The sequence below is a fragment of the Brachypodium distachyon genome, chromosome 2 (genome assembly GCF_000005505.3).
Source record: "Brachypodium distachyon strain Bd21 chromosome 2, Brachypodium_distachyon_v3.0, whole genome shotgun sequence".
NCBI lineage: Eukaryota > Viridiplantae > Streptophyta > Magnoliopsida > Poales > Poaceae > Brachypodium > Brachypodium distachyon.
In genome coordinates this window covers 5,409,260-5,547,528 of record NC_016132.3, presented here as the reverse complement: position 1 = coordinate 5,547,528, position 138,269 = coordinate 5,409,260, and the positions used below count along the sequence as shown (strand labels likewise).

The following is a 138,269-nucleotide window of genomic DNA, read 5'->3' as shown; positions in this document are numbered from 1 at the left end:
GGAAGTTCCGGCCAGGGCCGGAAGTTCCGGGTCACCCGAGAACGGGATGAACCCTAGCTTCCGAATCCGAAGCAATTAGCCAATACTATTTGAGGTCCATACAACCTATTCAACACATGCTACCTAGACAACGAATTCCACCACAAATTTCAACCTAATTGCCTCTAATTTCATCGGATTCAAACAAACCCTAGAAAAGAGGAAAAGAGGCATTACTTGTTCTTCCCATCGGTGGAGATCGAAGAGAACGAGGGCACGCGGGAGATCAGGAGCAGGGAGACCGGATATTCCGGTCGGAATCCAACCGGAGCTTGGAGGCGCAGACTTGGCTTCGTGGGAAAGAAGAGAGGAAGGGGTCAGGCGGGGTGAGGAAATAACTCCTCACCCGTTCGCCCCCCAAAAAAAACGGGCAGACCAGTGGGCGGAACTTCCGCCGATCCCAGAAAAAGACAGTTCCACGGTGGGGTGGAACTTTCGGTCTGGACCGGAACTTCCACCGAGCCCAGAACTAGACCAAGGAAACAAAGGATAGGAATTTTTGAGCAATTAGAATAGAATTGTTTCTAGATAGATAGGCCTGGTATGGAACACACAAAGTTGGGACTATATTATGGCATTATACACTCAAATTGCACGACGCAAATTCAAAATACCAATTATGAGTGCATTTCCATAGATAAGACATATAGTGTCATATATCGGCTAAAAAGATTTGCAAGGAATTAAAAGACAAACCAACCTCACAAAAGTGAGGGCGGTGGCCTAGACCACCATATTTGAGTCTGTATGAGCTTGACACCGCGAATATAGATTCGTGGGCTCAAGACTCAAAACTCACATTGAAGCTCAATGTATGAAATTAATGTTAGCATAGTAAGAGTAGCATTTGCCCATGAATTGAGCAATGCTCCCCCAACATCCATGCGCACATCCAAACTAGACAAATGTTAACCGTGGGTACGGGTGCAAGTTTATCAAACCACAACACTAGAATCTAGAATATTTAGCTCATGCCTTAACTCCCGAAATCTTGGTTCATCAAGTAGCTTCGTGAAAATATCCGCTAGTTGCATACCGATGGCAACATAAGAGAGTTCATTATCACCACGGGCCACGTGCTCTCGAATGAAATGATGACGAATCTCAATATGCTTCGTCTTGCTATGTTGCACGGGGTTGTGGGCTATCTTAATTGCACTCTCGTTGTCACATAAAAGAGGCACACTTTCACAAGTGATTCCATAGTCCAACAATGTTTGCCTCATCCATAATAATTGAGCACAACAACTTGCGGCGGCAATATACCCGGCTTCCGTCGTGGAGAGAGACACACAATTTTGCTTCTTAGAAGACCAACTCACCAAGGACCTACCAAGAAATTGGCATGTCCCGGAAGTTGACTTCCTATCCACTTTGTGTCCCGCCCAATCCGAATCCGAATATCCCATGAGCTTGAAACTTGATCCTTTAGGATACCATAAGCCAAAGTTTGGGGTATGTACCAAATATCTAAAGATTCTTTTGACCGCCACTAAGTGGCTTTCTTTTGGTGCGGATTGATATCTTGCACAAATACCCACACTTAACATAATATCCGGTCTAGATGCACAAAGGTAAAGCAAGGAACCAATCATAGAACGATATACCTTTTGATCCACATATTTACCATTGGGATCTAGATCAAGAGAGCTTGATGTAGGCATTGGGATCTTGGCACTCTTGGCATCAAGCATCTTGAATCTCTTTAGCATGTCTTGGGTGTATTTGGCTTGATTAATAAAGATTCCTCCTCGCAATTGCTTGATTTCAAATCCAAGGAAGAACTCCAATTTACCTATCATAGACATCTCAAACTTTTCGGTCATTAGCTTAGCAAATTGATCATTGAACACACCATTAGTAGAACCAAATATGATGTCATCAACATATAGTTGGCATATAAACAAATCACCACCAACCATCTTAGTAAAAAGAGTGGGGTCAATAATCCCAATTTCAAAACCACGATCCACTAGTAGCTCCTTTAGGTGCTCATACCAAGCTCGAAGTGCTTGTTTGAGTCCATAAAGGGCTTTATCAAGTTTGTACACGTGGTTAGGAAATTGAGGGTCCTCAAACCCCGGTGGTTGTTTGATATATACCAACTCATTTAGTGGACCATTTAGAAATGCACTTTTCACATCCATTTGTTGCAAAGTAATGTTATGATGCGATGCATATGCAAGTAAGATACGAATAGATTCAAGGCGTGCAACGGGAGCGAAAGTTTCACCGTAGTCAATACCCTCGACTTGGAAGAAATCTTGAGCCACCAATTTTGCCTTGTTCCTTGTCACTTGTCCAAGTGCATCTTGCTTGTTCTTGAATATCCATTTAGTGCCAATGACATTCTTGCAATCTTTTGGTCTCTCCACCAATGACCAAATTCTATTGCGCTCGAAGTTATTCAACTCTTCATGCATGGTGGTATTTAGCCAATCCGGATCCTCGAGTGCTACATGTACCTTTTGGGGTTCAACACAAGAGACAAAAACATGATGTTCACAAAAGTTAGCTAATTGTCCACGAGTAGTTAGCCCTTTTCTCACATTTTATAGGACATTGTTCAAGGTATGTTTTTGACGTTGAAGTCGTGAGGCAATCTTCATGGCCCGACGTTTTATAGCTTCTTGAGATTGATCTTGAGGCTCAATGGAAGCTTGAACATCTTGAAGATCTCGATCTTGAACATCATTTGGTGAAGAATCACCAACATCAACATTAGGTTGATCTTGTCCTCGATCAACTTGTTCATCAACATGAGGGACTTGTTCTTGTTCTTGGATAGCATGTGGATCTTGTGGAGATGAGGGCTCCACTTGAGTAGAGGATTGTCCTTCTCCTTCTTCCATACGGGGATCCTCAACGGGCATAATTTGACCTATGCCCATTCTTCGTATGGTTTGGGGAGGAATTTCATCATCTACATCAACAACATCAACTTGCCTCACATGAGAGCCATTATTCTCATCAAACTCCACATTACAAGATTCTTCAACACATCCGGTGGATTTGTTGTAGACTCTATAAGTGTGGGAGTTTGATGCATAGTCAGCAAATATGCCCTCATAAGTTCTAGGCTCAAATTTAGATAAACGAAAACCTTTCTTAAGCACGAAACACTTACAACCGAATATCCGAAAGTACTTGAGGTTGGGTTTGCGTCCCGTGAGAATTTCATAAGGTGTCTTGTTCAATATCTTGCGGAGATAGAGACGATTAGTAGCATGGCATGCGGTGTTGATTGTTTCGGCCCAAAAGTTGTATGGAGACTTGAACTCCGCCAACATTGTCCTTGCCACATCCATGAGAGTTCTATTATTCCTCTCCGCTACACCATTTTCTTGAGGGGTATACGCAGCGGAATATTGTCTTTTGATACCTTCATTACTCAAAAACTCAATCAAGGTATAATTCTTGAACTCGGAGCCATTGTCACTCCTAATAGCCATAATCTTTGCATTGTATTGGCGTTGAGCTTCATTGGAAAAGTCGATGATGGTTTGTTGGGTCTCACTCTTGTGCTTGAAGAAATATACCCAAGTGTATCTAGAATAGTCATCAAAATAACCAAACAAAATTTCTTACCACCAAGACTATCATATGTAGGAGGACAAAAGAGATCCATATGAAGGAGCTCCAAGGGCCTCGTTGATGTAATAATTGTCTTGTGGTGATGTGCCTTCTCATGTAACTTCCCTTCAATACAAGCACTACACACACGGTCTTTATTAAATGAAACATTGGTTAGTCCTAACACATGCTCACCTTTGAGGAGGCTTTGCAAAGATCTCATATTGACATGGGCTAGACGGCGATGCCATAACCAACCCACATCAACTTTAGCCATTAGACAAGTTTCTTCTCTAGTGGGTTTCTTACCGAAATCTATCACATAGAGACCATTTTCCACATATCCAACAAAGGCTATTTTAAGAGTCTTGTTCCACAAAAGGGTCATACTAGTTGTGCCAAAGAAGGAATAAAAGCCCATATGTGCAAGTTGAAGTGCTGAAAGTAAATTGTATGAAAGGAACTCAACAAGCATGACATTCTCAATGGATGTATCTGGAGAGATGACAACCTTGCCTAGTCCAATACCGTTAATTGTGAAGAATCTCCAAATATAACTTGCTTGGTTCTCGATGTACTCATTTTGGCATCCACAAGGAATTTTTTGCTCCCGGTCATATGATTAGTGCATCCACTATCCACTATTCATGAAGATCCATCGGAAGCAACCTCCTACAAGTTTAAGCTTTGGTTTTAAGTACCCATCTTTGAATGGGTCCTTTAGCGTTAGCAAAAAGGGTCTTAGGAACCCAAATAGACCAATGAACATATTCATAAGGAGAACCAACAAATTTGGCATAAACATGCCCATCATTAGTACGACAAAGAACGTATGAGGGATTGAAATCCCCGGCACTATTATCATAAGTGGCCTTGCCACCCTTCTTGTTCTTTGGCTTCTCCTTGGCCGCCTCCCCTTCCTTCACAAAATAAGCATTAGTGCAGGGAGGTGCCTTGGCCTTCTTCTTGTTGTTGTTCTTCTCATTGGGGTTGTACCCAATTTCCTCCAATCCAAAAGCTTTTCTATGATCATTCAAAAGATCATGAAGGTTCTTCTCGCCTTGGAAGCAAGTGGCTAGGCCCTTTTCAAGTTGAGCCTTCAACCTTGCATTTTTCGGAATCATAGATGTATGCTTACAACAAGGGTTAGTTGAAACATCTTTATCATTAGAAATTAATTCCTTAACAAGAGAATATAGAAGATGATCACAAGACGCTTTGAGAGACTTGTACTCACTTGCCAAGGACTTGTGATCCTTTCCAAGTTTGTCAAAGTCATCAAGGAGGTTCCTATGACCATTCTCAACTTCACATATTTTACCCAAGTACTCATTAGCAAGGAAAATAGCATTATCATAGGAATCTTTAACTTTAGCAAGTTCCTTAGAAAGTAACTCTTCAATTGCTTCCCTATTTGCTTGTTCTTCCTCAAGAGCTTCATTAAGCTCTGCAATCTCATGAGCGGCAACGCACTCAAGTCTTACCCTTTCATCCATTAGCTCATCATGTTCAATAATAGCTTGAGCTTCACCTAGTTTTTCCAAGAGGTTCTCAAACCTCTTTTTGGTCTCACCTTCCAAGCTTGCCATGAAGATCTCGAACTTATTCATGCTATGCTTCACAACAGTACTCTCCTCCACACAATCAAATAAAGATAAACTCTTATGAATGACATGTGTGGTGGAGGAGGGATTACCGAAGAGGTCTTGGCCATAAGGCACTTGGGTGAGCGGTTCTTGTTCTCATTGGGGGAGTCGAAGAGAGATGCAAGTGAAGGAGCAATGGCAATGTTTGCCCTCTCCGTGGACTCTTCATCATCATCATCTTCTTCACCTGAAGTATATTCTTCTTGAACAAGAAGCATTCTTGGTTGCCTCTTCTTTGTTGCCTTCTTTTGGAAGGAGGGCTTGGTCTTCCCCTTAAGTATAAGGCGTCCACCATTCTCCTCCCTCTTCTCATAGATACACTCTGCAACGAAATGGCCATTGTTACCATACTTATAACATTTACGAGATCTTTGACCTTTGGGCTTGGAGCTTGAAGCTCCCTTGTTGTTGTAGAAGTTGTTAGGGTCGAAGGTGTTGGTCTTGACAAACTTCTTGTTCTTCCAAAAGGCTTGAGCTGCAAGAGCCATGTGATCACTAAACTCATAGTGGCGATTTTCTTCCGTGATCTCAACCTCTTCTTGTTGGGGTGCTTCACATGGAGTGGAGGTGGGAGTCACGTTGGCCTTAAATGCAAGGCTTGAGCTTTGTGAGAGGAACTTGGCTCGAATGAGGTTGTCCTCGGAGGTCTTCTTAAGAATATCCATAGCTACAAACTCTCCCATCACTTGAGGGGTACCACCGCTGCACCACGTGTGGGTCGTATCACTGAGTTCCTGGGAGGATCTCACCCTGGGCGGCAACGTGCAGGCTGCCCGGCAAGCTACCAGCCCGGAATGGCTAGCGGGGCTTCAGGGAACAATCCCGCCTGGGCACCTCCCAGGAAGGCACTTGCCGGGAGGAGGAGTTCCCGGGCGCAGGCTCCTGCCGTGGGGGCGGGGCCAAGCGAGCAGAGCAGCAGCACCACGTGGGCGCACGGCAGGCGCCCAGTGTGCAGTTTCGCTAGGGCAAGGAGTGAGGCGCACAGCGCATTTAATGAGCCGACAGGAGGGGCGTTATCCGTCTAGTCGGACGAACAGTGGCTGTCCAGTCTTATTTTTTTAGGCCTTAGACCCCTAGCCGCGGGGTTGGCGCTCGTGCATGCATGCCAGCGCACTGAGGGGGAGCTGCCCAAGCTCCTTGCTCGCCACTTGTAAACCATGCACCGTGGCACCTGTGGTATCCCCTTGGCTATAAAAGGAGGACCCCCGCCAACGGTCAAAGGGTTCTACCATCTCACAGTTCGTCACTAGCCTTAACCAAAAGTAGCAAGGAGCACTTAGCCCAAAAAAGAGCACCCGGGGACCCTTCCCCGGGAACTTGTAAACCCTCTGTTTCACAGTAATACAAGCTCAGACAAGCAGGACGTACGGTTTTACACCGCAAGGTGGCCCGAACGTGGGTAAAAAGTGTGTGCATGCGTTCTTGGTGCATTCTTAGGCTTTGCATTGGCCCCGACGGTGATCGCCGAAGCGATCCCCGTAGCCCACTGCCGAACCTGAAAAGGGGGTGCCCACGCATCCCCGGTGTCAGAGCCCCGTGCGACGACATCAATTCTCCGACCGGCTGCCCTCCGCCCTTTCCCCCGGCGCACCCGGGGGGGGGGGGGGGTAGGGTGCGATCCTGACGTCGTCGATCACGACGCGGTGTGTTCATGGCGCAGCTACCGCTGCGCATCTTCGGCCCGCGAGTGAACTCGCTGGCCGGTGCGGGCGGCACCATGGCCGCTCACGCGACTGGCTCCGGCGCTGGGAGCCGCTGGCCCCCTCCGCCTATTGTCCCTCGACGGCCAAGGAGGCGGGGGTGGCAGCTGCGACTGCTGCGCTCGTGAGGGCTCAGGAGAAATCCTGAGCCAGCGACGCGGGCTGGGCGTCGTGCGATCGCGTGTGTGCCGCTGGGGCTTCACGCGGGTTGATCCGGGAGTCACCAGCCCGCTTAGGAGGCATGGCGGCTAGCTCCGCTGTTGGAGTAGACAAGGACGACGTTGACGTAGACGGCGGCGGCGGCGGTCACCGGCGAGCTCTCCTCTCGCTCCCTCTACCTGGCGCGCCAGATGTCATAGCACGAGACTTTGACACCGGGGATGCGTGGGCACCCCCTTTTAGGTTCGGCAGTGGGCTACGGGGATCGCTCCGGCGATCGCTGACGGGACCAATGCGAAGCGTACGAGCACAAAGAACATGAGAACACTTTTTACCCTGGTTCGGGCCACCCTGAGGTGTAAAACCCTATGTCCTGCCTCTGAGTTCACTATGAGCCAATGAGTTAGGGTTTACAAGTTGCCGGGGGGGGGGGGTGTCTCCCGGTGCTCTCTCTTTTCGGCTAAGTACTGCTTGTTACTTCGGGCTATTGCTAATAGTGGATTGTGTACTGGTCCAACCCCTTGACCGTTGGCAGGGGTCCTCCTTTTATACTGAAGGGGATGCCATAGGTGCCACGGTGCATGGGTGACAAATGGCGAGCAGGGAGCTAGGGCAGCTCCCCCTCGGTGCGCTGGCTTGCATGCAAACTAGGTAGCCCTGCAGCTAGGGGCTACCTAGGGGCTTAGGCACCTGAAATTTACCCCAGGCGGGTCACTGTTGGCCGAAAGGACAAGGAATCCCCTTTTGGTCGGAGCATTAAATGCTGGTGTGTGTCACTCCTCGTCCTGACGAAACCTGCGAGCGGCGCGCCCGCTGAGGCGCTACGTGGCGCCGCTGTCGCTCCCGCTCGTTCCTGCCTTCGCAACGGCTGTTTGCGCCCGGGAACACTCTCCCGGCAAGTGAACTCCCCGGGAAGCGCCCAGGCGGGACTCCTCCTGCTACCCCGCAAGGCAAATCCCCGCAACCTGGTTAGCCATGCCGGGCTGGCGACTTGCCGGGCAGCTCGCGCGGAGCTGCCCAGGGTGCGATCCTTCCGGGTACCAAGCGAGGTGGCCCACGCGTCGCGCAGCGGTGGCACCCCGGGTGCCACTGGTGCGACAGGAGACAAGAGCAGCGCTTTGGCTATTTAAGGAGACCAGGGCAAGTGCAACACCAACAACGGGCAAGAAAACAAGAGATATCGCAGAGAGGCGATGGTGGTGCATCCCTCTGCGTTTGTCGCCGAGGGTGTTCCCACCATTGCGGCCCTACCACATCTCTTATGGAGCGACACCAGAAATGGCGATGGGACAAGCGATAGGCGTCGTAACGGCGGGGTGGTGGTGCATGCCTCCGCGGCTCCGAAGGTTCTGTTGGAGGGTACACTGCCAACACGTCCTTCCCACGGCTCTCCACAAGGCGCAGCAAGTCCAAAAAGAACGGGAAGCTAAGTATCTCATTTTGGGTCCTTGGTTTTTCCCCTTTAGTAAGATGGTTTGCTGGGGTAAGCTGGGTCCCCGTGTAGCCGGAGCGTAGGAAGGACGCTTGCGGAGTGAGGACGCCCCCCACACGTGGCTCGCGGGTCCGTCCCGGAGGCGTGCGCGCTGGGGTAGTTAACCCGCAGACGGAGTGACTAGCCGCTGTTGTCTGGTACTAGGTCGGCACTGCGGGTCCGTCCCGGGTCCCTAGTCTGGCCAAGCATGTGGTTGGCGAGTCTCCGGGTACGCAAGGCTAAAACACGGGAAGGACAGAGCCCCTCCCCGACAAGCTAGTCTTAAGCAAAGAAGCAAATGAAAAAAGCATCGGATATATATTAAAGCTTGGGCAAAATAAGTTGACGAGTAACTCTGATAATGACAAGGGAAAGCTAACGTAAAAAAAAGTTCTAATGCGCCACGCGCCACTTGCAAGGAAATGAAAAAGAAAAAAGAGAACGAAGGGAACTACGCGGGAGGTGCTCCAGGGGCGGCTACTTCGGTGTCAGGGGCATCCTCGGCATCGGGGGCTTCTCCGGCAACCTCCTCAGCAGCGGCTTCGTCGTCGTCGACCCTGCCCTGCATTCGCGCCACCATCTCGTCCACGACGCCCTGCACCGCCTCCCGGTGGGTCTTGGCCTCTTCCTCGTCCGACCAGGCATCGAAGACCGACTCGAACAGGAAGTCGGGGGTGGGCGGAGTGGACCCGGGTGAGAATCTGCCTAGCGACCTGCTCGGGCGCGAGGCCAACTTGCCGGTCCCCGAAGGCCGTGACGCAGCTCTGTAGGCCGCTCAGCCGGCCGACGAAGTCTGCGAAGAACTAAGTGAAGCTCCCCATGTCTGCCGCATCGAAGGAAGCCACAGGGATGTCAAACCCCTACAGCGCCTCCACCGCCAAGTCGGCCAGCTTCTTCAGCCTGACCACTTCCCCCGTCTTGCGGGCCCGCAGCTCGGTGCACGCACCGCACGCCTCCTAGGCCTGCAACTTGTGCTCGCGGCACTCGGACTTCAGCCTACCGATCTCTGACGCCTTCTTGGTGGTGTCGCCGTCGATCCGCCAGAGTTCCTGCCGTGCCACGTCAAGCTCGCCCTGAAGGGACGAGCTAACATCTTGGGCGGCCTTGAGCTGCCCCGCAAACTCGCGCTCCCGGGAGCGGGCCTGGTCCTGTAGCTCCTTCTCCCGGCGCGCCGAGGCTTCGGCTGCTGTTGCGGCCACCATCTCCAGCTCTTTGACCTCGTGGCGGAGGCGTTGGATCTCTACGGAGTAGCCGGACAGTAAGTCTGTTTTCTCCCGGAGACACCCCTGGAACGAGTCCAGAGCCGCCTGGTGCTCCTCCTCGCTCTTGGTGTGTGTGGCCTTCACCAGGTCGAGCTCCCGCTGGTGCTCTTGCCGGAGATCCCACAGCTGCTGGAGGATCAGCGCCTCCGGCACCCCTTGCACAGCAGGCGTTTCCCCGGCTTGCCGCGCCTGCTGGCGCTCCTCCCGGAGCCGCTGCAGCTCGGTGCGCTGCTCCTCCGCCTCCCGTCGCGCTGTGCCCCAGTTCCGCCACTACGTGGGCGTGGTGCTGCTGCGCCTCGTTGAAGAAGTCGACGAACATCCGCTGCCGCTGGATGTTGTCGATCACTTGGTGTCCCTGCTGGAACACGCTGGGGTCGAACGTGATCCGACCCCAAGCCTGCCCGGTGAGCTCCCTTGCTTCCGGGCTGAATGCGGCTCCAGCGGAGGAGGAGGACCCCGCCGCGACCGTCTGCGACCCCGAGGGCGCGTCAGGATTTCATGGCGCGCCCCCGGCATGGTCGAGCCCCGCTGCTCCCTGCTCGTCCGGAGGGGCGAGCTGGGGGCTCGGGGGCTTCTCCAGGGCACCACCGCCCGACCCGGCTGGTGGAGGCTGCTTTGCGTCGCCCACCTCAGATGGCGTCCCCTGCGTGGCGTCACCTGTGGCAGCAGTCACGGCCCTGACAGGCGCCGTGGCCGATTGCTGAAGGGCTCGACCTCGCCAGTAAAGTCGATGACCCGCACCTCTGCAGGCACGGGCGCAGCCGGAACCCCTCCGGCAACTGCAAGAACGGCTCCTACGTCAAGCATGGGGATTGGCCCGAATAATAATACAGAAAGTGTTCGAGCTTGCGCGTACCTGCCGCCGGGCCGGTGCCCTGCGAACTCGAGTCGGAGATCCTTGGGTCCCTCGCGGCCGTTGCCGCCGGCGCAACCGATGCGTCAGCAGCGCCTTGGTCGCCGCCGTCTGATGTCGGTCGAGGCTTCTTGGCTGGTGCTGCCGGCGACACGCTGGTCTGCACCCTCTTCCTCAACGAACTGGAAAACGCAAAAGTAGATTAGTCAGGCACAAAATAATTTTGCAAAATCAAAACCGTTCTAAACGTCATTGTACTTACCCCGCCGGCTTGAGATTGAGCACCCTGTCCACCAGGATGCTCCTCGCCGGAGGGCCGTTTCGCACGGGGGGAGCTGTCGGAGTTACCGGGGTGGTCGGGGTGGCTGTTGCCGCCGCGCCACTGCCGCCGGAGGCCTCAGCCCCCGGGTCGCCGTGAGGCTCTTGGAGCTGCGGGCTGCCTCCCGCCTGCCTGCCCGCTCTGCCGCGAACTGCCTCACCAAGGGGACGTCATCTTCCTTGTCTTCCTCCTCTGGCACGACCTCGCCGACTGTCGGGGCAACGTCGTCGTCACCGTCGTCGTCACTGAGGTCTCCTCCGACGCCCAACGAGGAGTCGTCGGAGTCCGAGTCCTCTGCCTTGGCGGAGGCTTGGCCTTGGCCCCCTTTCCCCGAGTCCGTAGCCGGTTCCTTGCCCTTCTGGGACCGGGGCTGCGGGGGTGAGAGTTGCGCTAAGGGGTCCTCCACGATCCCCCACTCGTCGCAGAGTGGGAGATCCCGGGCTCCCGGGTTCGGGATCCCGGCGTGGAGCGAGTGCGCTCTAGGCGGGAGCAGCCGGTAGGCTCGTCCTCGCCGATGATACCCTTCACCCAGAACCGCACTTCCTCCGGGAGGAGGTCCGTGCGCTGCAGCCGGGTCTGGTCGCCTGCCCCGGTGTACATCCACGCCGGATGCGAGCGCCGCTGCAGGGGGTCCACGCGCCTCCCGATGAAGGGGCGTGCCACATCCATGTCCGTGAGCCCGGCCTCCCGGAGTGCTTTGATCTTCGCACAGATCGGGGCCAGCTCCTCATCCTTCGGGTCGCGGAGCGTCTTGTCGTCAGACCCCTTTGGAGGCCCGAGCGGCTCCTCGTGGAACTCCTGGAGCTCGTCGGTGTGCACCCAGCACCAGTCACGGCGCCATTCGTGCTCGATCTTCTTCTTCCCCAGCTCGATGAATTCCGATTTGATCCTATCACGGAATCGGAACACTACCCCCGAGAACAAGGGGGCCTTCTTCTCCACCCTCGGGTAGTAGTAGTGGCGGAATAGCGCCACCGACGGCATCACCCCCACGAACGCTTCACAGAGGTGTTGGAAAATAGCCAATGTGAAGAACGACGTGGGGTGAAGCTGCACCATGAGGAGCCCATAGGACTCCATGATGGCTGAGAGAAAGTAGGAGTGCGGCGGCACGAACCCGGCAGGGATGAACCTCCCGAAGATCCGGAAAGTAGTGCCCGTCGCGCTCCGCTCCGACGGGAAGGACCCGCGTCGGCCTGTGCTCATTGTGCTTGGTGGCCAGCGCCAAGTCCAGCTTGTCGACCCCCTCGCCGTTGTACCCGTGGGGAAGAAGGCGAATTTAGCCCGTATTTTCTCCTCCTTCCGGGCCTTGTCCGACGGCTCCTTCTTGCCGGCTTAATCCCCTTTACTGGTGCTCCCCTTGGGACGGTTCTGGCCCTTAGAAGACATCGGTGGAGGGTGGAGAGGTGGTTCGGTTGGAGTTGGGAGCGGGGAGCTTGGGAGGAGGTGATGGAAAGAGAGAGAGACAGTGGGGAGTGCCTCGCCGCCGGCCTTGGGTATTTATCGGCCTTGGGTATTTATCGGGGCTGCGAACTGCAACGGGCACCCCCACGATTGGTGATAAAGAGCCCTAAAGCATCGAAGATTAAGAGGGGGGTGCGCGACGTGGCCTTAACTCTTTGGTGATTAAGGGAGATAAGGCACGAAATCGTGCGGCCGACCGTTCCGCTCGGAGAAGTGGAGCTATAAATGCGGCCAACGAGGCCGGGTGCCAGGGGGTTTCCCCCTTGGGACTGACGTGTCGGATAGGGCGTAGCCCGGCAACCGACCGAGGAGAGCACTTGCTGGAAGCTTCAAGGCTGCCGGTCCACACCAGTGGCCCACGGGGTCCCACTGATATGGGACGCGTGGGTTGCCAGTGACGGAGCCCCATCAGGAAGGACTCCCGAGAAACGGCGAGCCCGGGAAGCCTACCTTGAGGAGACGACCCCTAGCGAAGCTAAAGCTAAGGGCCGAGTACAAAATGCTCCTGGGAACCCCGGTCCCGGGAAGCCGAAGGAACGCCTCCCGGCAACTAGCAGGTGCGCTAGCCGGGAAGGTGCACCCCAGCAACCCACGCTCGGGCATGCAGGCGGGACCCGCAGAACAGTGAAGACAGGACAAGACGGCGGGCGCAGTGCATTTAATGCACCGACATGAGTCTTATCGGCAGGCCTAGTCTTGTTGAGCAAGGCTAGGGCGACTACCTTACGAACCATTTTTCTACCGTGTACAGTGGACTGGGCGCTGCATGGCGTCCAGCGCAAATGAGTAAAATTGTATTCCATGCGGCCGTGACACGCGTCTAGGGGACGTGTCACGCTGCATGCATAGGCACCTGTGGTATCCCCTTGTCTATAATAGGAGGACCAATGCCACCGGTAAAAGAGTTGGGTTCAGCTCAGTTGGAACCTGAGTGAGTAGAACATAGCACAGCAATCACACTAAATAGCCAACCCAGGAAATCCCCGGGTGATCTGTACACACTCAAATTTGTGAATATAACTCAGAGCAGGACGTAGGGTATTACACCTCCGGGTGGCCCGAACCTGGGTAAAAATCTCTTGTGTCTACACTTCGTGTCTATCGCCACACCGGCGATCGCCGGAGCGATCACCTCGCCCTCCGCCGAACCAAAAAGGGGGTGCTCGTCATCCCCGGTGACGGAGACCGTGCTCCAACAACAAGTTTGTCTCTAACTCATCTTATTCTCATTGCGTCAGCACATTCACTCAACTCAACTGGAAGCGAACAAGAAAACCTGATCCTCTAGAACATGATGCCCTTCTTAGAGATGGTCCAAATGGCCCCGGATCTGGTTTCATTGAGTGGTTCCAAAATCAAGTACTTTCTTTCTTAGCTCCTAATTGTTTCAACACCTAGAGGCCTTGCGTGCAACTAATACATGATGCTTTTCTACTTAAACCTGTAGGCTAACAATGATGCGTCAATGAGCTCCCAATTGAGACAAATTGCCAATGGTTTTGATGTCAAGGTCGGTTCATTCAAATCCTACGACGTCAATGGATATCGATTCCATACAACAGGGTACGAGCTCAGTCGGCCCAATCGAACCTCAACAAATTCCGGGGTGTTCGTAGAATGCAGTGGAGATGACTTCTACGGAAGGGTTGAGGAGATATACGAACTACAATACCGCGGCCCCAAACCTCCAAAGGTCATTGTATTCAAATGCCGTTGGATTGATCCGAAACACGTTAACAAGGATGACACAATTGGCCTAGTCGAAGTAAATCGAGACAGTGTCTTCGAATGCGAGGATGTATATATTGTGGCTCAACAAGCCACACGAGTTTATTTCCTCTCGTACTCGTGCACTAAAGTGGCTCGCCTTCAGGGTTTGGACGTCGTGTACCACGTGCAGCCACATGGTAAACTACCAGAACCAACGACCAAGATTATCTGCCGTAACGAGAGCTTGGCGACGAGTTTTTCCAAGAAGCTGGCGAGGACACAAGTGATTTCGTGGTACAGTATACCGATTATCCGGGCACGGAAGTAGACAATGACGGTGAAGGTGACGAGGTTGATGGTGATGGTGACGACGACGATGAGGAACAGGCCAATGTTGATAGTGATGTTGAGAGTGATCTTGATGCGGCTCTTCTAGTTGATCCCGATGACGAAGACTATAATCCACATGCCCATACTTAGTTGTTTCTCTTGTTTACATCAAGTTGTAATCCGTCCTACTTAATTAGTTAGTTCGTTGAATCCTAACTTTACTGTATTGTACATCAAATTGTTTCATTTGTTTACATTTAGTTGGTGTTTTTTTTATTTACATCAAGATGTTGTTTCATTTGTTTACATCTACTTGTATAATCCGTCCTACTTAATTAGTTAGTTCATTGAATCTCAACTTTACTTGTATTGTACATCAAGTTGTTTCATTTGTTTACATCAAGTTGTTGTTTCATTTATTTACATCTATTTGTATAATCCGTACTAACTTGTTCACTTTTCCTCATGGCAGGTGATTGAACCATGGTGGGCGAGCGTAGTACCTCTCAGAGGCGTGTCGAAGAGCTATACCCTCCGCCTAAAGTGAAGGCCAAACCCCTGAAGAAAACCCTTGCACGTAAAGCAAAGGGCAAAGCCAGGAGGGAGCCCTCTCCCTCGCCGGTGCCACTCGATCCACTGTACAATCCTGAGGATGATAGGGAGGAGGAGATTCAGGAAGAGGTGAGGGAGATGGAGATGGAGGCGGGGGACTTTGGTGAGGACGAGCTGCAGGATCACTCTGTTGGTACCTCCGCGGGAGCCTTGGCGGGGGCTGCCTCCAGCTCTGGTACAGACAAAGTGTACCAGCGTGGTCCTACTCGTCTCCCCACCAAGCGGCCCTCTTGTGAAGCTGAGAAGCCGGTCATTCGTCCAACAACCAAGATGTACCTTTCTTGATCCTAGAATTCAGTTTACATCAAATTGTTGTTTCATTTATTAACTGCAATTGACTTGTATTATCCTTGTGCAGGGGCTGGGTGGTTGTTGCACCCGGGTGTTTTACGATGCAACCCAAGGCTGTGCTTAGGGTCCTCCTCATGGACCACTTCCCTGGCATGGTTCTTCTTGAAGGAAAGGAGGAGCCAGAGGTAGCCCGGACATGGGCACACTACGTGGCCCAACCGGACTTTCAAGATAGAGAGAATGTGGTGTATGCGAACAAAGCCGAGCGGGTGAAGGGCGAATTTTGGGTAAGTCGCCTTCGCACAATGCGTACATTAGTCAAAACAATTGTAATGCAAAATATATAACTCATGAATGGATCTGTTTTGTCTAATTTCAGCGGTTCTTCAAGCTGGCGGAAGGCATTGATGATGCAACAATTGCACGACACTTCGAGGCAAGTGTGAAGAAGGCATTGTCCGAGATGTTCTATCATGCGCATGTCTACGCCGTGAGGAAGTACTATGCCGAAGTGAAGAAACAGAGATTGGACAAGGCACAATGTGTCGTGACGCATCTCGAGCACGAACAGTACATGCAGGTAAAGTAAAATAAAGTGCATTTCCTTGCTTAATAAGGGCTAACGCTTAACTTCTTCGTGTTTGGGCTTGTACTTGTTCATTTAGGTTCCTCCGCACTGGTGCATCTCGCACTTAAATGCCTAGAAGGCGCTGGTGGACTCGTGGTGCAGCCCGGAGTACGTGGAGACTCACGGGCTCCTTAGGGAGAGGAGGTTGGCAAACCCAAGCGGAATGCACCATCAAGGGAGTGTGAACCTGCAGGGCTACATCAACAACTATGTATGTGTTTTTCTCCCAAAAAGATCTTCATGTGCGAGCCTCACCCCTCACTATCTTGTTGTTGCTTGTTGTTTCAGGCGAAGGCTCATCCGAATAAAGAACGCCTCACCAGTTTCACGGCCGTTGACTGCGTCCTCAGGGGAAAGGCGACCACCGTGTCGGAGTACAGTGCGAACGCCCCGTCCGAAGCCTACGCCACCCCGGCTGACCATGCCAAGGTCACAGGCTACGTGGAGGTGTTTGAGGAGGTGCACGGCCCCGGGGCTGATCCTAGCCAGCACGACCTGGATGTGGAAGTGGTCGTGAGGGTGGAAGGAGGCATGAAGCACGGTAGGCTGGTCTTCGGGAACGGAACCATTGATCCGAGCACCATTCCCAGCCTACCTCACCTGAAGGCTACTTCCATGAGCTCGAGTGCTAGTATACGCAGTCGTCCAGGTGCACGGCAGTTCTCACAGCAGGTTAGTTGTTCTTCATTCACCATCTCGTGTCTTTTCGCATTTCATTGTAACGACAATGAACTTGTAATGGCATTGCAGGAGGTGGAGGGTATGGTGGCGGCTCAGGTGCAGGCTCAGATGGAGGCTTAGAGGCAGGCTCAGGATGCTCAGATCCAGGCTCAGGTGGCGGCTCAGGTCTAGACTCATATGCAGGCCGCACTGAGGGCTCAGTATGACCACCTTAGGGTATGTTTACCGCACATAATAGCCAAGAAAGCGTGGTATTAGTTCCGTAACTGCAACTCTTTGTCTTTTCAATATGCAGCCGTACCTCGCCGCCACCTCTCAAGAGCCGCCTACAGCACCACCGCCGTTCGACTTGGCATTTGTCAATCTCCAGATTGAACATGCTCCACAGCCTTCTCCACAGACTCTGGTGAGTTCACTCGAAACATTTCAATCTCCATTCATGACTTTTCTTGCTTTCGTTGAGGGTTGGGGTCAATGCCTAATCATCTGTGCAACAGCATCAATCCGGCCGTGGCTCGAACGACCCTTCTTCACACGCAAGCCTTGCTAGAGGCAACCCTCTTGGCCAGTCACCTGCTCCTAGGCACTGACTCGGGTAAGTTACCACAAACTTGTCTCGTCTCGAGGTCCGTTGTTTTGAAAACTTACTTTCTTGCCTCCACACGTAGAACTGCGTAACCTAGCATCACATAGTGACATAGATCTCATTTTAGAGACAAGAGGGCTCACTTGGCTCCAAAATGGTGTCTTGGTGGCATTTTTGAGCATTTGGCTCATTTATGCCACCAGGGCACCATTTTGGAGCCAAAAGAGTCATATTAGCTATAAAATGGTGACTTGGTGGCATTTTGGAGCCAAATGGCCCAAAAATGGCACCAAGGCACCATTTTGGAGCCAAATGAGCCATATTGGCTCCAACATAGTGCCTTGGTGCCATTTTTAGGCCATTTGGCTCAAAAATGGTGCCTTGGTGGCTCATTTGGCTCCAAAATGGTGCCTTGGTGGCATTTTGTAGCCAGATGAGCCATGTTGGCTCCAAAATGGAGCTATGCTAGCATAATGGAGCGAAATGGCTTGTTTTGTAGCCAAACTAGTGCCTTGGTGGCATTTTTGTGCCAAATAAGCCATATTCGCTCCAAAATGGTGCCATCGTGCCATTTTAGAGCATTTAGGGGTCATTTGGCTCCAAAATTGTGCCTTGGTGGCATTTTTGGAGCCACATGAGCCATGTTTGCTAAAAAATGATTCCATTGCACCAATTTTGAGCCAAATGGCTAAGTTCTGCTTCAAATACTACAATTGTCACTTCAATTTTTTTGTTTATATCTAATTATGCTATTCCAACTCCATTTCATAGGTTTCTACTAGTGCAATGGGTAGTGGATGTTGAAGGTGCCCGAGTCACCATCTTGTCGTCTATGAACACTAGCTTGTAATATGTTGCTACCATGTGATGAACACTTGTAATAATTTTGTTGTGAAATATGTGATGTTTTCGGACTTTCATGAGATGTTTATATGCTTGTGATGTGAATGCGTTATGTAGATGCGTCGATGATTTTGTGGGGATGTATTGCTGTGATATGGATGAATATATATCTGTATATATGTGCTGTGAAAATATTTCAAATTGCTGCGATAAAAAAAACCAAAAAAAATACCTTTTGCCGGCGGCCAATGAGCGCGGGCACGCACCAGATCGTGCCACGTGCCCGCCCTTTGCCAACGGCTTTTTCGCTGGCCGTCGGCAAAGGCCCCCAACCTTTGCCGACGGCTTTTTCCCTGGCCGCCGACAAATGCCCAACATGTGGGCCACATCGTGGCACGCGCGGCCGGCTCGCGGCGTGCCACGTGCCCACCCTTTGCCGGCGGCTTTTTCCTTGACCGCCGGCAAAGGCCCGACATGTGGGCCCAGCCGTGGCATGCGCAGCCTGCTCGCGGCGCCACACATGCCGGCCCTTTGCCGGCGGCTTTTTCCCTGGCCACCGGCAAAAGCCCGACATGTGGGCCCAGCCGTTAACGGCACCTGTGATCTCCTTTTTTTGCCGGAGGCCGTCGTTTCGGCCGCCGGCAAAGGCTTCGCCGATGGACCCGTGAGAAAGCCGCCGGCAAAGAGTCCTTTGCCGGTGAATCTCCGTGCCGACGGGCTTTGCCGGTGGTTCCGAAAAAAAGCCGTCTTTGCGGGCGGCCCTGGCCCCCGGCAAAACCGCTTTCTCCCCTAGTGTGTGTGCACACACAGTCACCGAATGCGAAACACTAGTGCTTCGAATCTAATCGAAGCATCAATTAAACCAAGCCAATAGCTCGATCATCGGGTTCTCCAATTATATGAAGCCGCACCGGCGCACCGTAAGTCAGTCCGTCACGAACCGTAAGCGTGCATGATAGATGGTTCCATGCACTGTACTACTAGCTAGTCCTGTGTGCCGACCGGTCAGTACGGTTCCTATATATGCCTCCTTTTCGTGCATGCATGCGCGCGTAGCTTTTTGCACAGTGCTGTGTAACTTTTGTGGGACTTTGAACGTCGAGTTAGCTAGCATAGCTAGGGCTGGAATTCGGCAGGATCCATGTGTACGTTTGTGTTTCATGTATATATAGGTAGCTACTCCCTCTGTTAATTCCAAAATACATCGATCTCATATAGATTTGTGCGCTTGGACCAAGAGAGTTCTCGTTCTTAATGGTTCACCATTCATGTTAGGTTAATAATAAATGGATGTGAGTAGTTATTGGCCGGGTGCGGATAATAAAAGAAAAATGAGATGTATTGTGGAACAAATGAGAAAAATCTATACACGTTGTCTTGTGGAATGGAGAGAGTAGCTAGCAGCAGCTGGTACTATAGCGACTTTGGAAATTGTAATTGAGAGCCTCTTTTGTCATAGGGCCATCATCCGCCGCCGGTCAAAAGGTCTTCAAAGACGTAGTTGCCCGCGATCCAGATAAACCGAATCCAAGCTTTCGTTCGGACAAACCTCAACCACAAAGGGCGGAAGACCTTATATCAAGAAGGGAGTGATCCGTCATCGTCGTCGGTGTCTAGGTTTTCACCCGCAGCCGCTAGACACCACCGCGACCAGGAGAACCCATCATAGCAGTGAGACTCATAAGGCTGAACAGGGGCCACCGCACAAGGACACTCGTCGAAGTGCCCAGCCACCATTGCACCAAGCCTCTGCCAACGCTCACCAAACCGCCACGCCCAACAGATAGCACTTGGCGCAGGTCCAGGGCAGGCCTACAACTCAGACCCAACAGAAGACGCCACCGGGTAGCGTCGCACATTGTGGCCCTCCGCAACGACTCGAAGGAAGGCGCCATGCTGCGTGTGGCAGAAAAGCCAATGCCGAAAACCCCCGCCACCAACCCGCTTGCCACTAAGCTCCGTTGCCGAATGTGTCTAGGGTGGCGTCCGCCCGTGGGGGGCGGCATCCTTGGGCGGTGGGCAAGGCAGGAGGAGGCAAAGATTGGGGGACTATATCTAGGTTTTCCGCCGCTGCCTGGCCGTGTCGCCACCGGGAGCGACACGGGAGGCTGCTGGCGAGTCTGTTCCTTAGCCAATTCTTTGCTATAGCTCCTCGCAAAAAGAAAAAAAAAACTTTGCTATAGCAGCCTGACGGTGCGATCGAATAAAAGAGTTTCTCTCGCGTTCTTTACAAATAGGCTTGTTCATTCTTCACGTGTGTGCCTGGATGCAAGGCTGTCTTTAGTTCATGTCGTCGCGCGCGCGCACCTGCATACCTGCAGCATATGTACTGCACAGCGCCACACAGTCCACAGAGTTTGTTACCCTGCAGGCATCCACCCATGGAACGACAAAGGGAAGAGGCGCCAACAAAAGTCTTCCTCTTGAAGCTAGCTAGCTGCATATATATGGGACCCTGGAAATGACCCCAATTCGGATCGATCGATCGAAACGGTGGTAATTGATGACCATCCATGCATATATGCATATGGAAAACACGTAACAGCAACCATAATAAGCTGGCAAGCCTGCATGTGATGCCCCGGTGGGATTATGGGAAACCAGTCCCCCACAGCTCCGAGCCTCCGACGACCTTTCGCAAGCTAGCTGGGTGACATCGAAACGTGGCAACGCCTGACCAATGATCCCGGCCCGGCCGGGGCCGGCATATTGCTTGTCTAAACTAGCCAGAACCTACACTGTACCGTGCGTGTAAACGTGTAGTACTTCGAAGCCAAACGGCCTATGGAGGAGTGTGGAGTGGTGACGAGGTCTTGTGAGCAGTTGAACCGATCGATCGTCGGATCTGTAGCTAGCTCTCATGCATGCATGCACGTCAATGCATGCAGATGGTTCTCCAAATATCGATCATGTCGATCAGTACTAAATTGGTTGTGATGCAGTCGACGCAGCTGCTAGCCAGCTACTGACCAAACAAGGATAAGCTAACAAGGGTAGCCAGCAGGACACAAGCAGACAAGCTAAAACGCTGTGGACATCCTAGAAATTGATATGCATGCATTCTGACGATCCCTCGCCGCCCGGCCCGGGCGCCGCTTGGCCCGTGCCGTACGTCCTTTGCGCCAGATCCGGATCAGATCCGTCCAGGCCCTCTCTCTCCGTCTCGCTCTGGCCACGCATGCATGCATGCAGCGCCCGTAAACGTACGGGGAGCTAGCTGCTCACACATATCCCATCCCATCTGGATCTGGGCTCTGGTTGGTTCCTGACTTCTGATGAGAGTTCTGACCAGCTACTACGTTACGACGGCATGCATGCGTACAAGTTACAACCCACCCGGCCAATCTCCAGCCTACAGCGCCTCCCTGATCGAGTCTCAGGTGCAGCGCAGAGATCTCGAGTCCTTGACCTCTTCCAGCCCTGTGCAAGATTCCATTTATACGCTTACAAACCCGGCCCCCTCTCCGGCATAAAAAACATTCTGTTGGATAGATATTGCTCACGAACCATATTGCAATATATCTCTTCCGCAGCTACTGCAACCAACATACTCCTATGTTTTTTTTTTACTATTGGAGTGCTTGTTAAGACATATACGAGGAGCGTGTAAGTAACAGTACCCGGCAGCTAGCTGAACTGAATACTGACAAGAGCTAGAATGAAATAATTAATCAGTGGCTGGACGTTCGTACTATGCATGTGGCGTGTACTTATTATAAGTGAGATTCCCTTGACCAAATCAAGCCTAGCTTGCGCAGTTTTGCCTGCATGTTTGTTAGTTGAGCACGTCGTGCTCTGTTTGACTGATTAATCATCTAGATCTAGGCTAATCTGGGTGCAGTAAGAAAAGTCTTTGCAGGTCTGTGCATGCCCGTTCCCGGGACGGTGACTTGAGTCGTCCGTGACCATCTCCTCCAGCTCCACCAGCTATAAATAGCAGCCCGTCGCAATGATATATGCAACCAATTAACCCAGCACTGACTCACTCACTCATTCACACTGAAACTGAGACCTTAATTAGTAGTAGTAGCTGGCTAGCCGTGTAGAGGAACAAGAGTGAGCAATGGCGAAGCCGCAGCAGGAGGTGTACTTCGTGTTCATGAACTTCGACCCTGTCTACGAGCGCCTTAGAGCCGATCGGTCTGTATATACCTAAGCATTTTTAATTTCTAGAATGCTGTATACCTAAACACAATATTGTACTCCCACATATCACTGACGAGCATCTGCTGTTTAATTTGTTGATCAATGGATGACCGTTTAATTCGTTGGCTGCGTGCAGCTCGAAGCAGGGGTCGGCCACGCTGGACGCATACCTGAGCGACAAGCACGACAAGCTGCTGGCCAAGCTCCTCGGCCCGCCCGACACCTACCGGAAGAAGTCCTCGCTCGCCATCGTCGACGGCTTTGCTGCCGAGATCACCGACGCTCAGGTTAATTCCCAGCCGACCTGACCCTACACCCATGTTAAGATATATATGTTCACCGATGAATCTTGGATTAAAGTTAACCATTGATGCAGGCGAGCGTGCTGAGGTCCGCCAAGGAGGTGAGGGTGGTGGAGAAGAACCAGGAGCTTGCTTGACCAGTCAAATTGACAGCTACATCAGCTAGCCAGACAGATTATCTTTATCTATATATATTTCCCTTATATGTATTACCACTTCATCAGTACTAAGATGCTTCGATCTACTAAGTTTATAGGAGTAGCTAGGGCTGCTCCGAGAGTCAATTAGTTTTGCGGCTTAAGTGTGTCTGTATCGATCGCTGTGTGTGAGTGTGATCTCCCATGGCGCCTTTGTTGACTCTAATGTCAAGCTCAAGGCCTCAAGCTTAGCTGCAATATCTGTAGTTATGTATTAAGTGCTGTAGTAATCAGTTAGCAGTAGCTGCAGTAATATAGTAGATATATAGTCCTTAGGGTCTACCAATATTCAGAGGATGACTTTGAAGATTGAACCCCGGCTCCTTTGCAGTGTAGTAATGGTTTGTCCAAAAGCTATGCATGTGTAATTTTACAGCCACGTGCACTTCTCTTTCTGTGTCAAACATGCATGGCAGTGTGTGTACGACTTTTGGGTGTTGTTCTATATGCATAGGTAGATGATGCAAGCATGCTTTGGGTGCCTAATGCGAGTGGTTTAAGGTCTTGGGTTGACTTGTTAAAACTACAAGACAAGACTCCAAGAGGAGGGAGCTTTGACGAGTGGACTAGGGGATAAGTCGTCTCTCTAATCGGTGATCATGATATGGTTCCTAATTGGGAGTTCCTGAGATCCCACATGGCAAGCACGATATGTTTTGGGTTGAAGAGATATTAGACTCGGTTTGTGATTGTTGAACTACATGAGCTAGCTCAACTTTATTATATACACCTAAGAAGAAAAATATTAATTAGTTAGCTAGCTAAATGGTAAAATGGTCAAAGTTTGTTGGAAAATATTGCAAACAGGGATGTATGATCCATCAGACATAGAGATTTAGGGCATGTTTGGTTTGGAGTTCTGAACAAATGCATGACAAAAACAACTGCTTGCCTGGCGATACATAGAGATTCAAGCGGGTATTAACGATAGAAACGGGTGAGCTCATCTGCTCATGCCAGCAATTTTGGTGCCATGGCCCTGTTTGTTTGGGCTTCTGTTTCAGATTTTGGTGTTTTTCGCAATCTCAAAAGCACTTCTCTCGTTTACACATGAAGCTGAGAAACACCTCCCGACGTACTTCTCAGCTAGAAGCATCAAAAGCACATCCAGAAGTGTTTCTCAGTTTCATGTGTAAACAGGAGAAATGCTTTTGAGATTGCTAAAAGCACCAAAAGCTGAAACAGATATCCAAACAAACAGGACCTCGCCGCCTGGCCGGACGCCAACCAAACACTCTCATGCACATGTCCGGCTGCCCAGGCTAGCACAGTAGCACACACCAAGACACAATCCAAACAAGACAAGCCCTTAGTATATATATCTCGCACGAAACTAGGACAATGGTAGTACCAAAGTCATCAGGTTCCGATCCTCTTCCAGCCCAGCTTGCTCCAAGTTCTAGTCCTCGTATAGAGATGACCTATCGTCATTGCTTTGCCCTGATCTTTTGGTGTGAGCGGTGAAGCCGCAGCTTGTCTTAACAACTCTGCACCCTTGCGCTGAGAATTTCAAATTTTAACCCGGGCTTAGGCCATTCATCTTAAAACCCAATTTTTTGGTGCAACTGAAACACATCACAGTTTTCCTCAGCAAAAACAACAACTGAAACCAATCAGCGTTCTGTACGAAAACAGGGAGATGGAAGACAAGTCAGTGAGGCCAATAAGAATCCGATACGTGGAACTGTAGCAGGATAATAAAATGCGAAAGCTTCATTGACAATTTAGGCAGAACCACACCATGCATGTCCAGGCTCTGAAAAGTCTGAGCATATTGCTGTCACCTGTCAGCGAGTTATCCTGATCGAAGTTATTTTTCCTTGCATAGCATCAAATCTATCCGATCATTTTCTGGCTCAATCCTGCCCCGAGGACAGACTAAGTCCATTCCAAAGCACAACATGATCACACTGAACTTTCTTATTTTTGGTACCTCGACTATTATTAACTCTAAATTGGTCCTCGACTTTAACTTCTGGTCCCTTGGCTATCAAATTTGTCTAGTCTTGTGCTTTCAATCCATTGAAAGCGGTTTTGATGATGACATGATACTTTCTCCATTCTATAAAACAGCTCATATAATTTATGCACTTCAACCAAGATTAGCTTTGGTTTTAGTTGTCTGGCCAACCAAGTTGATTTAAAAATAAATCGGTCTGAACGGTTATTGGCCGGGAGCGAGAATCAATGAGAAATGATCTATATAAAAGAACAAATAGAAAAAAAGTTATATGAGTTATTTTATAGAATAGAGGGGATAGTTATTTTGCACGAGTGATACAGTGGCACATGGATGTTATAGCTAGCAGTTATAATTTTGTTATGAAATTTATAAATGCATTACAATCATAAGTGTTATAAAAATTCTTTCTATTTTGTGTATTCATTTTTAAATTTTCTATGCTAACAAGATCTATTAGGAATATTCTTGATTTTAGAGAATTCATCGTTATTTTTCTCTTTCTCTATTCTTTTCTTGTAATCTTCATTTAAAAAGAAGTTTTAAATATTTAGTTTGTAGAAATATAGAGTCATACTTGTTTTCCAATATTTTCAATTCCAAATATAGATTTACTATTTTTAACTTAATTAATTTTCTTTTTTTTCTAGAATACTCCCAAGCAGGAGTATCATATATCGAAGAAGAAAACCGTGATGTGGTTACATGCCCGTAGGCGAAAGTACATCAATTACTCAATTACATTCCACGCAATGTCCACTAGACTAGAAAAAGAAGAACCAGCAACATTACTGAATAGACCTGCCTGCAACCACGCCCTTCCTTCGGTGTCTATCGCCCGCCGAATCTGAGAGACATTTGGAGCGAGTGCATCAAAAACCACTGAGTTCCTGTGCTTCCAAATACACCAGCATATGAGAGTGATACTGGTGTTGATATTCCTCTTGTCCTTCTTGCCCTGAACATCAAGACCAGGCCACCAGCTTGCGATTCTTGCCTTGAACATCAAGACCAGGCCACCAGCTTGCGAGAGTGTCATGCGGTGAAGGTAACCAACATAGCTTGCCCCAACTCCTTAGATACGATGACCATACCTGCCTGGCAACCACACAACCAAGGAGTAGATGATCAATGGTCTCTTGCTCCTGATCACACAAAGAACATCGTGCCGGATGGGTCAAGCCGTGCCTAGCAAGTCTGTCCGCGGTCCAGCACCTGCCTCTAAGCGCCAACCACATGAAAAGCTTGCATTTCGTTGGTGCCTTGGAGAACCAGACCTCCGCAGCCCGAGGAGCCAATTCATGACCACAAAAGAAAGCCGCATTTTTAACTTAATTAATTTTCAATAAAAACTTCAATTTCCATTTCTTTTATATTTCCTCTTTTCCTTCTTTTTTTGGTGCTGATTGTGGGCTAGCACATGTACGAAATCACTGTCAAATCATCGTTAAAACCGCTTGGCTTTCAATTGGGCAAAAGAGCAAATCTAGATGATTTTGACATATGGAGGACCAATAATCTTTGTTATTAAAACTGATGTACTAAAATTAGAATTGGTCCTACAGTCGATGGATCAAAAATATGTATTCTTTTTATTAGTACGTTCTATCCTTTGTTTCAAACCGAAAATTAGAAAGTAGCTAAAATTGGGCATGCGCTTTCTCTCAGAGAAGTAGTTATAATAACTGAGCATAATTAGTGACACATGCTATACTTTAATACCCGTAAAACAGAACAATCAACACAATCTGGCGATACCTGACCGTGCATGTATATATGCATGCGAAAGGCAAAGCTGGAGCGAGTCAGGCATGCACCGATCGATAGTCATTTCACATGTCCATGCATTGCATTGTAGTCACAATCACAAACATATCGTCCACCAATAATGTGCGATCTACGTCATTACTTTCACGTACGTGAGAACCGTAGTGGTTTGACAAAGAATAACCAACGGCGGGCGCGGCACCGTAAAACCTCTAGCGGAACATTGTGTATCATCTGCTAGGTGCGCCAAGGAGGGATTGCTCCGAGTGTTGCCCAGCTGAGATCCCCCTCTACCTTGCTCGGTCAGACGGTCGCTCTCGCTCTAGTCTTCTCCCCCTCGAAGCAGGAATGCGACACATGGGACCGGGACGCTTCCTTAGCGATTAACCAAACGACCTTAATTAAGCGCGCTGGAATGGTTCGTAGTACTACCACATCCCAAGTTCCCAACTCTAGCAAATCACACTTAAATACGTAAGCTAGCCGGCCTCCTCATTTCATTGGCTAGCTTCGAACCCAGCAGCTCTCATAAGTTTCTCTTCCACACCACCACACACCGGCCGATCGATCACACGGGCGCGAGAGCAAACATGGCTCGCGCCAGCGCCGCCGTGGTCCTCTTCGCGCTGCTCTGCTGCCTCCTCGTGGACCTTTACCCGGCGCGCCGCCCCGGCGAGCTCCCGCCGCAGGTGATAACAGCAGCACACGATCCCGTGGGTGATCCCCGCGAGGCCTCCGCCGAGCCGCTTCTGCCCACCAAACTGGTGGCGTTGGAGGAGGTGGACCCGGTCCGACGGGCTCCGCAGGTCTTCCAGTGCGGCGGTGAAGACGTGGCGGCGGCTGTGACTGCGAGCAGCAGCTCAGAGGAGGGCGCTCAGCCACGGCCGGAGAGCGGGGCGGAGGAGGAGGCCGGGATCATGGGGTGGTTCCGGGGCTCCGACACCGACTGCGACGACTCCGGCTCCGACACCGACTGCGACTCGGATTCTGACGACGAGCACGACGGGGGCTGGATCATGGGGTGGTTCTGGAGGCTGGCGCGTCGCTTCTGATCTGATCGGTCCTGGCAACAAGAGCGGCCGGCCGACGATGGCTGCAGCGGAGGAGCGTCCTGTCCCGTGTCCGGTGATGTGATGACTAGTAGTTCGGTAGTTGTGTGTGCCGTGTGCGTTTGGGGGTTTACCACTATGTACATGTATGATATACTGGTGGATGAATAAATGATAATCAAGTTTTATGCATGTATACAGCGCAGCGTTTCCCCCCGGTTCTGCAAAGCCGTTTCACACTGGGGTATTGAGAAAGCAATAAAATACCACATGATAAACATAGCGATGATGTGCCAATTAGATCATTTGCTGCTTATTGGCAGCTTAAATGTCAAACAAGCGAACAACATGCAACATCAGATTTCAGGTACTCCAGGATCTTTTGACAAACAGTGAAGTTCATAGGTTCTACTTCAATCCCTACTTTATAATCAACAACAATTTGTTTGCAGGAGAACACACCTTACAGTACTGAAAGTGCAGACATCTTGGCACACAAATCTACTCCTCCTCGACCTCATACTCGTAATCATCGTCGTCGTCATCATATTCATCAACATCATCATCCTTACTCCTGGTACGATAGCGGTAATTGTCCATCTCGCTGCCCTGTTCATCCTCATTGATGAACTCCAGACCGTAAACTGCATCTCTATGCTTCACCACCAGCCAGCGGAGCAGCCGGTCCTCCTTGTTTAGATATTGGAGTTCTTTAGTGAAGGAAGGTGGAACCATCATGGTCATTTGCATAAGTTGACCCTGCAAATTCAACAGAAACTTCAGCACATCAGTAAAGCAAGAGTATTGCAGTTCTTTAGGCTGCAATACCAGTGGCAAGGACAGCTGGCAATGAACAAACAATTGAAACACAAGACTATTTGTCAGGTGTGAAGAAGAAGAATTCTCAAATGCACTGAAATACATTCCTTGTACTTCTCAGCTGCTTTGGCAGATTTCTAAAGGTGCTGTGTTTTACCTTTACACTGATTGATCCAAGGATCTATTGAAGAGTTATGGAAAAGGCATTTTTACAAACAAGAACAAACAGAATGCCTATCAAGTTGGAGCAATGTGGAGATCAAACCTTCACCTAATGTTCAGCAAATCCAAACAACAACTGATGAACAAGACAATGCAGCATCAAACTAGGGGGTGCTTTGGTTCAGCATCAAACTTATAGTTATGTTAACAGCCAATCCATCAGCAATCAATGAGCATTCTCTAATTAGGCTCTGATAATACCGTTTTATAAAAAAACTCAAGCACAAATCACCCTGGCCTGTATTCAGAAAACCAAGAAAAGAAAATCAGCTCTTACATTCCTTTCCAGCCTTCATCAATTACCATGTATGTGTGTTTAATGAGAAATTGCTGAAGTGTGGGGGTAAGCAAAAGGACAACTGAGAATTGCACTATATATATTATATATGTTCACACAGACTGAGAGTGAAATCATACAGTCATACTGCTATCAAGGCCATCACAACTTGGTACAGGTGAAATAGTTATGACCAGTCAACTGATGCAGCACTGCAATTCTTTGTCAGACTTTGACATAAGAGTATATGGTTAGACTCGGCAAGTAATTTCAACGCAAAAGCCTGAACTCCAAACTTCAAAAGACGGCGTATGGAGATATATTACCATTGTAGACTGGAACCACAGGAGATGTATGTTCCCAATCGTCAAACTTTAATTTAATAAGCACAGACTATGTGACCAACCTGTATGAAGTATTCGGTAACTAACTAACTAATCTCCCCTGACAAACAAACTGCGACAAAATCATTAGAACTTATGATTTCAATATCAGATTCAATTTAGAAGTTGGATTGCATCGAAGATGCACTAACAAAAATACATAATGGTATTTTGTGAAAAAGGGTAGGCTGCACATCACAGAAAAATTGTAACCTCTATAACAGTCAGTAATGAGAAGTTGAGAACCTGTAGGGAATGGAACTCGAGAAACGCAATACCATTAAGCTTTTGTTCAAGAGCGATACTATTTGTATTCAGTTCACTTGCTGATAATTTTTGTGACATTGATCAGCCTTCTTAACGAGATGCTTGTGCTCAACACGATGCAAGGCCTCAACCCAAAGGTGCACAAAGCGCCGACCACTGTCTTCTAGACTTTCGGATTAACGCCTTGCAACGTGTTCCACACGAGCATCGCCTCTGGGATGGACTGATCATGTCACGAAGGTTCTTTGCAACATAAAGTGTCTCCAAGCAATGAATGTGCCCAACATGTCCCCTTGGACGAGTGTGAAACTTGTTATCTATTAGATAGAAAGATTATACTTTTTTTGCGGGGGATAGAAAGATTATACTTGTCCCACAAAAGGAGCCCTTGAGCTCTTCCACATCAAGAAGGCAGTGTTTCACGTCTGCATGAAAAATTGAGAATCTTCTTGGATATGTGAAGTAGAACCAAGAAAAGATGCTGAAACCGTCTTCAATCCAAGAGTGTCGTCATTGGTGAGGCTCAGAACCATCAATATGATAAGTAAGGTAGAACTTGCTGATAAATAACCTGTGAAGAAGCCACGTTACTTTGAGTGCTTGGACTCTTTGAGGCCAAGGACAACGGGCACGTGACTGCTTATGTTTGTGGCTTGAATCGCCTAGGAAATAAACACAGCTGCTTGGGACACAGAACATGTGCAGCAGTGGAGGAAACGTTAGTAAAGGTGGAAGAGGATGTTCCAGCTAGGCTAGAGCTTATGATGGCAGTAGGAGGTCAAGCAAGCACAGATGATGAGCTAAGGTCACCGGTCAATTGGTCATTGGTCGGTGGCAAATATGCTGCACGGCTCTGCTACCATTTCATGAAACTCCCTAGCAAGTAGCCACGTCAAAGATCCAACCGCTATATCCTTCCATCCACTATGAAAGCAGATAGATCATTCCGTGCCGCGTATCTGTTCTCTGAGCAACACGGCCAGAGAAATTCTGAGTTCCTGACTCACTTACAACACTAGAAGTTATCAAATGAACATTTGCTAGAGCATTCCACTGGACACGGCGAGGCCAATGCCCATGAATGCTGTAACACCTAGCGGTCAGACCTAATAGGGGCATTTCATCGAGCACGTCACGGGCACCACCGGTTGCTAAAAACCAGCGCCCCAAACAGTTATCCCCACTTAGGAATTTCGTCGATACGCATCAATCTAGGTCGAACGAATCAGACAGTCAACACTCCGCTAATACGAACCTCCACTAATGGATGTAAAAAAAAGAGCGTCTAATCGGGGCGGACCTGGAAGTGGCGGCCGTCGAGCTTCTTGATGCCGTACCCGAGGTGCACTTTGCCGAAGGACTTGAGCTCGGTGACGACGCCGTTGCGCTGGTAGGCGCGCCCAGCCACCCGCGTCACGAGCTCCGCCACGGCCTCCTTCGTCACCATCGGCTTCACCAGCAGCATGCAGTCGTACAGAGGCATCTCTCCCGGCCGAAACTCCTCTGCCTCGCGCTCGCTGGCTCTTCTCCCACCACGCCGCCGCCGCGCCGCCGCTGGTGTTCCACGATCTCGGAGACCCGGACTCGGGGGGGGGGGGGGGGGGGGGGGGGGGAGGCGTTTGTGGGCTTCACAATAGAGAGAGCCGTGAAGCGCTGAATGTTTGGGCCGTAAAAGCGCTTCTTATGGCGTCACATTATGACTTACAGCCCATCTTACTGAGTGGTCCGTGAGAGCAAATGGGCCCAAATACATACATGCGCATGTGATGGTCATTCTCTGCTACCACAGCTACGCTCAAGAGCGTTTTCAGTGAGTTCTCAAAAAAAAAAAGAGCGTTTTCAGTGCCGCCATTGCGATTTTACTCTTTACAACAAAGTTCATTTTTCCCTTTTATTGTCAAAAAAAGTTCATTTTTCCCCTTTTGGTAATTCGACCATTCAAGTCGTAGCACAACATCGATATGCATATTCATGTACTCTTTGGGTTATCCGAAGGGAACCAAGAGGGGACTGCTGCCTGTAAACACCACTTGGCTTTCGCAGCCGCAACGGGACAGGCGCGCCTCGAATCCCTTTCGGAGGAGATCTCACGAGCATATTTCCCCGGACCCCACGGCCCGGGTCCGTCCATTTCCTCGGACGAGTGACGCCCGTGGTGGCCACGCTCGCCCGTCGCCCACCTGCCACGGAGCCATCCGACGCTGTTCCGCGCGGGGGGCAAACAATTCAACGCAAAACTCCCCAGCCGCAACAACCACCCCCTTCCCCTGTCTGTCACGGTCCTTCCTTCCGTTCCGCTTCGCTGATTGCTCGAGGCGCTCGGGGAAGAGAGATGCACGGATGATTATATATTCCGGAGATCGCGTCATTGTCCCGGCCGGCGGAGATGCCGTGCTAGCTGCTGCTGGGCGAAGGAAACCGGGGGCGCTCGATCGCGTCGCACTCACGTCGGCATCACTGGAACCGGCAGGGGAAATCAACCGGAGATCCGAGTCCTGGCCGGGCTGCGTTTTCGCGTCGCCATCCGCGCGTGCCTGTGCCCGCCTCCCTCTATCTGAAGAACGGACACCACGGGAGATGAGATGAAGGGAAAATGGAAAAAAAAGAAGAAGAAGCAGAGCAGGGAACAAGGACAAGGTCTCTCTCCCTCTCTCCCGTCTTGCTCGACGTCGCCTTCTTTTGCAATGGCATCTTCTTCACGAGACACAGCGGCTACGGGAGTTTTTTCGTACATGTACTTGGAAGATCACATTCCCGTGTTTAGCCCTGTCACGCGACTGTGGTACGCGAAGAAACGCTGCCGTCAGTACGTACTCCGCGGTGAGCCGGCGACTGTGCACCACGTCCGCCTAGGTGTGTGTGTGGGTGGGCTTGCGTCAACAGCGCGCCGCGCGTGTGCACCACGTCCGCGTGGTCACGTGTGGCGACGAGTGAGATGTGCGCCGCGCAAGTATATGTTTGGACAGGAATAGCACGCGACGCCGCGCTGTAGCTTTGCTGCGCGATGCCCCACGCCGCGCTTTTGCTCTAGCGCGCGATTAGAACTGCAGGCGGCAGCACACGGCGGCGTTTGATGGCTGCATGCGAGCATATCGCCTTGTGCCAGGTTAGCTTGGGGCTTGTGCAGTGCAGGTTAGCTTGTCTAACATTTTTTGTACGAGTCCTTAACGGAAAATAGATTTTAATTTTTTTCGTTATTTGTTGTACCTAATTCATACAAATTTACTCGTCCCGTAACGAACAGAAAAAACAATGTCTATCCATTTCGGTCAAAGTCTACCCGTTACTACTAGATCTCGTATCTTTGGCACTACAAATCGAACTACCACCTCCACTAAAAAAACATTAACTTCTTGTCGCCTTTAATGAATTAAAATTGCCACCCCGGATGATCACAAAATGCCACCCTCTAATATAAATTGCCACCCCGGTGAATATAAATTGTCACTCCCTAGTGAACACAAATAATTATGCACATGTTTTTCGGACAAAATCTACCACCGTGTCGTCTTTCATCTTCTGCACTCCCATTCGAGTTACTACCTCCATTCAGACGACACACACAAACCTTATCTTCATGTCGCACCTAATGAACATTAAATGCCACTCTTAATGAACGAGTTGCCACCCTAGTGAATACAAACAGCGAGATGGAATAGAGAGCGAACGTTCGCTCTCTAGCCTTCTGGCGCGACAGGTAAAGTTGTTAGCCTCGTAGAACTAAAGTTGCCACCATCACAGACTACAATTGCCGGCCTCACAGAACTAAAGTTGACATCTCACGCAACTAAATGTTCGCTCCCTAGTCTTCTAGCGTGACGGGACAAAGTTGCCATCTGTATAGAACTAAAGTTGCCACCTTCACAGGCTAAAGGTGTCATTCTACATAACTAAAAGTTGACATCCACAAATCTAAACGTGCCGCCCCACAAAGACACGTGGCACGATCACATCCATAATCTTTCTGATCGAATGGCCAATAGAGCCTTCGTTCCGAGAGACTAAAGAACGAAGGTTCGCCGGCAAACAATTGCCACCCGTAATGAGCTTAACTGCAACCTGTTGTGAATACAAGTTGCATTAAAAAATCATCACCTCTCCCTAGTGAATACAAATTGCCAATCGTAATGAACTTAATTGCCACCTTTAGTGAATACAAGTTGCCACTAGTTATGAACAAAAATCACCACCTTCCCTTAGTGAATACAAATTGCCACCCTTAGTGAACTTAATTGCCACCCTTAGGTAATACAAGTTGTCACTCGTAATGAACAAAAATCACACCCCCTCCTATTGAATAAAAATTGCCACCCGGAATGAACTTAATTGCCACACTTAGTTAATACAAGTTGGCACTTGTAATGAACAAAAATCACCACCTCTCCCTAGTGAATACAAATTGCCACTTGTAACGAACAACAATAACCGCATCCATCCATTTCAATAAAACCTACCACTCACCATATGCCGTATGCCGCATCTCCTCCACTCCAAAACCGAACAACCCATCTCCATTCAAAATGACCGCACACAAAATCCTAACCAAATAGAAATTTGCTACCCCTAATTAATGAACACAAATTGATGACCCTTTAGTGAATACAAATTGCCATCCGCAGTGAACAAACTTTGCCATCCCGTAGTAAACATAATCGCCACATGTAATGGACAAAAATAACCATATCCATTCATCTCGGTCAAAATCTACCAACCACCATCGCATCTTGCATGAGCTACACTCCAAAAATCGAGGTACCACCTCACTTTAAAATGAACCCATGCAAATCACACTTCTATGTCGCCCTGTTGAATACAAATTGGCAGCCCTATTGAACACAAATTGACAATCATAATGAACATAAATTGCCCCCGAAAAACAGCCGGAAGAGGAGGAGCTACGGCGCGGACGAATCAATTCCATCTCTGTAGGCGAGCAACGTTGTTTCATACCGCAAATGCCAGACACAGACAGGATGAGCAAAAAGCTACGACACCAACAGATAATACGCGCAGCACGATGGATATTGCACACGGCGGCAACGGTGGCGGCGACGGAAGCGGCTCATGACGGCGCGCAGTGGCGGGGGCAGCATGGCGGCGGCGCGAGTCGACGGTGGCAGTGTTGCTGGGGTAGCCCGCGGAGGAGGCCGGGGCGGCAGGGCCAGCTCGCCGTGGGGGCAGCGCAGCGACGGCGCTTGGGGCAGCCCATGGCGGGGGTGGCTGGGCCAGCCCGCGGAGGAGGCTTGGGCGGCACGCGCTCGGGGCGGCGTGGCCAGCCCGGCGAGGAGGCCGGGGCAGCAGACGCTCGCTGCGGCGCGGGGCGGCGGCAGTGCGTCACGCGAGGAGAAGAACACAGCAGCACGTCGCGCGAGGAGACGAACGAACGAACGTTTGTTCGTTATAATTCCCGTTTGTTTTGCACGATAACGCATCTGTTGGTTTTTTTTAGAATACGTCGGGATCGACATATCTTCATTTATAGAAAGAGGACTGCTAGAGAGCAGTTAGTTTAGTACAATGTCAGCTACCCCGTATCGCGCCACATGTTACCAAGTCCTACGCCTTGCACAGAAGGCCGATCAAACACAGAATTACAAGAAAAAAGTTTAGCTATGAACCAGTTCCTCCATTCTTCGACGATCTCTGAGAGAAGTCTACGCAGGCTGGGGCGTTTGTGATCAAAGACAATGATGTTACTGTGCTTCCACATCATCTAGCATACTAGGCTCACCACAGTAGCAAGCGCCTTTCTGTCTTTGCCTTCGGTATGATTCTCAGTCCACCAAGTCGTCAACTGAGCGTTCGGGGAAGGAGTCCAATTCCCCCTGCCCCAGCATGATAAGAGCTTGAACCAGACCTCACGTGCAAGTGTGCATCCCATTAGCAGGTGATTAATTGTTTATGGGGCTTGGTCGCAGAACGGGCATGCCGCCGGGTGGTTCAAACCCCGTTTATCGAGTCTATCGGCGGTCCAACATCGACCTCTACTAGCCAGCCACATGAAGAATTTGCACTTGGTAGGGGCCTTTGATTTCCAAATGAGATCAAAACCAGGCGAGAAGGTTCTCCCCCCCAGGAGCGCTCGATAAGCAGAATTCGAAGAGAACTTTCCTGAAGACTCCCAGCTCCAACGGAAGGAGTCCTCGCCTTCGGAAGGGAGATGGGTTCCCACGAAATCCCAAAGTAGCACAAATTCCTGCCAGTGTGTAGCCACCGCGTTGAGATTGAGTGATCTTGCCCATCTATGGTTATGCAGGGCCTCCGCAACGGTGAGTTGGAGATCTCCCCTAGCAGCCGTCGCATAGATATTAGGGGCAACATCTTTGAGTCAGGTGGCAAACGCCCAGGGGTCTGTCCAGAAGAAGGTGGATAGGCCATTGGCGGCGTGGGCAGAAGTGGCGGCCTCAAACAGGTCCAAGGAAGTCCTCAGGATACGCAATTGCAGATCATGCCATGGCCTATCAGGTTCGGTGCGTTGGAGCCATGGCCATTTGGAATGAAGCGCCACATTAGCAATCTAAGGTTGGGGATGCCTAAGCCTCCCATATTGAGAGGCGAGCAAACCACATCCCAGGCCACGAGGCAGTGTCCGCCGTTAGTCTCCTTTCTCCCTTTCCATAGAAATCCCCAGCAGATTTTTTCAATAGAAGATAGTCTTGCAAGGTAGGTCCATGGAGAGCATGGCGTAGACGGGAATGGCGCATAGGGTAGATTTAACCAATGTCAGTTGCCCCCCAATGGAGAGCATGGAAGCACGCCGTCCTTGCAGTTTGTTGCCCACTTTATCAACAAGAGGAAGAAGTTGGGAAGCAGATAATTTCCTGTGGTGCAGAGGAAGCCCTAGATATGAGCATAGGAATCCTTCGTCCTTGTAGAAGGCTCGCTCCATGAGCGTCTTTTGGTCGTCGAAGCACTGGATGGCATGGGCCGAGGATTTGGAGAGATTAACACGCAGCCCTGAAGCAACACCGAAGTCCGATAGCAATGCCGAGAAAGCAGTAAGGTCGGCCTCTGAGGGATAAATGAAGGTGACAATGTTGTCGGCGAAAATGGATGTCCGAAGGGATAGTCCGCAGTCAGAGAGCAGTCCCGCTTCGGTAGCCTTGACAAGAAGGGAGTTGAAGATGTCCATGGCGATCACAAAGAACATGGGCGAAAGGGGATCACCCTGCCTTAACCCCCTCATGTGAGAGATAGGGGCCCCCGGGATACCATTCAAAAGAACCCTGAAAGAGGCAGTGCCCAGCAGCCCTCCAATCCATGTCATCCACCTCTTTCCGAATCCTCTTTGAATGAGTACATCGAAAAGGAAAGGCCACTGGAGAGTGTCGAACGCTTTAGTGATGTCTAACTTGAAAAGGAACGAAGCCCTCCCCGATCAATGCAAGAACCTGGCTGAGTTTTGGACAAGGGCAAAATTGTCGTGGAGACATCTTCCTTTGATGAAAGCACTTTGGTAGTTGCCCACGAGGCCAGGGAGATGGGAAGCGAGACGATTTGCGAGGACCTTGGCGAAGAACTTCCCAACAACGTGGTTAAGACTTATGGGCCGGAAATCCTTAATCTACAGGCGTCTTGGTTTTTCGGGAGGAGACAAATGAGGGCTTCGTTCACCTTGTCGAGGCCACTGAATCTCATCTGGAAGAGTGCGTGGAAGTAGTTCATGAGATCCCATTTGATGATGGGCCAACAACAAGAAAATAAATTGCAGGCAAAGCCGTCTGGACCCGGGCTTTTGTCGTGCGGCGACGAATTGATTGCGTCAAGCACTTCCTTTTCTGAGAAGGGAGACTCCAGATCAGACAGTTCATGGGCTGGAATGCCCAGGAAATCAAAGCAAAGAGCGAATTCCCCGTCCTCTGCAGAGCCCACAATATCTCGAAAGTATCTCTCGGCCATTTGGGCCTTGTTGTCATGCGCCGTATGAATAATGTCTTCGTCCACAAGCTGAGCAACGAAACTCTTCCCGCGTCTGTGACTTGCGTTGGCATGAAAGAAGCTAGTGTTGGCATCTCCTTCGGAAAGCCACAGAATTCTTGAACATTGATGGGCGATGGATCTCTCCAGGGAAGAAAGTCCAAGCATCTTCTTTTTCAGAAAATGCCGCAAAGAACGTTCAGAAGGAGAGAGGGCCCTTCCCTCCATAGCCACATCCAATCTCAGGATAAGCTCCGAACAACCAGAATAAGGAGCTTGGTGTTCCCGATCCGTTTATCGCTCCAACTTCGTAGAGCACGCGCACATGCGCGAAGCTTGGCTAAGAAAAGGCGGAAGGGGTTGGCTATCTCAACCACGGAGTTCCACGCTTCTTTCACCACATCGAAGAATCCTTCGACTTTAGGCCAGTGTGCTTCGAAATGAAATCTGTGGCCTCGGCGTAAGTCTGCGTCAGTGGCGAGGAGGAGTGGGGCATGGTCCGAGACCGCCGTCGAGAGGGCGGAGAGGAAAGTGTTGGGGCGTGCGGAGTCCCAGTCTACAGAGCAGACGACGCGGTCAAGTTTTTCCAGAGTCGGAGGGGAACGCTCGTTAGACCACGTGTAACGCCTGCCAGAGAGGTATAGCTCCTTCAAGTCTAGCTCCGTGAGAAGCCTTCGAAAGCGAGCCATAGAAGCTCGGTGCAGCCTGGCGTTGTTCTTATCTGAGTCGTTGACAAAGGAGTTGAAATCGCCCACAATGGCCCAAGGACCGGCATGAATATCCCGCATGTCTCGGAGTTCTTGAAAGAACTGTGCCCTATCACAATCTTGATGTGGGCCGTAGACGCCGGTGAGCCACCGGTTTCCTTTGAGGGAAGTAACATGCGCATTAAGGGAGAAATCGGCGTAATGACCATTGGAAAGAGACACCAGGGAAGAGTCCGACGCCAGGAGGATGCCCCCCTAGTCCCGAAGCGGGAAGATAAAAGAAATTGTAAAAATTAGGCCCCAGGCATTAAACTACAACGTTAGGATCGACTGATTGGAGTTTAGTCTCTTGAAGACAAACTATAGAAGCACCACACCCAATGACCACTTGGGAGACCGCTGCCCGCTTGGCCGGAAAATTGAGGCCTCGCACGTTCCACGCAAGAATGTTAATGTTTGAAGACATAAGACAGATCTCCAAACGCCACCGGAAGAAGAGTTCTGGTCAAGCCAGCACTCCCTCCTGTGCGTCCTCTAGCGGAAGCGCGTCCGCGTCCCATCCGAAAAGAGCGAGAATGGCAGACACATGGTCTTGGGAGAGGGGCTGGTCAAAAATCCGCAGTTACGACTGCAGGGCTTCCTTCGGATCTGTTGGTATTTTAGCAGCGTGCAATTCTGGATTTCTGATACGGAGTACAATTCTTTGGTAAAAGCTTAAGCTATCTGTCCGGTACATGTATACTGGTCCCCTGGCTTGAATGAATCAAATCCATTTTTGGACATTCACTTCCCTTGTCCTCTAAGCTTTTCGTAGCTAACACATGCGCTTGTTCTTCAGCTTATCTGGGTTGGCTTGGCGTGGGTGGACCGAACAAGGCCCTAGCTACAGCTACCGTCTGCATGTCCATGAATGGCCATACAGGTTAGCAAGTGCAATAATTTGTCAAGCCTTTGTAACTTTTGTCGTACGAACGAGTATGGCCCCCTTGATCTGTCGTCAAACTCATAGTTTGGTCACAGTTCTTGTAGTAACAAAATTCTTGCGCCACTTCGTTCAAAAAAGAAAAAAAATCTTGCTCCACCAAAAACAAGAAATAAATACTTTTTTTTCTAAGTGAAAAGAGTGTGAATTCGTGTACATATAGGAGAGTAAGCATTGCCTTCAATTCAAAAACACTTTCATTTCGAGGGACTAAAAATCCGTCTCACTATACCTGTCGCCGGTCTCGGGAGTACTATTTTGTCTCAGCAAATGAAAATACACAGTAGCTAACAAATTGACGGCCGGGTGAGAGGAGATGTTTGTGTTGAATTGACAGGGGCGCAATGCAAAAGAAACACCTCACAAATGCAAGTACCGGTACATGTCAAGTGGCCCGTCATTTTCTCCCCTTGTCCAGTAGCCCGGAGGCACATTACTACAGATCATGGCGTAGTTATCCAAAATGGCCATTAGTCTCTCCCGAAAACGACTGAACATGACAACGTAACCCAGGCAAAACCAGCTGCAGTGCACGGGTATCGTGGCCATAATTGCAATCAGTCGCGCTTCCAGAGCTTCTCCGAGATTTTTAATGGCCAGGAAGGCGAGACAGAGAGTAATGGTGATTGCCACAACCACATCTTCTGAAACAACTGTTAACACCAAACAATAGTGAATTAGTACTAAGCTTTCACGTACGTGTCCCCATGCTAGCTTAGCTAGCGACCCAAGGAGACCATGCTGGGCTTGAGTTTGGTCTAAGATGGAGATAGGTCATGGGATTAATTGGCACGTCTTTCTACTCCCTCCACTGGCAGCTTGGCAAGTGGAAAAAAAGAGCCAGAGTCTAACTAGCATAATGTGCAAGGAGTTTGTCACACTCGCATGGGTAAGATGCCAACGTTTCCATTTATTGGTTGCATACTGACATGAAAACCACTTCAGTTTCAAGCTAATCTCCCTCAGTTTTTTGTGGAGAATCGCTAGCTTTTCAGGACCGTGAACATAATTAAGCAGCATAGTCGTGCACGTCGTAATTGTTGCAGTCAGAAAGTTGCCGGGAGGGAAATCAGATGTGCACGTGATGTGCCTTTCAACTTTTCAGCGGGCAATTTTAGTTCCTGGCTTAGTTTGAACAGACAAATACGAGTAATATGTTATTATCTCTAAAAATTATCCGGAACCGTTATTCTGCTGTCACAAAAAAACTGGAATTTTTATTCGTAAATACCTCAAATAACATTTGTATTAGTTGTGAATTATTTTAAATAAATAATAAGCAGTACAGTTCCGCAGAGAACTTGCAACAAGATCAAACTATATAAAAATTACTAAAAAAGAATATACAAGAGAAGAAGATTGTACTCTCAGCCCACCAGGAACCAAACCTCGGATTTGAAGCTATTAGAGCATTTTTATCACATTTCTTATATAGCAGCACCGTCAAAGACATATAAAATATATCCAAAAGTTGTTTTACGGTATCGATTTGTGAAGGACATAACAGATTCCATAAAAAGAGTACTGCAAATAAAACAAAAAGCAACTTCGTGTGAGAATTCAAAGAACATATACGGAGTAGTTCATCCGGCATACTTCACGCGCGATCCCTAACCTAAAAGTATGATTAGCAAAAGGTGGTCCTCACTGAAGTCTTCATACGCGCCAGCGCCAGCGAATTCACTCTTCGTTGGAGGAGAGCTCGATGTAGAGCAGGAGGAGGGAATCAATCGGTGGTAGGAGGCCCCACACCAGCTGATCTTTGTCGAACGTCTCGCGAGACAGAGGCGCTTCACATCAGTGGCAGCGGTGAGCTCAGACGTCTGCCTCACCGGTTGGAGGCGACCTCCTCATCGTCCGAGAAGGATTCGCCGGCGAGCGAGGGTGTCTGGTAGGAGGCGGACCATAGTGTCGTCGACACTGCGCGGCGAGTGACGGCTCGCGAGCTCTTCGGCTCCACACGACTTTTGACGGCAGACAGTGGCGACCTCCTCACACGGCTCGGCGAGGGCAGCCCAACCGATTTGCATCCTCTGGCCGGATCTACAAACTGAAGACAAATTGGACAAAATGTGGAGAGACAAATTCTTTTTCCGGGAACGGGAAGACAAATTCCTTTTCCGGTTAGATAAATTCCGAGACTTCGTTTTTCACTTGAGCCGGAGCTCATCTATGTGACTTCTCTCTCTCTCTGTCTCTCTCTCTTCATCTTTTCCTTCCTGCGCCGCAGCCCTTCCTCCTTCTGGCCATCTCGCTGCCGACCGCCCCAGCCGCCTCGCTACGTCGCTCGTCTTCCTCCTCGCGCGACCGCCGCCACCGCCGGTTGGTCTCTCCTTCGATTCTCTCGCTCCCGACCGTTTCTCCTCCCATCACCCCACGAACGGATTCCGCCCTTTAGCTCCCGTTCCATCTCCTTAATCTTCCCCAATTCGTAACTGAGGCAAGAACCAAGGTAGGGCGGCCGCCCTACTTTGCCCTACTGGGTCCTCCGCCTAGGATGACCTGCGATGGTTTAATGTTTGTTGCTGGCTTTTCACACTGCTGAAATATGAGACCATTCTGCGTGCATTTCAGCATAACCATTTACGTGTTACTTTTTTCCTACCAGGTTAAGCATTGATATTGGATTTAGCTATTTCTTATGTCATAAGCTGGAATGAAGGATTCTCAGGTGAATTTGCTTTCTATTATCAGTGGTCACTGAAAATCCCCATTTTAATTCTTCATCTTTCAGAGTTAGAATTGTTGATCTAACCAAATGATGAAACTCCATAGAAGTTGTTTTTCTTTTTCTTTTTTTGCGAGTGAACCTCCATAGAAGTTTTGTTTTGGCAGACTACAGAGTGATATGCTTATGCGTTGCATATTAAGTACTCCCTTGGTCCCAAAATAAGTGACTTGGATTTGTATACTCTTATACAAATCCACGTCACTTATTTTGGGACGGAGGGAGTAGAATCTTCTATATATTTTGTTAGTATAGTTCTATGGTAATTTGGTGAAACCAAACCCATAATATGAGCAATGAATACCATGGAAATGAGATACTGCTGGGGACACTTTCTTTCGTGCTATGAGTCTCTGTTATTCATAATAGTGGTACAAGTCAAGGTACTGTAGTTACCAGTTTATTAAAGAGATCCAATCCTCAATGTCAAGTCATCTACTTTTTCTTGCTGATAACACTCATGAGTCATGACTCTTCTTTCAATATTAGTATTCTTTCATTTTGTCTTCAGCGGGTGATTGATTTATGTTACTTATGAACATGTCCTGCAGGATATTCAGAGCACGACAGAGTTGCAGATGTCACCACAAGGTACTAATGAAGTGCAAAGTAACCAAGCAAACACAGTGGGCACTGATGCTCCTGTAGGGGATTCTGGTTCTTTGTCAGTCGCTAGTAATGATAATAGAAAAGTCTCCCGCGAAGACATTGAACTTGTAAGATGTCTAGCTGTTCTATAGTCTTTGGCTCTTTGCATGCTACTTCTTCATCACATTACATTCCTTTACACTGGGGCTCTTACCTCTTGCCAATTGATTAATGAAACTTGACATCCTTTTGCAGGTCCAGAATTTGATAGAGCGATGTCTTCAGCTATACATGACCAAAGGAGAGGTTGTTAGGACACTATCTACTCGTGCAAGAATAGAACCTGGCTTCACTACTTTAGGTGCAAATTCGGGTGCTCATGATCAATGTTTGGAGCTCTTTTTTGTACTTACTGTTTTACTGTGATGTTTTATTTTCAAAAAGTACAATCAGTAATATATGGTACTATTGCTTACAGTATGAAACTTAGACTTGCTCAAGAGTCACGCACAATTCCTGCACATCAGGTTGATGCACAAATTAGCTCAATATAGATGAACAGATAAGCTCAAAAAGCCTACATAATTGCATATTGGCTCAATTTGGACTATGCCATGAACTCAGTAGATATGCTTGTAGCCTTGTACAGAGTTTGCCAGTTTAACCTATTGATGATTCATATTTGCATGAACAGGAATTGCTTCAGGACAAACATTTTTTATTAAATGTGCCCTGAGCTCAAGCTCTGTTATACTATGTTTATTGAACTGCAAGAATTTAGATGTATCAATTGGAGTTCAGAAGTAATGCGGCTTATTTTCTTTGATATATTTCTATTTTCAGTATGGCAGAAACTTGAAGAAGAGAACTCTGAATTCTTCCGGGCCTACTATATAAGATTGAAATTGAAAAAACAGATCATCTTGTTCAACCATTTGTTGCAGCACCAATACAATTTGATGAAATATCCAGCACCTCCGAATCCATTGGTTCCAATGCAAAATGGAATACATTCTATGCCAGGTCCGTGTTCTACAAGTCTAGCTGTGAAAAGAGGCTAAGCAAGTACATTGCAGTTGCAATTTCTAATATGCTATATTTTTCTCATTAGCTGATACTTCTACAGTTCTACTTGTACCGTAACTACTAGAGTGACCCGCACGTTTGCGCTCCTTGATTTAATACATGTCATTAATATTTCGTTTTATCTTCACCTCAAGACATTTATTAGTATTAGTCTGCAATGTACTAATTGGATGGTAGGAACTACTCCGGCTCTTTTTTGGCAACACAGATTTCTTTTGAGGGAATAATATGAACTTCTTGTTCTAGCCTATGGCCAATTAATGCCAAGCAAGTCTGCTTTATCTTCCAAATTATTCTTGCTTCCCTTTCCATGTTCATGATCGGAGATTGGGCCCGTAATTAAATAGTTTGAATTGATCATGAGGCTAATTGCTTATCCCTAGGACATCTCAGATGTATGCACATTTGTATATTGATGGTTGTAATTTCCTTCTCAAATTGGTTATATGTACGCATGTGAATTGTGATGTTCATTACGTAACTTCTACGTCTTTTAAATCTCATCCGCTAGAATTCAATGTCAACAGTGTACACGCGTGACGGTTTAGATACTTTAGCTTACGTGGACACACCTTTTAAATCTCAGCTGTCAGAATTCAATATCAACGGTGTAGATATTTTAGCCTATGTGGACGAACGTGGTGGCTTCTTGTCCTTTTTTTCCATTATACAATAGATTTTTTTAGCAGGAAGTGTGCACATTTTGTATCATGCAATTTGTTTCCCTTGTGATTCTACAGTACACATTTTATGAGTCCATAGATTCTATAAAAATAGCTTATGATAAATCTTATGATAAATAGCAATACTTCCTTTTTGCTTTCTTGTGTCTACATTATGCTCATTTGCTGCAGCAGCGTTGGCTTGGTATGGCAAGATCCTGTGTTGATATATATTTATAAGAGTAAAGTTTTTAGACCGAAAACTGTAGGAGAGGCTCTGACAGTATATATAGGAGTAAAGTTGTTGTAATTATTTGTTCATTGTGCACTATACTGAGTTACAAATCTTAAGCATTACTCAGCAATGTTTCAGGGTTAGCCCTAACCACTAACTGTTTTAGACATTTGTAATACTATTTTGTTATCATTCTTATTCAATGCAAATCTGGTTGGGTGCAGTCAACAATTTACCGATGGGGTATCCAGTACTACAGCAACCTCTGATGCCTGCTCCCGGCCAGCCTCACATAGATGCAATGGTTTGTGGTCTCTCCAGTGGTCATGTAGTGAATGGGATACCTGCACCAGGTGGCTATCATCCAATTCGCATGAATTCTGGAAATGAGTAAGCATCGCCATTACCTCCCTTCATGCAAGGTTTTTACATTGTGGGATGTATCAGTTCTGTCATGTTTGTCAGAATATTTTATTTTTTTGACAAATCATATTCTGTATGCATACCGAAAGATTGCAACATTTTATCTTCTTTGTAGTGCTTCTGTCTGTGTAGCTGAAGCACATACAATTTTTAGTGCCGCACTAATCAAACTGCTATGCAATAAATTCTTATTCAAGGGGTTGGTACTTTGAAGTAATGTCACACGCTCTTATTCACTACTTCCTCCATTCCTAAATTCTTGTCATTGTTTTAGTTCAAATTTGAATTAAAACCACGACAAGAATTTAGGAACGGAGGGAGTAATTTATTGACTTATTACAATGTTTATTTATTTGTGTACTATCTTTCTGTCACTAAAAGTTTCATGACAGGCTACTTGTCACTAGAAAATATCCTGTTCATTTCTTTTGTTATCCATATAGCTGTTTCACTTGTTGTTGCTGAAGCATGTTCATTTTCTTCTACTGATGCTTTTTAAGCTATTGCTGCAAATTTAGGAATTAGTATTGCAGGTTGCCCCTTTGTAACTCTACTGTCTTGCAAAGAGTGGTGCTCATAATTGCATAATTATTTATTTGCTCTTGATATTCACATTCATGGTTCATATGATGTTGTCTGAAGCATGGTTGTGGACAACGGTGCACCTGAAGCTGCACATCCTGGTGCTATGTCCTCTGAGATGGCCGTGAGTCCCTCATCAGCAGCATCAAGCAACCATGCTCCTTTCACTCCATCTGATATACCAGGGATGGCCATGGATACATCAGCCCTAGATTCAGCATTTGGATCTGACGTGGGGAACACAGGACCTCTGCAATTAGGGCCAGATGGTTCGTCAAGGGACTCCATCCGATCCTTGGGGCAGCTCTGGAATTTCAGCCTTTCTGATCTTACAGCAGATTTGACAAGTTTGGGAGGTGATTTTCTGTCTTGGGTAATTTTGCCTTATTTGATAGTATTTCTTTTGATAATCAGTTCTTGCAAAACATGAGAATATTATCTACTCAGGTTCAAAACATGAACATATAGCCTGCTTTTATTAGCTAATTCTTTGCTGCTGATTGCAGCAAGTAATACAGGAGTTCATGTGCACATTAAGAAAATGGGTACAACAACAATAATCTGTTTGGTACGATGCAATTATCTTCTGTTCTAGAAGATCCACACTACTGTTTTTGCTACTGTATATTTTCCTCCACACGTGATATTGGTAGGTTTTTTAGGGAAAGGTATTGGTAGAAACTGAGATAGACACCTTTTGGTGCTGAATAGATAATCTTGTTGTATTTGCATTTGGGAAAATAACCAAGTCCTTTGGGAAAAGGACAAATTGCTGATATCTCGGTCAACAACTTAACATTAGTACTGTCAGATTTATTATCTGTGTCACCTATCATTCTAATCACATTGTCGGTATTCATGTTCAGACTTGGAGGCTCTTGAGAACTACGCTGGCACCCCTTTCCTCCCTTCAGACTCAGACCTTTTACTTGATTCCCCAGACCATGATGACATAGGTAATTTTACTCTCTTCTGTGATTTCTCTCGGCCATGAGCTGCCAATTAAACACCATATCTGACTTCATGATTTGTGGTGTGACATATTATGTCCAGTTGAGTACTTCGCCGACGCCATCAATGGGACTCAGTCGGATGAAGATAAGTCATAGAGAACAGAGTTAAATAGTCTCATTCAGATTCAGACATGGCCGGGGCGTCATCTCATGTAGAGTGTACTCTTGCAGCCCAGCAAATCTAACTGTGTATGTGCCCTAGAGAATTTTGTGGTGGTTAATCCTAACTCTCTGGAATAAGCATTCAGGGTAGCCTTCATCACCAGGTAAAGTCGCCGGCTACAAGAGGATGAAAAGCTTACAAATTTGTGTCAAACCTCGTGAACATTCCTTCGTAATAGCTAAAGAACTGGACAGCTACTTCACCTTGTCTCGTGCCTTGTCATGTCTTCCAGGCCATCCTGTACAGCCGATTTAAGGTTTCAGAAGTTTGGCTTGTCATTTTGGCAGCCAGGCCGGTGTTCTACTTTGGTTTTCCGTTGAAATGCGAAGTTTTTTAATCATGTCAGCGTAATGTAGAATTGTCTTGACTGAAGATCTGGAAGTACATGAAATGTGATTGGGGAATTCAGTGTTGAAAATTCAGAAAGGTGGGACGTAGACACGGCGACGTGAAACTGGGAATTAGGTTTGTCTCTAACCCGTTAATTCGTGGTCACGCCCTTCGGGACACGCTAGAAGCCTAGAACTGCTGTCTAGTGCGTACCAAGTTCGTTCTTCGTCAGAAGAGCTTGGAAGCAGCTGATCGTTCACGCACACGCTAGAACTGGTGTTTGCATGGTTAGATAACACCGGGAGTACTACTTAGCCAATATAAAAAATCAACTACGGAGTACTACTACTAGGAATTTTGAGAAAACTCGCTGTCTGTTTTTGTAGAGAAGGATGGTGAACACATCCGCCCGATCTAAATTTGCTACTATTTTCATGAATCGGGAGATCAGATAAAAAGGAGGTAGCTAGGCATGGAGAGTCGTAATCTGATTTGTGAAACAGATGAATCCGCGACATCACAGCATTGATCTCATGTACTCCTTCAATTTTATACAAATCCACGTCAATTAATTCGGAACGGAGGAGCTCTACGACCTGTTTGTGGCATGAAAGGGTACGACGAAGCATATACGGACAGGCGCTAGCGTGCACCTGAATCCGGCCGTTGACTGGGCAGAAATCACGGGCCTGGACGGCACAGGGCTCGACTCGACCCGAGTCAACAATCTAGAGTCAAACTCTCGAGAGGGTTAATCAACTGCAAATTTTATTAGTTTGGAGAATTCGAAAACGGCGGCAGCACTCCATGCATGTGCGGGAGCCGGGAGGCCGGCGCCGGATATGTCCGATTGCGGCTCGGGGCGAGCTTTTGGAAGTTGGAACATTCCCTTGTTCGTCTCTGCGCATGAATCAGGGGGTTTGTCGTCCTTAATTACTCACCGGAGAAGTCTTCAGCGTCCGTAAATAAAAAAAGTTACTCCCTCCAATCCTGAATTGTTATCAAAATATTACATGTATCTAAACGTTTTTTAAGAAGGTACATTCATATTTAGACAAGTTTGAGTCAAAAATTTAGAATCAGAGTGAGTAACTTAATAAGATCACGTCCGGGCCGGGGCACAGAAAATCAACAAGAAAACCCGTGAATTTCATGACGATGCTTTGGTCACAGCACTGGAGTTTCTACTCTAGTTCATCAGTATACGTCCGTGCCCTGATGCAAGCGTGCAGTGTGCAATGACTGAACTGAACCCCCCCTGTGCAGTGTGCAGTGCAGGTCGATCCAAAGGGGGACAGTTTTATTAAGGTTGTGCCGGAAATCAAGCCTGCCTGCTTCCGGCCACTGCACCCGGAACGGACTAAAACAACTTGAGGCGTCACGTCACATGGATGCCGGTGCAACGGGTTTAACCGGACGACATATATCCTGTACTCCCTGCACTAATACGGAGTAGCTATCTCGCGTCTTCCCGAACTGGCAACCTAGAGCTCGATATGGTTAAGCTAGTAAACGGCTTTTTGGGCTTACCTGCACTGCAATTGTCCGGTTGTCCCCTGTGTGCTCGGGAGGTTCCTGCTGTTGGTGTGGCCTGGCCTGGTTGCCATCATCCATCGTCTGTTCGATCGAATCCCGATCAAGTCGATCACATAAAAGCAGGAGCATCTGTTACATGCAGCAGAGCACGCAAGCCAGAGATGTGGATGGGACCGATCAACTGTCAATGGAGTCAAAAGGAGAAGGACGGGAAAATGGGGAAGAACTCCGCGAGACTTTCAACCTGACGTGCTGCATCTCACGCGAGTTACCGGGGCCCTGTCAACCGGGCGGTAGCTAGGCCACGCCCGCCGTCAGAAATCCTGGCACGATCAACGATCGGGTTTCGCTGTCTCGCGCGCATGCAGCGGCTAATTAATTGCAGATTAGCGGTAAATTCTTGCACTGCGAATCAATGAAGCAACCTGCAACCATATGGAGTACTCCTATCAAATCCGTGTAGGTAGCTAGGTACGCCTTTCCTTTTTCTTCTTCTTATTCTACGCTTGTTCCCTTGCTGTTCGAAAAGCAGGAGCAGTTTGGGAAACTAAAAGAAGGAAAGATTCTATTTCGAAAAAGGAAGAAGAAGAAAAGAACAGTTGCTGCCTCGTGTTCAAATGACGACATAGCAGGATATTGTTATTTCCATCTGCAAACGGAAGGAGAGTAATCACTTGATCGGCCAAGAACAAGCACAAGAACCTTATTTTTTGAAAGTGAACAAGCACAAGAACCTGAAATGGGCAGAATACCCATAGTAGTATACTGTTTCACTGTTTCAGACCAGCATTGGCTTCACCTTTTTATGAATCGACTTCACTGCTTGGTCAACCAAAATCCCAGAAAGCAGCGCGCGGCAATTAAGCAGCTGCTTCCTGTTCCTGAATGGTATCAGCCAAAATCCCCAGAAAGCAGTATGCAGTACTAATTCTTTTTATAACTGAATTCCACCCTGCCGTTGATGTTGTATTTTTCTCGTTTTGCGCGTCCAAAACTAATCCAAATCTGCGTTAACATGCACCATGCAAGTTACATGACGAACGCAAAGCGTGGGTGACTTTTTTTTATGTGTTCTTGGATGCCTCTGCAGAGTTCAAAAGAGTTAAATACACTCGTGGTCCAACTACTTGAGAGACATGAGCAAATTGGTCCAACTTCTTGTAAATTAGGGTGGACTAGTCCCAAGAATTGAGAGCAAAAAAGTTCAATCTACTCTGAATGGAGACGTGGCCTCATCGCAACCGTCCGTCTGGCCAACTTGTACTTTTAGCAAAGAATTTGGACTAATTTACCTCAGTTGAAAACATTCCTCTCCTTGTGGCTATGGCACATGGCCACCCTATTTCTATGACATGTCGGCCGCAGGACATGCAAATTTCATTTCGTGATGGGCAGATTTTGCATCAGACAATTCGAATAAGTCAATCAGGAAAATACATTATATTTATGTCTGAATTAATAGTAAATTATTAGCCAGATTGAATCAGCACCGTGACTACTTTGCCCATCATATGATTGCATATGTTGCTCAGAACTTCTCCGCACAACGGTGCGCGTGAGAACTTCTTCGCACATTTAAGCTTGATCAGAATTTTATGTTGTCGATCACATGATAAAACAAAGGAAATAGAGAGAGAGGTATGCCGTATGCAGGCCTACCAATGTAGTTTTAGAAAATTATTGGTGATTTAGACATTGTATATTTGCTTACTACGCACTTGGGTGTTTTATTAACACACATATAAACTGCCTCCATGGCAAATATGAGAGCCCGGACTTGATTGTCGAGCTATGTTTTGCAGTAGCGAGCCAAATACAAATCAAACCAATTACGTACTAACCGTGAGTCGATACTACTTAATGCTCTAACGCGGATGCTTTGAGAAACGAAAGTATCAGAAAACGAAGGTAAAATCATAATCTGGAGTAGCTAAAGTAGAATACTGACCAGGGTTGTGCCCACACCTCAGACTTATTTTGAGGGAATTACCCGATTTTTATTTTATCGGAGTACGGTATTAGCAATCGCCTTTTTTTTTCTGCCAGCATGCCGATTGGCTTTATTTAGCATAATTGGTTTCTAGTTTCCATGTATAGTACGTTTCCTAAAATAGTGTTTCCATAGTACGTACTCCTACGTACACGAATCAGATCTTTTTTTAATTGACATCCTTTTTTACGTAAGTATCAGCGATTGGATTTTACCCAAGTATACTGATTGGTGTTTCCATTGCACGTACTCGATCGGATTTTCTTTTGTCTTTTTATCATGTGACGATTAATTTAGACCGTACATTAACTTTTGTAAAATCTAGGCTATAAACATTTCTACTATTTTTATCGGAGTACGTATTAGCAATCGCCTTTTTTTTTCTGCCAGCTTGCCGATTTGCTTTTCTATAACATAATATTGGTTTCTAGTTTCCATGTATAGTACGTTTCCTAAAATAAAGTTTCCATAGTACGTCTGTACGTACTACGTACACGAATCAGATTTTTTTTAATTGACATCCTTTTTTCCGTAATTATTAGCGATTGGATTTTTACCAAAGTACCGATTGGTGTTTCCATTGTACGTACTTGATCGGATTTTCTTTTTAATTTTTATCATGTGACGATTAATCTAGACCGTACATTAATTTTTGTAAAATTTAGACCATAAAATTTCTGCTATTTTAACGAGATAGTATTAGATTAGATTGCTCATAAGGGTATATACGGTCATTTCTAGTTAACCTTTCTTTATGTTTCGTGCATCCTTGCTCTATGCGCGTGGTCGATGAATTGAGAACAGTTATAGCTAAATCAAAGGGAGCATTAAACCTGTCGAGATACGCCACCTTTGAGCCTCGAATTCTCTCTGGCCCTCTTCCACTTCCACTTCCGCCCACACTATAAATACAGGCTCTCAAGCTCCACATCTCTCTATCCAAATCAACACACATTGTAGTGTTTCTTCTCAGCCTTGCTTCTTGCATTGGCCTTTCGGCTTTCAGCAAAAAGGGGGAAGCTAGGAAGCAGGAGCAGCACGCGGTGTGTGGGAATGGCGGCTCTCCTCGTTATCTTGGTGCTCACCGCCATGGCGCAGGTGGCGTACTGCGGCGGCGGTCACGACTACGGCACGGCGCTGAGCAAGAGCATCCTCTTCCTGGAGGCGCAGCGGTCCGGCACGCTCCCCAGCAGCCAGAGGATCGCCTGGAGGGCCAACTCCGGCCTCCTCGACGGGAAGGCCAACGGGGTATAATATAATATGCCGTTAATTTGCATTTGCATATTGCAATTGTCGGTGCAATTGATTATATCCTTGTATTACTATTTTGGGCACTTCAATTCTCCAACGTATTAATTCTTCTGTTTGCTTCCCAGGTGGATCTGACGGGGGGTTACTACGACGCCGGCGACAACGTCAAGTTCGGGCTGCCGATGGCGTTCACGGTGACCATGATGTCGTGGAGCATCGTGGAGTACGGCGAGCAGATGGCGGCCGCCGGGCAGCTCGACCACGCCGTCGAGGCCGTCAAGTGGGGCACCGACTACTTCATCAAGGCGCATCCGGAGGCCAACGTGCTCTACGGAGAGGTCGGTATACTTCTGATCTGTAGCGGTAAATAGATACACATGCATGACATTGACACGGGGGATTGCCTTGCCTGATTCTTGTCCAGGTCGGAGACGGCGACTCGGATCACAGCTGCTGGCAGCGGCCGGAGGACATGACGACGAGCCGTCAGGCGTACCGCCTCGACACGCAGCACCCGGGGTCCGAACTCGCCGGAGAGACCGCCGCGGCAATGGCTGCCGCGTCACTCGTGTTCCGCCGCTCCAACCCGGGCTACGCCAGCCAACTCCTGCAACATTCCAAGCAGGTAACGTTGAATCGGGTTAATTAATTAAAACCTAATTCCGAGATTAAACCAATTGTTAATGATGTTTCTTGCCTCATTTGGTGGGTGTATGTGTCGATCTCAGCTGTTTGATTTCGCCGACAAGTACCGCGGAAGGTACGACACCAGCATCCCGGTCGCCAAGGGCTATTACGGATCGGTCAGCGGATACGGGGTAAGGAGTAACAATTTCCGACGACACGAACAACATTTCGTTCAGGCGAAACTAAAAGCCAAAGCCTGGCATTGTTTTCTTCCTCCCAATTCGTGCGACGCGTCTTTCAGGACGAGCTTCTCTGGGCATCGGCGTGGCTGTACCAAGCGACGAACGACGAACACTACCTGGCGTACCTGGCCAACAACGGCGACTCGCTGGGCGGCACGGGCTGGTCCACGAACCAGTTCGGCTGGGACATCAAGTACCCGGGCGTGCAAGTCCTGGCATCCAAGATCCTCCTCCAGGGCAAAGCCGGCGCCGCGGCGCACGCCGGCGCGCTGCGGCGGTACCAGCAGAAAGCCGACCTCTTCGCGTGCTCCTGCCTCGGCAAGGCATCCAACAACAACGTCCAGCGGACGCCCGGGGGCATGCTGTACTTCCAGAAATGGAACAACCTGCAGTTCGTGACCTCCGCGGCCTTCCTGCTCGCGGCCTACTCCGACCACCTGGGCCAGGCGAAACGGGCCGTCCAGTGCCCGTCCGGGAGCACGGCCCAGCCCGCCGAGCTCTTGTCCTTCGCCACGGCCCAGGTGGACTACATCCTGGGGTCCAACCCGAGGGCGACGAGCTACATGGTAGGCTATGGCGCCACGTACCCGCGCGAGGCGCACCACCGTGGCGCGTCCATCGTTTCCTTCAAGTCCGACCCGTCCTTCGTGGGGTGCAACGAGGGGTACTCTAACTGGTATGGTCGGAAAGGGAGCAACCCCAACTTGTTGGATGGAGCTATTGTTGGTGGCCCTGATGAGTACGATAACTTCGCCGATGAGAGGAATAACTACCAGCAAACGGAGCCCACAACCTATAACAATGCGCCGCTCATGGGCGTGCTCGCTCGTTTGGCCGCCGGCGGCAGTAGCCGGTTTGATCGGTCAGTTTCGGACGGTGAGTAACTTGATTTACCCGCGTTTCTCTGCCCTGGCATTCGTGTGCATGTAAAAAAAAATTCGGAAGTTATCTGAGAGATAAATCACTCATAATTTGATTTTGAGATTTTATTATTTTATCTTGCAGAGATTGCTACGGCAGGAATCAAGAGTGACAACCGGACCTCGCTTCCATCTCTTTCCCCTGGTAATGACTTTCTTGGTGATGCAGAGTACTGGTTGCTAACAGAGTCTCGGAGACTAGCTAATTAATTAAATTCTTAATTGACCCTTGTGACATGTGTTGCAGCTGCTGATGAGCACGCCTCGCCCATTGCGATCGAGCAGAACGTGACGGCGTCGTGGACGGAGAAGGGCCGGACATACACCCGGTACGTGGTGACGGTGACCAACGGATATCCACACAAGACGGTGCAGGAGCTCCACATCGGCGTCGCCAAGCTCTACGGTCCAGTGTGGGGGCTCCGCGAGACGCGGTACGGCTACGTGCTCCCAGGCTCGGACCCGGCGCTGCTTCCCGCCGGCGGGAGCGCAGTGTTCGTGTACGTGCACGCCGCGCCGCCGGCGGACGTCTGGGTCACGGGCTACAAGCTCGTCTGAAAATCAGCTGCAGGCTGCAGCACTGGGCCGGGGGGCACGCAGTGTGTTGTGGCGTGGTACTACGCGAGTTATAATTGTTAGGGTTTACAACAAGAGGAAAGTTGTGGGGGGTGATGGGCTACTGACGATCTCAGCCATCCTCCTTGCCCTTTCTAGGCTAAGCTAGTGGCTAGTGGTTGCGTGTATCGTGAGTGGAGTGATATGATATGTTGTGCTATACGTGGACCAGCGATTACTCTTCCAACATGTCACGCGTGTTTTTATTAACGTGAAATATAAGACGTTTAGGGCTTGTTTGGCAAGAGTGTATTTCTTTAGTCACTAGTTTTTGATATTTGAAGGTTTTGGGTGTTCACTCAAAACTCTAAAAAAACCAAAACACTAGTGTTAATGGAGTGTTTTGTGGAGTAAAACTGAGGATAATTCTCTTTAAACCCTTCTTACCAAACAACCATTTGAGGTTTCTAGTGTTTTTTCAATTTGAAGTGGATGATACCCTAAAAAACACCCCCAAAACTCTAATACCAAACAAGACCTTAGGGAAGGATCGAGAGATTCCTGACAACCCCTCTCAAGGAGAGAAACGATGTCCAAAGGTGTTATCATTGTTGGTAGATACATAGCACAACAAAGTTTCTGTTGATGCCCCGATTACCAATCCCAGAGATTGGGCTCATCACTAGCGAAATGCAACAACAACCCTAGACATGAGGATGAAACCACCACCAACCCGTCTAGCATGATACCCATCTAAGCAACCCGATCGAGGCTTCAGGTCTACCTAGAAACCAAGAGATTTACCGGATATAAGTAGGGGTAGACATTGCGGCCACATATGACTAAGAGGATTAGGGAAGAGCCCAGAATCACTGGAGGAACAAAATCACCACCGAGTGGAGATACCCAGGAAGAGGGCTTGTTTTTTGAGGGACTTGACTCCTCTAAGAAAGGGAAACGACGCCTGTTGGCGTTGTTATTGCAAGCTATGGTCAACACCATGCCAAGTTTTTTTTCAAATCGGACGGACCCATTTTCCATTCCAAAAGAAACGGAAACAACAGTTGTTCTCACGCTAACAGAGAAATCAGATGAGAAACGGAGAAGCGGATCCGGACATCAGCAGGAAACCCACTGTGTTTCAGCTGTTTTGGCGGAAATACCATGCCAAGTTTTAGTTAATGCCTCATCAACAACCCATACTCGGGCGACATTGGTAGGTTAGTCCCCAGTGTCATCGAAAGAGAAACACGAGCGATGACATTCAGCACGGCTAAGTTTCATCAGAGATAAACATTGTAATTGAGAAACGGAGAAGCGGATCCGGACATCAGCAGGAAACCACCGTGTTTCAGCTGTCTTGGCGGAAATACCATGCCAAGTTTTAGTTGATGCCTCATCAACAACCCATACTCGGGCGACATTGCTAGGTTAGTCCCTAGTATCATCGAAAGAGCAACACGAGTGATGACGTTCAGCACGGCTAAGTTTCATCAGAGATAAACATTGTAATTGAGAAACGGAGAAGCGGATCCGGACATCAGCAGGAAACCCACTATGTTTCAGCTGTCTTGGCGGAAATACCATGCCAAGTTTTAGTTGATGCCTCATTAACAACCCATACTCGGGCGACATTGGTAGGTTAGTCCCCAGTGTCATCGGAAGAACAACACGAGCGATGACGTTCAGCATGGCTAAGTTTCATCAGAGATAAACATTGCAATCGATTCTTCCACGTTTATAGCACCTGAGGTCTCTTTCTACCTAACTACCTGAGAATCCTTCCCTTAAAGAGAACAGTAAATGAGACCATGCTCCTGTCCACGTCTAGTTTCTCATCTCAGTGTAGTGTTGCATGCATAGTACACACCCAAGCAAGGCCCGAGGTTGTGCCCTGAAACGGACATTTCTTTGATGGGCAACGCTACAGTGATCCTCGTGAGTGCCCAAAGAAAATTCATTCGTTACCGGACTTTATACCATCGAGAAAAATAAAAAAGAAGCCCAAAATACACTTGGGTTGAGGGCCCTCTGCAACCTTTTCTAGTCTCCGCCACACGGCCACCACACGGCCACTCTGCACTCGTCTCCTTGGCAGATCTAAGGTTTGAGGACAGCTTGAGCATTCAGAAAACCTTGCCTCTCTCCGGCCATTTCTGGTGGTAGAGCAAACTGAAACTGAAACGCGGCAGAGCGTCGTTAGCAAGATCGCGATGCCAAGCAACGGCAACGCCCCAACGGCGTCGTCGATGCTGCAAGTGGCATGGGGGGCATGCCCAGCGCTGGACCTCTCGTACGGCCTCGCCTCCCGCACGGGCGGCGCCCTGGCCGCCGCCGCGCCATCGTTCACGGCGCTGTCGCCGGCGCTGGGCCTCGACTACTTCGGGGTCTTCGACGGCGGCCGCTCGGACTCGGACGGCGCCTGCTGCAGGCACCTCAAGGAGCGACTCCACGGCGCCGTCGCCCAGCAGGTCGAGCGCGAGCTTCTCGCGGAGGCCCCCCGGTTCCTGATCCAAGGGGGCGTGGAAGGCTGGTGGAGGACGACCATGGCGGAGGCGTTCCGGGCCGTGGATCAAGAGTTGGTGGGCGTCGACGTCGGAGCCAGGGCTCTCGTGGCGCAGGTGCTCAAGGACTACATCGTGCTCGCCAACCGCGGCGTCTCCAGGGCCGTGCTCTGCCGCGGCGGCGTCGCCGTGCAGCTCACTGCCTCCGAGCACTACCGGGTAAAGTATACAGTTCATTTCTGAGCACAGCGCAGGAGTTTTTAAGCCTTTTTATCTAGGAGATCATGGTCCGTGCAAGCTATATGCTTCATAAATTAGAGTGAGTTGTGTACATGTGACCGGCTGACCGGCCGTGAGGTGTTACGTGATCTACCTTCCAAATATTCATACTAGCATTGGTTTTAGCATTGTTCCGACACATTTTGGTGGCAAATCGATCCCAGCTAGAAAGGAAAAAAATTACCATATATATGATCGATCTATTTTTCGGTTCCTCCGACAGATTTTGGTGGCAAATCGATCCCTATATTTCCAGGAGCCCAAAATCTAGTTTTTCTACAAGAGTTTCTCCGTGCAAACTGAAATTGTCTAAAACGCTCGAATCACATGTTTCCAGGGGCTGGAGGTGACGGCGGTGGCCCGCGACCCGCGCGACGAGTTCCTGATCCTGGCCACGGCGGGGCTCTGGAATCACGTCTCCCCGGCGGCGGCGTGCGCCCTCGTGGCGCAGAGGCTGCGAGCGACGGCACGGGCCACAAGGCCCACAACGCCGTGGCTGGCACGGGTGGGCAGCAGGGGCACGCCGGCCGTGCTCGCGGAGGAGCTCGCCGAGCACGCGGGCAGCGAGGGCGAGGGCACCGTCAGCGTCGTCGTCGTCCTCTTCCGGGACTTCTGGGCTGACCCCACGGCCGCGGCTCCGGTGGTGTCAAGTGGGCCGTTACGACGCCCGCGACGGCCTAGCACCAATTACGGGCCGGGCCAGTGGTTAAGCTGATTGACACGGCCCACAGCGCGTCGGGCCGTACTGTAGCGAGGGGAAAAAGAATGTGGCTTTTCATGATCGTTGTCGTTTCGCTAAAAAAAAAATTGATCGTTGTCGAAACTGTAAGCTGGAGAAATTCTTCTTCTTCCCCGGTCTCAATTCTTTAGCAGTGTAGTCACTGGATTTCGAGTGTTGACCCGGACCCATGATGCTTCTCTGGTAGCAGTAGCAGTAATCTAATACTCACTCTCGTTCTAAATTCTTGACTCAAATTTGCCCATGTATTTATTTTTAAAAAGCGTCTAGATATATATAATATTTCGACAACAATTTAGAATTGAAGGGAGTAGCTTAGAAATCCATCTATTATTATATAACTAAAAAGAATTCCCGCAAAATAAACAAACTATATAACTAAAAAGAAGGTCAACCGAGAAGCCACCAGGCTCGAGTCCAGATCCACATGTAATTAGTATTTGTATGACATGTAGTAGATTCATTTCTGTAGTAGAGTATTCTGGCTTATAGGCATGCCTCTATCAAATTCAATCCGAATGTGACATGTAGTTAGTTTGTAAATGTTGTATATTGTTGTGCATATGGTATATAGTAGATTCATTCTTGTACAAGTGTTGGTGTACAAGCAGAAAGCCAGCAAGTTCGGTGGATTATCCGTCACATTGAGTCTGTGCAGGCGGAGCATGGCCGGATATTGTCGCTGTTTTAGTGCAAACTTGTACTAAAACAGCGACAATTATTTAGGAACGGAGAGAGTATAACATACTGGAGTAGCGCAGCATATACTGTAGTTTATTTCATAAGCACAGAAATAGATAAAAGTATGTACATCAGGGATAACGAATGCAGTTACATTAATCTCTTTTTTGTGTAATTCCAAATTATGTGAAGCTAAACAGTAACACGTGCATAATCGAGGGGCCTAGCTTGTTCAGTCTTATACATCTTGCTCGTTTTATTTTGGTTAACTGGATTAAGTGGATTCTGATCCAACACGTACACTTCAAGTTTCCATCGATCTGTACTTGCCTACGTACGTGTGGCTGGATCTCCAGTAACTTGGACCTCATGGTTCATCTGTAACCCTGCATCAAGAAAGAGATCAACTCGGTAAAGATGTATACTTTGACATATACAATTCGAATCAAAATGGAGAGTACGCTTAATTACTGGTTGCAGTCCATGTTGGGGGAGATGGCGAAGTTGATCTTGAGCCCGCAGGCGGCGGGGAGCCCGGCGGCACGGGTGAAGTCGACGGGCGGGAACCCGCCCGCGCCGGCGGCCGCCCTGACGCAGTTGCAGGCGGCGACGCGGTCGGCGGTGGTGGCGGCGAGCTCCGCGAGCACCCTGAGGCTGTTGCAGCAGATGCCGTAGGGCGTCATCCCGGGCGCCCCGCTCAGGTACGGCATGCACGGCGCCATCAGCTGGGTCACCTGCCCGCACTGCACCGCGCCCCACGCCCCGCGCGGGGCCGTCGATGCCAGCGCCGCCGCCAGGAGCAGCGCGGCCAGAGCGCGGGACGTCGCCTGGAAGCCCATTAATTGGTTGATGAAATAATTAATCAGGCTCGATGTGCGTTAATGGTGGTGGCCGGATCGACTCGCTGCCGTGGCGCGGTGGATATTTATAGGGAGGGTGAGTGCGAGAGGCTGTCAGCTGGGAGAGAGAGGGCGTAGGAGGGAGCAGGTCCGGTTGTTGTGTCATGTCGCTGGTGCGCGCGGGATGGAGGAACTCAAACGGAGCGTGTCGTCTTTGGATGATCTCTTGGGGGTGGGGGGAGTGGTTGGTTGGGCAGGAGGGATTGCATGGAAAGAACGTGCCAACGGAGAAGAAACCTGGACATGTTGTCCATACCTGGGCCTCAGTGTGCTGGCATAAACAACGTGGGCTACCGGCACGCTGGACTAGCACGACGCACGGAGCCCACCCGCGGCCCAAGAGATTCGTGGTCGATATTCGGTTTCCTCTCGATAGCGAAGTTCCATACATTTGAGAATTTCGAATCCTAAATCTAATGAATTTGTGGCTAACTGGGAGCCTTTTAATTCGAAAGAAGTGGGAAGGTTCGAAGTCTTTACCAATAAAAGTTCTATGTGGGTTAATCGTATTTGGTTTGTACGACTGGTCCGCAATATCTAACAACCAATAGTGCTTTCTCTGTCTTCATTACAGATTTTATATCTGCACATGCAGTTTACATGGATTTTCTTAAATTATGCATATACACTCTTAGAGCATGGTTAATCATTTTACACTCTTCTTAAACAGTTTTAATGATACCATCCAGGGCGACTAACCAGCAGGTGAAACCTCTATTCAATGGAAATTCAAAAGCTTCCAATCGCAGTCATCAGATCTCAAATGAGCGTTTCAGATGAAAGGTGTCACCTCTAATCACTTCAAATTATTTTACGAAAACCCCCACGAGGTGGGATCCTCTAGGTTTTTTCCTTCGTAAAATGCATTTAAGTGATTATACGTCCCACCTTTGATCTCATCCATTTATTTATCATCTAATGGCTAGGAATGAAAGTTGTCAAGTTTGCATTGAGCATAAGTTTTCACCTGATACATTCACATTATCCAATTGGGTGAGGCAAGATGTAGACAAGGGAGTGCTGGAGAGTTGAACGAATGACCTAATTAGTTGCATAGAAATGTGAGGAGAGGCTAAGCAATGTTTGTCTCTCTTGTTTATTTATTTTATTTTATAAAAGGCTTCAGGTATAGATATTTTTAAAACGTAAAAGAAAATAAATTTAGCCACGTTTACAAATTCATCCTCATTTATTTTTTCTCTGATGTGTGGTTAAAGGTGCGGTCAGGGTGTGTATAGAATTTACCGCACATGCGACCATTGCTCTCCGTCCTAAAAACCTCGCGAAATTATAACCATGAGTTGTGTGTCCGTTTGTGTTGAAGTCGGACTCGTCGGCATGATACCATGTCAGTGACGATGCCACCGTGACGGACACACTGGGTGTCACTTGCGGCATGGTGCCTTGCAATTGGTGGGGTCGATGTACTGTGATATAGAGTGCAAGCGGAAGGTAGTCTGTGTGGGCTAACTGCTTGGCATAGGCTGACGCGTACTTCACGTGATTGTCATGGCAAAGGCTTCGTTGGTGGTCATTTGTGGTGAAGTCGAAGTTACCAGTTCGAGTACTGATGTGTGATGAAGATGACATTTGCGAACAACCTCAACGACGACATCTCCTTTTGTAGATCATATGGAGTGTGTTCAGGTCAGCTTGTGGTGTCCTGAGGGTTGTTATTGTGAGTTTGTGACGGCTCCTGTGAATAATTAACCGGACATCCAAACTTCTCAATTAATGAGACGAGACAAAAGTTTTTGGTCTGATCTGATAAAAAAGAATACATGAGCAACCGGAACAGCCTAACAGGACACGTGTTGGGGACAGTCACCCTCCAAGGAACGGACCATGTGATCAGATCATCAGAATCTTATCCCAAATGCCGATCCGGGGTTAGGATCGGAGCTTAAGATCAGACCAACGCCCAAAATAAATCCAGCCTCCGCAGCCCCACACCGCCCACCGGCGACGTGTAAATCTCGGTCGATCGCGCGCGCAACCACCGGCCCCGCAACAGAACAACGGGCATCCAAACCGAGCACCGAAATCCGACGTGATCTCATGATTCTGCTTCTTGGGGAACCTGCAGGCGCACCTGCTGTAGATGCTGCTCAGGCAGGGGTCGTCTGCGGAGAACACGAGTCCGTCCCTGAGATTGCGCGAGATCGGGGGCAACAAAAACATATGTATACGTGCGTGAGATGGCGACGCGCGCGCGGCCAGCCACGAACCCGGAACACATGGGGGCGCCCCTCGCGCCGAATCAGCCATCTGGGGGCTTGATGCCTTAATCTAATCTAACTGAGTATGCAGACCAATGGATTTTACTAGTGTCGTTCGGCGGCGGGGCACGCAACCACCGTCGGGTTTGCCGGATTGTCCTCTTCTGCGCAATGTTCGTGATTCATGAACCCGGCTTCGGTGTAGTTTACATTGAATCGGACACCCAAGGTTCCGTCGAAAATGCTTGGTGTGTTAGGACACAGTGTCTCTCCGACCTTTAAGATAAGCAAAGTGCACTATGAAAACCATAAGAAAAATTATTGGGAGTAACAACATGCTTTACACCTTCACGTTCGCATTCATCAGCATTTTTTATATTACAACTTTTCGAAATAACAAGGATATGTATGGCTGAGGTCTCCGCACTCCAATCCGCCTAGCAGTTCATTATTGCATTGTGGATTTTACTTCCACTTGGTTACGGGAGGATGTAGGGATCGACTTATAAGCGTGAGTGTAAGTTTTGTTTTCGGTTGGGCTCTAATTGATGCATGCGGTCGGATACACTGATTTATTGGGCATACTGGTGATATCAGAGTCCAGGTGGTACATGCTTTGCAAGGTTCGTCTAAAAATTGGTGTCCTGATTTCGTTCTCATCCTAGTTCAGGCGTCGTGGTTTTCGTAACTGGTCTTTTGGTATTATTTTTTTTGTTTTTTTAAACATTTATCGATGAAGCAACGATCTCACAACTTGTCAGTGTCCCAGGCCCAGCTCTACACACTCGTGTGGTGTTAAGGGCTTCAGGCGTTCATGCGCATCCGGCGCAACCATATAACTAAAGAGCCCTCCTCATCCTAAAAGCCGGACTAATGAGAGAGTGGCTACTATACCCACTACTACAAAACACAACATAAGAGTGACGAGTCATCAGTGACGGGCGTCCCGAGCCCGTCACTGATAACCCCTCATCAGTAACGGGCCTTTCCCGCCCGCCACCGATGACCCCTCGTCAGTGACGGACGCACAAAACCTGCCACCGATGACCCCTCATCAGTGACGGGCGCACAAAATCCGTCACTGATGGCCCCTCATCCGTGGCGGGTGGGAAAGGCCCCCTCATCAGTGACGGGCTCGGGATGCCCGTTACTAATGGCCCAATGCAAAAAGTTGCAAAATTCACCAAAACACACATCAGTGGCGGGCCTTACATCTGAGCCCGCCACTGATGTCCCCTGAAGACCTTTGAAGATTAAAAAATTCATAACTAATTCATAAAAAATAAAAAAATGTGATTTTTTTTTCTAAATTCTTATTTTTTATTGCTTAACAAACAATAATATTGGATGGCAACATTTGAAAATGACCTATGTAGTACAATCTTGTCATTTTTCCATAGTTGAACTTTAGTTTTTTAAGCCAAATGACCAAAGGTTTGTCCATTTCTATGCCATAGTTCTTGATAATTATCCACTTCTTGCACAAGTGTTGTCACGAAAATAATATTGCCAAAGAGGTTTACAATGTTTTGGTTATAAAAATTGACTTTGGACTATCAAGTATATATGAATGTTTAATTATGACTTTCAAGCCAAATGATAAACTTAACATGCTACCTATGAAGCAGTTACACTTAATATGGTTCAAGATGGCACATATGCAATTTTCACGCAAATTAGACCACATTGATAAATTTATGAACCAATTTTGTCATATGAAATACTTGTATATGATAAAATCTAGTTTGGCCTCATCACTGGCGGGCTTTTTATTCATGCCCGCCAGTGATGTATTTTCTCGGCCCGGCCAAAGGCCCAACCCAATCCATTTCCTATATAACCCTTTCGCTAACCCTAAATCCTACCCTCACCCTCCCTCTATTCCCCCTGCCGCCGCCTCTCACTGCTCTCGTCTCTCCCTCTCTTCTCTCTTCCCCTGCCGACCCCAACCAGCCCCTCTCCCTCCCTCCCATGGCGCATGGTGCAGCCCCTCTCCCTTCCTCTTCCATGCGCCGTGGAGCAGCCCCTCTCCCTTTCTCCCATGGCGCGTGGAGCAGCCCCTCTCCCTTCCTCTTCCATGCGCCGTGGAGCAGCCCCTCTCTGTTCCTCCCATGGCGCATGGAGCAGCAGCAGTGGGGATGCATGGAGCAGCAGCAGCGGGGCGCGGCACCGCCGGATTCGTCGACCACAACCCAGCACGTCACCGGATCCGGCCACCCTCGGCCCAGCAGCGGCCAGATCCAGCCTCCCCCGCCGCCAACCGCCGATTCCGGCCGAGACCGACTTCCCCGCCGCCAGTATAGTTTCTCTCTCTTTCTTAGCACCTCTCGTTCTCTCTCGCACCCTCTCTGTTTCTCACCGTCTCTGTTGTTGGTGTCAGGCTCGGGGAGCAAGTTTGGTGGTGGCCACGACCATTGCCGTGAGATTTGTGATTGATTGATGCAGAGAGTCCTGCCTTTTTTGCAACGTGTAATCCTTGATTGATTGATCTGTGAATTGTAATCCGTAATTGATCTGTGATTTGTAATCCATGATTGATTGATTTGGAATCCGTGCTTATCTGTGATTTGGGAAAAAAATTGTAGGGGTGCCGTGTGGATTTGGGGTAGGCCTGGGGCCAGCCATGTTTTTTTTTTCTCCAAATTCCTATAGTGTCGGTCGTGGGGAGTGACCACCACTGATGATGGCATCATCACTAACGCGTGGAACGACCGTTACTGATGATGCCATCATCACTGGCAGGAATTTAGTGGCGGGCGGGACACCCGTTAGTGATGTACTTTTTTGACCGTTACTGATGACTGTTTTTGTAGTTTTGACCTTATATGCTGGTCGTATCCCCGCACTAGCGAGGTGGAACTAAAGTCACTGGCAAGCACAACTTGTCTTCTGGTGTTTTTGATCTTTTTCTTAACATTCAAAAGATGACAAGCCTTTTTATCGAATGTGATAATACAAGGGGGGTGGGGGGGATATCTCACGTTAAACAACATTTTCGCGAGGCGGGTCCGCCACCGTCCACCGCAACTCAACCACAACACTACCGCGACAGCGAGCGCCCTTGAATATTGCACTGTTTGGAGGCACTGGTCGATTTTTTATGTTACCAGTTCGGTCATCCAAACCCACTACGTACAAGCGAACAACTGCACATGGGCGATGGGCGCCCGCCAATCAAGCTATCCAATCCGTCGCACGAGTTAGTACGTTCCAAGACAAAAACACAGCCGCTGCATTATTGATTTCCCGTATCGCAACTAACAAATGATCCCCCGTCTTCAAAGCAATAATCTCGCCAGCCTTCCTGCTCCTTCTTTTTTCTCTGCAAAGTATCATGAGGTGGAGGCCATGGAAGTATAATGCTTCGTAAATCTGAAAAGAGAAATGTATTGTATAGTTTGTAGTTGCACAAGATGTGTAAGCTTGAATATTTTGAGAAAAAAATGTTTTTAGTGCATAGCAGTAGCCAATTCAGTGCGTGCTGGGAGAGAAAGGTCAATTAATTACTATTGTTAGCTGTACAAGAAGTTCATTAATTTGCTAGAGGAAAAACACGCAGCGATTAGCACGAGCGATTGATCGATAAAGAAGAAGGGCGAGATCTCGTTCCATTTCTTTCACTTGGTGATCAAGTACAGGTGAGATGAGCAACAGGGAGAAGAGAACAGAAGAGAGAAGCTTCAAAAAGGGGAAGCTGCATGCTATATACACACCGGCATCACCATCATGGATGCATGGGAGGGGGAGCTTTACATTGTCGCCGGCTCGCCTCTCAACCCAAATCTCTCCGTTCTCACCGTCGTTCCCCTCTTTCCCACACAGGAACAGGATGAATCCTACATGAACGGCAGTAGCATCTATGCTCCTCCTACGACGACTCCTCGGGGATGCTCTCCAGCGCGGGGCGCCACGAGCCGTTGGCCGCGGCGCGGCGGGCCTCCATCCGCTTGATCTCGGCCACGATCTGCGCCGCCGTATTCTGCCCGCCGACGGTCAGCGACAGCAGCGCCGCCGCCTCCTCCTTGGTCAGCACAACCTTCACCCTCACGACGCCCTTCCTGTGGCCCGCCGCTCGTCTCGGGGCAGCCGCCTTGCCGCAGCCGCTGGCCTTGACGACGCCCTTCACTCCTCCTCCCTGTGCTCCCGGTGGGGATTTGCTGCCGATCTTGGGCATGGGCGGCGCCCTGCCGTCGTCGCACGGCGTCTTCTTCATCTTCATCCTGTGGAGGGCCTTCACGAGAGGCTTGAGGGAGTACGTCGTCGTCCTCCTCCGCTTGGGCTTCATGGCCGCCGGCGCCGGCAGAGCCCTCGTGCCCTGGACCAAGCATGGCATCGCGTTGCCCATATTCCTGAACTGTTCAAGCGTCTGTCTGATGGCTGGCTAGTGAGCTTTGGCTTTGGGTTTGTGATGGGTATGTGGTAGAGAAAAGAGAGGCCAATGTCCCCGGTGGTGGCAACCATGGTGCTTATATATAACGCCACAGGGCACAAAGACGAGGGGTTAGAAGCTTGGAATATTGTGAGGACATGAGGAGTAGGTTGCACTGCCCAATGGAGTGCTTATAATATTTGTTGCAGGAGTTTGAGGTCAAAATGGGCTTCGACAGTTAGCACTTGTCCTTTGCAAATTGACGCAAAATAACACACAGGTGAAAACTAGCAATCAGATGGAAGCAAGTCGTCACACATTGTTTGTGCCAAGAGTTGCAACCCAGCTTAATTAAGTAACTAATTAACATCTGTGTAGCACTCCATCAAAGTGCATGACTAAAAGTTTGTACCGGAAAGAGGGAGAAAAAGGAGACCGGCCCCATGAGCAGAGAGTTGCAAAGGCACCGAAAAATATACTCGTGATGACCCAGCTATATAACTATTGCTCGTGCCTGCAGACTGGAGTAGGCCATCCATTGCATTCTGCGCAGGATCCCAACTAGTCCAAAGGAGTTAGCAGTCTGTCTAGGAGACCCCGAATAGGATTAGGATTAGGCTGGCTAGTCGTCGCAGAATAAGTCGATCACAACTACTCTGACAAGCCCCGCAGCTAAGCTCCACGTGTATGCAGACAACAGTTGGTGCTATTGCTAATTGCCTAACCACGTGATTTCAGGGTCCAAATGAGCAGCCTTGACAAAGGGGGAAAAGAAATCGGTTTGGTGCAAAAGAGGCTTGCGCCCTTTCAGAAATCAGAATTGCCTGAGCTCGGCTCAGAGCCCAAATAGAGCTAGGGAGTGACCGTGGTGTACGTTGCCCGTGTGTTGAGCAATATTATCACAATGACTCACATCTGGGACAGCTACTCCTACATCCTGCAACTTATGCTAACCAAGCACTGACATCAACTATCACACAGTATCAGTATCAGTGTATCAGAGTATCAGACTATTATACATAATAGAAGGGATATCACAACTTCACAAGGAATCACATATTTGGCCTGCTACGTGCTACATCTGCATAGGTATCAAGTGGACGAATACATAAGTAGAAGAGACCTTCTCAGATTTTGTTCGACTGGTGTCTTGATCTATCAGTTCAAGGAGAATCTACACAGGAAATAGCATCTAAAGGATAAAGCAAACCAGTGACAATGTTACTGTTAGGCTAAAAAACAACCCTGGAGAATTCCAGTTGTTTCCTGCTAAACTTCAGTCACAATTAGACCAATCTCTACAACCTGGCTCTCAAATTTCCCATTGTACAGTATACTACGTGCACGATAGAGAAGCAGTTAACCAACCAAGCAACCAGAGCAAAGCCCAGTACATACAGTGTTCAGCTCGCACAATCCACACAATACTATATATGCTCAAAAGGTTATGCAACTCTTCGACGAAGTGCACGATACTACATTAAAACATTGTTCAATAAAACAACGACAAAGAACCTGCTCCAGCTGTGCATTTTCCTATTTCCATTTTCTAAAGTCTAGATAACTAGTACTCCCTCCGTCCAACAAAAAATGTCCCAAGTTTGTCAAAATTTGAATGTATCTAAACATGACTTAGTGTATAGATGCATTCAAATTTAATCAAAATTGAGACATCTTTTGTTGGACGGAGGAAGTACTGCTGTATTAACCAACTAACCATAACGAAGAGAGACCTACACTACTGTACTTGTGTTCCCCTTTGTGACTACCCTGTCAGCACCCAGCACTAGTATCACAGCAAACCAAGCATTAACACATTCCTCAGTGCAGCATGAAGGAACCCAGCCAGAAACGAACCAAGTGAGCACGAATGAATCACAGGAGCTGCTGCGTGATCCTGACAGACACAATCTCCCCATCCCTCGACATGTCCCGCATCGCCTGGAACTTCGACAGCAATCCTGTCATCAGCATAGCAAAAGATTCATGTGAGAACAAGGCTCCAGCCAGAGATAATAAGTGCTTGCTTCTGCTTATGGTTCATGTCAAACTACACATACTATCTTTGGACTTGAGGTTGCTGTTAAGGGCGACGGCAACTGGGGTGAGGCGTCCCTTGGGCAGAAGGTCGTGGCGTCTCCGAATCCATGACTTGGCATTGAGAATATCTGCATGGATGTCCCCTTCAGTGATGTGATCCTCATATCAAGCATGTATGAGTAACGACGTACTGAAATGACTAAATGGTTCAGGAACAGACTGGCGACATGTGTAGAATTGATGTGGTTCAAGTTGAAGATGGCAGCGGCGGCAGTATCCAGCTTCCCATCGATGATGTAATGGCCGAGCTCCTCGTACTCCCAGGTCCCGTCCCTGAACTTCTCCTCCAGGTACAGCTCACAGTGTCGCGCGTCCAGAACTTGCATCGTTCCTGCACCACAAGTTGTTCCATCCAAACCAAATTGAGTAACCTGCACCATAATGGTTGGACCAAGAACAACCTCCAAGCTAGTGTCACCTTTGCAGTTGTTGATGTTGCACACGGGGCATCGCACAATGTTTATATCTGCAGCAACCAGAGAACAATGAGAAGGGGCAACCAGTTTTACAGGCAAGAACGGCAAGTGAGCCGACAATGGGCGATAAGTTGGCCACACAGGCTGTGCGTACTACGTACCAGCAATCCAGATGCCGCGGCGGGCGTTGGTGAGCAAGCAGGATCCGGTCATCTCGATGGAGATCCGCGGGCCGTCATCCGCCGGCGGCATCCACCGCGGTAGCGCCAGCGTCCCCGTCAGCAGCAGCTTCGACGTGTCCATGATGAATCCGCCAATGCGGATCCAGTCTGCACCACACCAAACGTCACGAACTGATACAGATCGCAGTAAACGGCAGTGGCAGAATCAATGTGGTTGGCTGGTTGCTACTACTACGTCTCTGCTCATTGTGCTTACCGATGTGCTTCTCACGCTGGCGGAAGCAGTACGCGTGGGTGTTATCTGCACTCAAAAACAGAGGAGAGGAGCACGCATGTCAGTAAGTGAGACAGTGAGACGGGATGTCAGGGAGGACAGGGAGGAGCACGCGCTTGGTGCTTACCGAAGGCGGTGGCGTAGAGGTGGCGCCAGGAGCGATGACGCGGGCGGGGAATGAGCAGCCTGCGATCGCCGGTGGGCAGCGAGAGGTCGCGGATGAAGGCGTAGCGCCAGATGGAGTCGTCGGCGAGGAGGCGGCGGAACCAGCGGCAGGTTCGGGCGAGGCACGCCAGGTGGATGCCGTGCAGATGCTTGGCCACCTCCGTCCAGATGTCCGGCTCATACCTGCAGCAAGCCACCAACAACACACTAGCCTTCAGATTTCAAATCTCGAAGTAGAAAGTAAAAGCAAATTTCGTTGCAGCACAAATCGCGGAACAAGTAGATGACGAATTCCGATTCCTAAATTACAACACAAAGCAGGAAACCACTATCCGAAACCCACTATTATCTACGGAAAGTAGAACCCTCAGAAGTTTTAACTCGCTAAAGCATCGGAACCACAAGTAATCAGAAGCAAATTACAGGCATTAGCTATTACTCCAGTTAGCAAATACTTCGCTCCAGCAAATTCGGATTCAGGCAAACAACAATTCACGCCCCAATCCATCCACCTAAAATGCGATTACAAACAGCAATGCAGGGCGCCTTGGACCATCAAAGCCATGCCCGATTCCCTCCAAAACACGTACCACTTCAACACGCAAACGTAAACACAGACTCAGAAACGCGATTTGGTAGGCGAAACTGCAACGTGATTGGCGCTGGTTCATCATACAAATGCTCGAGTCCAACTCGATTATTCTGAAGCCAGTTCAAACCAATTCCCTTCCTCCGATCCACCAAGTTCCAGATTCAACTAACAAAAATCACCACCGGAAAATTCAAATCGAAACACATACCACCGGGGGGGGGGGGGGGGGGGGGGGGGGGAGCGAGAGAGAGAGAACACAGGGAACAGCTTACCAGTTGAAGGGGACGCGAGAGCGAACGATGAAGGAGGAGCGCGACCTCGGCGCCGCATGCTGGCAGCACCTCGAAGGCTCAAGCCCAGCGACCGGACTCCCGATGCCCGCCCGCGCGCACCTGATCCTCCTCGGCCCTTCCCTCGCGGTCGCTGGCTCCTTCACCGCCGCCTGCTGCAGCTTCTTCGTCGCGGGCTGCTTCCGCGCGCGCTTCCTCGGCGGCGTCGGCGGCGGGGACGAGACGAAGTCCGGGTCGAGGCGCCGCGGCCTCGGGCGCTTCCTCAGCTCCATCCCCATCCCCTCCCTCCTCTCGCTCTCCCCCTCTGTATGTGGTTGCTGTGGACGCAGGAGAGAGATGGCTTTGCCCATGCAGCGGTGGGAGGGAAGGTGTGGCGTGTGCTGCGTGCGGGGAGGAAGGGATGCATTTATAGGCCGCCGGGTTTCGAAATTTGAAATGGTTGGAAGATTTGAAGCACGGCTGAGCTGGACTGAATTGGGTGCTGCCGTGCTGCAAGGGTAGTTTTGTTACTTCTTCGACTTGTCAGCACAGACTCGCTGACGCGTGGGCCTGCTCGTCCCTCCATTGTGCCCCACACGACGCCAGTGGACACAGAGTATACACCGACGGTGATCTTTGTTGGAATTCGCACGCCTGAATAGAGAGTGATATTTTTGCTGCAAAAGAGAAATACATAGTGCACGATTAATACATGTACACATGTTTAAAAACTTTAGGGATATGTATAGAAACACACTCGTGCAGAGGAAGCAAAGGTGTCAAAATGAATGTGCCGTTCAGCTGAGTTTTGCAGCAACAAATTTACATGGAATCTGGTTTAAAAGAAGAGTACAATGGAATCAAGAATTTCAGGAGTTGTGAGCTGCACAAACAAAGAGCCTCGTGCACCATTTATACAGGATACACAGATTGATCTGTTCATCAACAAAGGATGAAAGGAAATGAGTGGAAGACTTGCATTTGCTGGAGCGGTGGTGATGCATCCCTGATTTCAGGCACCAAAGCATGTTAAAAATGACCGGTGCAAGCTCATAGTTCGGTGTCGCAGAGCTTCACCATCAGGTCTGAAACCACTCGTCGAGCGAAAGGGATGTAGCTCAAGCTGTACCTGAGGTGGAAGAAAACAGATTATGGCGGCATAGTCAGATACATCTAGCACGGCAGTTGATTGAATGGGGTGGAAACATTAGGAAATAAAGATAAAATCAGCACATTGTTTCCTGGGGTGGAGATTCTATTTGACTGAACGAGGAAGCAACTAAAGCTACAATCAGCACAATGTTTCCTGGGAGGGAGATCTTATAGTCTCTGAGTCTAGTCCTGCTGCATGTTATACACTGTTAAATTTTGGAGACATCGGAAGAAAAGAAGTTAAATTCTGCCTATGAATGTTTAACTCATATCCAAGTTCGCATGGTCCACTCCAATGAAGTTCTATGTTCAAAATATAGAATACACTAATCCCATTTTTTCTTTGTTACATGCTAAGATACACCATCAGAGTGTATGTTGCTGCCACAACCTCATTACAAGTTTACAACAACAGTTCCGACAGGCTACAGCCTTCCAGGTTATGTTTCCGAGACTAGATGGCTATTTAGAATTACCATTGATTACTTGGTATGCAGAAGAGAACTACATGACGTGGTTCAGCAACGAAAGCGTTTCCAGTTAGGGGTGTTCAAAAACAGGTTGAGTTCAACCTGCGAAAACCAGTAGTTCAAAAATTTGTTAGTAGCTTGGTTGCTCTGGTGATGATTAGTGAAGGCAAATGAACTAGTTTGCTGGTTGCCGGTTCCCACGGGGTTGAGGTCAACCTGTTGATGAACACCCCTACTTCCAATCATACAGCCCAATTTAAATGGAAACTTTAGTTCTATTTTTGCTTTGGTATCTTTGCAGCATTACTTATTAGTTCCTACTCCCAGCACCAGTTTAGCACTGACTGCTCACTCTTGGCTGCTGTCTGGACCGTTGCACACAGCAGTTTCTAAAGCCTTGAGGACGCACATGACACTTTAGAAAATGAAGCTGTCCTATTTGAGAGACATGTGCAGAACCATTTCCACAGAGGTGATGCTATGACCACTCACGCTACTAATCTAGAATTTCTGTTTGGTCACTTTACTCATGTGCTCTTTTGTATACTTGTATATTGTACTTGAAAGAACATCACCAAAAAGATAGAAGGTCAAAACCCGCTGTACAACAGACTAACAGAAGGCATTGAAGGATTGGGTGAATTGCATATTATCCACCGGTGTGTTTGTGCACCCACCACTCAAACCTCAAATAATAAGCAAGCTAGAGGTCTTCCTCTATTTGGAATTCCAGGTATTGCTTATTTGCTTTGTCGACATTTGACATGGCTGGAACGGAACATGCTATGCTTATATAATGATTTAAATGATTCGGTCAAAGGGATACATGACACAAACGACACCTGGAGGAAAACCTGAAATCTATTCCTGCAAATATGCAAGAGGGCATAACAAATTTATATAATGTAAGCTGATCTCAGTTTTGCTAATTGTCCTGTAAACACAGATTCAGTACAAGATAGATTACAGGAACAAAGGGCAGCAGATAATTAACTGGGTCCGCCCTTGGAGATAATTAACTGGTTCCATGTTATATGCTGGCGTTTTTCACGAGACACAGAAAAGTAAATGAGATAAATATTGGCAGGTCCAGGGATCATCCTAATACATGAAGCACAATCCCATTCTAGCTGTTGCCTCCTTTAACACAGTAATAAGTACCAAAATACAAGTTCCATTTACTTTTCTTATATGCAAAAACACAGCAAGATGCCAAGATATATGTTCCTGTTTAAAGCATACCTCAATTAAGTAGTTGCAAAGTGGTGTCGGTATTACAATGTGTTCTTTTTTACTCCCTCCGATCCATAAAAAGTGTCGCCCACTTAGTACAAAATTTGTACTAACTTAGTACAAAATGGGCGGCACTTTTTATGGATCGGAGGGAGTAATGATTAACAAGTCACGAGGAGGTTTTTAAAAAAGCAAGTCACAAGGAGGAAGGGAAGCTTACCAAAAGAGGGCGCAGATCTCACATATGATTGCAATCAATGTTAGCAACTTGTCATGAACCTGCACATAAATTACATTCAGAAACACATGGTTATCTGTCGGGATTTGGATAGTTGTCCATTCAACCAAATGAATTCTTTACAAGAATACGACCATAAAATAAACAAATAGTTCAGAGATCACTAACCAAAAGAGCAAAAATTAGAGCAAAAACAACACATCCAACATAAATAGCTGTTGCATAGACACGAACAGGGTCAAGCATCATCCTCAATTGTTGATTTGGCCCCATCACGAAGACTGTGCTGCCAAACAAAGCTTGAAAATCAACATATGGCAAATATTCAAGGAAGAACGTCGATGGAGCTAATGCAAGAGCTAAGCATATATATCAAACTGGCATTTGATACAATCATAGGATTCACGTTGCAAAATTTACTATGGTTTTAAAACAGCAAGACAGATATAGGGAATAGCATAAATGTAATCTGAAAAGCAATGGGATGAGAGTGCAAATTTGTGTAATCACCTCCCAACTGCCATTATGTTTCCAAATGTAAACATGACTGCAAATTTGATAGGTCTGGCAAAAACAAGAAGCGACTGCACAAAAAAATCAAAACGTAAGTAATGTATTACATGAGAATTTACAGCCGGGCATGTTTGCTGCAGCTAGTTAAACAGCTTGCAATTACCAGTAAGTTGTAGGAGTATTATAAACTAGAGCATATAGTCCTAACTCCCTAGTTCCAATTGATATAATCTCTGCACTCTAATGAAATCAGGTCAACTAATAGTTGTCTCGTTTATCCAGGATTAAACCAGAACAAAATTCGTATTGGCATGACATTGAAGACCTAAGATGCAACTAAGAGGAAACAAGACATCAATTCTCTAGCACTGACAGAATAAATAAGCATCAGCTTCTTGCAGATAGCAGATCTAATAACGAGATCACTGCTTTGGCCAACTTAAGTTCTTATTGCTGAAAGAAGCATTTACTCTAATGAACCAATACTTCAAACTAATCTTGCTAAGCCTTAATGTCAACTGTTAACTGAGTTTTTTCAATTTGATATTTGGGATAGAATCACCTGTTGCCGAGAACGATATTTTCTTGATCACTTAATGCATATGATCCATTTGCTGAAAATAGCATCAGCGTCACCTACATGGCTAATTATTCACCTGCAGACCACTAGCAACTACGGAACTACCCCAAGCAACGTACGGAAGAGGAATCATAGGAGGGAACTTAAGCAGCGTACCAGCATCATGAGGGCGAGTCCAGCAACCAAGCATGCCGCGAAGCCGTAGACCCGCTGAGGCAGGCAAAACGAGAAGGACAGATCAGATCGACATGGACCAAGAAATAGCTGCTGCCTCCGAGGGTAATTCGAGGGTTCTGTTTGACCTGGAGAGGGGATAGAGAGCAGAGACCCTCGGTGTCCCCGAGGATGTCTTCCCCGGGCTGTTCTTCGTCGTCGCCGCCGGCGAGCGAGCGGTGGAGGCGGGCGAGGGCGTCCATTATTGCTGCTTCGATCGGTTTTTCTGTTTTACTTTTGGAGATCAGCTTCCGACCGAATTGGAGAAGACAGGGGTGCTTTACATGACATCTAGGCCGTCCGTTTGGCCCCTCGAGATCTCAAAGGCTAAGAAGAAAAAGCAAAGTGTTAAAGTAACGAAAGCATCTCTGGCAAAAAAAGAAAAAAGCATAGGTCAGAGCCTGGTGTGGATCGAGAGTTACAGGTCAAGCCTGGGTGAAAAACATCCGAGCAAATACCTCATTTTTACTGAAATCTTTAAAAAAAACAGGGCTTCCATAAAAAAAAGCCACCGTTGTGCATCCTCAATTTTTGCAATATCATAGCACAATTTTACTCCCCAGTCTCACTATATGAGGCACGCATGCGTCACAAGATCGTCAATTTAACTACCAAAATATAAATTATATGACGTAAAAAATATATCATTAGAAAGTTCATTTGATTACGAATCTAATGATATAGTTTTTATGAAATATAATTTATATTTTCCTAGTTAAATTTGTAATCTTGGGTTGCGCACGTGCCTCACATATTATGACGGAGGGAGTACCATATATGATTTGCTAAAAATGCTCTGATGCGCAAAAGTTGGAGGTCGTGCGCCCCTCTGGCATTACGAGTGCAAGACAGAGCGTAAAATAGGAATTTATAAAACTCGACACCTCATGATATAAAGCTACTTGTTTGGTAAAAAAAAAGTCAGACCAGCAGGGATAAACATTTATGAGAGATTAGTTAATGAAGTTGTGAGCCTAACATTCATCATCTTGACAAAAGGTTGGAATTAAGAAGAAATTTCATAGAGAGCCTTGATGTTATCATTCTTAGCTACTCCTTTGTGAATTTCCACTAACCAAACATGGCAAAAAAACATACTCTTTAACTCTCGAATTCATACACTTAATTCTCATTGGATACCAACTAGAGGATTGAGACTAAGGTCATGTTTGGTTAGGTTTAAATGTGGTTTTTGACTTTTGACTTATAAACCACAAAAATATCTATTTAGGTGATTTCAGCGCTTATACCATCACCTAGAAATATCAATACAAAAGTCAGAACCAAAAACACCTAAATAGATGTTTTCTGGCTTATAAGCCGAAAGTCAAAAGTTACATTTAAACCTAACGAACATGACATACAATGAAACACTTATCTCCTTAGTAATAGTTACTCGAAGAAAACACCGAATGATTATGAGATATCACCTGACCTAAAAACATCTACTCCCACCGTCCGGAAATAAGTGACCCCTCCGTCCGGAATTCTATACAAATTCAAGTCACTTATTTTCCGGACAGAGTGAATATGAGATATCCCATCACTTTTTAAAAAGATGCTACTCCCTCCGACCGGAATTACTTGTCAAAATATTACATGTATCTAGACACTTTTTACACATAGATACATCCGTATTTGGGCAAATTTGAGACAAGTAATACCGGTCGGAGGAAGTATTGTTTTTTCATGTAAATAAGAAAAGTTTTTTTCAGAAAAAAAATCGCTTACTTTTCATAAGAATATGCCGATGATTAGCATCTTGTTGTGATCTAAAAGTTTAGCATGGAAATAGTTTTTTGTTATCTGATAAACAGTGATTAAGTGCCAATTATTTCATGTTTGCTATTCTTGTTATTTGCTATTCTTGTTAAGACTCCGTAATAGAAATGTATCCTCTATTTGGACGCATGGAATGTAGCCAACTAGTTTTATAATCTCCACAAAGTATCTGGGACAAACCAATGCATGGGATTTTCAAAATATGTGAAAGGTGTTTTGGCTTCAGTTTCTCATGCGGAAATGGACATGTATCCCAAACCGATATACCAAACCAAGAAGCAACTGCCCGAATAGCCAGCAGTTAAAAAGAGAGAGAGAATTAAAACCAAACAAAATAGTCGGACGTGGAAGTGTACAAACCGTCCTGAACCGCGCTCGTATTAGAGCATGTGCAATGGTTGATAAGACTGTCTTATCTTAGGCATTCCACGTCAATTAGAAAAGACAACAAAACATGTTGTATAATGGGTTATCTCTTAGTGTTCTATCTTAGAATTAATGTTTAGATGAATAAAATTAACTAAATAAATGCTAAGAAAAGCTGAAATCTGGTATAATGGTAAATTTGTCTTATCTTTGCTTTATTATTCTTGTGAAGAGATTATCTCTTAATCAAGAGAAGGTTTATGACTTTTTTTCATTTCTCTCTCTTTTACGTCAGATTTTATCTTATATGGTATCCCTAAGAGAAGACTGACGTCATCCGGTTATGCACGCCCTTAACCGCTGGCCACGTTGGCGTGACGCCACGGCGGAAACGGAAACAAAAACTCTGGAGAAAATTGATTAAATCCACCAAAAATCCGCGATCGCGTCTCCCCTGCCTCCGCCCGCACGTTCCCCCCCTCCAATTCCCAATCCCTTTCTCGCCTACCCCGGCTGCTGCTCCTACTACATCCCGTTCGATCCCGATTTGATTCGTGCAAGTCTTCTTCCGCCGCCTACATCCGAGTCCTACTTGTAGTTCGCTTTCTCCCACTACTCGTTGCTGATCTGCGCCGCCGCGTCGTCGGAGTCGAGCCCCGGTGAATCCCGTGCAGCGTCCTGCGAAGTATTTGCATCTGTTTATATATTTTTGGAAGTATTCTGAAGCGGTTTATGCTGCGAGGCGAGGGGTTCTGGTAGATTTGTATCCGGTCTGCTTGGATTCACTTGCTTTGGAGTTTCCAGGATTCTGGCGAGGATTTAGGGCCGAGGGTTCGATTTGGAGCACCTTTGGCCGTGGGATTGAGGTTCGAAATCCAGGATGCTGAGGAGCACGCGACGCAGGTCCCGCAAGCACGAGCGTGATGAGCGGGATAGGTCTGACTCCGACGAGGACCAGCGGCCGCTGGAGCAGGAGGGTAAGAAGGGATCCGTTAGGGACTCCAAGGGCTCGGATCAGCACGAGAAACGGCTGTTCCCGTCACTGGCAAAGCTTCCGAATGCAGGCGAGGCATCTGGTTCATCGGTGGAGGGGCAGAGGAAGAGGAAGAGCAGAGGGGATGAAGAGGCTGTCACTGGGGATGATAGGTGGAATGGCAGCGGGGAAGATGAGAGGCTTAGCTACTATGATTCAAAGAAGTCGAGGAATTCAGACGCTGATGTGAAGGGAAAGTCTGGAGGGAAGCTTAATGAATCTGATAGGTCCAATGAGGCTGGCAGAAGGAAGTCAGAGAAAGAGGCATTATTGGAGGAACATAGTGCTCGCGAGCATCACCAAGTGAAGGGGAGAGAGAAGGAGCAGGAGGCAGAGAAGTCGAACGCAAGCAAGCAAGTGTTCACTCTGAAGGAAGATGGTATGGACCAGCAGTATAAGATGGCGAAGGATAGGAATAGGGATCATGAAAAAGGGAACGATGGCAAGCATGGTGCATCATTGAAAGCTCTATCAAGAACCAAAGAGGGGAAAACAGAAGATATGGAAAGTGATCGACCAAGGAATAAGAGCAACGGAACTGATGGTAGGTATTTTTCAGCTTGCCCTTCATATTTAAACTTATTATAGAAGTAGTAATGATTAAATTTGCTTTTTTGCTGAACAAAGCACATATGGGACACAAAGCATGTCAGATTGCATAGTTGTGGTTGATGATATTGGTGACAATAGAAGGAGAAACTGCAAATGCAAAAGTTATTAAACTAGAAACTGAAATTATACATCATCATGACCATCTTAAGGTTTCTGACTTGATTTTCTTTCCCTGGTTTTACATATACATAACCACTTATTACAGCACTGGACTTCATCTCATCATACCTTCCCCTGTATTATACCTGATGTATTGTTTTGACATATGAGCAATCATCAACTTGCTTAGGATGCTTTATCTTGTACTTACATTCATGGTATATTCTTCAGTCTTCACTTCAACCAGAAATACATTCTAAATGCAAGCTAAAATGTAGTTTCCAAGGTATCTTTAGAATTAATCATCTGTTTCCTGGTGTCCTCCCCAATGGTATATGCACATATGTAATGTATGGATGCTTAGAAATAGTATGTTCGTGCCCATGAGTCATATACCTTGCATGAGTATTATGCAGATACTATAAAAAGAATGCTCTTGTCTACGATTCATCCACCTTGCATGGGAATTAAAATGCATTGAAGGAGCTCAAAAGGCAAACATTTACATGCTTGTGCCAATGGACACAAGTGTTAACTAAGCTTTAAGGAACTGATGCCACCCTGACCCACATATCATATGGATTTGTATGTCATTGTTGGTGCTTAGTTGTGGAATATTGATGGCACAAAGACCTAGGCTCTTTCGAAGTCAACACAAATGTTGCATTGTCGTGGTGGTGTCACGGCAGATGCCATAGGATGGCTTAACTTGGGGCCGATGGACGATGGAGGATCCGGAGGAGGGAGGACGTGAAGAGAAACACGCACAAGTTGCACAAGCACACACGGATTTACCCAGGTTCGGAGCCCTCTTGCCGAGGTAAGACTCCTACTCCTGCTTTGTTGTATTAGCCGAGATAGAGAAGCTCTACAATGGCGCTCCTTGAGCTGTATTCTTGAAGAAGGAGGAGGAGGAGAAACCCTATATGTCTAAGTGCACCCTCTCTTTCTATAGAGGGGTAAGGTTCTATTTATAGGCTGCTCATGTCACACTGACATGTGGGCTGAGTCTAACGTCATCTTCTTTGGGCCCCGCCGGGCACGCGGCTTGGTTCCCTCCGGGTGGCACCGTAGGGGACAAGACAACTTTACTTTTCCCTGGCACCATGCAGAAAGTACCGCTATCCTCTGCCGGCTTCCGTCAGAGATTCTCTTTCGGTGCTTCCTCTCTGCAGTCGCCTGGCATCGGTACGTAGGCGTTGACCGCTTTTCCTGAGATGATGATGGCGCTGCTTTACTTTGCACCGCGTGGTCAGGATAAGACCGTTGAGAGATCACAGCTATCGCCGAGATCAAGGTACTCGTCCTTATCCTGCAAACTCATAAGACAAAATAGCCATGCCGGCATACGCCTGGGATGCCGGCTTAGTGTTAGTTTGACTTTACGATGCCGGCATATATAACTATGCCGGCCTTGCCTCCGTCATCTCGGCTAGAGTTGTGTCACCATGACCCTACCCGGGGTCATCCCCCCGACACTAGTCCCCGAAGCTGTTGCGGTCCGGCAGAGAAAAATGTCGGGCCACGACAGTTTCCTGTAGACAGGCCACCAAAGCGTACTTGGGCTTAGCCGAGAAAGATGCCGAGACAACCCCAGGTTCTCCTAGCCGAGATCAATCCATTCCGACATTCCGGGTCGGCGTGCTTATCCAGCCCTTAGCCGAGATTTTTTCTCCTCCATGGCCGACAGTTGAAAACTTACTACTGCCGATATAGATGCCACATGTGACTTGGATAATACACTCCTTTAAACTAACGGGAGGATAAGGCAGGAGTTACTGCCATTGCGCTTTTTGAGGCGAGCACGCCATCCCATCGGACAGTAAAGCCGACAGAGCCACTAAGGGGGGAATATCGGTTCCCACGCAGACACTTATCCTCCCAGATCTTGCTGGATTCTCGGCAGCATGCCGCGCAGTAACCAAGCGTGTGCTTTGATGGGAATAACTACCCCAAATCATGCGCAATCTTCCCGTTAGCCACTGAGGTGGTGGGCATGGGGAACTCGCACCCATTACTGCGCCACGGGTATAAGTAACAGGGGAGGGCGAGGGCAGAAAACCCTTCGCACTCTTCGTCCTCCTCTGTTCTCCTGCTCCTTGCGCACTTCGGTAAGTTTTAATTTTTACTTATCTCCTGTTCATATCCGACATATGGTTATGTCGGTGCTTGTCTGATCAATACCTTTCTCGACTCAATTTGACTTCTTTGTGCAGAGGTTCTCTCTTCAGCGACGCGGAGACGGGAATTCCCCGGACAAACGTTTCGCAGCCCCGCGCAGGTCTATCGACGCTGAAGATCCAGATCCAGAGGACTTCATGCCGATCGCCCATGCCGGCCCTCGACGTACCGAGAGTAAGGATCTCCGACATCCCCTTGTAATCCTTTCCATACTTGTTAGCAAAGTATTTACTCTTGCTTTATCCCGTAAATAGCCGACTCGGGCGAGTCTGCTGCCGAGGCATCGGATGCAGGCGCCGGTCCGGGAGAGGCGCGCAGTCTTGAAGCGCGCCGCCGAGAAAGATCTTCCGCAGAATGTGAAGCGGAAGAAAACTGTGGCACGTGGCCGCAAGCCTAAGCCCCTGATCGCCGGGTAAGGCCAATATTACCTCAACCTCTGATGTCGGTTTTCTTCTTTTGTTGTCAAGCAAGCAACTAACTTTTATTTCTGTAGGGAGGCTCTGACGTCCACGCAATCTTAGACGTGCATTGCGTCTGAGATCCCGGCGGCTCCGTCTTCCCGTGCCGAGGCTTCAAACGCGGCCACGGGTGAGGCCGAAACCGCCGCGGATCCGACATCCCCCACCCGGGACGTCGCCCCGAGCGTCGACGCCACGGTCGTCGGCCAGACGGAGACTCCTGCGGCCGGAGCCTCGGCAACCGAGGCCGCTCCTTCCTCGGCCGCAGTCGAGACGTCGACGGAGCCACAAGCCTCGGAGACGCCACGGCAGCCGGCAACGGGTCCCCAGGAACCCCAAGGACCACAGCCGACTCTGACACTGCCTCCGTCTCCATCACAACCGGAAGCCGCCCAAGTTGCTGCCGCGCGGGCCAAGAAGGCTAAAGGCCTCGCTGCCGCGGCAGGATCGGCAGCTCCGGGTTCCACTGGTTCGCAGCCTTCCGACAGGCATCAAGGGGTTCCCCTCCGGACGACCAGCGGGCACAGCTGGGGGTCACTGGGCTAGTTCGTAACGGACTGGAACATCGCCGACAGTTACGAGGTGACCTCCATCACCCTCCAGGCGGCTCGGCAAAGCCCGCTGGTGGGACCTCCACCCGCGGCGACTCCAGAATCGGTGGCCACCCGGATGTACCAAGCAAGGGTGGCCTTGTTTGAGGCCAACCGATCTGCCGAGGTATGAAGAATTCCTTAAAATATTTTTCTTTCAATTCCAGTATAGTACCCATACTCCTAGTCCCCGAGGTTTAGGGCGAGTAAGAATTAGTCGGCCTGAAGCTTATCCCCTTAAAATTTCAAACACTCTGCAACACTTAGAAATGTCAAACACTTATTCCCCAAGACTCAGGCCAGGTTTAGAATAGTCGGACTGAATCTTTAGAAGCTCCAAACACTTATTCCTTGAGATTCAGGCCGGGTTTAGAATAGTCGGCCTGAAGCTTTAGAAGCTTTAAACACTTATTCCTCGGGATTCAGGCCGGGTTTAGACTAGTCGGCTTGAAGCTTTAGAAGCTTCAAACACTTATTCCCCGAGATTCGGGCTGGGTTTAGAATAGTCGGCCTGAAGCTTTAGAAGCTTCAAACACTTATTCCCCGAGATTCGGGCTGGGTTTAGAATAGTCGGCCTGAAGCTTTAGAAGCTTTAAACACTTATTCCCTGAGATTTAGGCCGGGTTTAGAATAGTCGGCCTGAAGCTTGTAATTGCCGACTTCTTTACTGTACCAAACTTACCAGCAAATTGTTGCTTTGCAGTCCTGCATGAACAAATGCACCGCTACCTTCAAGACTTTGGTTGCAAAGTACAAGAAGCTGGAGGCGGAGCACGAGGCTCTGAAGGCTGACCGCAAGAGCCAAAGTAAGTATATTTTATCAGAATAAGATCTTTGTCTGAGTATCGATGTTCTGCAAAGACTAACACTTGTTCTTGTTCACAGCCGAGGACACCGCTCAAGTGGCGGAGCTGCTGAAGCGCGTCGCCGAGGTCCAAGGTAACACTTCATCCCTATTCCGGGTTTCATCCATATTAGATGTTAGCCTCTGTAATATATGTTTGCTAAACAGATGAGAAGACTCGGCTGGCCGAGCAGCATCGGGAGGAAATAACCCGGCCGCAGGCGCAGATTGTGGCGCAGGCCGAGGCGCACCAAACCGAGGTGGGTCAACTCACCTCGGCCCTCTCTTCCCAGGCCGATGAAAAGATCTGCCTGGAAAGTGAGGTGAAAAAGTGCAAGGGTCTAGTTGCCTAACTCGAGACCCGCGCCACTGCCGCCGAGTTGGAAGATGCCGAGAAGACCCAGCTGTTCAAGGTCGTCCGGCACGAACTCATCAAAATTGACAACATGCTGACAAGTAAGTCGCCTTGGTGCATATCTCCTCATCTGATCATTTGTCCGAGTAATAGCGATAGGGTGCCGAAACTCACTACTATTTGCCTGTCTTTGTCAGAATTCTTCCCTCAGTCCCTCGAGGGTGCCCAAGAGGCCGTGAGGACGGCCCGCCGAAAGAGGGATCTGCCAGCAGCAGCAGGGGTGCCGTACGAGTATGACTTGGTGGACTACCTGGTGAGCATTGCGAGCCGGGTCAAGCCACTCAAGTCATTCGGCGTCAACATGCTGAATGCCGGCATCCGGGCCTTTCACGCGCTGTGGCCGGGAGAAGAAGCTCCGACGGACATCCCGGAGTTGGCCAAGCGCTTGCTGGAGGTCGAGTCTTGGCTGAGTGACTGGCGGGAGTCGGCCGAGCGCATCGGCGCCGATGAGGCACTGTTGTTCGTACTGTCCTGGTACGATGGCATCAACCTCGACGTGCTGCAGTCAATGCGTGTCGGCTCCCCCTATCTTACTGATCCCGAGTTGGTCGCCAAGCGCAAGGAGCGGGCTTACTCCTTCATCCAGTATGCCGATGTGCATACGTTTGTGGAAGGCCCGCCATCCGATGCCGAAGCCGAGATGACCAACGGGGGCGAAGAAGCAGCGGACGAGGAAGCTGCTGTTGAGTCAGCCTCCACCGCGACGGATGCGCCGAGTTCCGGCGCCAACAACCCCTCCGTCTCTTCTTAGCTAAGTTAGAAAAAACTTTAGAAATATCATATCCCCGGAATGCTGGGTGCAAATGTAGCCGGAATACTTTTGTTTGTAAGACATCTTGTTTTTAATTTAATTAAGTCTTTTGCTTATTGAATTCCCGATCGAGTCCCCGAGTTCATTTTTTCTCTTAGTGAAATTTTATAACTTCGGTTCTTTTGTTTGCCTTGCCGACGTTCAATGTATGAATCGCAAAGTGATAAAACCACCCTTTCGAAAAAAGCGACTCGACAAATTCGCTCGGCAATAACCGAGTTAAGAAAGAAATGCCGAGTTAAGATAGTGTGCATCTCGGATTGCTTCATTGCTTGTTTCCGCAGTCGCTTTTCATGTGTTCGGTTATTTTATACCCGTCTCTAGCTTGCCATGAAGTCGGGTTGCGGACAGCAACGAAGTCATAGAGGGGATTTTCAACACCGACACACTACTAGACGACATAAGATTACGCAACTAAGCCACGCCGACATACGAAAGATAAATGCAATTCAGCACTTAAATGATATGGAAGTCCCCGAGTTTCTTTTAAGAACTCGGCGGATAATTTCATTGTCTTAAAACATTCAGCATAAGGAAAAAACGATACAAATACTCAGCTCTCAAGTATAGAACGGACAAAGCAAAGCTATGTTCCATGGCCTCTTGGTCTCCTCGCCTGACCGGTCCATCCTGTTCGCCTTGGGGTCTTGTGCATCTATAAGATAATAGGAATCACTGTGGAGCGCTTTGCTCACAATGAAGGGTCCTTCCCATGGAGGTAATAGTTTGTGCATGCCGGCTGTGCGTTGCACAAGTCGGAGGACGAAGATCTCCTTCCCGGAAAACTCACGGGCTGACCTTTCGACTGTGATAACGCCTTAGGTGTTGTTGATAGATGACCGATCGAGATAAAGCCAATTCTCGTGCTTCTTCGAGCAAGTCGACATCATTTTCTCGGGCCTCTTTTACCTTGGCTTCCGTATACATGGTTACTCGTGATTGGAATAGTCTTGAGTTCGGATGCCGGCATATGAATCTTGCTGGCATATCTCTGGCAGCCGTTACATTTCCTAACTATATCTTCTGCTTCCTGCAGTGCACTCGGCCAATAGAAACCATGTCGGAAAGCTTTGCCCACTAGCGTTCTCGAACACGCGTGATGACCACACTCCCCCTGATGAATATCCCGGAGTATTTCTTGCCCTTCTTCCGGCTCGACGCATCGCTGTAGGACGTTAGTAACGCTCCTCTTGTAAAGCTCGCCATTGATGATGGTGTACGCCTTCGCCCTTCTCTGAATTCGTCTTGCCAACACTTCCTCTTCCGGGAGATTCCCATCTTTGAGGTAAGACATTATCGGTTGCGCCCAAGCCGGCACAGAACGAGTAGTGAAGATCGGCTCATCCGGTACATCTATATCCATTGGCTCAACCGCCATTGCTTCTGCCGAATTAAGGCACTCAATCCTCGGGTTACTGGAACTGTTGCCACTGTCAATGTCCATGGGGGTGCCGTCGGCATCTGAGCTTGCCGGGATGAATATGGACTCCGATTCTGGTGATGGCTTGATGGATGGTTTGCGTAAATGCTCTAACGTCACACCAGCCGAAATTGCCTGTCGTGTGGAGCCGAGTTTCGATAATGTGTCGGCTGCCTCATTTTCCGCCCGAGGTATGTGGTGAAATTCACACCCTTCGAAGTGGCCACTGATCTTCTGAACATTGAACCGGTATAGCGCCATGTTGGCGTCCAACGCATCCCAGTTACCGGAAGCTTGCTGGACGACCAGATCGGAATCACCAAAGCATTGAATCCGGCGGACTCCAATTTCTTTCGCCATCTTCAGTCCGTGCACAAGTGCCTCATACTCGGCAACATTGTTGGATGCTGCGAAGTGAATTTGCAATGCGTACTTAAGTTGGTCGCGCTTTGGCGAGGTCAGAACTATGCCGGCATCAAGCCCACTTTTCATCTTAGAGCCGTCAAAATGCATTTTCCAGTAGTTAATTTCCGGGGGTGGTGGTTCATACTCCATCTCGGCCCAATCCACCAGGAAATCCGCCAGAGCCTGAGATTTCACGGCATCCCGTCTGTCGTATTGCAGCGCATAGGGTGCCAACTCGATAGCCTATTTTGCGACTCAGCCGCTTGCGTCTTTGTTACTCATGATTTCCGAGACGGGCGCCTCACATATAACTCGAATCTGATGTGCCTCAAAGTAATGCTTTAGCTTCTTTGCCGCCGTATATACGCCGTACGCCATTCTTTGGTAATGGGGATAATTCTACTTGGACGACGATAACACCTCGCTCAAGTAATATACCGGCCTCTGCACCGATTTGCCATTTTCATCCCTTTCCACTACGATCACGGCACTAATGACTCGGTTCGTTGCTGCTATGTATAACAACATAGGCTCCTTCTCCATCGACGAAGCTAATATTGGTGTTGTAGCAATCATGTTCTTCAGCTCTTGAAAAAACTAGGTTTGCCTGTGGCGTCCACACAAATTTGTCGGTTTTCTTCATCAACTGATATAAGGGCATAGCCTTTTCACCTAGCCGACTAACGAAACGACTCAGCGATCCTAGGCATCCAATGAATTTCTGCACATCTTTGAGGCACTTCGGCAATTTCATTCTTTCTATAGCGGCAATTTTCACATGGTTTGTTTCTATACCTCGGCTTGATGCCAGGAACCCAAGCAATTTTCCTACCGGCACACCGAATGTGCATTTGGCCGGGTTCAGTCTCATTCGGAATCTTCTCAGATTTGCGAATGTTTCCCGGATATCATCCAGGAGCGTGGCGCTTTCCTTGGTTTTTATGACGACGTTGTCGACATATACTTGCACATTTTTGCCGAGTTGATCGTGCAAGCATTTCTGCATGCACCTTTGATAAGTGGCCCCTGCATTTCTCAAACCGAATGGCATAGTGCGATATCAATAAGCCCCGAACGGGGTGATAAATGATGTCTTTATTTGATCATTAGGGTTCAGTGGTATTTGATGAAAACCAGAGTACGCGTCTACAAAAGACAGCAACTCACACCCGGCAGTGGAGTCGATCACTTGATCGATCCGAGGTAACGGAAATGGATCTTTGGGACATGCCTTGTTTAGGCTGGTGTAGTCGATACACATGCGCCACATGCTGCCGTGTCAGCATCCTTGGGCAAACCACGCTATGGCTTGCGATTCCACTATCCCTTCGCAGGAATTGCGGAGATTGTTCCACTTGATCAGGTAATCCCGGTCAGTCTCGTTGTCTCTTTGCTTGCACATGGACAACTGTTGAGGACGATTCGGCCTCTTGTAAGTGCTAGTGAAATTGCTGACAAAAGCTTTTTCGAAGTCTATCCAGCAATTGATGCTGCCTTTCGGCAAGTTGTTCAGCCATATCCTTGCCGGTCCTACCAGCATTTGGGGTACATAACGTACATCCCATCTGCGGTTGCCGCCTGCCACGCTCACCGCCGTGACATAGTCTTCCAGCCAATCTTCCGGCTTAGTGCTGCTGTCATACGTTCTTGTACCCCTGAGCAGCTGGAAACCGGGGGCTGATCTCTCCCTCATGATCCGATGCGCAAAGCAACGCGGTCCCGGAGGGCCTTGCTCCTCTAGAAGCTCGGACAAATAAATTCTGTCAAGCCGATGTCAGGCATCCAGAGGTGATACTTGTCTGTTCCCAACTCGGGCTCCGAGCGGGCTGAGATTGTCACGCTCTCGCCTGATATAACCCTCGTCGCCCATAGCAGAGTACCCGTCATCGTAACGATCATACCGGCGATCTTCACCTCGATAGGGGGGGTTGCGCCTGACACCCTGCTGTCCTGCAGCAGTATTGGGTGCCGGACCCCGAGGTCGGTGTCCATGATCAAACGAGTAACGTTCTTGCTGGTCTCGGCGATTGTCGTCGGGACGCAGGCCACTTTGGCTGTCATCAACCCTTCTGACTATCTGTTTCTCTGCCAGAGACGGGTCATAACGCTCCAGCTGCTTATTCCGGCCAGAGTTTACGCTTTTGTCCCGTTTGCCACCAGGTGAGGACGCTTGCTTGTCAACGCGGCCACTGGCATCTGCAGGCGAGTGAATAACCTAAGACGTGCCGGGTTTGCCGTGCATTCTCATATACGCCTCATTCTGCTCGTTAGCTGTTTGGAGCAGCTCTTTCACGCGCAGCTGCTGCTGCCGAAGTGCCTCTCCCGTAAGATTCGGCAACTCATCAGCCGCAGCATCGGCATCCCTGAGATTTTTGACAGGGGTATTGTATTTCGGCTTCAGTGCCGAGGCAAAACTTGCCGACGCTGCTGGTGCACCCCTGCCATCTCTTGTCATCTCGGCATTCAAGTTCTTACCACGATTAGGCACCTCCCTAACTCGGCTAGGGTTAGTAAACGCAGTAGAACTAAGACCATGGGCTTTGTTATACTCAGGAGCGAGATGTCGAGCTGTTGTCTTTCAGCAGCTTCTGTCTCTCCAACTCCAACTCCGCCTGCAGCTGGGCCGGGTTAGCGTTCGACGCTACCGGCGCGGTCAGCCGTTCGATGGAGGCCTGGATCTGAGTTGGCTTCGGCGGCAGAGCTGATGTGCCGGCTTGAGCGGCGATGTTCTCCGGCTTCTCCAAGGGGAGCTTCGCCGTTCTGCCGGACTTGGTTGGGACCGCGCCACTTCCTGCAGCGTCCCTTCCCGCATCGACGCCATGAGCCGTCACCATGACCTCCACACGGTTAGCGGGGCAGTCGGCGTTCCGGCCGCGGACCGTGCAGATGGCGGGGGGATCTTCGGCCATCGCCACCTGCTCTGGGTACCTGCAGGGACTGTCGGTAGCAACATAAACCTCGTGCATGCCGAAGTTGATGAAGCGGCCTGCACAGGGAAGCGATGCACCGTTGAAGCAGCCCGCGTTGTTGTCGATGAAGCCCAGAGAGCCGAATCTCTGGACCAAACCGGAGACCACGCGCTTCCCGTCCGGATGAAAACTCCAGCAAGCGCCGCTGCTGGCCCCACGGTGGGCGCCAACTGTCGTGGTGGTGTCACGGCAGATGCCATAGGATGGCTTAACTTGGGGTCGATGGACGATGGAGGATCCGGAGGAGGGAGGACGTGAAGAGAAACACGCACAAGTTGCACAAGCACACACGGATTTACCCAGGTTCGGAGCCCTCTTGCCGAGGTAAGACTCCTACTCTTACTTTGTTGTATTAGCCGAGATAGAGAAGCTCTACAATGGCGCTCCTTGAGCTGTATTCCTGAAGAAGGAGAAGAAGGAGGAGGAGGAGGAGGAGGAGAAACCCTATATGTCTAAGTGCACCCTCTCTTTCTACAGAGGGGTAAGGTTCTATTTATAGGCCGCCCATGTCACACTGACATGTGGGCCGAGTCTAACGTCATCTTCTTTGGGCCCCGTCGGGCACACGGCTTGGTTCCCTCCGGGTGGCACCGTAGGGGACAAGACAACTTTACTTTTCCCTGGCACCCTGCAGAAAGTACCGCTATCCTCTGCCGGCTTCCGTCAGAAATTCTCTTTCGGTGCTTCCTCTCTGCAGTTGCCTGGCATCGGTACGTAGGTGCTGACCGCTTTTCCTGAGATGATGATGGCGCTGCTTTACTTTGCACCGCGTGGTCAGGATAAGACCGTTGAGAGATCTCGGCAACAAGGTGCTCGTCCTTATCCTGCAAACTCATAAGACAAAATAGCCATGCCGGCATGCGCCTGGGATGCCGGCTTAGTGTTAGTTTGACTTTACGATGCCGGCATATATAACTATGCCGGCCTTGCCTCCGTCATCTCGGCTAGAGTTGTGTCGCCATGACCCTACCCGGGGTCATCCCCCCGACATGCATGTTTTTGTATTATGTAGCCTAGGGACTAGGGAGGGTGGAACTTGTACGTTGTGTGTGCACACATGTATGTGTTGCAGTGTTGTCAAGTTTTTTTTTGTGGCATATCATGGTGTTAAATGTGTTAAGAATCAGTTTATTTAAATTATGATTTGACAAGTATTTTATCTATAATTTACCAAGTAGAAAGTTTATACCCCTTAGTCTCATCATGAAGATCCACATGCCCTCAAGTTATAACTGAGTATCCCTTCATCTTGACATGTAAAGTAAAATGCCTGTATTGGAGAGCACAGTTCAGAGATAGATTAAAGTTGACATGATTCAACAGGTCATACATAATAGGCGCACCTACATAATAATAGCATCTGGTGCTTGTGCATAATGCATAAAAGTTGTGACCATACAAGACTGCATAGATATGATAATGTGCAACCGCAGGTGCAGGTGGGGGTCTGCATTGTGTACTCCAGCTGTCCATGAAGCATTTGACAGTTTGTAGTTTTGTACACTTGATGAGAGTATGTTAACACTTGATACCATTTACAATTACAGCTAATTTGAAGAATAAAATTAATGAACGTCTGACAGGTCGGGGAGGGGTCAGGGATGCTGGAACCCCAGGAAAGCAAATTCCGCATTCATTTTAATTCTTGATAAATGAACCATTCATTATATTGTCAAGATGGTTTCAATGTGAAAAAATGTTATATGTGACTTGTTCCTATGCAGTGGTAGAATGTATGTCATCTCAAATAGTTTATGCTGTCTTGTTTCTTATCTATTCAGTATTCTTTTCAGAACAGGCTATCTGACTATCATATCTGTATTGTTTCTTGTCTATTCAGTATTCTCATTTTGAAAACTGGCTATCTGACTATCATGGCATCTCAACAATTATTGAGCCATCTGCATCATCCATTGTTCTATGCTCATGTCCCTATTGTGAAAGCCGTTTCGTAAGGACACCGCCTATGGTCATAATATCAGGATTGTAATAAATACCACATTAATCAAAAGAAGATATTTGTGTGCTTTTATTGCGAGTTTTACTTTCTGAGCATGTTATATATCTCTGGAGCATTTTTATTAACATTTCTATTGATAATATTGTTTTCATTCTATTAGTGGACCATCAACATCAAGATGAGTTGCACAGTGGAGAGCGGAGGCACAGGAAAATAAAGGATCACTCTGATGGGAAAGATGAATCACAAAGTGGCAGCAGGGACAGGCAAACCATGCCTAGGGATGTTCGTACCAAAGTTGCTGGATGTTATGAAGAACAACACACAGATGAGAAGGCCAAAGGTGACATGTCTAGAGGTCTGGAAAAACGTAAAGAAGAAAAATACAAGGATGATAGGTCCAAAGCTCATGATAGATATAAAAATAATAAATACATAGATGATAGGCAAAAAGAAGAGGAAAGGCGCGGAGATGAAAGGTATAAAGAGGAAAGCTCTCGACATGAAGATAGGCATAGGGATGGAAAATACAGAGAGGAAAGATCGAGAGAGGACAGGCATAATAAGGACGAAAGATACAAAGAGAAGCCTAGGAATGAAAGATCTGATAACAGCTCTCGGGAGAGACACCGAGATGATAGTTATAGAAATCATAGGAATCAAGATGGTGGATCATGGGATGTGCGATCGTCAAAGGACAACACTAGAGACAGGTCTTTGGAAAAGCACTACAAAGAAGAACATAGTTACTCAGAGAACAGATACAATAAAAATATACTTTATGAAAATGAGGGCAACCCATCTGTTGCTGATCTTAGGAGCTCTAAGTATAGAGATAATAACAAAGGGGAAAAAAGGTCCTATGAAGAAAGTGCTCTTAATGGTGATAGGGAAACTCACAATGCAAAAGAATATCATGGAGATGCCACTAAACGCAGGTCTGAGGTAGGTAGTGAAGATCTTAGACGGGAATATGAGAAATTTGATTCTCGGAAGAGGGATTTTGAGAGAAAGAGCTCCACTAGATCGAGCACATATCCTGCCAAGGAGCAAAGCAGGTAATTTCTTCCACTGTCCTAATGGGAGTGAACATTATCTTTATGCCTTTATTAGATTCTATTTCTTTTAAATGAATTTATTTTCTATAATGCTGCAAATACTCAAAACAGATAAAGCTCAACAAATGAGCTACAAAAACTCGGATTTCTTCTCAAATAATAAAAACACTACTGAGTCGTCATAAAGAGATCTAGACTATATGAAGATTATTTGTGTGTTAATCTGAGTCATGGAGCTACTTTGTCTTGTTGAAGATGGATTTTTTTAAAGTATTGGAAGATAGATTAGTGGAGCACAAGTTAAGTTTCTTTTTCTCTTTTGGACATGTATTCACAGGCTCTTTTTAACAGAGCTAGGAATTGTTAAGAGTGAGAACTTCTCATCATGTAGGACTGTTAGAATTGTAGGACTGTTAAAAAGTTACAAACTGAATACATGTGTGTCATGGGCGTACATACCTATAGGAGGTGCAGCCCTAGGTATCAAATAAGGGACGATATCCCAGTAGCGTCTTCTAGGCAAGAGATACGATAGGAATATTATTGTTCATGGCAACGTGACTATCTGAAAATTTACCAGATCATTGTTCATTTCAGGCATTGCACGAAACAAGAAGAACCCTCACCCGGGGAATATGGTGCTGCTCTTGGAAGACATAGACATGCATCTGACTTTCAGTCTGTTGAGGATCAGAACAAACTTGATGCCAATTGCAATGAATTGTCTCTTCCCTCACAAAATGATGGAAGTTTGAGATCTGATGGCCGATCAGTCCATTTTAGTGAGAGACTACCATCAGCGAGTGATCAGCAAGTTTTGATCCGGAGCAATCTGAGGCATAGTCATGATACTAGTGATGGCTCAATGAAGAAAGGTAATACTAGGCATAATGATTTATTATTGAACCGTCAAGCTACCGAGAATTATCAAACAGCATCACCAGGGCATCTCCACCCGCCACCTGATAGATCTGAGATGGATAGCCAAATAGAGTTTGATGATGATAACTGGAGTCAGATTAGAGAACGCAGATCAAGCAGCCGCTCTAGAAGAAGCGGTACTGTTGATAATGCAAGAGGACATGGTAACACTTGGAATAATCCTTCTTCATGGTCTTCACCAATACCTAATGGTTTTGGTCCTTTCCACCATGGGCCTCAAATCCCTGGTTTTCACCCAGCTATGCACCACTTCCATCAATCTTTATATGGGATACGGCCTTCTATGGAGACAAATCACACCGGGGTTCCTTATCCTATGCATGGACATCCTGAAAGTTTTTCTCATTGTGCACAATCATTTCAGTGGCACAATCCTGCTGAAGACCCATATCTCTCTCAATTGCCAGGTTGGGATGCAAGCAGAAGTGTCTTTGAAGAACACTCACACAGCTATGACAGACATGAACTAGTCAGGAATAAAGATCCTGATTTTCAACAGCAGTCAGAGGTGCCACCTTTGTCTCATACTTCTGACAAGCCTATATTGACGCAATTCCCAGGTCAAAATCGAAGTGAGAGCGCTGAGGTCAAAACAGTTGATGAGACCAATGCTGAAAAAACTGATGCACATGCTCCAAAATATAGATCTAATAGCAAGCCTGTGCCTTCTAGCGTAGAAGTGGGTTCTCGGTTTTGCTCTAACTACTTTAAGAGGCTTCACATTTCTACAAGCCTTGCTTCACCAGAGTTGTACAAACAATGTGTTACAATGACGATGGAGTTGGAGCCGTCTGCATCATGTAAAGCTACCATGAAACGGTCCTTAAAGGTATTTGGAATGATTAACAACTGTTTAAAAAATGTTTTAGTTTATTATTAATATTAACCATTACTTTCCCTTTTCTAGAGTAGTAAAGATGAGCACGGATACCAAGCGCATGGTTTCAAACACATTATGCAATCCATATTTTCTGGGAAAACAACTTCCATATTTGAGGTACATTTCTCCAGGATTAACAATGGTTTCGAAAGACCCAGCAAGCATTCATGATAGCGTACCAACAGTGCATGAATGGTGCTGTTTAATACTTCCTCTGTTCCATAATTCTTGTCTCAAATTTGACCAAAAATGGATGTATCTATTCTTAAAAAGTGTCTAGATACATGTAATATTTCGACAAGAATTATGGAACGGAGGGAGTATTTGTCACATCTGCCAGTCACCCTGTTATGCAAGCCTCTTGAGTAGGGCTTTTTCCTTCACTTGATAAGCTCCTAGAAACATAATCTTTGTGCCTACCTGGCATGGGCTATATGGCTTCTAAGCTGAAGTCCACACAGAACCATATATGTATGCATAAACCATGTGGCTGCCTGTTGCCAAAATTTTGGCTTACATGGTTTGATTGTTTGATTGTTTGTATTGAGGAATTTCTACCTATGCATGGCATTGGAAAATCATACTCCCTCCGTCTGGAAATAAGTGACTTGGATTTGTATAGATTTTTATACAAATCCAAGTCACTTATTTCCGGACGGAGGGAGTACATGAAACATGCCACAGTGCTTTGCATGTCTATGCCACATGCTAGACCACCCTAGAGCTTTCAAACTCATAACTATCGTTGTAGTTGACTTATCCTATCTTATCTCATTGTCTTCCTAATTTATTTATTTATTTTCAGCCCAATGTGTTAAATTTTGCAATAGATAAAGTATGGCACTAGTAATTACCAGCTCAGATGATTGTTTGGTAGCATAAAGAGGTATCAAGTTGTTAATGGAATGCTTATATAACTTATGAATTGTTACACCATAACCTTCTTAATTTTTGATCTATTATTCCTCTAATTGGTTTATAGCCATTTGCTATGAAGTACAGGAATCCTAAATGCATTACTCTGTGTTCTACAGAAAGCCATGGCGCTTTATAGTTCAAGTGCTGGTTCCGTGAAATCCAAATCCCCCGCATCATCTTCACAACCAGAAAGTGAAGAGGTGATTAAGGGGCCTTCTGTGGACATGGTGGATGAAGGCCATGTTACTGTCAGCGAAGTGCAGGCATTGCCTTGTACTGGTATGTCTGATGAAGTGCACAATAACAACCCGGCACATCACGGAACTGATTTTGGCATGTCAGGTGACTCTGGGTTAGCAAAAGATTGCAGCAACATAGAAGAAGACAATGTAACCTCAGATACCGGAGACAAAAGTTTCATCAGCAACCATCTTGAGGGGCGTGCTTGTTATACTGAGGAACAAGTTCCGAATAACGGTGAGGGGGGGCTCCTTCCTGATGCCAAAGCTCTGCAACCTTGTTGCAACTCAGTAGGCGGTATTACTGACGTTCCCAAAGAGCAATTTTCTGGTGTCATTTCTGATGCTGCTTTTGCGTCTTGTCCTCAGGCGTGCGAAGGTGCCATACCAGATTGTAGTTTTAATTTAAACCGGATACCTTGCTCTCCTGGGAGCACTTAAAACATTTATTCCATTTGTTCGTCCCATTAGTATCCCATTACCTCCGGTTGGTATCCCCATCCCATTAGTATCCCATTTCCCTCCGGCTGGTATCCCCATGCGTGTTTTGTCCCCCTTTTCTCATCATGTCTTGTTTTTCTTGGAGAATGGCAGCATTCTCCGGTGTGCGCCCCTTGTTATGCTGCTCTGTGTGGCAGCTTGTGTCATCAATAATAAAAGTTGTTTTCTCCATCTTTTAGAAATTTCCAACACAGAAAAGGCAACAAGTACTTTGTTTTTGTAGGGTATAGGTTATCGTCTCTTTTGAATTATCTGTTTGCGTTAATTTTTCTTCTGCTTTAAGAAACTTTTGGTCGTTTCCATGTGTATTCATGGAGGCAGCGCATATACAATTTAAAATCTCAAATCCAGGTTGTATGTCCGGTTTGTGAAAAACAGATAGAAACTATCCCGAAGTTAGAATTGATTTTGATTTTTCTTTTTAATTATGTTCTTTCCCATATGACCATGAACATGCCTTGCAATGGTGTCTAGTAAGGTTCATTCCTTCCTGAATGCACAGCTCCGGTGGAAGGAATTTGGGCAGCTATGTTTAGTGAAACGACCAATATTGTAACACCAAGGTGCTTAAAAAGTTACAGGCAGACATCCGAGGCAGCAACAGCCAACAGCAACACGAATGCAGTGACAGTGTGACACATCTCAGAGCAAACACGGCAACAACACAAATGTAGTAAATTCTAATTTGCGTGGCCATAATATTCCATAATACATTGCCCCGAACGCTAAATCATCTCCGCTGAATCCTGAATTCCTGATACACAAGTTTTCTCCAACTTCCTTGTCAAACACAATTGTCAAACAACAGAACTGACGAACCATGAGCTGAGAAGTAAAAAAAGGAAGTATCTTAGGTATACAGTGCGCCCAACTCGGCCCGGCCGGACACCCTGGCCGCGGCCTTCACCGGATCGACGCCGAGCTCCGTCGCCACGCGACGCATGACACCGAAATCAGAAGGCCTGGCGGCCGCCGGCCAAGTCACCACCATGCTTGCGGCCCTTCCCCGGATCTCGCACTCCGCCATGACGGCCGCGCCGAGCCCGTCCATGACGCTCCCAGGAGGCGCGAGCACCGCGACGCCCTTGGCCGCGCCCACGCCGCCCCTCCGGCGCGCGGCCCTTGTCTCCAGCTTCCCCTCTACCGGCTCGTCTGCGGCGAGCATGCCCCTGTAGGCCCCGCTGCGGACCGCATCGAGGACCAGGACCTCCTCCGGCTGGAGAGCGGAGACGAGGCTCCTGGCGGCGGCGCGCGCGCGGTGGGCGGGGACGGCGCCGTGGGCGGCGGCGAGGAGGGTGCCGGAGGACGGGTGGAGGTAGACGCGGATGGGGGGTTGAGATTGATGCAGGGGGAGGTCGGGGAGGAGGAGGGAGGCGTGGAGCGGCGGCGGCGGGGAGGGGAGGAGGGCGAGGGAGGTTGGGGAGATGAGGACGATGAGGAGGCGCGGGGCGGGGCTAGGGTTGGGGGAAACGACTAGGATGGGGGTGGGCTGCGGTGGGGGGACGGCGAAGTTGTCGAGGTCGTCGGGGGAGAAGCGGGACGGCGGCGGCGCGTCGGTGACAACGTCGTCCATGGGTGCGATGCGACCGGGGATTGAACTTAGGAATTTGCTTTTGCAGTGGGGTTCTTGCAGATCTGCTTCTTCTTGTTCTGGTGGAGGGGGCCAAAGGGTCTCCTGACATGTGGCCCTCTCCTCGTTGGGGACTCACATGTCAGTGACCCTTCGTCACTTGACGTAAAATCTTTTCGTCGCTGGCAAAATATTAATTAGAGTTTTTTTAATCTTTTGTTGGCTAAAATCTTGATGATAATTGTGAAGGGATTGTAAGGTACAAAATATTACATGGATCTTGATGCTTTTTAAAAATAAATACATCCATTTTTGGACAAATTTGAGACAAGAATTATGGAACAAAGGTAGCATGAGATAAGATTCCATAGCAACCAATATCTCGCCAATCGACCAAGTGAAAACTGAAATCATGATGGTTGTCAAAATTTTGGCATGACAAATTTAGGCAAGAACCAAACATATCTCAAATTTTCTACATCTTTCCATCATGATATATTTTTGGAAGCAGAATACTAAACTACTCCCTCCGTCCCATATTAAGTGACTTTCTATTACATGTATCTAGATGCTCTTTAGGCATAGATGCATCCATATTTGGATAACTTTGAGTCACTTAATATGGGACGGAGGAAGTATAATATATACATTGACATCTTGAGTGCCATTGCTGAACATTTTTAATTTTACTACTGAGCTAAGAAACTGAAGCAATTTATGCAAAGCCTATTCTAGAGTGATATGTAGCTGAATTTGGAATCCACATTGTGCCAAATATCAAATCTGCCATCTAGTACCGCTTAACATTGGTGCTAAATTTGTTTTTTCTTTCCAATGTAATGACACCAATTTTGTGTGCACGTAGGACCCATCGGAAAGAAATTAGGCCCGACTAGAGAGCACATGTGCCCAAGCTAAACACAGCATGCGTCGATTATTGTATCTACACGCGACTCCTTCGGTTTCAATTTTCAATTTTTTTTATCTTCCAAACGTGTGCCCAATTGACGATATGTTTTCACCTTTATCTTCATCGCGCCAAGATCTAAAAAATTATATCTCATGTTGAAATCTTTGTTTTATTCCTTGCAGATATGGACATGATAAAATGGAAAATTGGTACTTTCGGGGAGATGTTGACATGAGGAACAAATCATCCAAAAGGAACGTCGTGAGCCGAAGCCATCTCCACCATAGCCACCTTACTTTAGATCATTCTATGTAATCTCATTCCATCACAATCAGCAGCGACATTGTAAAACTTTCGGTTGTCAGTTCCAAACTATGGCTCAAGCTAGGGGTTTATTAGATAGAATCCATGTCGATCACGAGGTTTGGGAATTATGTAAGGAGATGATGAAGGGATAGAACTTGATTATGATTGTATTAAATCCTTCTCCAAGACCCAAAACGTTGATGAATTGAGCGGAGATTTCCATCTTGATTCTGGCATTGTTTTGCAGACTATAAAAACATGTACTGAGCATTTGCAGGTACCTAAAAAAATGAGAACATTATGACAGTGTCACTAAAGAAGAAACTATAGTGTCAACCATTAATAATGAAGTCAATATGCATATCGAAGGTAAATATGCATATGTTCCACCATTGCCTTGCCCTGGAGTAAGGATAAAGATATTATGGCAAGGCAAAATATTGAGAAGGATCAAAACTTCAAAAGAAGAAGCAGGTGGAGGTAATCAATGTATAGCTAAACCAAATATTGATATCGTTACATCGTTTGTGTTCACCTGACTTGTCAAGTGACAACGTCGTTCAAATAGACAAAGAAGCTACATCCCTCATCAAAAGGTACATCTTAAGATAAAGAGGCATGTAAATGTGTGATACCATGTTCCTCTGGAGAAACTTCTTAGTCCCTTATTTTTCACAAAGGTTGGCATTTTTGCTTTTGTTAAGACAAGGTTCTGACACTGAATTATTTTATTTATATGTGTTTGTTACTGACATGAAATGTATATCAACAGATTCCTATTCAAAAGTTCTTGATGATAATTGTGGTTTCCTATCATATAGATTACATATTAATAATTATTGGTCAAAGTTTTGTCTTAGCAAAATCAAATACGCCAACCTTTGTGAAAATGAGTGAATATAACGGTTTACGTGATCTTGGTTACTTTAAAATTCACTATACATCTACAATCACCATCATCGCCACTGCTAATAAAAGCACCGGTAGTGCCAGATCCAAAAATCCTCCACCTTCCATCACGATTTAAATGGATGCAGTCGATATTCCGAATGATATATGAGGTTTTTTTTTGCGGGGAATGATGTATGAGTTTCATTTACCTTTTCTAAACAAAAGAAAACGAAAAAAGCGCCCAATACCCGATATGCCCATTACTTGAGTGATTACCGAAAAGATATCATGTGCTCCCACCCTTTTGGATGCTACCAACACAAAATAGCATCACCAAAATGCAATTTCAAAAAATTCAAGAAAAGAGTGAGTTCATTAAATATGTCTAGAATCTGACAAAATTTCAAATTCAAATTCCCCGTACATTCAGAGAAACAAAAGGACAATATGTGGATTTGAAATTTTGTAAGATTCTAAACACATACGTAATGAACTCATTCCATTTTTATTTTTATTTTTTTGAAAACTTTTGGTTTTACTATTCGTGATTAGGGCATCTCCAATCCGTAATTCCAAAACCCACCATTAGATGGGGCTCACCTTAAAAACACGAGCCTAAAATTATTTTTCCATAATGTTTAAAGCCTCCCGTGTCCGCAAGCTGGGCTCCACTGCAGATATCCCAAACCTCCATCTTCTTCCTCGTGCCTCTCTCTCTCTTCTCCAGCTACCGCGTCTCTCCTTTTCTGCAGAAAACACCGAATTATCTCCCCCAAATGCCTCTGCTCTTCGTCGAATCACCTCCAAAAATATCTCCTACCCCACGGCGCCTTGCCTTTTTTTTCACCTAGAGCCATCCTCCCGCGTCCTGCACGCCGCCACCGCCGCTGTCTCTTGAATCCGCCGCTGCAATCCACGACTACGCAGACGCCGTCCAGGGCGCCAACGTCCACGACTCCGCCGACGCCGTCCTCCAACGCCTCGGACGACCACGCCGCCGCCGCCGACCCCCGCCAGCAAGAAGATCGAGTGCTACATCCACATCCTCATCGCCCACCCCGCCGCCGCCCACCTCATGAGGTCAGGAATCAAATTAATCCGTATTTTTTGTTTACTTCAGCAGCAGTGTCGCGCCATGGTTTATCATTATGTCGCTAGGCCTCATCTCCCACAAAAAAGAGACCATGCGTGCGTGTTGCGTTGGGGATGATAGATTTCTGACTTACTAAATTGAGTAGAGTGTCATGTTTCAGCAATTGGCTTCATTGGTTGAGTGCCATTCTATTAAACTAACTGACGCTAATTTTTTGACTATTGTATTTTGCAATTAACTTTGTCCTTCATGTGATTGCTCTTAGGCTATAATTCGGATTTGCCAGCACACAGGCGCCTGAGCTCGTATTGCTTTTATAGTACCCCTGCGATCCAAAATAAGTGTCTCAATTTTGAACTAATCCTAGTTCAAACCTAGTTCGAAACTGCGACACTTATTTTGGATCGGAGGTAGTAGTTATTTCCACTGGTATTCATTTCATGACTTTTGCTAAATACTACTTTCAGCGACACTTATTATGGATCGGAGGGAGTAATATTTACGGAAGAAGCCTCAGTTAACAAACATAATTAGAGATTTTTGCTAGTGGATTAGCATGAGTATGGATTGCCATGAAATGCTTCAGTGCCAGGTCAGTTTTGTATATTTTATCAGTAGTATGATCCAATTGACTTAATATGTTATCACGCTGTTGAAGTTTCAAGATGTATGAATGATTTAAACGTATTTGTACATACATACAGTTTCTTTTATTCAAATATAGGAGTACAATTTGAAGTTTTTTGTTGTCATATAGTAAAACTTATTTATTTATTTTCAAAATAGTTTCTTCCTTCTGAGGAAAATTCTGTTCACTGCAGAAGAAAATGTTGAGGATGATTTCCGTAATGACCGGCAATCTTTAACTAAATAAACATAAATACAGTTTTTGTTTGATGGAACTGGTTAAAGTGATGGAATTGATAGGTCACAATCAATTCCATCATTCTGGATATACATGTGAAACAGAATGATGTGGCCTTTTTGGGTAGGTCACAATCCATACTTATGTTTCATAAAATGATGTGGCCTTTGTGGGTGAGAGGTTGAGAAATGAGAACACATTCACCATAAAAAAATGAGAGAAAAATTCAAAATCACGGAAAAAGAATGTAAATTCAGAGTAAGGAACCAAAGAAGCCTTTGTGGCTCTCTTCCCACAACTTCATGTTCCAGGTCAGGTGAGAAGGCAGTTCGATGGATTAGCTCATACTCCAACCATCAGTAGTACTACATGAAGTCTAGAAAATAAGTGGTTGGCTGTTCTTGGAGAAAAAGTATACCGGATGTCTTTTTTTGTGTGTGTGATTTTGTTTAATCCATATGAATGATGACATGATAGTGAAATCCTGCAATAAAGAGTTGCGGCAGAGTAGTGGTAGCTGTCAATTCTACATTGTCTCATTGCATAGGTATGAAAAATGGTTTAACTGACAAGCAGTAACACAAAAACACTGACCAGTGTACTCTCATTTTTTTCTGTCATGGCAAATTCAGAATGTAATTATTTTTTATGGCAAACACCTCCACCGCGGCGCGCCACGTGCAGCGGCGCCGCTCACCACGCAGCACCATGTACTGCCCCACGTTTGTTGCTCTGTGCCTGTCGACTAATACAAGATCACCGCTCTGCATTGCACCATGTACTGTCCTATGCAAGATCACCACTCCTCTGCATTGTAAATTATCAAGAGCAGATTGTTTTGAGGCTGTATGTTTGTTGCTCATTTTTTCAAAAGGGAGAGATTGGAGCTCTGCCTCTCTACTGTCCTAAATGTGCTATTGTGATTTTTTTTTCTCATTTTCGATTAACTCAAGTTCACTACTGCGTACTGTCATGTGTATAAATGTTTGCTCACCCTAAGAAACTGTTTTAACCATTCTGACATAACGATTGCTCTGTTCAATGTAGGGACATAATTAGCAAATTTCTATATACTCTGGTAACTTGGTAACTAAAATTGAAGGCCTCTATAATTGGCAAATTTCTATATAGTCTGATTTCTTTAGCATATAGATTGTGGTGGTACCATGTTTGCAGTGAGGTTCGTATTTCCAAGTGGCACCAAAAAATGGCAGTGTCGATTCTGCAAAAAACGATACAATGTTGCTATAGATATACCTTTGCTTATACTCCCTCCGTCCCATATTAAGTGACTCAAATTTGTCTAAATATGGACGTATCTATATACTAAAATATGTCTAGATACATGTGACGGAGGGAGTATATCTATCTCTTGCCAAGCATCATTCTCTTATTATTATTATGCAAGTTGCACTTGTCATGATCTAAAATCATTATGCACTTGAAACATCAATCACTGGATCTTGACAGCTATTAATAGCTTATTGATGGATCTGCCTTTTGTGATCTTATAAAAAATGTGATATGTTTCTGGACTTGGATTCTCTTGTGTCCTTGTGGTTCTTTTGTTTCTAGGTATCATTTAGACTTGTGCAGAATTTTAGGTTGTTGTACTCAGTCAGATAGGTATGCACGTTGTACCTTCTAACATACTAATAGGATCTGATGCGTACATAACTGTGTTTAAATTAATATTAGCTATTGTTTGAAGAGATCTGATCAGGTCTTTGTTGACCATGAAATAGGATCTGTTGCTGCTGTTACAGAACCGGATTCAATATCACATAAACCTGATCAATCTAGGCTCTCTGGAATGGGAGAAGAAAGGAGAAACTACTTCTCGCGGGAATGCAGAAACGCAGATGATGGGGGTACCAGGTAGGAATTTTCTGATTACGGGATTTACGTATTCAGAGAAATGGCTATGATCCAAGGGGTCATTTTGCTTGTTCGCTTGTTCTTACTTCTAATATTGAAGGACACAGCTTACCACGCTTAAAATGTTGTCATCCTAGAATGGGAATGTAGAAGCAGGATCATGCGATATGATACACGGGTGGGGAAGTATGACAGAAAGCCTCACCCTGGGCCTGGAGTGCATTCAGGTGTGCCAGCAGGTGCTTTTATAGGTCATTTAGATGGGATTACATTTGTTGATAGCCTTAGAGACATGAGTTATTTCATCTCCAATTGCAATGATCAGACTACCAAACTTTGGGATTATAAGGAGAACTAGGAGACACAGAGTTCGCTTTTGTGCAATGCAAGCTGTGTGCCAGGCTTTGCTTTGTCATGCCTTTGTCTAAACGATTAGATGATCTTCTGCTGCAGTTCCATTTGTCTCGATTGTGCTTGCTTCTAGAACTAATTGACGAGTGATATTATCAAAGACATTGTCTTAGTTCTCGGATTAATCTTATCAGGCATGTCATGTTTACTTTTATATAATGCCGGTTATCAGTGAGTGTCATGTGTCTTTCCACGCAAAATCCCCCAATTGGCCCATGAGCCAGGGGCCTGCTAGTTTCCCTAAAAAGGTGGCTTCGACCAGGTTGCCATAACAGTTCCCATGTGAACATAGACGCAAGCTCAGCATTGCAACGTTAGTTCAGTCATTTTCCAATCCTGTTGGTTACTGCCTGCCCTCCCCTCAACACCACTAGGTCTTTTTGATCGTTGCCAGCTAGATTCTACCTTTCTAATACAGATTCTATACATGTCGTTATGATGATATTGTTTTAATCAGTCGTCCTAGATTTGTCCAAAATTGCAGTTCTCCCTTGCTACAGTGAGCATCATAATCATGGCATGTTTGAAAGGTCAGTGAAAAGCATTCCCTTATGGTTTTGGACATGCTATTTGTCGGCAATTTATAGTGCAAACCGTCTGTCGCAGATACAAAGACAAGCACACATTATATCTGTGGAGAAAGTGCCAAGCGTGCAAAATACAAGATTAGAGTGAAATACTAGGCTTCTTGAGTGCTTCGTATTTGACTTCTCATATGCGATTCAAGCTTGGATAGTCATTCCAAGATAACATCCTTTTTTCCTTTCCTTTTGGAGTAAACCTTCGGTTATATCTCGGCTTAAATTATGGGATCCTTAAACCTGAACCTTCTATTTAGATTGTAGAAGTATGGGAACATAAGACTTAGGCACAAAGGGGCAAAGGGATTTTGTTTTGCCCTGTTCTACTAGTATGTCATGTAGAGAACTATTTCAACATGCAGCGTTCCTTAATTAAGAGGTAACACATGTGCTCTGGTTCACAGATCACAATTTAGACATGCTATTGCTGAACATCTCCAGGTGCATAATTTTGTATCAGCTAAAGATCTTGGCTCTGATCTATCTTTTGTTCAGCTTGGAAGTTTCTTTACTTGCCAACTATCATCACCGAACCAGAGAAATAGTTTGCTTCTTTTGTGTCAGTTTTTGGTCTATCAAGCATCAAGGATGGTTTGGTTGCTTGTGCTGCTTCTGTTCGATGAAGCCTTGGTTAGTAAACCTCGTCATTTGGGAGAGCAATCGATATTTACCAATTTCTGAGTAGATCAGACAATTTATGTCATTGTCTTACTAACCTAGTAGTAGTTTGATCGCATAAGGCTACACTTTTTTTTTATTGTTTTGGAGATTAGTATGAAATTATGGAGACAGAACTGGCCTACAGTTTCAATCATCGACGCTATAATTTTGTGAGACTGCAAATCCAATATTAGCTCTCTATTTGATAAGATTGTGCACATGTCGTGACTACCATTTTGAGTAGTAAAAATGGGTAGTTCATATACCTTAGCTGTATTTTTGTATGCATAAAGAGTGGCATGTATGAAGAACTTCAAAACTAATTTAACATCTGAAAGAGCTAACCAAATTTGTCTATTTTGCCTGATCTAGGTTATCTCGGAACTTTAAGTGGAGAAATAGAGAAGTTGATACTCCGTCTGTTCTGGTTTGTTGGGCCGATCTTTTTGGCATCCCGATTTCAGATAGATAGGTTGATCTCCCCTATTTTCTCGTGAGCCATTCATCTCCCTTTTTTTTCGTTCTGGTTTGTTGGGCTGATCTCGTTGGCGTCCCGATTTCAGATAGATAGGCCGATCTCTCCGATTTTCTCATGAGCACTGTGCCTCCCTTTTTTCTATAGTAGCTAAAGCGGGCATTTAATTAGAGATTTCGGAGAGAGAAAACGCCTGAGAAATGGTAAGTAGATTTTTTTGTGATTCTTCTTTTAAGAATGTAGTTAGGGCATTTTTAATGTCAAGCCGTTACTAATTTGCATCTCTCTCATCTTTCTTTTGTTTATTCTCTTCTTTTTTCTAATGGATCAACATGTCACTCTTTTTTCATTTTTGGTACCCGTGCAAGCTGTTACTTCTGCAAGTAACTAGTACTAATTTTTTTTCTTCATCTCTTCGCCACGTAGGACTAGTATCTGCTTAGTACCTTCAGTTGGAAATGCCCTTAGTGATTGAATCTGCATTGGTTACCGGATCCAACCTGAGAGAACAGGCCAACAAACCGGAAGGATGGAGTACTTTATACCTGTATAACAAATTTGATACTCTATAACCATGTAATTTCAAAAGATTAATATGAAAAGATAAGGAATCTCCATGAAAAATTGTGAAAAATCACTTCTTATTTAGAACTTTTGATTAAAAATGCTAATTCAAGGCAACTTTTGATCGTGAACAATGAACATACTCTTTTGTTGTAAATTAAAAAGAGTCGCCCCTCGGATCCCGATCGATCACGCCCACACAGTGAAAAAAGAGCATCATCAGCTTTTGCCTTTTTCCCGTCTTGCACCAAGTCCGTCCAAGCTCGAAGCTAAAGTTTGCACGCTTTCCCATCGTTCGAAACCAGTTAGAAAAAGGAAATGGAAAACAAGGCGCCTTTTGCCTTTTGACCGAGTCACCCAGCCCCTCTTCTGCCTGCCATCACGTGACCCCCTCCCCCTTCCGCTCCCCTTCGCGGCCGCTGCGCTCTCTGCTACAGTAGCAGCGAGATATTTTCTCCTCTCCGTGCAATTAAAGGCAGAAGATACGTCGGTGCAGGCGTCGATACCCACGACCTATTTTCCTTTGACCATGCGGTGCCCTACATGTCAGCGACAAGCACCCAGGCTCCTCGCGCTCTGGTCGGCCCCACCCTTGAGCCGCTATAAATCACGCCCTCCCTTCCGCCTCCATGCCTCACACTGCTCCCTCCCCCTCCGCCTCCACACCGATCTAGGGTTTCTCTGCTAGGGTTTTTGGCCTTCGGGTCTTCGGCGGCGGCGGCGGAAGATGTCGGAGAGGGTGAAGGGGACGGTGAAGTGGTTCAACGTCAGCAAGGGGTTCGGCTTCATCTCCCCGGAGGATGGCGGCGAGGACCTCTTCGTGCACCAGTCCGCCATCAAGTCCGACGGCTACCGCAGCCTGAACGAGGGCGACACCGTCGAGTTCTCCATCGAGTCCGGCGACGACGGCCGCACCAAGGCCGCCGACGTCACTGCTCCTGGAGGAGGCTCGCTGCCCGGCGGCCCCCGCCCCAGCGAAGGCGGAGGCGGTGGCGGTGGCTACGGCGACCGCGGAGGGCGCAGCTACGGCGGCGGAGGGGGCTACGGAGGCGGTGGCTACGGCGGCGGCGGCGACCGTGGCTACGGAGGCGGCGGCGGCGGCTACGGCGGTGGTGGCGGCGGCGGCCGTGCATGCTACAAGTGCGGCGAAGAGGGCCATATCTCCAGGGACTGCTCCCAGGGCGGCGGCGGTGGCGGTGGTTACGGCGGCGGCGGTGGTCGCGGTGGGGGCGGCGGCGGCGGCGGCGGGTGCTTCTCCTGCGGCGAGTCTGGCCACTTCTCCCGCGAGTGCCCCAACAAGAAGTACTAGGCGCTGATACCACTGTATGAAGATCTCAGATCTGACTGCTGTGCTTCTTCCCGCTCCGTTTCCTGCATCTTGACTATGCTGCAGCAAGTCATGTTTACCAGTAGTTGCCGTAGTATTTCCTTGTGTTGCTCGTAGGAAGAAGAATCGACTGGCTTGCAGTTCCAGAAGAATTGCCGAGTGCGTTTTATGTGTTCTTGTGTCTGATGGCACAGCCTGAATTATTCTATGATATCGTGTGGGGCTAAATGAAGTTCAATTTGGATGCCTGTTTGTGTTCTATTCCGTGCTTTTTATCCGTGTCCTCTGGTTTAGTTTTCTTTTAAATGCCCTTTGGCGACTACTAGTACAGCGTTTTGAGAAACGGGAGCGAACGAAAGCAACCGCTTTGAAATGTGAAAGAACAGCCCGAATCAGAAAAATGGTGTTTATTCATGCTTTAGCAAAGTGAAAGGAAATTGTTTTTGTACAAAAATGTGAACGGCATTAACAATGAGCAATGAGATGTTAAATTGGGGCTGGTTTGTAATTACCGGTTTTATCGGTGCTGCTGCTGCAAAAGAAGAGGTAAGGTGGGACATTGTTTCGACGCATTTCCTTCTGCCGTTGTTTCTACGTGATAGGGAAAAAAGTGAAAAAATTAGGGATGACGATGGGTTGAAAAGGCCCATTGGGTCGCAGGACCAACCCAAAATGTCAAGGCTGATGGATATGTTCGGTTGGCTCTGAATGAAATCTGGGCAGAGAAAACCAGCCGAAGTGAATGATCCTTTTCTGCTTCACCCACTTCATGACGGGGAATAGAAAGAGGTGGATTGTGCATATGGACTATGCCTCCGCCCCTACAAGTTCTGCAATACAGGTGATGATCCTGTAGATGGTGGTGATGTGGCAGCTGACGGCTACCACAAGTACAAGGTATGTCAATTCTTGTTGGATTTAGTTCTGCAACTCTTAATTGGATTATATCATGTTATAACACAATTGCTCATGTGGATGCTACGCAAACTGTGCGTAGCAGGCTATTTACAGTTAAGCTGCCTTGGTATGGTCCATTTTTCGAGGGGGGGGGGGGATAGAAATGTTGGTTATTGTAAAATATCTGCATGAGAAAACATTCTAGCTTCACCTATCTTACTCCCTCTGTTTTTTTACAGGGGTTATCGTGGCTGGTTACGACAAGCCTTTGGTCTACATTAGTCGTTGATATGTGGTTTGTGATACAAACTCACAATCATAAGTATTTATTTTAATACGAATCTAATAACATCAATTTTATCTCTTTTATGTTACTACATAAACTGCATACTGATGACGTAATTGTTGGTCTGTGGCTTGTTTTGTATCAATCAAGATATGGCCTATACTACTAACAGACTGGGTCCAAGTGTTTGACTATGCGTGGTGTATGTGGAAATCTCTCCATAATGATGCCCTGCAGTTCTGATCTTCTAATGGGGTTTTGAAACCAAGATCCTATACAAGAAAGATTCCACATTCCACAAGACTAGCCAAACCACCTTACAAAATAAGAATGGTTCTACATGATTACTGCTGCTCCTTAACTAACTCTAGCTCCTCTAGGGATGGTAGTTGATGCTGGTAAATTTTGCATACTAATAACATTGTATCGTTTACTCGTGTTTATTCCAGGAGGATATCAAATTAATGAAAGAGACTGGGCTGGATGCTTATAGGTTCTCTATCTCTTGGTCAAGGCTTATTCCTCGTCTGTTTTTGACTAACTTGTCACAAAGTTTCACTGTTTAGATGAAATTTCTTAAAAAGATACAATCTTGATTACCTTTGGCACGTCCATAGATGGCAGAGGAGAAGTCAATCCAAAAGGATTAGAGTACTACAATGATCTCATCAATGAACTACTTGTTCATGGTAAATCTTGTACGAAAAGATATCTATGTACCTGTTATTCTAATAGTCATGAAAACTCATATGTAAAGGTATCTAGATCAGTCATGTGGAAATGATACCAGTATGTTTCGAGCACAGCCTTAGACCCTTGAATTTCTAGATGGCTGAAATTCTAGTCCTGAGCCTGGACCAGGGAGTAAGCCCAGGAATGCTGGGCTGAGCTGGACTTGACTGCCAATGAACATGTCTAGTTTAACGTACTCATCCTTCTTCCATTTATATTTATTTACGTTTTAATGGTCAAAATAGATGTAGAAATGGAATTTGAGGGGATTTATATATTCTAATATTGAGTTAGATTGAAAGTGGCATCGATGAAGAATGCCCTTGTAAAACACATGTACTGCAATAGTATGTTCATATCTTTGTCAAAGTACTACATATATTTTGACTGCCCATTAATATTTCAAGTATTTTGCAGGAATCCAACTACCATTTTCCAGTATGATCTTCCTCAAATCCTTGAAGATGAATATGATAGATGGTCGAGTCCTCAAATCATGTATGCATCTTAGTCCATGCATTACATGTTTTGTCTTCACTAATGAGAAGTTTGATTGGTTAATATGATAGTGTTTGCTCTGAAGTGTGTGTGTTCTGCATAGTTGTGCGAAGGATGAAAACACTAGAAAGTATTGAAACATTGTTCAATCAAACACGACAGAAAACCTGCTACAGCTGTGCATTTTCCTACTTTCATTTTCTAGAGTCTAAACAGCTAGCGATGTACTCCCTCCATTCTATAATTCTTGTCTCAAATTTGCTCAAAAATGAATGTATCTATTCTTAAAAAACGTCTAGATACATGTAATATTTCGACAAGAATTATGAAATGGAGGGAGTAGTATTATTCTAGAAAATGAGAGACCTGCTCTAGTGTACTTGTGTTCCACTTTGTGACTATCCCTGTCAGCATTCAGCACCAGTATCACAGCAAACCAAGCATTAACACATCTTAAAGTTTCCCCCAAAAAAAGAATGGTCTATTCAGACTAGCAGGATGTTTGCTTCAGATCTTGTAGGAATTATTCACTTCTACACTCATACAGAGATAAATTGCAGTGCTTTATCGAAAAAGTTGGCCAGTATGAGCAAGCGAACAGAGCATGCTAAAGATAACCTGTAATGCAGTCATGTTTCGAGTGAACTATTACCTAGAAAACCTGCTTCCATTTTCTAGAGTCTAAACAGCTACTCCCTCTGATTTTAAATTCTTCACTCAAATTTGCTCAAATATGAATGTATCTATTCTTTAAAAGCGTCTAGATACATGCAATGACTCTTCAAGTCCTCAACCTTCATATACCTAAAACAGCCCAACATGGGGTCCACTCGAAGGCCCATTCAAGTATATGCGGGTCGACTCCCTCAAAGTGCGGCTCAAGCCAATGAACGTAATCTTACTGTACCAGAATGTACCGATCTGATTGTAACCTTCCCGATTATCACGCCCGAGAACTATCCGCCAATATATAAAGCTAGGAGGAGGGATCGAGAATGGGCATCCTCTACACACACGTCAGATCTTATCTGCGCATCATAGCTCCAGAGCTGTAACCCTGATCAATACAATACACCAAAAAAACAGGACGTATGGGTGTTACCTCATCGAGTGCTCCGAATCTGAGTAAACCTTGCGTTTTTCCTAGTCCTTGTTAGTCGACGAAGTTAGTGGTGCACCATGTGCTCTCCTTAGTCAAAACCCTTGAGTTTAGGTATTGCTGAAGTGAAACATCGTCATTGATGCTGACCGTGGGGACCGAACCCACGGCCACGTGGTTAAAAGCCAGTAGAAGAAATGCACGATTAGTACTCAACCCTACAGAGAGACATCAACGGATCCACCAGATGGGTCTTGGAATATCCGAAACCTGAGGGAGCAGACGATCGCCCTCCACCACCGGAGGCCATGCCTCAACACGTCCATCCAGAATCAAGAACCGTCCCATGTCATCGACAGAGAAGAGTCCAGTGTCTGGCGCCGTTAGACGCCGATGGTCATGGAAATATATTGCCGACCTTTCAGCTCGCTCAGTGTCGAAGGGTCTAGAACATGCTGTCCCAATGAAGAGAAGACGACGAAAATGGAAGTGAACCTGCTCCCAGGTTGCGCGGCCAGGAATTCTATCAACGTCGCCATTTGCAAACAAGTTAAAGAATTCGTTCACGCCGAAGACATCTTGCACGTCATCCTCGGTCTCCACTTCCAGACTGACAACCCGAAGCAGATGTGTTTTTTTGGTTCTGGCCCTCAAGCTTGATAACCATGAGCAAAGACGCGTTAGACTCGAGCAAGTAGTTTCTTACGTGTCCCCCGACTAGCTGGCCATCTGCAACATAATCGTCTCGCTGCTGAACACGGTAATCTAGCCTCCATGCTGTCAATCCTCCGTTCTCATCGAACTCAGTCGCAATCATATGGATGTTCTCATCAGCGGTAAGGACATGCAGAGTACGGAGATAATATACCATATCCAGCACTTGAGAGGCCAGGGACGTCTCCAGAACCCAATGCTCACTCTCCTCTCGCCAGAAACCGATTCTCGGATGTTCATTTCCTTCAACCGTCAAGATGCTGGCCACTGTATGCCACAGGAGAAGCTGATAGAACTGCTGACTGAAGCCACACCTGGCGAACCTCTTGATCCACAATCGTGGTGACAGGTAACTCAATTCTGCCGCCGGTGGTCAGATGGAAAAGCTGGTGGCGGCAGGGCTGAATCCAAGCGAGCACAAACCAGCCGTCCTCAGAAGCACCACGGATGTGTGCCTGCTTGACGTCCGCTGGGAGTGTCAACACGTGAGTCATCCCTCCAACTGTGCCACTATCTCCGATCCATATTAATTGTCGAAATATTACATGTATCTAGACGCTATCTAAGAATAGATACATATATATTTGGGTAAATTTGAGACAATTAATATGGATCGGAGGGAGTATAAAACATCGGACTGGTGCTCGAGGGGAATAGAGGCCACGGGTGGGACGAGAAGAGAAGGAGAGAAAAATGTGTGGGTGGGAGTGGGAGTAAGTGAAAAGTGGCATCGACAAGACGAGACAAATCTCAAGTGTGATTTGTAGATCGCTAACGCAAGCAACTAAACTAAACTCTTGTTTGCTCAATTGGGGCAACAATTGTTGCCACCGTGATCCTTTTTCATGGTTTTCACCCGTTTGTAATTAAAATATACTCTTCTTCCTAATCGAATGGCAATCGACTGCTTTTCTTAAAAAAAAACCGAGCGATTATGAAAATTTTGTGAGTTGTTGCATCCTTATATCCACGTTTTCCTAAAAGTCCTGAAATACAAGACCATCAGCTCAGAATCAGGATAGGAGAACGCTATACCATTTTACAATTTCTACAGAAAGTTTCATGATTTGGGGTTAAAGTCGAACCGAGCACAGTAATTTAAAATGAACGGTGCTCTTTATAAAAACTAGATGGTGTCCCGCAGGTTGTTACAGAAATTTTTAGTTAGCATACGTGAGTGAATTGCATAGTACATCATCGCCGCCTTATTTCGGCACAGAAGGAGACCGTTGCTGTGGTCCAAGATGCGGCTAGAGAGCCGCCACCCATCATCAGATTCCGACAGGAAGCGGAGCGCCACGTCGATGCCAGGCTGCCCGGCGACGGCGCGGCAGGACGTGAAAAGAAGCTGTGCCACTCCTTTCCGAAGTAGTTGATGAATATGCCGCGCATGGGCCGTGGCAGGAGGTGCGCGGAGGCAGCAAGCAGCAGCCCGTCAGCGTCGACCACGATGCGCCAGTTCCTGCAGACACCACGGCACACGGCAAGGTACCGTGGCGGGAGGCGGCGCAGGACTTGTGCCAGCATCTCGTCGGGGAGATCCATGGTCACGCTTACTTGGAGCTTGCCTGGCGGCCTGTGTCCGCGTAATAAATAAAGCAGAGGCGGCGATCGCGTGGCGGGCATCTCACGACCTGGAGTTCTTTTTCCGGTTTCGACTCAAAATGTCCCCAAAATTCTGGAACCTGGAACGCCCCAGGTCAGATCCCGCCACAGGACCCAGATCCGCGCGAAAACCCTTTTCCGCAGCTGACGGCCCGCCCCTACCTGACCATCTCGCGGCGGCGAGCCTCACTCTCTTCTTCGCTTCTCCTCCCCGGACCCCGACACCGCGTTCCAAATTTTTTCGTTCAAAACCCCCCGCACATCCCCCCCCAAATCCCTCGGCGGCTCGGAGGGAAACCCCAAACTTTCGCTCTCCGGGGTCGGCGCGCATCGTCCGAATCCGCCCAAAATCCCCCCCGATTCCCCACCTCCGAGCCGAATAATCCCCCGTCCTTAAGTAAATCCCATCTCGACACCGTCGGAACCCTAAGGCCTCGGCGCGTCCATCACCCCCGTCGCGCCGCAAATTCGACTCCCCTGTTCCGGATTCCAGGGATTCGCCCGCGCGCCCGCCCATGCCCTAGCCGCCGGCGGTGCTAGTGCCATGCCCGCCTCCCGCCTCCCGCTCAAGCGCTGCACCGCCGCCGTCCCGCGCGAGGGGGAGCCCCCCGCTGCCGAGGGCATGGCGCCCGCGAAGCGCCGCCGGGAGCGCGTCGTCCCGTCGCGGTTCAAGGACGCGGCCGTGTCGACGACGGCGCCTCCGAAGAAGGCCTGCAAGGCCGTGGTGGCGACGGAGGATGGCGATGGGGAGGTGTACGAGGTGGAGGTGCGCGCAGCTTCGCCCAAAGCTGCTTCCTTTGGGGCCGTGCGTACCGTGGTGTGGACTGGCGAGGAGCAGCCGGCGCAGACGGAGGAGGAGCTGTACCGGGCGTGTCGGAACATCAGCAGGAGCAGCACCTCGGGCTGTTTCAGTGGCAGCGTGGTTACGTCTGTCAGTAATGCCGGTGGGAATGACGGACTAGAGAAGAGGCCTGTGGTGGGCAGTGTGGTCACGTCCGTCAGCAATGCTGGTGGGAATGGCGGGATAGAGAAGAGGCCTGTGGTGGGCAGTGCAGTCACGTCCGTGAGCAATGCTGGTGGGAATGGCGTGCCAGAGACGAGGCCCGTGGTGGTGGAGTGCAAGCCGAAGAGGGAGAGCGGAGTGAGAAGAGAGGATTTTTACTGGCCAGAGGATTTTGTGCTCGGGGATGTAGTGTGGGCAAGGGCGGGGAAGAAGTGCCCAGCGTGGCCAGCCCTTGTTATTGACCCGCTGTTGCACGCACCAGAGGTTGTGCTCAACTCTTGCATTCCTGGTGCGATCTGTGTCATGTTCTTTGGTCACTCTGCTGGTGGCCATGGCAGGGTAATGGGTTACATTTTCCTGTTTAAGCTTTGCAGTTTTTTTCTTGGTTCAGTTGTTTGGTTTATGAAACCCATAGCTTAAACGTTTCCGCAAAAAAAGAAACATAGCTTAAACATGACTATAGAACTCCTATTAATATTGCCTCAGTTTCACACTTTCACCAGATGCAACTTAAACCAAGTAATATATATGTGGATATGAACCAACCATTTCCTTTCTGTTTGTGGGGTCTCACATTGGCATATTCTATTGCAGGACTATGGATGGGTTAAGCAAGGGATGCTCTTTCCCTTTGTGGAGTATATGGACAGGTAAACTTCTGGCATATGGAGGTGAACATGGCTTTACCTACTTGACTTTGTCTGAAGTTCTTTCTCTTCTACCAGGTTTCAGGGACAACCTCTGTATAAGCTCAAGCCAAGCAAATTCCGTGCAGCGATTGAGGAGGCTTTCCTGGCTGAGCGTGGTTTTTTTGAGCTCCAAATAGATGAGGGGTGCTCGCTGGAGAAGGCTGCCAATGACCAGTCTGTCGCTGATGGCATAAATGAAGTGACTGGTTCTAATAATGAGCAAGAGTGTCAATCGGATTCTCAGGTACCTGGATGTGGTGAAAACTTACCAGTTGAGCTCGTAGACGCCTCATACTATAACCCTTCAGCTAGGATGTAATCTACTTTGTTGCAGGTTGTTGGTAAATCAGCAGCATGTTGTGAAAGTTGTGGTAATCGTCTTACATCCAAGATTTCAAAGAAAAAGAAGCAAGAGGTAGAGCAGTTACTTTGTAGGCACTGTGAAAAGGTATGTGTTTGATGTGTCATTGTGAAGTAAGCGTTTTTTGTGTTCTGTTAACTTGTTGCTTTGTATTTAGTGCCTTACGTGTATAAACATCACTATGTCTGCAGCTATTGCAGTCAAAGCAATACTGTGGCATATGCAAGAAAATTTGGCACCACACAGATGGAGGAAACTGGGTAAGCCTAGAAGGCTATATGCTTTGCTGTTATAGTTTATCTTGATTGTTGTTGGGCACTGACCTGCAATGCACTTCTTGGTAGGTGTGTTGTGATGAATGTGAGATTTGGGTTCATGTAGAATGTGACCGGACGTGCAGCGACCTGGAGGTTTTTTGTTCATTTTGTTTTGGTGTTGACATTTTAATGCCATAGTCTATATGCAATGCTTCTATGGATAGACTTCACTGACTGCACCATTATTTTGTAGGATCTAGAAAATACTGAGTATTTCTGTCCTGATTGCAAATCAAAACGCAAGAGAGTGCTGCGAGCTGAACATACGAACATGCCCAACAGTTCAGAGTGAGTTATTTATTGACTGCTATAATATATAAAAATGCCAGTTCCTAACATGTTTCTACACAGATTTCCTGATAAAACTTCAAAGGAAAAATTGCCTGAATCCATACCTGTGTGCTGCTTTGGGATGGAGGCATTGTACATACCTGAGAAGCACATGTAAGCATTTTGGCATATCTTTCATGTTCAGATTACATGTTTCTTTAAGTTCGCTTTATTACCAATGCTCTATATCTGATTTTAATGTATGTTATTTTGGCCAATCCCACAAATTCTATGAAGTCAACTGCTCAGACAGAAATAAGAAACATATTAGACTTCTCATGTTCTTTTCTTGAGCAGTAATTTTTCTCTTTTGTTTCATTTATTGTGCTTGAAAATTGACCTGAGGGCTAAGGTACCATAAAATTCTAGGGACTTGTGGCTACTGAATGTTTGCAATTGGTCCTTTAATTTACTGCTGGTCCATAAGCAAGTAAACTTTAGGTTGGTCCTTAGGTCTTATTTAGCAATGAAAACTATCCACAGTTGCTACATTGATTTCCTCAAGTGTGCTTACAACTACTGATATTTGAGTTATTGCTGTTGTTGGCAGGATATTATGTCAATGCAAGTCTTGCAAGGAAAGGATGATGAGTCTGAATGAGTGGGAGAGACATACTGGCTCAAGGAAGAAAAATTGGAAGATGAGTATTAAACTCAAGAGCACCGGGGAACCACTAATTGGCATGGTAAGCCCTCAAGATTCAACAATTCAGAAGTTCGTGGTCCATTAAACATGTGGATGCCTATCAACACTAGTGCACATGAAACTGACAAAGTTCCTTTTTTGTCATTATCTGCAGCTTGATGATATCCCTGGTGGGAATTTTAAGTCTTCTACACCAAGTATTAAGAAAGAAGAGTTGCTTACATTACAAGGTATATGCTAGTTCTTAATTTTGTTCTGCGCAATTGGTGGTTGTAACATGACTTCATGTGATTGATTTCTTCCAATATCCGCAGCAAACTCTTATAGTCCAGTCTATGCTAAATGGACAACTGAACGTTGTGCTGTCTGTCGTTGGGTTGAGGATTGGGACTACAACAAAATTATCATTTGTAACAGGTATTTCCTACCATCATTTGGGTTTTAACACCCTTCGTTTAAGACTTCCTTCAATGTTTGAACACTTCCTTTCACTCCATCCATTTCATAATAGAAGGCGTATTTGGTTTCCTTGAGATAGGGCTTTGACCAATAATTACTATGTTAATATGTGGTTTATATGACATGAAATTGCCATCACTAGATTCGTTTTCGAAAACACTTACTGATAATTAAAAAAGATTGTATCATATCGACCACATATAATGGAGTAATTCTTAATCAAGCTTGTCTTAACGAAACATAGCACACCCTATATTATGAAATGGCGGTAGTAATTGCTATGATTAGTAGTTGACAAAAGCTCTCCAAAATTCATATGTTCAGATGTCAGATAGCTGTTCACCAAGAGTGCTATGGAGCTCGTGTTGTGCAAGATTTTACCAATTGGGTTTGTCGAGCATGTGAAGTGCCCCAACAAAAGAGACAATGTTGCTTATGTCCTGTCAAAGGTATTTTTCTCTTGATGTATATCCTATCCTATAATATATTGGTTGGAATGCTAGGTTGTTTCCTAATTTCTATAGGAAGAGAGACGGTTCCTTGAAATTCCTGCATCTGAAACAGGGCCTCATTGTTTGTGCTTCATAGTTTCATGACTTACCTTTGACCAGAATTGTTTGGATAGTTCAGTAATTTCCTAAAGTGTCATAATTATTCTGAGGTCTTTTAGTGTGTTCCTCGCTCAATTTTAATTTTGCACTGCTTATGTGATAAGTTTGGATTGGTGCACAGTAGTATCTAATTTTCCATCATATTGTTTATTATGTTTCTTATCGGTCATTCATGCTGTTAACTTGTGCTTCTCTTTGATCGCCCTAGGGGGTGCTCTCAAGCCAACTGAAATTGACCAACTGTGGGTTCATATCACATGTGCCTGGTATCAGCCTAAAGTCTCCTTTCCTTTTGAGGAGACAATGGAGCCAGCTACGGGCATATTGAACATTCCTTCTGAGTACTTTAAGAGGGTAATTATTTTGATTTGGTATTTTCCATAAGGTTACCTAGTGGGTATTATTGTACGTGTTGTGTTCAAATCTCACCTTACTCTTTGCTTAACTCTGTTTTCTTTGTTAACCCCAGACATGCGTTATATGCAAACAGATGCACGGGGCCTGCACCCAGTGCTACAAGTGTTCAACTTTTTATCATACAATGTGTGCATCAAGAGCGGGATATTGCATGGAGGTAGACTGCTTTTGCCTTTTCTTTTTTTTGCATATCCAATTTCAAGAGCCGGATATCGAATGTTTGCATATTCAATTTATTTTATATTTTCATTCAACCTGCAAACACTCTTTTGAAAACAAAATATATGCTATTAGCTATATAATGCTCGGCTATAAGATTAGGTTTTGAGCATGGACCACTTAGCAGCCTGATAGTCTACTGCTGTAATGTTACTGTGACACAAGTTTATTCGCTACTTCCCATGTATGTTTAAGCTTTGTTGTGGAGAAGTCCCTTTTGCCGTAATTTTCCCATTGCTCAGCTACTTCCATCAGCGCCAGTGCCCAAAGTTGTTTAGCATGCTGTCTTTAAAGCATGACTTGCTACAGTTGTTTAAATTATGCATCATTTAATTGACTCTTTTACTGGTCATTGAACCCATTATTTAACAGAAAAAACTGATTGCAATTGTCGTTCTATTTTGTTGTAGTTGCAATACACTGAAAGAAATGGAAGTCAAGTGACAAAAATGGTTTCCTACTGTGCATTTCACAGGTAATGTTATTCTCCCACCTTAGTCTTTCTATTTTTTAATGTTAAGTTTATAAATTAACAAGTGATTTCTTTTTTAAGGAATAATTTTAAATTCGCTTCAATCCTTATATGGACCTCCTTTTGTGTGTTCATTTGGGGTTGCTTTTAATACCAATACCTAATTGATTTTGATTTTAAGAAAGAAGAAGACAGTGATAATATGATCCATCGACATGGCACAACCTTGGAACAATGTTATATTCTTATTTACAGAAGTGAAAATTTACCCTGAAGGATTGATTATCATAACTTAACAAATTTGTGTTGTTGATACATGTTATACTCTTATTTTGTGCTTTAGTACCCCCAACCCGGATAATGTCTTGATAGTGAAGACACCTGAAGGAGTTTTCTCTACCAAACTTTTGAACCAAAATAATGAGAAGCAGTCTCCTGCAAGACTTGACAAGGAAAACCACCAGGCCTTTCCGGCTAAAAATTCTGACTGCCCAGCTGTGAGGTGTCTACCTTATGAAATGTTGAAAAACAAGGTATTTCAAGCATCCTGGTTTTGTCTGCCCCTCCATACTCCACTATCATGCAATCACATTATTCGATAAAAGATACTCCCTCCTTTTCACAAAGGTTTGCATATTTTGTTTCGTTAAGACAAGGGTTTGACCAATGATAACTCTATTAATATGTGTTTTTTCATACATGAAATTTATATCAATAGATTCGTCTTTAAAAGTTCTTGCTAATAATCATGGTTTCGTATCATATAAGTTACATATTAATAGAGTAATTATTGGTCAAAGCCTTGTCTTAATGAAACCAAATACACCAACCTTTGTGAAAAGGAGGGAGTAGTGCTGATTGTGTCACATGCATACATTTCTAAGTGACTGCAACATCCCCTTGCTCGTCTGTTGGACATTACTTAGGCGGTTATTATTAGTTTCAAGTGCTGGTACCAGACTTGTTGCCGTTCGATATTTACTTTCCTTGCCCTATGGATCTTGTGTCCAGTTTTCTTTTCTGGTTTTATGTCAGCAAGCCATTAGTACTAAGTTATTTGCAATTTGCAGAAAGAACAAGGCGAGGCAATTCCCCATCGTATAACTGGACCCCAACACCACTCCCAGGATTTGATCGAGGGTTTGAACTCATACATGGTAATTGGCCCATTGCGAGTGTTGTCATTTTCATTTTTGGAAGATTTGAATGCTAGAAAGATTTAAACATCTTATTCCTTGTGAACAGGATCAGAATGGCGACCAAACTTTTTCTACGTTCAAAGAACGGCTTCATTTTTTACAGGTTTGGTCTCTGAGTGATTGTGCGTCTTGAAAGGCTATGTAATCATGTGGGTAAACTCTATGTTTGATGATTTCAGAAAACTGAAAATAAGAGGGTCTCCTGTGGTCGATCTGGAGTACATGGATGGGGCCTTTTTGCTGCTAGGAAAATTCAAGAGGGGCAAATGGTAATTTCACATTGGCTATATATATTCTTTCCAACAAAGCTCATATCAACGGCAATTTCAAAGCACAGGCACTGGCGCACCATATTTGTATGGTGGCAAAGCTCAAGTGAACATCTATTCAAGAGCTTTTGGTTATTTACATTGTTTTATCCCAATTAAATACGGCCACGTATCCGGTGAAAACCCCGTTCAGTGCAAACTTGCAAACTATTCTCGTACTCTGTTGGATAAAAAACGCACGGCTCAGATCAAAGGTGAAAATCCCACCAACCACAAACAAACTTTTGCACATAACCCCCTATTGTTGAATTTAAGTGGATGGTGGGATTTTCACCTTTGATCTGAGCTGTGGGTATTTTATCCAATGGCTCACGAAGATTGTTTGCACTGAATAAGAGTTTTCACTAGATACGTTGCCACTAAATATACATTCTCTGAAATTTTTTTGAATATAAATGATTAGTGGTGCAAAACTATAGGGTAGTTACATGTTAAATTGCAAGCATGCACATTTTTAATAGATCAATTTTATTTTTTTTCTACATTGAGTTTAATATTATACCATAAAATATTTATACTCATGTTATTTGTGCCAGGTTATTGAATATCGAGGTGATCAAGTTAGACAGAGTGTTGCTGATTTGCGGGAAGCACGGTATCACAGGGAAAACAAAGATTGCTACGTGAGTTATTTTCTTGCTTGCTTGCCATTTGTAAAGTTCTAGTGTCCCACTTTCAAGTTGTAAGGTTTAAGAGCTATAACTTATTGCAGTTGTGTAATTATCTCTGGATGAAAATTACAGCCAACATTTGGTGTTACTCATAAGTCAGTCCACATTAAATGAGATTCCCGAAAAGAAAGTCCATGTTGAATGATGTATTTCTGTGTTCTGGCATGGTGTATTGATTCTCTTGTTTTCTTCTGCCGCAGCTGTTCAAAATAAGTGAAGATGTTGTGATTGATGCTACAGAGAGAGGAAACATAGCCCGTCTAATTAACCACTCGGTAATTCTTCATCATGTTTGCACACCTACATCTTATTGCTTTCTTAATAGCCCATGAAATGGTAATGAAATATACTCGTTGCACTTGCATTGCAGTGCATGCCTAACTGCTATGCGAGGATCGTGAGTGTTGGTGATGACAAGAGCCAGATCATTCTCATCGCCAAAAGAGATGTCTCCGCAGGAGAAGAACTGACGTACCGCTTCTTAACCCTGTGTTCACTTTGATTTACACCTGAGAAACATGACAATTCGATCGTAGTGAGAGTGTAACCGACACTCCATAGATGAACCTATGTTGATCATCTTCTGACCCATCCATTTCTCCCTCTGATGTGCAGGTATGACTACAAATTTGACCGAGACGAGTCGGAGGACCGCAAGGTCCTTTGCCTGTGCAAAGCTCCTAACTGCCGTGGATACATGAACTAAACTTCTGCTGGTCTCACAAGGACTAACCCCAATTACCGTGCCAAAGGGCCATACTCCCAGATTCATCTAGATTCTTTGATCTGTTTCTGCTTCTCAATTCCGCGCTGGGCTGTTGGCATGCTACAAGATTGCGCGTTTTTGGTCGCAGATTTTGGTAGATAGCTAGGTAGGGTATGCCAGGCTGGGTTTAAAAGAAATATAACTGGCAGCCATAGCCAGCTAATGTAAATTATTCATTGCTGTAATAAAAATGATGCTTTCTCTATGAAAAGAAAGGAAAGTAAATGTCCATTGGGTCCAATCTATTTCCTGTGACATGTGCTCAGAAGAGCTCTATTCTGTTCCGTCTTGTACTGTTTTTAGTTTTCAGTTTCAGATAGGTTACGTGTGGTGCTGATGGCCTGATGCTACCTCCTGGCTGTACCCCGCAACACCACATTCAGGTCACTGACGCGGGGCCCCTGTCCATCTGGGACCAGCATGTCAGTGAGTCTATCCAAGCAGCAGTAATGTCTGGTACACTGCTGACTGCTGTACTCTACTGACTACTGCTGTGCTTGGACAGTACGCCTCCCGCCTCCATGTCCATCCACCACGCCGGCGGCTCGCCATTACTTGCCACGACGAGCGCGGGCTTCTCCACCCTCGTCTAGTCCTCAGGTGTCTCAGGAGCAGGAGGCAGCCAAAATCCGGGGGGAGAAAGGGGCGTTCAAAAAGGGGAGGAAGATGCACTTGCTCCTGCCCATGTGCTGCTGCTTCCCCTGCACTTCGTCTTCTCAGCAACTACCACCGCTTCCGCGTCCACAGCCGCTGCGGCCGCCGTCTCGCTCCGCTTCGCCGCGCGTCGGCCTGCCCCTCCCTCTGCAGGCTGTGGCGGCGTCCTCCATGCGCCGCCGCGGGCGACGGAGGGCCGCGCCGCCGCCTCCGACCGCCGCCGCGGGAGATGCCTCCACCGACTCCTCTGGTCCCGGTGGCGAGGAGAAGGTGATTACGGTTTGGCGCGTGGTTCTCTGCTCCGATGAGGCCCTCGCCGTGGCATTTTGAGTGGGATCTGCTTGGTGCTTTGCTTCCGGCTTACTACTACTGCGTAGCTTATTAACTACTCCCTCCGTTCAAACTAATTTGAGGCTCGATCAAAGTCTCGGTCAAAGAAAACAATATACGCCCTAATTTCAGGAACGCAGGGAGTACTCAGTATGGTTTTACGTGTCCTACTAGAGTTTTAAATTTTGCGGTCTGACTCCTGTGGTTTAGGTCTGTGTTGCAACCGGCTTGCAGCTTAATAATAATAGCTTTAGCTTCCTGCTGCATTATTAGATTTATTAGATATCGCAACGGACATATAGACTGTGGTACGTACGATATGCAACTGTGGGTTTTGCAGTTCAGCAGATGGTTCCAGAGCGATGAGACTATATACTCACAAACTGACCTCAGGATCGCAATTTAGATGGTTTGTCACGTGTGCAAAGTGCCAGTTTGCTGTTTTGTTGTTGTGATTCTTGTTAATGTGCTTCAATCTGGTTGATTTTTTGTGGTAAAACAGTATAAGATTCCAAAATGCAAAAGCGACTACGCAATTAGCTGCAGTTCCTTTCAGAGAAGGAGTTCAAACTTACATTTTGTTTATAATTTTGTTTCAGTTGATATTATGTTGGTTATTGGCCCTGGATTGGCCTGGCCTCCAACTCCAATTGCAGGCTTGCAGCGAGTAACATTTTAGGGGTTGTGCATGTTACTTTGTATATGCGGGTTCCTCTTGTGCTGCTAAATGTTATTTTGCGGCTACTGGCCCTAGATCTGCTTTGACCGGACCTTGATTGTGTCGCTAATGAATGCACATTTCTTTATCTCATGCTGACAGAGAGATGGTACAGACCTCAAAACACTAGCTAGAAGATTTTGGAAAGTTGCTGCCCCTTACTGGTGGTCAGAGGATAAAGTCCAAGCAAGGCTGCGGCTTGCTGCTGTATTTACTCTCACACTGGCAACCACAGGGATTAGTGTTGGATTCAACTTTCTGGGGCGTGACTTCTACAATGCCCTTGCCGGTATGTTTTGTGTTCTGTTAAAATTGTTTGATCTCATACTGAATGTTGACGTTCTGAATTAAAGTAGGCATATAACATAAAAATTCTTAGAGTACTAATGCAGTACTAAAAAAGAACATACCTCAGTTGAAACTTTGAATTCTCTCTGCATTATCCAAAGTAGACAAGAGAATAACATGTTGACCTTCTATTGGTATGGGTGTAACTGGAGATGGCATTTCATATGTATCACTCAAAAGTGGTTGTACATTATCTTATCTTTTTATTTCGCTAATGCATATTTAGTGCTTTCTCTTGCAAGACAAGGATCAGGAACAATTTACCAAGCAACTGCTGTACTACCTGGGAGGTTTTGCTGTAGGAATTCCGGTGAGCATATTGCTGCTCTTTTGTAGGTATTGCTCTTCAAGCTGTTAGCCTGTTAGGCTGTTATGACTATTTGTAGCACCTAGGCATGAATAGTGAAAATATCAGATGATGTTAGCATATGAGTAATCATTTTTCCACCACTGCATTATCCTGTTTAATATTCTAGTCGTTGTTTCCTGTGCTTCGTGTTACAAAAGAAAGTTGTGGGTTCTGTTTTTTATTATGGTAGGCATCCTTTCCAAGGCTGTTTAGATCCATTATTTTGAAAGTTTCCAGCTGCCAGAAGCTGCCGCAAAATTTATTGTTGATGTTCTACCTAAAATTCACATGGTTGTCTCTTCCATTTGACAAAAATGTCCTAGTAAAATCAGTACACGATTGACCACATGATGATTTTTTGCATTAGATGTCTAAAATTCCAGGATCGTACTCTTGTTCCTGGTTCACACTTCACAGCAGTGTCTGGGATTGCTATACCTTCTATTGCCTTTCATCATTACGGGAAATGTACTCATGTGCTTTGTTTGTCATGTTCCTCTTAAAAGACTAGTGTTCTGATTTTCAACTTCCTGCTTAACCACTCTGCAGTTCTTTGTCTTGAGGGACTATGCAAGAGAAACCCTTTCTTTAAGATGGAGATCTTGGATGACAAGTTATTACATGAAGCGCTACTTCAAAAACAGAACATTCTATAAGATTCAGTCTCAATCGCTAATAGACAATCCAGATCAACGGATCAATGATGATCTCAGTTCATTCACTGGAACAGCGCTTGCGTTTGCTCTGACACTTCTCAATGCTGTTGTGGATTTGGTATCATTCAGCAACATCCTTTATGGAATCTATCCACCATTATTCATTGTTCTTGTTGTCTATTCTCTTGGAGGGACCGCTATTAGTGTCTTCCTTGGTAAGGTAAGTCTCTTATCAGCGTTGTTTATCTACAGCTTGCATCGAAGTAGATATAATTGTTCACTCTTTCATTGTTCAAATAACTAATAGTTGGTCATGCTTGTGGTGACAGAATTTGGTCAACTTGAACTTCATGCAAGAAAAGAAAGAAGCTGATTTTCGTTATGGGCTTGTTCGTGTTAGAGAAAATGCTGAATCAATTGCTTTTTATGGTGGTGAGGAAAATGAATTGCAACTTCTGTTGGCTAGGTTCAGGAGGGCTTACCAAAACCTAACTGTAAGAAACTAAGCATTGCTTGTATAACCTGTCTTTCACCTTATGTTTCTATTCATTTTTTCTCCACTTTGCTTATTTGTTCGAACATTATGAAAACCACGGTTGGACCATTTATCACTAGGTGATAGCAGCTTGCCTAGCAGTAGATGGAACAGAGGCAAGCTTGTAAATAAACCAGAAACCCCCTTTTCTCTTTTTACAAAAGAATAATTTGATAATTTGGATGTGTTTCAAAAAATTCGTGAAACCTTTTCTTGTGCAGCACTTCTCCAGAAAGCAGAATACCAACGGTTTCCAAAATCATGCTGTTGCTCATCTATGATAAACTGATAATCTGTTAATTGCTACTCATAATCTCATATTGGTGTATCATGCTGAATTTTGTTTTCTAATGCTCAGATATCAGAGATTCTAATGCTATGATGTTCCAAAAGATAGTTAACTGTGATGATACTATGGTAGGCTAAATGAAATGTTATTTTTCTAGGACATGCCTGAAAGAGAGCATCTTTTTGCATTAGAAGAAAACACCAAGAAGGCACAAAAGATAACACAACAAGGTGATTACAACCCAAAACATGACTAAAAACCTAGCAACCATCTTGAAACTGGAGCCTGAAGCTGCCCCAGAGGTATATGAAAGAGCCTAACCGAAATTGTGCGAAGGAATCCATCTAGTGGCCAAGTATGGTACGTCTGTGCAGTGGCGGAGGCAGGGACCAGGCCAGCCCTGCGCCCCCCCCCCCCCCCCCTATGGTTTCGTATTTCTACTTCAGTCTCTGTATAATCTTTACAATTTCATCATATGAGCTTCATTTCTTATGCTTTGGCCCTCCCTGATAAATCATCCTTTTATTATGGCCCTCCCTATATTTTTTTCCTGCCTCCGCCCCTGCGGCTGTGAAGCTCCTTAGAGCCAACTAACTTCCAGAGCTTTGCCTTGTCCAAGATCTGATCCACCAACACATTATGGTTCGGCTGTGCATTCTCAAAGACGCATGAGTTGAGGTGTCGCCACAATCTCCAGAGTCAGCAAGATCAGCAACTAAAATAAAATGTCATAATTGCTCCAAATGCATGCCAAAAAAATACGTTTATCTCGTGATATTACTTAGGTCACATTTCAACATTGATACTGCTTTATATGTTTATCAATACCATATTTTTTTATCATGCTGTAATAACATTTTGGTATTACATGTGCTGTCATAGTATTCTAGCACCACTACTAAAATACTCTACACCTAGTAATCAGTGCCTGAAAGTAAGACATTTTTTGGATCCCAAATCAAATCATGGCTATATTTTTGTTTTTGTAATTACTCGTAAGGGTAATTTTTTTTTTGCGGGAGTAAGGGTAATTGGCTTGGCTTGTAATACCATTCTTGAAAACAAAACAGTCACCCTGCGGCAGCTCTATATTTATATTTTTGTTCAGCCAGAAACTTATGGTGCAATTAAGATTTGCAAATGGGCCAGTGTTTGATCTTTTATGCTATGGTTGTAGGAATTGCTGGTAGCATCTCGGAATCTGGAGTTCTTCACCAATGGTTACCGATATTTAATTCAGATCCTTCCAGCTGCAGTTGTTGCCCCAATGTTCTTCTCAGGAAAAATCGAGTTTGGAGTAATAAACCAATCAGTATCTGCTTTCAATCACATCCTCAGTGATTTTTCTCTCATCGTTTTCCAGTTTCAGTCAATTAGTGCATTCTCAGCAGTTATTGATCGTTTAGGTTACCTCTCCCTCTCCCTCCCTCTCTCTCTCTCTCAGTGTTACTTGCTAACGTAACTAGATTAACCTAATCAAACTGTGAACTTCAGGTGAATTTGATGATCTACTGGATGCAAATGAGCCTTCGCTATCATCCCGACGTGATAGCATTGATGGGATCAACATTTTTTTCAAGAGCGGCAGTCCTTCTGTTCTTAGTTCCAATGGATCAGTAATGCAATCTGATCCAGGCATAGTTCTAGAGATCTGTAATTTGACATTGTTAACACCCAGGAGCGAAAATGTTCTGCTTACTGACTTCAGTATGGAATTAAAAGACAAGGACCACCTGCTGGTAATTTATTTCTTTAACTACTTATACCATCAGCAGCATATATAGTACCAGAGACATCTGGCTGATATGAGGATCTCATTTTCACTTTTAGGTGATGGGACCCAGTGGCAGTGGGAAGACTTCGTTGCTGCGTGCCTTGGCTGGCCTTTGGACTAGTGGTACTGGGAATATTGTATACCATGCGAGAGATTCTGCGGAACTTCAAACATCAAATTTAGGCTCAGATAAGCCATCCAACATAAAGCCTGAAGGTGAAGAACTACTTCAAAGTTCCAAGCAGAGAAGAGATAATGGCATATTCTTTGTGCCACAAAGACCGTATATGGTCTTGGGTACGCTTCGTCAGCAGTTGCTCTATCCTACATGGACTGAAAAAATTCACCAGTCACCAATTAATGATGCTCAGAAGACAGGTAATTTGTTTCGTAGGGAGTTATTGAGCGCAAAGTACCCTCCTGGTGCAAACTACGTCAGTTTGGATGTTAAGTTAACATGAAAAGTTTGTCCGAACTGTGTAGTGACAGTCCTAAAAGTAAGCACCACGTAAGAAATCAAGTTTGAATTTAGTTTGTTAGGGGAAATAGAGAAATTTGCTCATATATACAAGAATGAAATGTAAACACAGTACAATTTGTATCTCAATCTTTGTTTTGTTTCTGCCAACAGAAACTTATTTCTGATTAAGAATCAGGTAGATATCTAATATACAGCGTTGTAAATATAAAATTCTATCTTAGTTGAATGGCCATCTGTTTTGCAAGATTGGGCTATTTCCGGCCATATTTTTTAGACAGACGTGTGACTTCTGTGCATTTACTGATTCATTTGTTCTTTGGTACTCATAATATATCCATATATAAATATGAAATTATTTTTGACTTGGTAGTTGTATGAGCATTTTCAGTTTATGTACTCCCTCCGATCCATAAAAAGTGTCGCCCACTTAGTACAAAATTTCTACTAACTTAGTACAAAATGAGCGACATTTTTTATGGATTGGAGGGAGTAACACCCAGGTCCAGTTTAGCTCATGTGTGTTGTACCAGTTCTATTAATCCCATACAGAGAGTTTAGATGATTTTGAAGTTTCTAGACAGCACAGAAACCAAAGGGAACTAAGCTTATACCTCCAGGTTAACTCTATTTGAGCAAACTCTGGATGAAAGTCCATGCGAGTACACATTTGTTGTCCGTTACATGGTGGTGTAGGCTTTAGAAAGTTTTGGACCCTATGGCGTTACAGTTTGTCTTAATGAGGTAAAAAGGAGTATTATTGTGCTTAAACTAGCATGATCTTACAAAATATCTATGCATTTTTCAAGGACTGGTTCTGTGGGATAGTTCTGAAATTTAGATAGTACATGCCTGCATGGCAGTGTAAGAAAATGCAGAATAACGCCATCTAACAGAAGTAAAATCTAAAAGTTGTAGTGGTTAGTTCTATCTTTTTTCTTTTGATCCTTGTAATTCCATCATTCTGTTCCTAATAGCGATGCAGGAGTGCTGCAGTTGTTTGAATTTTGTTGTTTGGTGCGGAACTAACCTATGGGTTGTCTGCGGAGACCAGGTTCCAAAATATGCATGTGCAACCATCCTTATGTTGGGCTTTTTTTTTTCTGAATACCAGATCTTCCCTTTCTATCTGAAGTCAACACATCAGATGGAGTTGGTGCCGAGTCTGAGATGCCCTCAACTGAGGAATTGATCAGAGTACTTGAGGCTGTTAGGCTGGGCTATATATTGCCTCGTTTCAATGGCTTGGATTCTATGCATGATTGGGCCAGTGTACTTTCGCTGGGGGAGCAGCAGCGTCTTGCATTTGCTCGGTTGTTATTAGCAAAGCCTACTTTGGTCCTACTGGATGAGTCCACAAGTGCACTAGATGATACAAATGAGGTAATTGTCAATATACTGCTGTTGTACTTGTCTTTACTCTTGTGGGCTCCTTTCTACCATGAATTGATGAAAAATGCAAAGTTTGGAGTTACTTAGCTGCACTGATAGTTTTACCTTAATACCACTTTTGACGATTTCACGTCTGGCACAGGTTCATCTATACAGTCAGATTGAAGCTGCAGGGATTACATACATAAGCGTCGGTCACCGTAAAACACTTCACAGGTTCCACAACAAGGTCTTGTACATTTCAAAGTCCGATTCAACAACTAGTAGCCTTCGTAACTGGGAGTTAAAGCCGACCGACCAGAAATCAATTGAAGAATCATCACCATTTGCTTCATAACAAACTCCATATTGTGAATCACTTTTGCCCCATTTCTCAATTCTTAATCCCAAATCTAACCCTTATGGTAAGTACTGATGCCATACCAAGGATCTCATGTGCACGAGTTCATTGTTACAAAACGGTCGCTGGAGGGGATCTTCCTGTCTGTCAGCTGGATCGAGAAAATTGCGACAGTGCTACTAACCAACCTAACATAGCTCATTTTTGTGTATGTTTATACTTCATAGTTTAGAGTGAACTATAGCAGATGTATATATATAGGACGATTGACAATGCTTGTGGCGTTACCAACTTAATTTTTATTACTGTCAGAATTTTCTGTCGTTGGTTTATTTCACACCTGACAATTGAATCCCTATCCAGATTCGATTTTTCCTTTCCTTTGCTCTTCTGTCATCTATTTACTAGCAACTGTTGGAAATTCAGCTCCGCACACTGATGCAGATCAGTGCTGAATATAGATTTTCTGCAACTGTTACCTGTTAAGATCTTCTGAAGAATGAAGATCCTTCCGTGTTTGAAGTCTGGGAAAAGTTCACCTGTAGTAGTCAGTAGCTATTGTTTTTTCGGGGACTGTAGCTGCTGGTCTGATGCAAAGGTTTATCGGTTTATCCCCTAGTGCGAGCGAGGAGCCCAATGCGGCCCTTTACTAGCACAGGTTGGGTTGCAAATCTTCGTTTCTGTTACCACTATGGGCTCATTGGGTTCAAACTTTATCTTGAAACAAAAGCTACCATGTTCAACAATCTGCAGGCCAACTTCTGCTATTTGAAGATGGCTTTCATGTGTACCATTGTCGTCATATCGTGAGATTATAGAGTTTTCATATCTATCTTAAAGTCACGCAAAAAAGAAGTGTTTACCTTTGCATTTCAGTAAATTCTCAAAAAGATTGCAGACGCAGAACATGTTATATAATACCTGTGCATACAAAATTTAATTCAAAACGGTAATTACATGCCTACTGTGCACAAAAAAGTGAACACTTTAAACATTGCAAAAAAAAAAGGTGTGTGCAGACTTGTCCCTTTCTAATTTGTTCACAACATTGTTTGCAGTTTGTTTTGCAAGTGCACTGCTGAACATTTCTGTGTCTGTTTGAGAATTCCTGAAAATGCATAGAGAAGATGCACTATATGTGAACAATAGGTGTATGAATTCCTGAAACTGGCCCATTCTAAATAGGGCCTTAGAGTTTTTGTTTTGTTGGAAGGGAGGCCTTAAAGTTGCAAGAAGAAAATAAAGCAAAGCAGTATTTGGTAGAAAATGAGAGTGGCTTCCTTCTTATGCCTGAATGTGAGGATAGTCTCACTCGGTCACTCCAGTAGTCATATGCCTCGTGAACAGTGGCATATATTTGCCAACCTCTGCTCTCTCCTTTCAACAACACAAATGTAAGTAGGTAACTACTTGAGACATGTAATAAGATATATTTGGATTTCCTTCCTTATCAAAGGAAAATGTGAGACCAAGCAAGTTGTAGAGCTACTTCATATTGAAGTACGTCATAATTAAAAATTGAAGTACATCAAGTTCTGACCTACAAGAAGAAACATCAACACAAGAAATTCTGTAAGAAAAACAGTGAGATAAGAAAAAATAAATCTAAAGCACACTTATATCTTCTTGAATCTTAACATCATGCCCTTTCGCCCCATCTAATGTCCATGATAAATAAGAACATGTCCAAAAAACAACTCGTATTATTAGAACAATGCATCACCTGAATGCTGCATCAATACCCTTTCGAATCATCGGTTACATAAGACTCAGTTATATGCTAAACAGCAAAATTTTAAAAATGACCATATTATACTTTGTGAGAATCCAAAACATGGACGACCAAGACAGAACCGACTTGCTAGAAATTACTTTGGGCGGAGGGGCAGGTGGTACGGCAAACGGACCATCACAACCAACCCCGGCCAATAAAATATATATTTATACTATATATAAAAACTATAAAGACAGTTCACATATATTACAATGCTTTCTCATTTTCGCCGTGTATAAACTACCCATACAATCATCCACCGACTCTCATGCATCGACCTATATGTCATCATCATATATAGAGAGGAGAGAAAATTCACATTCTTCTCCCTCCAGTTCCAGACTCCCTTTGGCAGTTGAAGTAAACAGCGGCGACCGGCAAGCCGAGGTTGTACAGCTCGGCGAAGTCGCGGGTGCTGAAGTTCTGCCGCCAACCCGGAGCGTACACCGTCTGCCGGCCGAGCTGCTGGAATAGAAGGAACACCAGCCGGTGAATTCCGAGCACCGGCCGCGGGCTCTCGTAGCACACCACCTCAGTCCCTGTGCGTCCATACAAAAATTTATTAGATTTTTCTTTTTGAGAAATAAAATTGATTGGATTACAACCAGAAATGATATCTGATTCCGTATGCTGATGAAACATAAGTGTAATTTCTCTTTTTCTGTACCAAAAGATACTCCTGTCGTAGCCGGGATGTCGGTGACCAGCCTACATTAGTGGATCACATTAATTAGAGTCAGTACATTGGAGATTTGCATTTGCTTAATTAGAAAGAAAGCAGATGAAAAATCTAAGTCAAGTTTGTTAAGTTTGTAGAGGACTGTCTGGTCTTGGTATATATGATGCATGTCCGGTTGATATAAAGAAAATAAACGTGTAGAGGATTGTCAGAGCAAATCAAGGCTATGTTATAGCAGTGGTGCCCGTCTAAACTACTAGGCAATTCAATACTGGCAATTTTTTTTCTGTGATGCATATGATAAAATGGTTAGAGGTCAGGGAAGAGACAAAATTAACTAGTATATGACAAGAAAACGGTCAAGAAATGGCTGCTGCGTTTGTGGGGAGGGGGGGGGGGGTGATATGACTTGCCTCTAAGCTATTGTTGGCTTATAATTGATTTTTGGGTATGTATATTTTTTTATTTAACTTTTATGACATTGCATTAATTAAGAGTAACACACAAATTGATATAACAGGGACAAACACAGGAGGTCAGTTGTTATGGTAATTTACACAACGGCTGTCAGGTAGCCCAAAAATGTGTAACAAGAGATGCAAATTTGATGATTAATTTGTATTAACACTAAGTAATTAAGCATCACATTTTGCGGAGAAAAAGATTGCACCTAGCTGAACCATGTTCAGGTTTTCCTACGACGTGATTGCAACTTAGGTGAATGACTAAAGTGATAGTGTTTTTCAAAACAAAATTGTTTTTCCCTCAACCTTTTTTCTTTACATTTAGCATTTTGAAAAATGAAAGCTGAATAAAGCATGCAAGCTTCGAATTCGAATCAAGTTAAAACTTCTGATTTTGAGAAAAAGTGCTATAACTTATTTTACGGTATTTCTATCCAATGTTGTATCGGTTATTTGAAGCAAGAATCAACTCCCACCCCCATTGGCCTATAATTTGATTGATAGTTTAGCAAAAAAAAACATAAAATATTTTACTAATATGCATTGCATGTTGGACTACATTTAGTTAGAAAGTGGTTGTCTGGGAAAAACTAGACATCAATTTAATTAAGACGTTGGTGAGGATCAAAACCCAAGCTGGCTAGACCACCATCGCTAGCCAATATAACCCCCGAATCACTTATATTTAGTTGTTTGATCACCCACTTTCCTCGCCCTTGCAACCTCAAGTGTGTTCTATTTAGAGAAAACTTTGAGCATGTTTATGGAAAAACACAAGTATTTAAATAACCGATGTCAGACGAGGTTACTTCATGGTTTCTCAAGGATTTTTTTTCTTGCATTGTAACTGAAGACTATGTGGCATTGTGCACATGTTAGGAAATTACTTGCAGCCTCGTGCGGATATTATTTGAAACTTGTAAATAGTGAGAATTACTAGTAGCCTTGTGCAGACATTTCTTGTATTTCAAACTGAAAATGACAATAGAGAATTTTTCCCTAGATATATCTAATTATATATATTAAAGCAGATAATACAAAGTACCACGTGTATTATTATAGGGAATGGAGATTCTATAACATGATCTTAGAGCCTATGACTGAATACTAGCATGTAGCAAAATGATGACATCTTGTTTTATTAGTGAGGATGCACATGATCTTTCTATATAGCAAATGAAATTTTTATATCTCTAATAATTCCTTAGCTTAATTTTTTCCTTATTATCACTTTCATGGGTTGACTGAACTTAGCAAGGAATTTCTACTCTCATTTTTTACATCAGAACATATGTTTTATTTTAATTGTTGCATTTCAATCTTAGTTTGATTTGGCATGTAAACAAATTAAAACCCATAATGTGACAATGTTAGCAAAAATGTGTTTGTCCTCTCGCTATTCTTTTATTCTAGCTGCGCATAGCAACCAACTTCCTTATTGCTTAGTTATGGTATATGTATATTGATCTTGGCTGTATTTAATCATTTATGCGGTACCATAACTGTTTTCTTAATTTTTGGTGTTTATTTGGCTCTCCTTGCATTTTACACAAAATTTCTCCCAAAAATAAAATGCACACATGTTTCAAGCAAAGAAACATGTCCCATTTTTTTAATGGATGTAGGAGATGCTATAGTTCCCAGCTGCTATAAGTAGGCACCCCACCCAAAAGCATGGGTGTAGATAATATGATTCGTTTTTTACATATAAGAATAGATAGGTTAATTTGGATGCTATGTAGTGAGATCATTTTGAAAAGTATGGAAATTGTTTTCGCTCCCACATTCTATGCATAGAATAAATAAGAATATGATGTTGTTTTGATTTACTACTAGTCATTTAACTTGTGTACTCTGTGGCTCTAGGCATTTTGGAAGGTTATTTTCGGAAAAAACTAGAATGGAGAGACCAGGAGAGGAGAAACTCAAGCCCCTCCACACATTTTGTTTTATTATAAAGAAAGAAAGAAGATGGAGCCAAGAAATTATAGGATTCGAACCCAGATTTCTGGGCCACACACACCCATGCCTCCACCACGTGAGAGATATTGATGAGCTAGTGCCTAGTAGCATCCTCTCAAGTCTCAACCCCTTGAAGTTCGATGTTAGCAGTAGCATTCAACGCCCGTGTTGTTGCTGCTGTTCCTTTTTCTTTTGATTGTGCGGAAAGATACTATTTGGCCCTTTAACACTGTATGTACAAATATCTGCGGCAAATATATAATAAAAAAGAAGTTGTTTTTGATTGGATAGAGGGTTGGGCATGGGGATATTTGCAAGCTAGCCAGCCAGCCAGCTGCTAGGCAGAGCCCTATGACTACTAGCCAGGAGAGGAGATCTTTATTTGTGCTCTGCTAGCAGCGCAAGCTGAGCTGAGCCGAGCTCTCTCACCAGTGCAAGTACTCCCTAAGGCTGGGATCGCTGGGGCTGGGCGCGTCCGGATCCACCATCACCTGCGCGCAGCAAAAAGCAAAAATCTATAGTGATCGGCCAGACCAGCAACGGGAGAGAGCGTCGACGCGGCAGCTAGCCGGCGTGGGTAATATCGTACTAGTAGTAGTAGGAGTGACTCACCAGCGTGTAGAAGGTGCGCATGTCGGGGCCGCCGACCTCGACGCGGGGCGGGTCGGCGATGGCGGAGGGGCGGAGCTCGCAGCCGTTGGCCACGTCCCTGGACGCGTACCCGACCCGCAGCGACACGCGCCGCACGAACGGGTCCACCACGTCGCCTATCACCCGCCCCACCACCAGCGGATCCCCCCGCGGCATCCCTCCTCCAACCATCGAATCCTAATTAAGCTCCGCCGCCGCCGCCGGCTCAAGTAGAGATCGAGTGGTGATCGATCTATATGCAAAGGCTCTGCTCCGGTCTGTGTTGTGGCCGGTCTCGATAGCGCGTCGTCGTCGTCGTCGTTGTTGCACCACGAGGAGCTGACGTACTTATAGAAGAAGAAGAAGAGGGGGGAGGAGGAGAGAGCTTGACGGCTCTAGCTCTATGGCCAGCCAGCTGCTGGATCACGAGCACCTGGCTCTGCCTGGCGAGCTGTAGTATGTACGTCAGGCTGTCCTGAGCGGTCCGATCCGATGGCGGCCCCGAGTGGTGGGAATCTATCGACCGGCCGGCCAAGCCGTAGGCGTCGTCCATTCCTAAATCTTTTTTTCCCTCTGGACTCTGCTGGCTTGGCTTGGCTAGCTGGTGATGAGGGAGGAGGAGGAGGTGAATGAGAATTGAGAAGAGAAACGTCTTTGGGAAAAGGGGTGGGTGGGTCAAACTCAAATGGCCTATTCCTCCTGTGTTGTTTGCTAGCTCGTCTAGGAAAGGAGAAACCCGTGCAGGAAGGAGTACGTGCGGCGCAGGAGAGAGGCCGAGAGAGAATATACAACATTCTACTATATCAGCTCGGTGCTTTCTAGGTGTTCCGTGAAACTCAGTTAGATTATACTCCAGTATAGTACTGATTGACACATTTTAATATCTTGACGATAGAATCAACAAAGCTAAATTGAAACGCTAAAATTCTAGTTTGAACCAACACTAAAGTTCAGATTGCCAACGGTTAAAGTAGAACATCCACAAGTGACATGCCTTGTCTAAGGCTGCCTCCTACTCCTACTCTACTGCATTGGTCATGAAACACACGCCAGCTCAGTCCCACATCAGTTTGAGAAGTACTCCCTATATGACCAATCTGTCAGGATGTAGACTGAATATGATGGTTCAAACTGCAACCTCAATGATTAAACGTGGTTAGAATTTTCATTTAAAACCCCCACAAAAAAATAAGAATTTTCATTTTTTTTAAAGATGTGGCTATGTCTCAGCACCTGATATTTAAGCAAAAGTCTCAAATATAAGTTGACGTACCAGAACTATCATCTTAGTATCCCCTCTACTCATCGTTCGTTCTGAATTTTAAAGCACAAATCAGATCCAACGACTGAACAATCAACTGATTTCTAACCAAAAAAAAAACAGGCGATTTGTACATAGCAAAACCTTAAAAACCTAGATTTACTTCCGACTTCCTCAAAAAAGATCCACTTCAAGCTGTTGCAGTCGGCATGAAACTTACTCTAATAATTGGTGATATTTTTTCATTTGATGGAGTGCATGTGTTTTTATGTATACATAAATGTACAAATTTGTATTCAAATTCTCTCATATGGATCATCGAGCACTCACAGAGACATGAACAAAGTCATCCGTTCCGGCTTCTTTTCCTCTCAGCAGGTTTGCCATACGAAATTAATATTCTGTATTTGCTATTTCTTGGTTGCGTGAGAAACTAGTAGTAATTTTAAGCAACGAAGTCGCACACAAAAACTGAGCGCATTAGTTTGCACACGACTTAAACTAAAATACCCATGATTTCAGTTGGATATAGAAACAACAATCAATATTGATTGTCGGCTTAGAAATAAGAATTTTGTTATTTGACCTAAAAGTTGATAATCTCTGAAAATAATTACATTTCTGAATTTTTTTGCAAGCACAACCCTTTTTTTTTACCCCAATGGCTAGAAAACATTTTTCGTCAATAAAACTATGATGAATCACCGAAGAGCATAAACACGAAACTCCTGATCATGCACCAGTGACCAAGCACACCGACCGGAAAAAAAAATCCACGAAAACTTTCTTTGCGCCATCTTGAATGTCATGCGCGGGACGGGAAAGGGGAGAAAAGAAAGGAGCTTTTTTCCTCTGTGCGACGAGACAGTCGATCGATCGAACGGGGCATCGGGGCAGAGAGCTGGGATATGTCCCTGTAGAAAACTAAAATTCGCTGGCCGCTGCTGGGCGTCCTTGTTGTCGCCCGCCCGCGGGTAGCTCTCAGTCCCCATCAGCGGCCCCGTCGCTCTGTCGAGTTCCCATTGGCTCCCCGCGGGACTTTTCGTTTCTCCCAGGATTAATTACCCGCACCGAGGACAGGATTTGGGCCGCGCGACGTCGCGGATGTCGACACCTCGACGATTCCCCGCCATTTACCCACAGTGAAAATATCCGTCGACGTGTCGACCCCCCTGCGGCGGCGGCGTCTCCGGGCTCGAGGTAATTTCCTTTTTCCTTTTTTATCCCTGTAGTAATAATGTAATCGCGCATACATGGTCAGCGATGCATGCGGCTCGTCGAGGTTTGTTGTTTGTGACGTGCTGCTTAACTATTCCTTATAAATTTTAAACTTGCACACAGCATGTATGCTCGTCGAAAGTTAAAAATGACTGAACTAGAGCATAATTTTTTAATGACAAACTTGATTAGGCTATTTTTATTTCATTGATCTCGGTAATATCTCCATTTGGTTCATGCTTTTTATGGACATATTTGCGTTCTACATTGAATAATTGCATTTTTTTTAATAGCCATCCAGAAAATTTTGGATGTGCATGGTACTAGTTCTTTTTTGCTGATGACTACTCTTTTCGCCACTTTGTAACTATGGTACAGATCAAATAACTGTGATTTAAATAATTGCCCATGGTAAAATAGACACCGAAGTTAATGCTTTGCAAGGATGGCATGTACGATGGTTGATAAAATTGCATTCTACGTCATTTAGAAAAGACAATAAAACATGTTATGTAATAGATTATCTATTAGTGGGCTATCTTGTAATTAATATTTAGGTGAATAACATTTACTCCTTCCGTCCCATATTAAGTGACTCGAACTTGTCCAAAGCATCTACATACATGTAATAGAAAGTCACTTCATATGGGACGAAGAGAATAGTAGAAATATTTGCGGCAATGCTTCTTTCCTCGGCTTTTTTTTGCCGGTTCTGTTTTGTGAAATTTGCTATTGAAAAAACACGACAAGGAAAGGAAATTTACTGGGAAGAAGTGTCTCATATGCTCCTCCTCGATCAAGCACACCTGGAACATTAAAAGCTTAATTATTTTTTATCTTTACTCTCGTAAAGATTTGAGTCTCCAGATATACTAGAATTTGTGTCCTCCGGACAAATCACTCCCAAATCGCAAATCCCAATTGAACATGCATGTATGAAACTCTCATTTGCTGATCCTTCTCGACTCCAATTACTAATGGCTCGGTTAATTCGCGTCTCTCTAGCAGACATGCTCATACGTCTCAAAACAATGAATATCACAAAAAAAACTCTAATTTAGACTGCTCATGATCGAATAGCCCTAAATAGTAAAATACACCCGCGGTCCTAATATTATTGACGAGGTGTCAAGTTAGTCTTAAAATTACTAAACTACATATTTAGCTCCTATTTTTTTGGGAAGTGTGTCATGACAGGTCCTAAGGTCGTCCACGAACGTTTGACCAGTCTACGTGGCGCTGACCGAATACACATAAGCTAAAAGGCCCGTTGGACATGACTAAAGTTATAAAATTAGATTAAATGCACTCTCGGTCCTAATATTATCGACAAGGTGTCAACTTAGTCCTAAAATTACTAAAATTGCATATTTAAGTCCTATTTTTTTTTATAAGTGGGTCACGACAGGTCCTAACCTCGTTCTCCATTACACCTACGACCAACCCCGCGGCCGCACAGGGTCTCTAAGCTACGTTGCCTTGACCATCTTTCTCCACCGAAGTTAGAGCCAAGAGCCAGTCCTGTGCTAGTGCCCTGTATTTGCGCCGTTGCGTGCGGTCCTGGGCACACTGCACGCCGTCGCTGTACAGCGCCTTGGCCAGCGGTCTCCCCGAGCCATGACTCTTTGCTTACTAGCTTCGCCTTGTCGTTGTACACCTTCGACCATCCTCGTGTTGTGTAGCGTTCCACCACCTAGCACCGCCCTCCATCGCTACACGAGCTCATTGCCAGCCCTCCTCCGGTTCTCCACCAAGCACCCCCAAACAACTCAGTAGCTGTCCCTGAAACCTAGCAAGCCACCCCAATTTTCTATTCTCCCTAGCCGCAACTCCAGTGACTCGCCGGCAAGAACCGCGGCGATGGGAGAGACAACACACTATTTCATAGCACCAATTATGCCAAT

At 46.3% G+C, this 138,269-nt stretch overlaps 14 protein-coding genes and 1 long non-coding RNA gene across 34 annotated transcripts; 9 read left to right on the top strand and 6 right to left on the bottom strand.

Moving 5' to 3' along the window:
* Nucleotides 1–22,120: 22,120 nt before the first annotated feature.
* On the top strand, nt 22,121–23,236 carry LOC100842221. The gene is made up of 3 exons (XM_003565626.4): nt 22,121–22,307; nt 22,450–22,600; nt 22,690–23,236. Exons 1-3 carry the CDS (start codon nt 22,231–22,233, stop codon nt 22,750–22,752), a joined length of 291 nt encoding a protein of 96 aa, XP_003565674.1. The 5' UTR covers nt 22,121–22,230; the 3' UTR covers nt 22,753–23,236.
* Nucleotides 23,237–26,961: 3,725 nt separating this feature from the next.
* On the top strand, nt 26,962–27,784 carry LOC104582522. Its single transcript, XM_010232332.3, has one exon. It carries the CDS (start codon nt 27,130–27,132, stop codon nt 27,589–27,591), a length of 462 nt encoding a protein of 153 aa, XP_010230634.1. The 5' UTR covers nt 26,962–27,129; the 3' UTR covers nt 27,592–27,784.
* Nucleotides 27,785–27,859: 75 nt separating this feature from the next.
* Nucleotides 27,860–31,156, bottom strand: LOC100840407 (30S ribosomal protein S6). Its single transcript, XM_003565621.3, has 2 exons — nt 30,857–31,156; nt 27,860–28,347 (listed from the first exon to the last, which is right to left on the bottom strand). The coding sequence occupies exons 1-2, from the start codon at nt 31,037–31,039 to the stop codon at nt 28,090–28,092; spliced, it is 441 nt and encodes a 146-aa protein (XP_003565669.1). The 5' UTR covers nt 31,040–31,156; the 3' UTR covers nt 27,860–28,089.
* Nucleotides 31,157–41,308: 10,152 nt separating this feature from the next.
* On the top strand, nt 41,309–46,982 carry LOC100838575. Of its 4 annotated transcripts, none has more exons than XM_014899750.2 (10): nt 41,309–41,679; nt 41,771–41,833; nt 42,442–42,606; nt 42,734–42,839; nt 43,322–43,501; nt 44,686–44,851; nt 45,527–45,822; nt 45,973–46,034; nt 46,333–46,422; nt 46,520–46,982. In XM_014899750.2, exons 2-9 carry the CDS (start codon nt 41,819–41,821, stop codon nt 46,420–46,422), a joined length of 1,080 nt encoding a protein of 359 aa, XP_014755236.1. In that variant the 5' UTR covers nt 41,309–41,679; nt 41,771–41,818; the 3' UTR covers nt 46,520–46,982. The 4 variants fall into 4 exon arrangements, with proteins under 4 accessions (XP_014755236.1, XP_014755237.1, XP_024315442.1 ...); XM_014899751.2 differs by having other exon boundaries at nt 41,310–41,484; XM_014899752.2 differs by having other exon boundaries at nt 41,551–41,614.
* Nucleotides 46,983–51,438: 4,456 nt separating this feature from the next.
* LOC100836131 (endoglucanase 2) lies at nt 51,439–54,398 on the top strand. The gene is made up of 7 exons (XM_014898801.2): nt 51,439–51,746; nt 51,875–52,087; nt 52,174–52,374; nt 52,478–52,567; nt 52,678–53,494; nt 53,624–53,683; nt 53,786–54,398. Exons 1-7 carry the CDS (start codon nt 51,552–51,554, stop codon nt 54,094–54,096), a joined length of 1,887 nt encoding a protein of 628 aa, XP_014754287.1. The 5' UTR covers nt 51,439–51,551; the 3' UTR covers nt 54,097–54,398.
* Nucleotides 54,399–58,363: 3,965 nt separating this feature from the next.
* LOC100834295 (non-specific lipid-transfer protein 1) lies at nt 58,364–59,178 on the bottom strand. Its single transcript, XM_003565609.4, has 2 exons — nt 58,768–59,178; nt 58,364–58,682 (listed from the first exon to the last, which is right to left on the bottom strand). The coding sequence occupies exons 1-2, from the start codon at nt 59,133–59,135 to the stop codon at nt 58,664–58,666; spliced, it is 387 nt and encodes a 128-aa protein (XP_003565657.1). The 5' UTR covers nt 59,136–59,178; the 3' UTR covers nt 58,364–58,663.
* A 5,817-nt stretch (nt 59,179–64,995) lies between these two features.
* LOC100831826 lies at nt 64,996–65,942 on the bottom strand. Its single transcript, XM_003565603.4, has one exon. The coding sequence runs from the start codon at nt 65,757–65,759 to the stop codon at nt 65,283–65,285; it is 477 nt and encodes a 158-aa protein (XP_003565651.1). The 5' UTR covers nt 65,760–65,942; the 3' UTR covers nt 64,996–65,282.
* A 1,206-nt stretch (nt 65,943–67,148) lies between these two features.
* On the bottom strand, nt 67,149–74,476 carry LOC100829279 (probable F-box protein At3g61730). 4 transcript variants are annotated; one of them, XM_003565455.4, is made up of 14 exons: nt 74,270–74,284; nt 74,124–74,177; nt 73,385–73,458; nt 73,043–73,155; nt 72,857–72,915; nt 70,539–70,910; nt 69,785–70,458; nt 68,883–69,103; nt 68,738–68,782; nt 68,461–68,628; nt 68,302–68,349; nt 68,044–68,214; nt 67,844–67,951; nt 67,149–67,744 (listed from the first exon to the last, which is right to left on the bottom strand). In XM_003565455.4, exons 7-14 carry the CDS (start codon nt 70,150–70,152, stop codon nt 67,659–67,661), a joined length of 1,215 nt encoding a protein of 404 aa, XP_003565503.1. In that variant the 5' UTR covers nt 70,153–70,458; nt 70,539–70,910; nt 72,857–72,915; nt 73,043–73,155; nt 73,385–73,458; nt 74,124–74,177; nt 74,270–74,284; the 3' UTR covers nt 67,149–67,658. The 4 variants fall into 4 exon arrangements, 2 of the variants coding, with proteins under 2 accessions (XP_003565503.1, XP_003565638.1); XR_730268.3 differs by lacking the exons at nt 67,149–67,744; nt 67,844–67,951; nt 68,044–68,214; ... (2 more) ...; nt 68,738–68,782; nt 68,883–69,103 and having other exon boundaries at nt 70,164–70,458; nt 70,761–70,910; nt 73,043–73,160; nt 74,270–74,465; XR_002963619.1 differs by lacking the exons at nt 67,149–67,744; nt 67,844–67,951; nt 68,044–68,214; ... (3 more) ...; nt 68,883–69,103; nt 69,785–70,458 and adding an exon at nt 71,410–71,505 and having other exon boundaries at nt 70,542–70,910; nt 73,043–73,160; nt 74,270–74,476.
* A 2,286-nt stretch (nt 74,477–76,762) lies between these two features.
* Nucleotides 76,763–94,836, top strand: LOC100828979 (titin homolog). Of its 12 annotated transcripts, XM_024459663.1 has the most exons (9): nt 80,289–80,427; nt 80,508–80,665; nt 80,747–81,428; nt 82,005–82,107; nt 82,187–82,240; nt 90,286–91,183; nt 91,781–92,954; nt 93,033–93,122; nt 94,040–94,836. In XM_024459663.1, exons 3-9 carry the CDS (start codon nt 81,381–81,383, stop codon nt 94,601–94,603), a joined length of 2,931 nt encoding a protein of 976 aa, XP_024315431.1. In that variant the 5' UTR covers nt 80,289–80,427; nt 80,508–80,665; nt 80,747–81,380; the 3' UTR covers nt 94,604–94,836. The 12 variants fall into 12 exon arrangements, with proteins under 12 accessions (XP_024315430.1, XP_014754620.1, XP_024315440.1 ...); XM_024459672.1 differs by lacking the exons at nt 80,289–80,427; nt 80,508–80,665; nt 80,747–81,428 and adding exons at nt 77,765–77,905; nt 82,314–82,601; XM_024459665.1 differs by lacking the exons at nt 80,508–80,665; nt 80,747–81,428 and adding an exon at nt 77,766–77,905.
* Nucleotides 94,837–95,308: 472 nt separating this feature from the next.
* On the bottom strand, nt 95,309–96,305 carry LOC100843449. Its single transcript, XM_010232320.3, has one exon. It carries the CDS (start codon nt 96,234–96,236, stop codon nt 95,514–95,516), a length of 723 nt encoding a protein of 240 aa, XP_010230622.1. The 5' UTR covers nt 96,237–96,305; the 3' UTR covers nt 95,309–95,513.
* Nucleotides 96,306–98,999: 2,694 nt separating this feature from the next.
* On the top strand, nt 99,000–103,670 carry LOC106866243. 2 transcript variants are annotated; one of them, XR_001406331.2, is made up of 5 exons: nt 99,000–99,420; nt 99,901–100,025; nt 102,044–102,176; nt 103,072–103,117; nt 103,194–103,670. It is a non-coding gene; the product is annotated as an uncharacterized LOC106866243 (long non-coding RNA). The 2 variants fall into 2 exon arrangements; XR_001406330.2 differs by having other exon boundaries at nt 102,044–103,117.
* Nucleotides 103,671–105,483: 1,813 nt separating this feature from the next.
* On the top strand, nt 105,484–106,453 carry LOC100828678 (glycine-rich protein 2). Its single transcript, XM_010232319.3, has one exon. It carries the CDS (start codon nt 105,595–105,597, stop codon nt 106,174–106,176), a length of 582 nt encoding a protein of 193 aa, XP_010230621.1. The 5' UTR covers nt 105,484–105,594; the 3' UTR covers nt 106,177–106,453.
* Nucleotides 106,454–112,148: 5,695 nt separating this feature from the next.
* LOC100828374 (histone-lysine N-methyltransferase ATX4) lies at nt 112,149–120,755 on the top strand. The gene is made up of 23 exons (XM_014899196.2): nt 112,149–113,367; nt 113,623–113,678; nt 113,754–113,961; nt 114,052–114,165; nt 114,270–114,338; nt 114,423–114,488; nt 114,589–114,683; nt 114,747–114,839; nt 115,276–115,411; nt 115,526–115,601; nt 115,686–115,788; nt 116,155–116,279; nt 116,650–116,795; nt 116,911–117,015; nt 117,488–117,552; nt 117,893–118,082; nt 118,620–118,706; nt 118,795–118,851; nt 118,928–119,017; nt 119,614–119,700; nt 119,949–120,023; nt 120,119–120,219; nt 120,364–120,755. The coding sequence occupies exons 1-23, from the start codon at nt 112,570–112,572 to the stop codon at nt 120,452–120,454; spliced, it is 3,033 nt and encodes a 1,010-aa protein (XP_014754682.1). The 5' UTR covers nt 112,149–112,569; the 3' UTR covers nt 120,455–120,755.
* An 88-nt stretch (nt 120,756–120,843) lies between these two features.
* LOC100839801 (ABC transporter D family member 2, chloroplastic) lies at nt 120,844–128,757 on the top strand. Of its 2 annotated transcripts, XM_003565557.4 has the most exons (11): nt 120,844–120,940; nt 121,020–121,438; nt 122,319–122,505; nt 122,807–122,874; nt 123,463–123,789; nt 123,899–124,063; nt 125,571–125,799; nt 125,888–126,132; nt 126,224–126,545; nt 127,760–128,028; nt 128,180–128,757. In XM_003565557.4, exons 1-11 carry the CDS (start codon nt 120,859–120,861, stop codon nt 128,372–128,374), a joined length of 2,508 nt encoding a protein of 835 aa, XP_003565605.2. In that variant the 5' UTR covers nt 120,844–120,858; the 3' UTR covers nt 128,375–128,757. The 2 variants fall into 2 exon arrangements, with proteins under 2 accessions (XP_003565605.2, XP_010230620.1); XM_010232318.3 differs by lacking the exons at nt 120,844–120,940; nt 121,020–121,438 and having other exon boundaries at nt 121,474–122,505; nt 122,791–122,874; nt 128,180–128,746.
* A 1,321-nt stretch (nt 128,758–130,078) lies between these two features.
* On the bottom strand, nt 130,079–134,594 carry LOC100838275 (protein HEADING DATE 3A). Its single transcript, XM_003565554.4, has 4 exons — nt 133,869–134,594; nt 133,686–133,747; nt 130,819–130,859; nt 130,079–130,690 (listed from the first exon to the last, which is right to left on the bottom strand). Exons 1-4 carry the CDS (start codon nt 134,076–134,078, stop codon nt 130,467–130,469), a joined length of 537 nt encoding a protein of 178 aa, XP_003565602.1. The 5' UTR covers nt 134,079–134,594; the 3' UTR covers nt 130,079–130,466.
* Nucleotides 134,595–138,269: the final 3,675 nt, after the last annotated feature.

What these genes read in the sequence shown, in the direction of transcription:
- LOC100828678 (XM_010232319.3), top strand. Translation starts at nt 105,595, where the DNA reads ATGTCGGAGAGGGTGAAGGGGACGGTGAAGTGGTTCAACGTCAGCAAG.
- LOC100828374 (XM_014899196.2), top strand. Translation starts at nt 112,570, where the DNA reads ATGCCCGCCTCCCGCCTCCCGCTCAAGCGCTGCACCGCCGCCGTCCCG. An exon ending in TTTGTAGGCACTGTGAAAAG is followed by an intron (nt 114,166 to 114,269) that starts GTATGTGTTTGA and finishes CTATGTCTGCAG; the next exon opens with CTATTGCAGTCAAAGCAATA. An exon ending in ATGAAATGTTGAAAAACAAG is followed by an intron (nt 118,083 to 118,619) that starts GTATTTCAAGCA and finishes TGCAATTTGCAG; the next exon opens with AAAGAACAAGGCGAGGCAAT.
- LOC100842221 (XM_003565626.4), top strand. Translation starts at nt 22,231, where the DNA reads ATGGCGAAGCCGCAGCAGGAGGTGTACTTCGTGTTCATGAACTTCGAC. An exon ending in GAGCGCCTTAGAGCCGATCG is followed by an intron (nt 22,308 to 22,449) that starts GTCTGTATATAC and finishes GGCTGCGTGCAG; the next exon opens with CTCGAAGCAGGGGTCGGCCA. An exon ending in CCGAGATCACCGACGCTCAG is followed by an intron (nt 22,601 to 22,689) that starts GTTAATTCCCAG and finishes CCATTGATGCAG; the next exon opens with GCGAGCGTGCTGAGGTCCGC.
- LOC100840407 (XM_003565621.3), bottom strand. Translation starts at nt 31,039, where the DNA reads ATGCCTCTGTACGACTGCATGCTGCTGGTGAAGCCGATGGTGACGAAG. An exon ending in TCGACGGCCGCCACTTCCAG is followed by an intron (nt 28,348 to 30,856) that starts GTCCGCCCCGAT and finishes TTGAATTTGCAG; the next exon opens with GGTCAACTTATGCAAATGAC.
- LOC100836131 (XM_014898801.2), top strand. Translation starts at nt 51,552, where the DNA reads ATGGCGGCTCTCCTCGTTATCTTGGTGCTCACCGCCATGGCGCAGGTG. An exon ending in CCAACGTGCTCTACGGAGAG is followed by an intron (nt 52,088 to 52,173) that starts GTCGGTATACTT and finishes ATTCTTGTCCAG; the next exon opens with GTCGGAGACGGCGACTCGGA. An exon ending in GCTTCCATCTCTTTCCCCTG is followed by an intron (nt 53,684 to 53,785) that starts GTAATGACTTTC and finishes CATGTGTTGCAG; the next exon opens with CTGCTGATGAGCACGCCTCG.
- LOC100843449 (XM_010232320.3), bottom strand. Translation starts at nt 96,236, where the DNA reads ATGGACGACGTTGTCACCGACGCGCCGCCGCCGTCCCGCTTCTCCCCC.
- LOC100829279 (XM_003565455.4), bottom strand. Translation starts at nt 70,152, where the DNA reads ATGGGCAAAGCCATCTCTCTCCTGCGTCCACAGCAACCACATACAGAG. An exon ending in CCGCGGCATCTGGATTGCTG is followed by an intron (nt 68,350 to 68,460) that starts GTACGTAGTACG and finishes TGGTTGCTGCAG; the next exon opens with ATATAAACATTGTGCGATGC. An exon ending in CAACCTCAAGTCCAAAGATA is followed by an intron (nt 67,745 to 67,843) that starts GTATGTGTAGTT and finishes TGCTGATGACAG; the next exon opens with GATTGCTGTCGAAGTTCCAG.
- LOC104582522 (XM_010232332.3), top strand. Translation starts at nt 27,130, where the DNA reads ATGGCTCGCGCCAGCGCCGCCGTGGTCCTCTTCGCGCTGCTCTGCTGC.
- LOC100831826 (XM_003565603.4), bottom strand. Translation starts at nt 65,759, where the DNA reads ATGGGCAACGCGATGCCATGCTTGGTCCAGGGCACGAGGGCTCTGCCG.
- LOC100838575 (XM_014899750.2), top strand. An exon ending in AGATTTGACAAGTTTGGGAG is followed by an intron (nt 45,823 to 45,972) that starts GTGATTTTCTGT and finishes TGCTGATTGCAG; the next exon opens with CAAGTAATACAGGAGTTCAT. An exon ending in CAACAACAATAATCTGTTTG is followed by an intron (nt 46,035 to 46,332) that starts GTACGATGCAAT and finishes ATTCATGTTCAG; the next exon opens with ACTTGGAGGCTCTTGAGAAC.
- LOC100839801 (XM_003565557.4), top strand. Translation starts at nt 120,859, where the DNA reads ATGCTACCTCCTGGCTGTACCCCGCAACACCACATTCAGGTCACTGAC. An exon ending in CATCTGGGACCAGCATGTCA is followed by an intron (nt 120,941 to 121,019) that starts GTGAGTCTATCC and finishes GTGCTTGGACAG; the next exon opens with TACGCCTCCCGCCTCCATGT. An exon ending in TAATGATGCTCAGAAGACAG is followed by an intron (nt 126,546 to 127,759) that starts GTAATTTGTTTC and finishes TCTGAATACCAG; the next exon opens with ATCTTCCCTTTCTATCTGAA.
- LOC100834295 (XM_003565609.4), bottom strand. Translation starts at nt 59,135, where the DNA reads ATGGGCTTCCAGGCGACGTCCCGCGCTCTGGCCGCGCTGCTCCTGGCG.
- LOC100828979 (XM_014899134.2), top strand. Translation starts at nt 77,209, where the DNA reads ATGCTGAGGAGCACGCGACGCAGGTCCCGCAAGCACGAGCGTGATGAG. An exon ending in CCTGCCAAGGAGCAAAGCAG is followed by an intron (nt 91,184 to 91,780) that starts GTAATTTCTTCC and finishes TGTTCATTTCAG; the next exon opens with GCATTGCACGAAACAAGAAG. An exon ending in AAACAACTTCCATATTTGAG is followed by an intron (nt 93,123 to 94,039) that starts GTACATTTCTCC and finishes TGTGTTCTACAG; the next exon opens with AAAGCCATGGCGCTTTATAG.
- LOC100838275 (XM_003565554.4), bottom strand. Translation starts at nt 134,078, where the DNA reads ATGGTTGGAGGAGGGATGCCGCGGGGGGATCCGCTGGTGGTGGGGCGG. An exon ending in TGCGCACCTTCTACACGCTG is followed by an intron (nt 133,748 to 133,868) that starts GTGAGTCACTCC and finishes TGCTGCGCGCAG; the next exon opens with GTGATGGTGGATCCGGACGC. An exon ending in TACGACAGGAGTATCTTTTG is followed by an intron (nt 130,691 to 130,818) that starts GTACAGAAAAAG and finishes ATGGACGCACAG; the next exon opens with GGACTGAGGTGGTGTGCTAC.